This window comes from Aplidium turbinatum, chromosome 2, assembly GCF_918807975.1.
Source record: "Aplidium turbinatum chromosome 2, kaAplTurb1.1, whole genome shotgun sequence".
Taxonomy (NCBI): domain Eukaryota; kingdom Metazoa; phylum Chordata; class Ascidiacea; order Aplousobranchia; family Polyclinidae; genus Aplidium; species Aplidium turbinatum.
Genome location: NC_137473.1, coordinates 53462179 through 53606357, shown reverse-complemented (window position 1 = coordinate 53606357; position 144179 = coordinate 53462179). Strand labels below are relative to the sequence as shown.

The window sequence follows — 144179 nt, the reverse complement described above, 5'->3', positions numbered from 1 at the left end:
TTTTGCGGGCCCCAAGGACAATGATCCGATTCAGTAACGTATTTAGAAACGGGAGGGGGGTGTTGGCGGCCGGCAGGCGAAGCATCACGGCCCGCTCGCCGAAGGCGACACCCAACGGGGGGTCTGGGGGGCCGCCCCCAGAAATTTTTGAAAAATTACTTTGAATTTGGTGCATTCTGAGAGCATGTTCAACAAAAATTTGGATATGAATATTACTGTAAAATGGTGCTGTCCGGTGGTTGGGCAAAAGGATTCATTTGATCATGTTTTTTTGGGCATTTTTCGGAAGTAAAGCTAAGTCTCTATGTTTTCTTGTTACTAATTCCTGGCTGAGATATTTGAATGTTTGGTATTCGCAATACTAGCTCTTTTAATGTAGTACATATCGTTTAAAATTAGGCAAACTTTGTTTTAGAGACATACCGGTAGGTTGATTGTTTTTTTGCCAGATTATGACAGTTTTATTATTGATTAATTTTGTCCTTGGTTGATCAAAAAAACGATCTTATTCCGGTAAGCCACTAACTTTTATGCTTTAAAGTTAACCCACAGTTTAAAAAAATGTAAATAGACGTCATACATCTCGATGAGTGTCAGACAAAAAAGCTTTAAGACAGTGAACTTACTTCATTTCTGATATATTCAAGTTTTGTATAACGAACCACTGTAATCAGCTATATATAAAAGGTCAGTGCAATTTTTCACAGCTGTGGATATTGCAATGTTTCCATGGACTGTACGAGTTAGCTGCAGACTACTATGGATACTAAACAGCTGTAGAGCATTATAGATCTTATAACATACTAATTTAGTGTTGATTAGAAAGTACAAAACACTGAAAGCATAATTTTCAATATCGTGACATCACACGCGTTCCAAGGAGGGGGGGGGGGGGTTGTAAATCCCAAACCCCCACTTGGCTACGCTACTGATCCAATTTGTTTTAAGAAAATCGGTTTACTTTTACTTGGTTGCATAAATATGCATACAAAGCATGAATGAAAATACATCAAAACCACAATGCTCAACTTTCAAAAAATGTGTGCATATTGTTTTATGGGAATATTTAAGCATGAAATATAACAATGCAAAAGAAACAAACCCAACCAAATGTACCTGTGCAGCAACCAGCAAGGACTCCTTATTATGCTTAAATTGGTCGGAATCCATCTGAACTCAGAAGTAGGTAGCCTACCTAGATTGAAGTTGTTTGAATTGCTTGCAAAATGTCCAGCAGGTTCACTTTAGAAAAAGTTTTTACTAAAACTGCTGGCTGCCAAACTCAAAGTAACCCTGGCTGCAACTGAAGATGGGCAATATTCTCTGTCAGAGTCAGTTTCTATACAGTGGCAGAGGCAGCATTTAAGTAAATTGTTTGCCTCATTCCTGCAAATGCAAGTTAAAACATAATCAAGCAGGCTAGAAATGGATTCGTACATGAAACTAAGCCACAACAGGCAAGGCAACAAGGGGAAATTTTGAAGACGAATGAAGGTGTTATTATTGAAGACATCATGCATCAAGTACGTAAACCATGCAATCATGCATCTTAATACTTTGCGGTGAAATACCTCATGTTATACAAACATATTGAAAAATAAATACAGCTACTCAATCCAAGAAAAAAAGCACATTGAGAATTTGAGATGTATATCTCAATAAGTTAAATACCGGTAGGCTATGAAGTATATAACATAATAAAAAAATGAAAACCACTGCACTTGCTATTTGCATGCCACATCTAGTAGCTCAGAGTAACAACAACCTGTAAGGTTACATTTACAAACTCCCCGTGACAATTGACAATTACTAAGTTGCGGAATATATCAACAGTAAGGACTACTAGTATGAAACACTTTCTATGCATGCAGCTTGCCAACATTTTTTTGCAACCAGAAAAAGCAGGTCAAGTTAATGCAAACAACTGGATTTGTCTCCACAGAACAGAAGTCAAGAAATTTATGAAAAAAAGTGGAGCTGCCATGTTTCGCACAAGATCTTGCAAAGCAAATATTTTGCCAGCTTGCATGGCAGGTTTTGAGTTTGGAAAGCTTTGAAATAAATGAATATATTATGATTGTTGAGATTATCTATTTCAGCAGTAGCATTTTAAATGTTAGTGAAATTAACATGACACAGTTGCATAAACAAACTAAATACATATTTTTGTTTGGGGGCGCAACTGCATCATTTTAATTTGGGTAGTTTAATAAAAGTAACCAAACAAAGCTAAGCAACACCACAACATTAACACAACAACATGTTGTAAAACAATTTTAAGGTTATGGTATAGCGCACACTAAGCATGCCATGTAGTTCATTAGGTCTATATAGTGAATGATGTAAAATACATGCAAAAATGCTATGGCCAGGGCCGTTTGAGAAAATATTTATCTGGGATTTCTTATCATCAACACCAAATTTAACTGAATACACATTTTGTACGCACACTAGCTCTTCGAGCAAGGACTTGGAGTTCAGGTCATTTGGGTAAAAATTAGCCAGCACATCACATTTAGAGGAAATCGAGCATTTCTGCTATTGATCTAACATCATTGCAAGCAGCTGGAGTTTGAATAAGGCAAAGCTGACCTCAGAATTTAGTGGAATTAATCTGTTACCACCAGTAGTGTCATCATTTAAGATGTTGTCAAAGAAATAGATTCACTGGTGTCATTACTGCATTTACTGCAACTAGTATATTTTAAAAACTTAGAAATTGAAGAATGCGTTGTATAACTGCTCAACAACTCTTTTTTTAAATCCTTTTTTTCTTTGCTCCACTTTTACAATGATTAGGCATAGCTAATGGATAAATCACTAATGGTACTCTATTATTGAGTTCAACAACCTTTGCTGGTACAAAAATTACATTGGTATATCATCAATCAATCAATCACAGGATTATATTATTATTCAGTAAAAAAATCCAAACAATGATTAAATGTACAATGTAGCCTACTGCACAAACTGTATTTAAGTACAATAACAAGTACCGGTGTATTAAGATTTAAAAATTGTTTAGGTTGGGTACTACAGAGCAATCAACTTGAAACAATTTGAAAAGATCCGGGCCCCTTAAATGTTATTTTTCAACCCATGGAATAACAATGACATTTTAGTACCGTACTGGAAGTAACATGTATCTAAACACAGTTGCCACAAGATTGAAAGTTTTGGTTTCTGTTGTCATTGAGCAATGTTAAACATTTGGTACATGGCGTTTTGAAAAAACCTGGGCCCCTCAATATTAGATTTTAAAAATTACATGCATAGGGCATAATAATGATAGTTTAGTACTAGAAGTAACATACATTTAAATTTTCACAAGAGTGGAGTTTCCAGAATTCATAGAACATTAAGTGATTTGATACATGGCGTTTTAAAAATCCGGGCCCTTTAAATGATTAGTTTTAAAACTACATACCATATATATGGCATAATAACAATGGTTTTGCATAGAAAGTAACATGTATTCTATATAAATCCAATTGCCACAAAACGAAATTATGTTGTCACACTGCCATGTTAACTATTTGGCACATGGTGAAATGTCGTGGGGGCCTAAAAGCATGTAAAGGTGGCCCGACGTGACAATCTCAGCACTTGCCTTACCCTAAAGCCGCAACTGACTTCAAGGATACCGGTACTTGCTTGGGAATCGAATTGAATTTTTTCCATTGTATAATACATGACAAAAATTACTGCATTTTCTGAGTAAATTGCGGGCCCCCTAATTTGCGGGCCCTGTGCGATCGCACGGTTCGCACACCCCAAAGACCGGCACTGCCCCACCCCAGCCTGTACGCTGGCGATTTCAACTGCCACCACACTGACTGGGGCTACAACTCCATCAACAACGACGGAGAAAGTCTGGCCGCTTGGGAAACCAACAACAACCTCGCCCTCTTATACGATCCTAAGGGCGCAGCGAGCTTCCATTCCGGTCGTTGGAACACTGGCACGAACCCAGACCTGGCTTTCGCAAGTGATGACCCCGATGATCGCCAGCCCGACAGACGTGTGCTAGAGAAGTTCCCAAGGTCTCAACACCGACCCTCGCTAATCACGTCCCCCTTGCTCGCTACACCTATTCCGAGCAAGCCTGTCAAGTGATGGAACTTCAGAAAGGCCGATTGGGAATACTACAGCTTCCTCACAAACGAAGCTACGCAGTACCTCCCATCCCCACACACCATCAAAGTGGATGAAGCCTACCAGGACTTCTGTGATGCAATCATATCTGCGGCAAAAGACTCCATCTCGCGAGGTCGACGGAAAAATTACATGCCTTGCTGGGATGTGGAGTGCGACAGGCTCTACCACGACTTCTTCCGTTCCCCCCAGGGCACCGCCACCACCAACTCAGCAACAGCCCTGCTGGCAAGATTGGATTCACATAGGAAGGAGCGCCGGACAGAAGCCATCGACTCATATCGACTTCACGCACTCCAGCCGCACAGCATGGAGTACACTCAACAACCTCAGTGGCAGATCATGTGCCTCTCGTCGCCAATGCCCCATTTCAGCAAATGCCATCGCCTCACAACTTGTGAAAAATGGAGTGCACAGAACGAGAGACCGTGAATCAGACAAGTCCGTCCTCAAGGAAATGACGGACCTCTGGAAGGTCCCAACACCTGTCGAGGGCAACATCTCTGGTGAGTTTACCCCAGAGGAATTTGCCTTTCCCCTCCAGCACCTAAAGCCAGGCAACTCCCCGGGCCTTGACCACCTATGCCCGGAACTAATACTCCATGCTGCCCCCTCTATGAGGTCCTGGTTAAAAGACTTCCTTTCCTGCTGCTTGCGTCACCTGCGCATCCCAAGAATCTGGAGAAGAGCCCTAGTGGTTGCAGTGTCCCAAATCCGAAGAAGCCCCAGGGGATCCGAAGAGCTACCGCCCCATCTCTCTGCTCTGTATCCCTTTCAAGATACTCGAGAGACTTATCTACGCCCGTGTCAAACCGATAATAGACCCTCAGCTTCCTCGGGAACAAGCCGGCTTTTGCCGCGGAAGATCAACCGTAGACCAGGTCACTCTGATGACCCAAGACTTCGAGGACAGTTTCTCGGCAAAAAAGAAGGCTGGCGCCGTGTTTGTCGATCTCACGGCTGCCTACGACACTGTATGGCACAGCGGCCTTACCTGCAAACTACTCCGTCTCCTTCCTGACAGGCACATGGTCCATATGATTATGGAACTTGTGCAAAACCGCAGCTTTACCCTTTCCACCGGTAGCGGCCGACGAAGTAGACTACGTTGACTCAGGAACGGCGTCCCACAGGGTTCTGTCCTGGCTCCCCTCCTCTTTAACACTTACATCTATGACCTGCCTGACACCATCTCCAGAAAGTATGCTTACGCAGACGATCTGGCTCTCCTGCATCCAGCCGGAGATTGGCAGTCAATGGAGAGGAACCTAAGCCAGGACATGTCAACTATATCAACATATCTCCAGAAACGGAAGCTACAGCTCAGCAAGGCAAAGACAGTGTCGGCGGCCTTCCATCTAAACAACAAGGAAGCAAAACGTGAGATCAACATTACCACCGATGACGAACACCTGCCCTACTGCGCCGAACCCACCTACCTCGGTGTAACCCTGGACAGGTCACTCACGTACCAACGACACCTAGAGTCACTGCGCAAAAAACTATCTGCGCGCGTTGCACTTTTGAGGCGGCTGGCGGGTTCCGGCTGGGGAGCTGACGCGAAAACCTTTCGCACAGCTACCTTGGCCCTCGTCCATTCTGCCGCCGAGTACTGCGCACCAGTGTGGTGCCGCAGCTCTCACACCCGCCACATTGACACCGCCATCAACGACGCCCTACTCACTGTGACTGGATGCCTGCGTCCCACTCCAACGGACTGCCTTCCCATCCTTGCAGGCATTCAACCTGCTGAGCTTCGCCGTAAAGGAGCCATGATTTCCCTTGCTCGTCGCGCGCTGGACCCCGACCACCTCCTCCACAGTACATTCCAGCGCCTACCTGGAGAACAGCAGCGACTGAAATCAAGACGCCCATTTGTGCCCACCGCACGACAGCTTCTGAACAACGTTGAAGATCTTGGAATAAGTGCGGCACACTGGACGAACTACACATGGAATACAAAGTGGCAAAACAACACCTCCCGACTCCGTGATTTCCTACGCGACGTCGATCCCCACCCTCCGGGAATGTCCCTCGCAAGACTTGCGTGGGTCCGGCTTAACCGCCTACGAACCGGCGTCGGTCGCTTTCGTTCAGACACGTGCAGATGGGGCCTGGCTCCCTCACCGGGATGCGAGTGTGGTGCCACAGACCAGACAGTAGACCATGTCGTCCATGACTGCCCAATCCATCAACCACCACATGGAACGCTTGGACTGAAGGCCCTGGATGACGAGACTGTCGAGTGGCTGATGACATCATGCTCAAACATATAGTCCGGAAGAACAGCTCATACGACGAAGAAGAAGAACGTTTTGATAAAAATCGTCAATGTTTTAGCCGCGTCTCACGTCTGCTAATGCAGCTTTGTAGTCAGCCCTGCATCGTGTTGCTTTGTGCAGGACCATAAAAGGATACCTTGCATTTGAGATAGTATTACCTAGACAACAAAATTCGTCAGTTTTATATTGATTCAACGTCTGCAGACGTGCATGTTACCGAGGGTGACCGGATCCATATAATACAAATGAATTAAGCCATTAATATGAGCGTGTCACATAAGAAGTCTACCGTACATGTTTTGGTAAGTTGCTATTTTTCTAATTTCTAATTGTTGCATTGCCACAGCTTTTTGTTTGACAACTTTAGTACAAATTTGCGACAAGCAGATGGCCTCCTTGGCTCCTACGCATATGATTATTATACCGCGACTGCAATATTTCTAATAATTTGTGTGTTGTTTTTACCGATCGTTACGTAGATCATGGGGCGTTTCAATCGTTTGATGAGTAGATTGCTGCAATGATTGTAAAGCTTTTTTTTACCATTATTGAAAAAAAACATTGTAAAGCTGACACCAATTAACAGTCGTGAGGCATATCTATCACACGCCTCCGAATTGTCATCAACTCAAGTTTTGTTTACAGTTGTGTGCACAATATGACCACGCAAAGGAAAACGTTACAAGTCGTGTTCCCCTGTTAAACGATTGATTTCCAGCAACCTTTTTAATGCTGATCATCCCAGACATCCTGTGTGTGTAAGTGAACGTTTCTGGAAGCGATTTACTTAAGCTTGCAAATCAGTTTTTGTTACCTTGATTCAACGTCCGCAGACGTTAAATCAATGAAAAGGGACTGATTTTCTGGATGAAACTATTGCTAAGCTATGTTTGAAAATTAATTTTGATTAAACTCAACTATGCAAGACGTGTACTGACATTGTTAATGTAAAAGGTTACCATATGACAAATGGTTGGTGTTTGTCATCTAATCTCATTTCACTTCCAGTTTCTGCAGATGAAAGTGAGATTTTGTTTAATTTTTACGAAGTTATTAAAGTTTAGCTTGAATATGGCGAGGAGAAGGTTTTTCATTGCTCAATGTTTAGTTTCAATTGTAGCCAACAAAAGGGTGTTGAATGTTGAGAAATGGTGATATAAGAGAAACAGGCTGCAATCTGCATTTCATACCAACAGAACCATTTGTTGCTTTGTCGAAAAACTCGCTTGACTCAAAAACTTGAAGTTTTGAGTATGAGGATGAACCGCTTAGATGACCACACTGCACTGGTCATGGTTTTGATGGTGATAGATTCATGTTCGATTGATTGAATCTTTATCTTCGGACTGGGAAAGCTTCTATAAGAGTTTAATTTTAGCAGTTTCGCATGCTTGTAGAGGCTTTGGATCACTGACGCAGGCCGGTCACCGAGATTGACAGATAGGCGAGTAAGAATTGACATAAAAATAGCCGGACCCGGACATTTTTGATAACAACCATTTTTCTTCATAAAAAGATGGGTTACCTGTTTGACACCCCAAATCTAAAATTCGGCAAAATTTGGACATGAGGAAAGGCCTTTTTCAGTGGGGCAATTATTGATCGGCGCGCCATCTAGCGGAAGAAAAACTTATGTATTTTCTGTCGTGCTAATTCCCGAATTTCAGGTGAAACAAGGATGATTAACATGGTGTCTAGAATTACCCTTCAGCAAAATTTGCTATTTTACGTTGATTCAACGTCTGGCAACGTTGAATCGACGCAAAATAACATATTTTGTTTGCTGAGTGCCTCATGTAACAGAAATTAGGCGCCAATGATAGTGTAAAAAGGTGGTCCCATACTTGATTCAAGCGTTGGGTATGAGAAGATAAGGTCCTCATTGTACTAAGTCTTCGGCACTAAGGAAAGTAGGGTGGCCAGTTCCTTTCTCTCGGCCACCTTTCCTGCAGCAGTTATGCCCACCCAATTTATTACACCCTAGGTAGAGGTGAGCGATGTTTTCAACAACCAGCTGAAGCCGGGAGTCGAACCAGGTTTGCATAATTGGAAAGCCAACGCCTTACCCGTTGTGCCATCCCGCAGCAGTGGCCGAGTGGTTAGCGCGTTGGGCTCGCAGTCGAGAGCCTGCATGTTCGACTCCATCCACCCGCACTTGCTGTTGTTTCTCTGGGCAAGAAACTTTACGATAATTGCCTCTACCCAGTGATCGATTTCGAGTAACGGGTAGTACCTAATTTAAGTCATAAGTAGAGTAGACAACCGGAAACAGACATTGCCGTCGGCTGCAGCGTGGGTCAGATGTACGTCGGAAGGCGTACGCCGATGCATAGCGCTCAAGTCCGCTTTCCCGCAACGCAGGATAAAGATATGAAAAATAAACAAAGTGTAGTGGTTGTAAAATTCTACAAAATGCTGTTGTTGTTGTTGTCGTATCCAGACTTAAACCTGGTGGTTGAAGATTTAGATTAAGTGGACGGGAAGGCAAGGAAGCCAATCTTTGTGTCCACCTTCAGGCATGCCTTAAAGTGTTCTGCCAAAGACACACCCGCATGCTCTTAAGCGGTATCGAACCGGCGCCCTTTCGAGTCCTGCTCCAATGCTCTCACCACTCGGCTATGCAGCCGTACAAAATGCTAATTAACTAAGATGGATATCGGAAAATGTGATTTCGTCTGTTACAACGTATCTGACGAACATGAAAATTACGGACACATAAAATTTGGTAATGATTCATACAGGGTTCTAGATATCCCTGGATTCATACCTTGAACTTTCACAAAGTCTTGTTGCCAGAGAATTACTCCATCGATTTGGTGCCTCTAAATGGAGAGCAGTCCTTATTGTGCGTTGCTCAAGCGCACACCCTGAGAGTCGAACCAGCGCCGCTTGGTTTTGAAGCTTCTTCGTTCCAGAAGTCACGCGCTAACCAACTGACCAAAATAAAGAGCTATCCTTGAAATGGGTTGCTCAAGCGCACACACCGAGAGTTGAACTAGAGTTGCCTGATCTTGCAGTTTTTTCACTCTCAAATCTGAGCTATAGACCTCAGTCTCCGCGTATGACGTGGAGAAAGCCTCTAAACGGCCTTGGGAATACCGACCACTATACAAATGTAAGCTAAGCTATGAAGGCAAAATTTATAAAGACCCAGTTTTCACAATGATCTTGGCTGAGGACGGCATCTCATTGGAAAATAGTTTCATATCATCGGCAAGCGACCTATAAATTCCTGTGCATTAAAGGTATGGGAAGGTTAGGTAAGAAGGAAGGTATGGTAAAGGTTTTGCTACGTTTTTTTGGTAGCCACTTTAACAAGTCGAAATTGTGCCACTGCGAATGACTACAATGCAACCGCCAACCAATCAGAACATGTTATAAGAGGCTGCCGTCCAATTGTGACCCTTCTAGCACTCAGCCAGAGAGTTAATGCTTGTTTTGGACTTTATTTGATAATTACAGAAGAAAAAAAGAGCAATAACAGTGGTGGGAATCAAACCCGCGTCAATTAAATGACTACTTTCTAGCCCTAACCCTAACCTCTAAGGCCTAAGCCAACCAGCTGACAAAAAATCTATCACTTAATTTGCTTTCTATCATCTTCTTTTCGCTATTTTTTACGTCACTTAAACCGTAGCTTATGATTGGTTGGCGGTTTCATTCTAATCAATTTCAGTGGCAGAATTTCGACTTGTTAAAGTGGCTACCCGTTTTTTTTATGACCTAGAATTCCAAGCCCGGTGCTTGTGACAACACAGGCTAATGGGAAACATTAAGGATTAACCTTCCAGAAAAGCTTTGACGCTCTCATTCGACGCTTAGCCTATTAGCATTTGCTTGATATTTAGGCTTAGTTTGAAGATTTTTTTAAACTTATACAATATTCAGAGCTTTTTTTTCTCATGCTGTACTTTCTATTAAACCCAACTTTGCAACTGCCATGTCTTTTATGGGAAATATCAAATGCTTAACTTCTGAAAGCTCACCACCTGATCCTCCCGGAAAAGACGTTCTTCGAGTTTATAGCGTCAGGCTCAGCCCATTTACGGAAAGAGTGAAGCTTGTACTTCATGCCAAAGGTATTGAGCATGAAACCGTAAATATTGATTTGATAAATAAGCCAAGCTGGTTCAAACAAAAAAATTTCCACGAAAAAGTCCCCGTTATTGAAAGAAATGGTCACATTTTATATGAATCGAGAATCATTTGCAACTACTTGGATGAAGTTTTTCCAGGAAAAAAGCTGACCACCACAGATCCTTTACAACGAGCTTTAGAAGAAATAACTTTTCAAGAATTTAGCGTCGCAATCCCAGGAATGTATCAATATATCTTCAGATCTTTATCAGATGATTCCAAGGAAGCCGAATGCTTGGCTAAAATGCAATCCGGTGTCAATCAAATAATTCCTTGCATTGAAAATGGAAGCCCTTTTATATGTGGTAATCAACCAGGCATGACTGACTACATGATTTGGCCACATCTGGAAAGAATAGAATTACTTGCAAGGTCACTGATCAGTGGTCAGCCTTTGCTTCAAGAATACGTTAACAGAATGGGAAAAGATGAAAGTGTGATTGCATGCAGAGTCCGTGGAAAGATGCTGAAAAAGTTTTATGAGCTGTTTGCTGTAGGAAAGGCCGATTGTGATTATGGTCTTGAATGAGCATAAACTGACTTTCTCGAAAACAAGCTATGGCAGCCTATAGCGTACGCAGGGCCGGTTTTAGGCCGATTTGACCGATTAGATCAAATTGGGCCCCGCACCTTGAAGGGGCCCCGCGCTAGCGGGAATTAAGCCGTATGCCCTCTTTGAACACTTGATAGAAAACAATAGATTTACAACATTTCCTAATGTTTTCATTGCATTGAGGATTTATTTGACGATGCCAATAACTGTTGCATCAGGGGAAAGAAGCTTTTCAAAGCTGAAACTAATTAAAACGTACTTGAGATCTACAATCGCGCAAGAAAGACTTAACAGTTTGTCAATGCTTTCTATAGAATGCGAGATTGCTAAAGCCATTGACTTTGAAGTTATTTTGAATGACTTTGCTAATAAAAAGGCAAGAAAAGTTTTTTTCTGAAAAACTAAAGGTTAATTGCCTAATTTTCCTTTTTTGCTATTAAAAGTAAAACAACGTATCGTAAATAAACATCCCTTTAATTTGTTTTATAGCAAGTAATAAATGTCTATCTTTGTAGTTTGTATGTACTGGTATGTATTTTATGATATATAAACACCCATAAATTTTGCTATGAAGAGTAGGGGCCCCGTCATCACATTTCTAATTGGGCCCCGCGGTTCCTAGCACCGGGCCTGAGCGTACGGTAGCCCATAGAGACCTGACAACTATTTTCCTCTCAAAACGGCAAAAAACAAACAACTAGACTTGGCGCTAAGGAAAACTAAAAAACTGAAGACAATGAACAAAAGGAAATAGAAGAACATCTCATTCATGTCACCACAAGCACACAAGATGGTGGTCTAAATTCAGCTTTAAAAAAGCAATAAGCTTGGCTGCAGACGCCGAATCAATTTAAAAAACAACTGATTTTCTGCTTAGTCTACAAAAGAAATATTATTTGTCACTAATTTGTTCACAATCATCTTCCTGGTTGATTGCTAGTTAATTTATTTGTTGTCATCTAACACGGTAGGCTTTTATATGCACTGTAAGTTAACCCTGAATAGTTTACCCTAAACGCTTAGTTCACTCTTCTTCATAGAAGATTTTCCGAATCACTGCCCATTTTCACGTGACTGGCCCACATGAGTAGGGGAAGGTGGTGTTAGTTGAGTCAGTGGGTTAGTTGAGTCACCATTGTTTTCTGACTAACCAAGCATGACTTCGTGAAGATTAATTGCTAGAAACAATAAGCATTATGGGTAACTGCGTCCATCTTGCTTTAGCAGCCGTGCAAGTTATACAGGTTATAGCCTACAGTCACCAAAATGCCATTTTTTGGACTAAAAAGTAAATATTTTCAGCTCAAAGTTGATTGGGATGCTGAAGCTATGCTAGGCGTAAGCGAAGATAGCGTCAAAGTTTCATATAGTTTATAGCTATCTTAAGCATAGTACATTTGTGTAAGACCGATAAAGCTTTACGTATAGATAATATGTTCAATAATTGTCACGAGGAAGGATTGGGGTTGGTTGAGTCAATAGCTGCAGGGCTAGTTGAGGCAGTGACTCAACTAACCCTACCTCAAGTTTCAGGCTGCTGAAATCTTACTTCTGAATTTGAATTGCTAAACGTGCATTATTAAATCAGTTACTTGGACAAAATGAGCTATTATTTGATTAAAATTATCCATTATGCCTACTTTTCTGTTTAGTTTTACACCCTCACACATCTCATTAATTACAGCCTTTGGACAGGGCTGTGTATGGCCCGTTAAGGCCTACTACAACAGAGCATTGAGTTCCTGGCAAATAAATAACCCTGGAAAGGTTTATAGTATATATGATGTGGCTGGCATTACAAACCAAGCCTATGAAAATGCTTTTTCCCACAAAAATATTGCTGCCGGTTTTGAGACAACAGGGATATATCCTGTGTACAGAGACATTTTCACTGACATAGATTTTGCTCCAACAGAAATGACCAACCGACCTTTAGAGTTAGGCCTACGTGTTCGGATTCAAGCTGAAAACTGTGCTTCAGAAATCAATGAACACGCGGATCAGTTGTCCGCAACCTTCGAAACACACCAATATTAGTGCTGCACATCAAGCTTGTTCCAACGTAACTTCTGCTCGGAATTCAGGTAGTTCAGAGACCACTTATGTGTCTCCAATGCAAATAGGCCTACTTCCAATTTTGCCAAATTTGGTTCGCGAAGCAATACAATGTGGCCCGCGGAAAAAGCATGAAAAGTATTAGATTTCACGTCACTAATTTCGATAGAATGTGTGAAATTTGGGTCTAGGCGGTATGAAGACTTTTTTTTAGAGAAATGGCATGAAGTAGGGCAAAATCGAGAGAAATTAGGGCCTGGTTGCGGTAAAGACCTATTTTTGTTTTCTTAGAGAAACGACATAAAGTCGGGTAAAATAACCGAGGAAAATTTGGGTCTGGTTGCAGTGAAGACTCTTTTTTCAGGGAAAGACTGTGGAAACGGGCGAATTTGGGGCCATGTGGCCTGCCTGGTATTGTTAATAATTTTTGCGGCCCACAGTACAAAGTAGGTTATTGCAAAGTAGGTACAAAGTAGGTTCCCCACTCCTGAATACAATAAACGTTCATTGATGGTATAAATCAGAGGTGCCAGATGGGGGCGGTGCCCAATATAGACCCAAAAACTTATGCATATCATGAATGCCATTGCGCCTCAACTAACCCCACCCACTGACTCAACTAACCCTGCCTGTGGGGTTGGTTGAGTCAAACGGTGCTCTATGTTTGAGGTAATAAAAATGGCAATTAAACATGAAATAACATTTTGATAAATGGGTAGTAGCAAGCATACTTCATTACCTTTGTTTCACTTAGAGTTTCATAGGTGTATCTACAATAGGTAAAAAAATATAAGGAAAAATCTGAAACATGACTCAACTAACCCCACCTTCCCCTATCGTTTTTGACGGTTAAAGGTCTATAGTAGGGTGCGGTGAAAAATTAAAATTTTAGAATTTCAACAAAAAGTATGTCTTAAATGGTGGCCCTACACCTAAAAACATGTCTGATGGTAGTTTGGAGTTGTTGCACCCCTAACTGTCCGTGCAACCTTGAAAAGTTGTATGCGGGGGGGGGCCAAAATCATAAAAAATAGCATAACTCATGATCCATGCGTCGTAGAAAGTTAATTTTTGGCTCTATGGAATCAGAAACACCATGTTTTTATTTGTTCCAAGAGAACTTTTAGCTCTAAGAGCAATAGAATTTAAGTTATGCTCAAATATCTAAATTTGAGACATATTGTGGGCAAAACTGTCACAAAATTGACAACAAGTTTAGACAAACCAATGACAAAATTAAAACAAGAAAAATTTTCATTTCTGTCATTTGTCAGTGCTTGACAAATGCTTACACTTACAAATTTTCATTTCTGTCATTTGTCAGTGCTTGACAAATGCTTACACTTCAAATTTCGATAATGGAGCACTGGCTTATAGTATACTGGTACTGTAGCCTACAAAACAATGATGCAAAATTGTGTATGATGCGCTCAAATAACTTTGGGAGAAGAAACTCTGTAGTTTGGGCTAATTACCGGTACTTAAGCTAAGCTCTTTAAATGTTGTCACTTGACTAATCAACGTGTGGGACATTAATCATAAGCAATACATTACACAATCATAAGCAGTGCATCAGTCAACACTATACGATGTGTTGTCAAATTTATTTTCAAAGAGAGTTTGTCGACAGTAAATTGATGCTTAGTATGAAACTTTTTCATAAGTTTTCTTGATTTGATTCGCTGGCGTATCATGCCATCTCGTTTTTCAAAACCAGCTACTGCTCCAGCAGTTTCAGTAACAAGCTTGACATGTCTCTCTACTCTTTGATTGTGACAGGGATGCTTTTAACTCAAAGGTTTGTCATACATCACGTTTAAATCAGCATCACTTAAGTCCTTGACAGCAGGTGGCTCTGTGATGCTTTCGAGTGCCAAATCAGTAAGTTCATGATATGACTTTGCCTTGACATTAAGTTTTGGTAAAACAAATTTTCGAATTGCTTGGTTGGAATTATCAACATCTTCAACAATCACATCTTTCTCTTCTCGATGCCATCCAGAAGTAGAGCCATCTCGTAATGCTCGTATTTTATTTACACCCAATCTTCGAATATCATCATCCTCCTCGTCCTCACACAACATTGCAAGCAAGGTGTTTTCGTGGTGGCCAAAATAAGCATTTCTTTGAAGAGTTTTCAAGGCCTCATCTTTTACTTGCTGATTTTAAAATTTGATAACACGCTCGTCGTCGTCAACATTCTGAAGAAATTCTTGCTGTCATCAGAAATCTTGTTATTCAGTTTGATGTCAAACCAAGAAGAAAAATATACTTTCAAACAAAATTCAGCCAAAACTTTAAGGTTCTTGGATGGTGTTGAAGTTAAAACATATCTTCGAAGAATTCTACATCCAAGAGTTAACCACCGAGAGTGCACGATAGGTTCTACTTCCATAAATCTCAAATCCTCATCCACTTCTCCTAAAATGATGCTCCAACAAATTCTATAAGCGTAGAATTGGTCTGAACTTAGATCATCAGTAACGTCATTTGGTAAAGTCGGGAAAGCGGAATATGGAAGTGGCTGAAACTCTGCAATAAGCCATTCGGAAACTGAACCGCCAATTTCTTTTCCAATTGCACCTGAAAAGCTGTCAGGACTTTTTGTGCAACCATCTAGTAAGGAAAAAATCGTAATGGCAGTTCATTGCAATGAAGTAAACAAATTACCCATTGCAATGGGCGTTGAAGGTGTCTCTCCAGGTTTACAATACAGCCATTGATATTGCCAGTGTTCACAGCAGTTCCATCAGAACCAATAATTTTCAGTTTATGCTCCAGATCAGTTCCTGACAAGACATTATACGAATTTTCAGCAAGTGTTTCTCCTTTACTATTGCTTGTTGTAAAGTGTGTCAAATAAACTAAGTCCTCTGGCTCACCCACAACAACAATGTAGTGTTCTTCCAATTGTGTAGACATTGAAGTTTTTCCTGTTTGTTCTTTTACCAAGGTTAGAGTTAAATCCTTTCTGCCATCAAAATAAATCGCATCAACCAGCTGAAAAAAGTTCTCTTCGTTTACTCTGATTTCTGTTCTGAACTTTTCTCGTTCTCTTGGGCCTGAAATTCGATTTTTACGCATAACTTAAATTCTATTGCTCTTAGAGCTAAAAGTTCTCTTGGAACAAATAAAAACATGGTGTTTCTGATTCCATAGAGCCAAAAATTAACTTTCTACGACGCATGGATCATGAGTTATGCTATTTTTTATGATTTTTGCCCCCCCCCGCATACAACTTTTCAAGGTTGCACGGACAGTTAGGGGTGCAACAACTCCAAACTACCATCAGACATGTTTTTAGGTGTAGGGCCACCATTTAAGACATACTTTTTGTTGAAATTCTAAAATTTTAATTTTTCACCGCACCCTAGTCTATAGGCCTACATTTAGCCAGTGATGTACGCGCATACAAAAAATATTGACGCCGTCAGCGTAAACGCAAACGTTCGAAAAAACATACGCCGTATGCGTCAACGTAACTTGTAAAAAAAGTTGGCGGCGTCAGCGTCAGCGCATACACTAGCGTAAACTAATTTTGTTTGCTAGGTGTCAAACATTCACACGGCATAAACCACTCGAAACAAATAAGTTTTATTTTGACTTTCCACAAAGAAACACAAGCATCTGAAAGTGTTCATCTGACATTTTGCTGTGTTTTGGTTCCAATATGTCTTTGCCCATTGAAAACATTTTTTCAAGTGCAGCGCTGGAAGGTAGGCTATTGGCGTGTTGTAGCGAAAAAAATACATGCGTTGACGCTATGCGCTAAAAAACCGCAAAAACTTTACGGCGTAGCCTCAAGCGAAAACTATCCAAAAAAATGTGGCCGCAAGCGTTAGCGTAAACAAAAAGTCTACGCCGCAAGTATGCGGCGTATACGTACATCTCTGCATTTAGCCTACATTTATTTTGTGTTTACATGTCACAACACCATCAAATGCAATAGAACTTGTTCGTGATATTATGAAAGTGTAACACTTAATGAGTCCGGACCGATAGCTTAGTCGGTGAAGCGCCAGACTTTGTAGCCTGCAGGAAAACACTGTAAGATCCAGCAGCGGTGGTTCGCCTCTTTTGCGATGTGCGCTTAAGCAACACATTTCATGGCTGTTCTCCATTCAGTTGTAGGCTGCCTAGTGGATGGGATAATTCAAAAACAACGCGACACTTCGCCGACAACCGGAAATTTCATTCTGTCAATCTGGGTAACTGGATGTCTGGACCTGCGTCAGTAGTTCAAAACCTCCATAAGTATGAAAAACTACCAGAAATTGCTTATCAGAGGCTTTCTGACTCCGAGGATACAGATTCAAACCAATTAACCAACCAAGAGTGCAACAACAAAACTGTGCAACTTATATTTGGTTGCACTCAATCAGTGATTGATTAGATTTTTTATCAAGCAATTGCTTGGACATCGTTTGGAAGAAAATACAGTAGGCTACCATTTTAATCTGGCAACATTTATTTTGTTTGGATCAACCACAGCGTGACCAATCTGAGAATACGCAGACAGCCACTCCATCTGGTACCAATATTAAGTTAATCAGATCGGGTACCGGTAAATAGGCTACCAGAAAAAAAACTACCAGATAAAATCGTTGTCTAAGAGCAAAGCATGTAGGATACCGGTAGCCTAACTACGCTTCTGTCCCACTTATTTTGCAAATCGGTCTCCTCAAACGGTCTGCATATCTGTAGGGGAGATTGGGGATAAGTGGGACAAAATTCAAAGGGTTCAGAAAAACGCAAATTACGATTTTTTTGCTTCCCGAGATTTTATTACTAGCGCTTGCATTTTGTGGAGTTTGATGCCCTTCATCAATCTTGGATTGCATGAAATCATAGGTTTAAAGAAAAATGAATGGTTTGAATTTGAAAGCAGTGAGTCAAATGGGTAGCCTATATATGGAACACGCGCAGGAGAAGTGGGACACCTTGGGATGAAATGGGCAGTACAAAGAATGCACACAAATCTTGTTGAAACTTGTCTTTTGGTTTTATTTCAATAATAACAAACTCAAATAACGAAATTGATGTTAACAGTCAGCAGCACACTATAGAAATGCAATGTTTCAAGCATGTTTGTGAAAAAATATCTTCGATCTTTTAGCGAATATCAAGATCTCCAAACTTGACGTCAAATATTAGGCTATGCTGTCCTTAGTAGCCTACGAAGTGTTGTTCCTTTCGAAGATGACTTTGGAAGAATGGAGAAATATAATAATATCAAGTGGAGAAATAGGGTGGGAGTCAGTGACTTGCGGATGAACAAATTTGTTGTTGAATTTACTAGTTTTCCTTAAAAAGTTAACCATCACCTCTTCATCTTTAGTAGATGTTTCCTCATCTTGAGCCACATGTAATATAGGATTGGGAGCCTTCTCTACTTTAAATTAAATTATAAAAAGAACATATCACACCATTTGCAAGGCATTTGGATCTACACCTCCTAAATAAATTGGATCTAAAGATTCATCTTCACTTTTCTCGAGTTCGTCATCTTTTCTATCCGCCATGATCATCACAACGTTGTCATCATCTGAGCTTTCATCACAAGCAATGTGTTTCTTTTTTTGCAGACGTTTAAGCAACACTGCAGAGTTAGACTTTTTCCGGTGTCTTTTCTCAAGATCTAACCTTACGATGAGAACTAGCACTAACCTACTGTCGGAGATAAATGGGACAGCCTGTCCCAGTTTTCCTGCAAGATGTTTTTACGCCATTTTGTATAGTTCTACCATTTGTCTTGCAAACGGATGACTTCTTTACTACCATCAATGCAAGCTGATACCTGAAGCAACACAGCCCATTCACTAAAACTAATATTCCTTTATAATTCAAGCACTATTAAAAAATAATGCTAAGCCTAAAAAATAACTTTTACCATTCAAAAACTACTTACAGCCACTGAAGTTAAATAGTTGCTACAACAATGGTCTCAACTGCACACAATTGAAAGGAAACTGATGTTTACGTGAACACGTGATCGTTAGCATGACTGGATGTAAAACGCGGGAAATATTGCAGGTGTCCCAGTTGTAACGCGTCCCAGTTATCCCCACACTTCCCTACGTCTACCCAGTGGCGGATTCAGAACGTACTTTATGGGTGGGCCTAGGAAATATCTTGGTGGGCCTTCACCAATAATGCCACGGCGGGCCAGCACACAAAAACTTAGTGTTACCGAATATCTCTTACAAATGCTGTGAAATAGTGATGCCGCAGACAATTCAGTGCCACTTGGTTGTTCTAGTATTAAACATTAATATTTTTTTTTTCATGAATCTGATTTTGGGTGGGTCCACTGTCAATCCGGGTGGGCCTGTACCAAGCAGACCCACCCGGTAGATCCGCCCCGGCGTCTACCCCCACTAACAGATGATGTATTTTACGTTGATTATACCTCTTTTAACGTAGTATACTAATTTCGGTCAAAATTTGCCACGGATGGTTACGGCACGGTCATCTATTTACATCATTTTTAGACGTTTTATAAAAGCTCCAAGTTACGTCATCAGCAAACATTATTGCACTGAATAGTAATTAAATGAAAATCATAACAAAATATTGCAACGACAAATAAAACGAGATTGAAAACTATCAGGTGGAAGCAATCAAACAGTCTCAAAATTATTACTCATGGAGTTCTTGGTCACGCCACTGAGTGAAGGTTTTAGGTTCAAATCTCTCGACCAATCAAAGTCCACAGTGTTGTAACTCGCACGCATTAACATTTTATTTCCAATCATGCAATCCTGATCGTTTGACTTCCAGCTAAACTGGTTCTTGAAGCTACACCTGTAGCTAACCTGGGTATCACAGGCTATTTCAGAACACCTTTTTCCTAAGCAGAATGAAACTGTTTATCAGGCATTTAATCGTCTTTTGTGTCCTGGTAACTTTTAGTCACCCCGCCACAAGATTGTAATGCGAAGTGTTTTGAATCTTTATCCTCGGACTGACAAAGCCTTGATAGGTTATTCCTGGTAGTTTCGAATACTTGTAGAGGCTCTTGAGTCTTGACGCAGGGCCGGTTACCGAGATTGGCAGAGTGAAGTTTTCCGATTGTTGAAGTGTTGTTGCCGGAGAATTATTCCATTCATTAGGTGTTGCTGAATGGAGCGCAGTCCTGAAATGCGTTGCTCAAGCGCACATCCCGAGAGTCGAACCAGCGCCACGTGATCTTGAGTCGGGCGTGTAACCACTGAGCTAACAAAGCGGACATATTACACGATAAATCCAAGCAGTTGGGAGATTTTTTGTTGAAGGCCAAAATCACATTGTTTAGAACCAACACTGTATAACGCGTAGAATTCTTTTATCATCTCGCCTGGAATTTTGCACGCAATTACACTTTCGTCTTTTCCAATTCTTTCAAAGTAAGCTTTTCGGTCACCGCCAACGAAAGGGTTTCCTTCTTCAAGAAAAGGAATCAGACTCGTGACTCCAGTTTTCATTCTTTCTACGTTTTTAGCTCTTACAGCGTCATCTTTTGCGAACAGGTAATCGCGGTAACCAGAAATTGCAATTTCAAATTCTTTAAGGGCTGTTTCTTCGACAGCTCATTGAAAAGTATCTTCCTTGATCAACCTTCTTCCAGAACAAACATTATCTAGATATGCTGAGATAATGATCGATTCACGTAACGTGCGGCCATTTTTTTCAAGGACAGGAATTTTTCCTTGAGGATTCTTTTTTTTGAACCAGTCCGGTTTTCTTGCCGGGTCGACATTGATTGTTTCATGTTCAATTCCTTTAGAATGAAGCACCAGCTTAACTCTTTCTGCATAAGGACAGAACCTCATGCTATATAGGCTATGCGAAAAACATCTTTGCCTGGGGGGTCGGGCTCCGCATGATCAGAACTTAAGCATCTAGAATTGTCCATCCAAGCCATATTGGTAGCAAAGGTGTTGTAAGTTTTCAATAAAATATAACACAAAATTCTACAATAACAACAAGCTAGTTATTTGCATGCATCTATTTGCTTTGCCTGAACTAGCCTGAACTAGCCTTCTTTCTTGTCTTCGAGCTATAAAACTTTGCTTATACTCATCTACAGTAGCTAAATCCGTTATATCTGCAGCCGTTGAATTAGTGTTAAAATGATGGATTTTGCTGACTGGGTAACTCTTAGCTACTTCAAATATCCGTAATCACATTTTCTGCTTTGCCGTAAGTTCCCCAAACGTTGGTATTAAATTTACTACAGATTAGTTTGTTAAATTTTTTTACAAAATTTCGGAAAGATAAAACTTTTGTTATAAGTTATCTGCTGCCGCAGTAATTTCTTTTCTTTCAGAAAAAGTAATTCCTTCTGACGGCTTCGTTTTTTTTCAAACGCTTCAAAACCGTCGCAAGTTTTTAGCATAGCATTGCAAGTTACATAATATAAACAAACGCCTACAGCCGCAGTGTTTCCTGGACCAAACTACGAATAAGTAAGTACCTTTTTTAGGTAATTTCTCCTTATGTAAGTTTCAATAAACTGAATCGTATGAACATTACAATTTGCTAGTGCTCTCACAGTGTTGCCAGATAGTCTAGTTGAATATTTTTGTCACCAAACAGAGTATAACAACACTGCGCAGTTTGCAAACATAAAACTAAAAGTTCGACCTGACACCTGGCTAAAAAAGCATAACAATTCATTGATAAAAAAATGTTACGGTTGGGGTTAAGGCTGTTTGTAAAAATACTTTTATGTCTGATGTCCGCCCGTTAGATCAGTGGTTACACGCCCGACTCAAGATCACGCGACGCTGGTTCGACTCTCGGAGTGTGCGCTTGAGCAACGCACTTTCAGGACTGCTCACCATTCAGCAACACCTAATGAATGGAATAATTCTCCGGCAACAACACTTCAACAATCGGAAAACTTCACTCTGCCAATCTCGGTAATCGGCCCTGCGTCAAGAGCCTCCACAAGTATGCGAAACTACCAGGAATAACCTATCAATGCTTTGTCAGTCCGAAGATAAAGATTCAAAACCAACCAACCTTTTAAATATGCTTGTTTGAATAGCTTTTGTACCTCTCAAAGCTGCTCGAAAAATAGGTTATTTGATCTAAACAAAGCTCCATCTTGAAAACTTTTATGTTTTGAAATAGCATTGTTTCGTTAGAAATGTGACAAAGTGAAATTTTGCCATCTTATAAAAAAATTGTGACAAAAGCTACGCCAATAATATTCAGAACTCATTAATTTTTTAATCCAATTAATCGAAGGATTCGGAAAAAATGAACGACTTATTGAAACCCCCTAAATCTAAGTTCTGGGATGAATCATGGCCTACTTAAGATACGGCCTTATATGTCGCATTTTAGAGGAAAAAATTAAGAGGCTGATTGGCCATGGATCAATTCATCTACTTTCCCTGTAGGCCTATGCGTCCTACTGTTTGCAGGCCGTTGAAAGGATAATTTGCGCACGGTACCAATAAGATGTTTGAGCCGAAGTCAAGAAACTTCTTAGAAAAAAAGTCACTACATCCAAAGATTACGAGGTGATTTTTTGCAGTTTCCTGGCCTCTTGCACATGTTACGAATCCCTAAAATCACCCAGGCCCCAAAAATACTTCCTGGACTCTCCTTGTCAAAGCTATTGATTGTTTGTAAGTTATTTGAGTCTTTTACTTGGAAATTTTTTTTACTCAAGTTTTTCAAGTTTTACCGTGATCGACAGTTTGATTCTTTCCCAAGATTAAATTTTTTTTTTTCGGTCTTCAGATTTTGCATTGCCCATTCTCAAAAAGTTTTACTTTGTCGGAACCATGGTGTGCCCTAAAACTTTTTTAAAATTAGCATAAAAACTTATGGCTTAAGATCAGCTACTTTGTGAATTTTCTGGGCTAATGGGCTTATAATTTCCGAATTTGTCGAACGAGACAACTGATAAGTGTCATTTCAGCAAAAATTCCAACTTCGTTTCGCTAATCTCTCTAATTCAAAAAAAAGATTTGCTGACAATACTCGATGAGTTGATTTTACTTCCATTTGCAATTGGTCGTTCATGCAGGGCGTGAAATAGCCTTTTTTCTACTGCCAAAAAATCGAATTACCTCATTCAAACATCTTAATGATTTTTAATGCCTTGTTCACTTTTGTATAAGATTTCAAGTAATCACGATTAAACTATTTATAGTTTGCGAGCTTGGCAAACAGCAAGACACAATTAGGAATAACTGGAAACTTTTCAAAACATCAGCACAGTTCAAATAAAAGTTAAAAATCCAAAGGAAATATAATTTTAGTGATTTTTCACAAAATTAAATCCAAAAGAAGGCCTAGACCAGGGATGTCCAACCTGCGGCCCGCGGGCCGCACTGCGGCCCACCTGAGATTTTGGTGCGGCCGCTAGTCATTTTCACTCCAAGTAGTATTTTAAACTTCATGGAGAAAAAGAAACAAAATGTGTACTTTATAGAAAATGAAGAATGGTTGAATGATTTTTCTTTCTTAGTTGACCTCACAGAAATGCTAGCTGAGCTCAATTTGCATTTGCAAGAGAAAGGTCAGTTGTGTATTGCAATGTTCGAGTGAATAAGTAGCTTTACCAGGAAATTAAAACTTTTCATAGCACAATTGGAAGCTGGCGAAATTGTTCATTTTCGTAGTCTATCTGAAAGAGCTCAAGACAGGTCTGTAAACTATGAACAGTGTTGGGCGCGATAACTTATTTTTCAGTTAAGCGATAACGATAATCGATAAACGAAAAATGCCTAAAGCGATAACGATAAACGATAAATCAAAAAAAAGTTAAGCGATAACGATAAAATTATCGCCGATAATGTCCGATAACGATGATTTTTTTTTTTTTATTGATTAGCGCTGCCCCATCCCATGCAGCACGAACTGTTTTCATCAACATGACGAAAAATCGAACATAATATACTGTAGTGTAAAGGGACAAAACTTTTTGTAAGTTATGCATGAATAGAATCGCAACAGCGGCAGTGGGTATCGAATTTTCAACCTCTTGATCCAGAATCAAACCACTGAGGTAACCGCCGTGCTTATAATTATACTTTCAGATACCAGTTGGATGCTTTTATCAATTGAGTTACACTGCCGCTTACGTGCAGTAGACAAAATAATTAAATCAAATAAAAATACCATAAAAAATTCCAAACTTTGTATTTTGCTTTCTGCTTAAAGGGCTGTTTACAGCAAAGACAGCAATAATTGAAAAAATTCCAAAAAAATGCAAAATGCTTGAAAATTTATCAGTAATCTTAAAGTGCCCCTGACAGGTTGGATCCAAGTATAGTAACTTTTTTAAGCATTTCCTAGCGCAGAATTATGCTTAGCGAAGTTTTTAATCTTAACCTCGAAGCTCGACTGGTTAGGACGTAATTTATATCAAACGACTGCTCCGCAGCGCCACACGGGCAAAACTCCATATTTTACTGCTCTGGGACGACGTTGGTGGTGTTACGTCATCCTAAGTGAGCGTCGTTAGCGACGGATGAAACAAATGTTTCCTAGATGTAATTAGTGGATCACAGTTTGGTCGGAGTTGGTAGCCTACAAGCGGTTGCTTTTTTCAAAGATTTATTGTTTTTTGCAGTTTAATAAAACTGTACTGGATACGTTCCTACAAAACCTAAAATATATTTGAAGTGAAAAATGAAGAAATCGTACGAATCATCATTCATATTTAATTCATCATCATTCATCACTATTCATAAATGAATAAAAGTTTTCTCTCTCTTATAATGTGCCTTCAGTTGGCCATTGAAATCTGGTGTAACGGCCATCTGGACTTGAAAATTGTTTCGGGTTCGCCAAACAATGCATGAGGGCGGCACAATCCGATTTTGGCTCCGAGAGCATCACCTTGTAGTATCCACTCCAATACATGCCTGTAGTCAGAGATGGGCGTGATCTTGATCTTGAAAATCACAAGTGATCTTGAAGATCAAGATCGTGATCTTGATCTTCAAGATCACTTTTTTTTTGGTGATCTTGATCTTGATCTAAGATCACTTTTTTTTGTGTGATCTTGATCTTGAAGAACAATAAGATCAAGATCACTTTAAAATTGAAGTTTACTTACTAGATAGAGGCATTTTTTTAGAACTCGTACTGTACAAAGTAGTTAGTGGCAACTACTAACATTAAGCCACTGTTAATATGATATGTGTCCAACAAAAGACGATTTAAAGTCTCCATCTATTCTGGTCAGTGTTGCCATTTCAAAATTGAAAAAGTTTTCTGTGTTGGTCATAATAAAGAAGTCAACTTCGTGTACTTTATGTTGACGTATAGTAAAAAAATGATTTAATTTTGTTCACAATTTCCATGTGTGAATTTTAAAGAAATGTTTGCTTTCTTAGACTCAATTTTAGATGTTTCAAAAGTCTAGAATGGCGGTGTTAAAAAATCTGGACTCCAGCCAACTTTGGTCATGTAAAGTGGTTTATTGCAGCAAATCAACCAGACCAAGACTTGTTTATGGTCTGAGTATGAACTTTTTTGATAGCAGACAACAGTATCAAGGTCAAGGATGCCAGATGGGTAAATGTTGCAATGAACATTGACATAATACAGTGAAAGTTAATACTACTTAGTAACACGTATAAAAACTCCCACATAAACCAGACAAAAATTTCGTAAGAAATGATGCAGTTCAAAGTTTATTTTCATTTATTTATTATAAATAAAAAGTATAAAACTAATTGCAAATTTTGCGACTTTTTTAGTACTACTTATGTAATTAACCTCTGCCTTGGGTGTGACGTTGCGGTTCTACGCAAACTACGTCAGCAATTGATAGGCCTAATAGCAACAGTCACTAACTTATTACAATTCTTAGGCCAGTGATCGAGTAGTTAAAAATAAAAGTTAGCAATACCAACTATATACCTTTACCCAGGTTGCTTATAGTAATTATTTTTTGCAACATCATTGATCAAAAACTTCATTTTTTTTCAAGTACACAAAAAGTGATCTTGAAAGTGATCTTGATCTTCAAGATCACATAGTTTGGTGATCTTGATCTTCAAGATCACCTATTCTTGGTGATCTTGATCTTCAAGATCTTGCCCATCTCTGCCTGTAGGCAACTAACCGATACTGCTTGCAATGAAATAAAATCACTTCTTTTAGTGTGCATTCTTTAGCGTTTAGGGTATTTTTGGCCTAATGTAACATCCTTACTCGTTTGAAAGGTCTCCGTTTTCTCCTTTCGGTCTATTGGTTTTCCTCCAGTTCTTCCTGCTCCTAAAAAAAAAAAGTCCTCAGAACTGCAGGATGTAAGTGTGCCTCAAAATCGGTCAAATTTGTAATACAACTAGATGCGTCTTTCTTCAAAAGTTCTTTTGTCTGTGGCACTTCATGGCAACATACACATTCATTGGGCTGGGGCATAGACTGGTACTTGTGGACAACGCACCACCTAGAGTTCCCAGCACGCCACTCATTGCTGGGAAGATCCGAATCGGATTGGTGGTGACTCTGCAAACAAAATTATCAGTTATTCAACCATGTGATAGTGGCATAGATTTTCAAAATGTTTGATAGGGTATGGTAGCTACCTGCACGGTATTACGTAGCAAGATTTCTTCTTCTGAATACTCTGGCTCAAAAAGGTAAGAAGCAGGTTCAGCAAAATCTTCATAACTGACATCTGAACATCATTTGTGAGATACTGTTGCTACACTGCAAATGGCTATAGCCAGATAAGGACAAATAAAAATTATCAAAATTGTAGCCCTTCGAAACTGCAATTTCAATTGAATTGAGATGCTGTTTGATAAAAACAAACTCAACCTATTTGATCTAAATCTGATAGTAATAATAAGTTCACTTTTTCATTTCGGTAATTCTTATTTTGCACATGCTTTAGACCAACAGAGCCCCACACATTCTCGTTTTGCAGTAATCGTACTATACCTTACCAAGTCACCACAGACAAAGAATGTATCCTTCCCACTTACTGTGACGTCACAGCAGTGTTGCTGTCTCTATTTTCGCAATTGAATGAGTGCCAGATTCGCCGAAAGTGAACGAAAGTTTGCAAGCGTGTAACTTAGTAGCCTGTTGGTATTTTTTTACGATTTGCTGGTCAGGGAAGTTTGTTAGTGTCATCTTTTTGGTATCTTAGGTAAATTTAGCGAATTTATTTACCTGTCAGAGGCACTTTAAGCGTTATTGGCAGTAAAAATGTGCATACTGTGAAATCCATTAAGCTTGGCAAATTAGTCGTGTTTGTTTTAGAACAATACCATAATTATCGTAATTTACTGATAATTTCAGATATTTTTTTTTGTGAACACTATCATTAAATCAACGGCAGAACGCTGAGTTGTTGAGATAAGAACTACAATATAGGCACTGTATTAGTGGGAATAAAATGCTTCAAGCAATATCATATTCCGCAATGACTTGTTTCAGTGATGTTGTGATACTTTTCTAATTTTCATCTTCATATTTTTTGAACTTTCATTTCAATAAAATGCTCGATGACAATAATGACATGACAAGACATTAACAAGACATTTCCCATTTATCACTTTGAGCGATAAGTAAAACGTAATAACGCTTACGCATTACGCACAAGAAACTTGTGAAATTTGATAACGGATTTGCCTATCGTCCTATATACTGTATAGAACGGCTTTTTTCTCAAAAAACACAATTAGGAAAAAAATAATTGTGATATGATTTTTAGATCATAATTATGCAATATTTAAATTTTCCGAAAATTTTTTTAAGTACTTTCACTTTCGGCACAAATGGGTTAACTTTTTAAGTTAAATGGCACTTACGCATTTGGTTATTATTTTTGGATTAAAGTTATATCGCCAAGCAAGAAAAAAGTCGATCTTACAGTCTATAACCGATCTGTGTTGTTATTGTGTTTGAATTTTGTTTTTTAAACTGAGTTTGTGGCGTAACCGCACGTCTCAAGGCAAGTTCTTGCAATTTTGGTTAATCTACTCATCTAAAAATTTAATGCACTTAAAACAGTAAGTTTCATGTTTTGACGAGAGAGATTTTATTTTTTTACGACAATTACTAAAAACTAACACTTCCAACGAGAAAAAGAAAACACAAGAAGGGCGTGCCCCCTCCCCTGACAACGACCTGTGCACACACACTTCAGGCACTAAAGAAGAACTGGTTTCAATTTTAGTTTCATTAACTAGGTGGCTAGTAAAAATATTCCTTTTCATGGTCTTTCCACTTGTGTGTTGATCCGAAATAAAATTTATCGGCGATTATCGGCGATAATCAAACATTGCCTTTGGCGATAACGATAAACGATACCTGAAAAAATAATTGAGCGATAACGATAGGCGATAAAATCTTATCGCCGATAATGCCCATCACTGAGTCTATGAAAAGTATGCTAATTTATGTGAAGATTTGCTTGAAGAATTTACAGTCAGATTTTCTAACTTCAAAAAGATTGAAATGGAATTAAAATTATTCAGTGACCCATTTTCATTTCAGTGTGATAAAGCGCCACCCGAATTCCAGAGGTGGGCAAAGTTACTTTCAAAAGTAACTGAGTTACAGTTACAGTTACTTGGCCAAAATAGTAACTGAGTTACCGTTACAGTTACCGATTTCAAAAATGTAACTAGTCACAGTTACTAGTTACAGTTACTAGTTACTTTCAGTTACTCATAAATCTCAACATAAACGCTGTAATCCAAATTTAAACAAACAATTATTTGCGGGAGGCGCATCCATTCTCCTCAACATTTATTAGATGTATCACGCACCCTGTGGTGCAAATTCTTTTCTAGTTACGGAGTTGCCTTTTCCTAATGTAATTTGTTTTCCGTCTGTCTGTTTTCCACACTATTGCTTATAATCGTTGCGTGTTTCTTGATGATTATAGTCAGTTACTTTCAAAAAGTTTAAATTTATTGCAATTAATACATATTTTCAGATTCCTGATGAAGGCTTATTATAAGTTAAGCCGAAAACGTTTGACTGTTAAACTACTTGTAAATATGTAAAATATATTGTTGTAATGCTCAACCCTGTGGTATTGTTGTGTTTTGCCTGTCTTTGGTACAAAAAAGCAAACTCTCTCCCGAAACTATATTCCCTTTAAATACTCGAAACAAAGGAAATAATTAGTTTTCCCTGCTATGACTCGAAGTTACTTAGACATCGACTTCCGATTTTGAATCGAGAAAACAATGATGTAATAAGGTTGTGAACAGTGAACGGAACACCGAGACTCCGGGTCCTAAATACTCCAAAATTAGGCTACGGCTCCTGTACACCTCTGGCAGCTATACGACAAGCATGAACTGAGCTATCAAGTGTTGCCAAACACTTTTGCTAAACATTGCATAAAAAGTCACATATTGATCAATCACCAAAAGCAAGTAATTTAACCAAATCAGTTCTCAAAAAGCGCCAAAAAAGAGCCAAATCGCCAAACCATAAATATGAAGCCAAACGTCTTAAAAAATCGCCAGATTTCTGGATTTTGGCGATGAATTTGCCAATATGGCAATCCTGCTCCATAAGATCACAAAACAAGAGCGCCGCGCATGGGCAGTGCTGCTCCGATACAGCTGCGAGAAGAATGCATTTTGCGCAACGCGCAGCAAATACGCATAAAGCATGACACAAACATGTGCAGAGAAATGGACGGCAATTAGAAACACAAATTTCAATACAAAAGTAACTTGCAACTGTAACTGTTGAAAAAGTGCTAAAATAGGAACTAGTTACCGCGTTTCGTTACTTTTGGAAAATAGTAACGAAGTTACCGTTACAGTTACTCAAAAAGTAACTAGTTACAGTAACTAGTTACTTTTGTAACTAGTTACTGCCCACCTCTGCCGAATTCTAACTTGAACTGATTGAACTACGAAGTCGAGAAAGTTTGAAAACTTTCCACAGAGAACACACTCTTCCTTTAGGGGAAGGTCTAGATAGTTGAGCCAGAAATCGATTTTTCTGCAATAAAAATTTAACTACAAACTTTACCAAAAATCCGAATCCATCATGATAAATTTCAGTCTTATGCGGTTCTTGTAAACATGTTTGTGTTTGCGACTGACCCCGATTTATATCATTTATCGGCATTTTAAATTTGAAATTTAACCGGCTCAAATGATACCCTAAATTTCACGGTTGAGCCACCCGTTGTTCACGGTTGATCCACCATTATTTCATTTCCAAAAGATATCCCAAAACAGAGCTCAATCTGCATCAAACACAATAAATTCTTCTCTTGAACATCTTGCAAATAAACAATCAAAAAAAGTTTAAACTGTGTATTGTGTCTAGTGTCTTAAAATGAAAGAACAGTGAACACTCAACGAACAGAAATTTATATTTCTGAAAACACTGAGAATCATTGAATAGGAAACTTTGCACGAAGGTGCTTTTACCTTTCTGAAACGATTTCGCGAGGTTTGTGAAGAAAACGAACATTAGCTACCAGTGGAGTTGCTATCGAGAAAAATATATGGGGGGGAGTGCTAAAAAAATTACCCTCAAACTGGCGCATTACAGAAAAAAACTACTCTTATGGAAGTTTAAGGGGGGCAGTGGACCGCCCCCGGCTAGGACACCAGTTCTACGCATCAATTATAGCACGGTAGGCCTACAACAAAATTAGGGCAGTACGTAAGGACCATCGGTTCATAAACTACATTCCTTGTGATAAAGGCATGGCTCAACCGTGAACATTGCAAGTAGCTCAACTGTTAACATCGCCGCCATTTTCAAAATTCATGAAAAATTGCCAACAACCAACTGGCTAATCAAGCAACGAGAACTACTAAAACAAAGAGTAAGTTACCCTCACCTATCCCAGTATTTCCATTAAGACAACGATGAAACATCGTAGGAAAAAATAATACATTTCTTATTTTTCTCAAAACTACTTTTACCTACCATTTTACATTTTACTGCTTCACAATTTTTCTGCTTGTAGAAAATCCCTAAAACTACATGTGCTGATGGACTTCAAGTTTTTCCATATTTTCGTTATGAAACGGTTGACTAATCATGCACGACGTTGGGATAAAACCGGATGGATCAACCGTTACCCGGCTCAACTAACCAAACCTTCCCCTATTTTATAAAGAATTACATTCATGTAATGAATTTATTAAATTAGTTAATTTGTCCAGAAAATTATTGTTTATGGGGAGCAGCACATATTGTTGCGAGCAGGTATTTTTTTCCATGAAAAACATCAAAACTGAAGAAAGAAACAGCTGGAAAACAATGTCAAAAATCTCATTGACTTTGTATTGTAGAAATAAATTTTTGTTTCTATGTGTGTGTTATTTGTTCCCATTTTCAAAGATGAAATTAATGGTTTTTAATTGTTTCTTTATGTACCTATTTTTCTTGAAATTTAATAGGTCCGCGGCCCATTGATTTATTTCAAGTGACAATGCGGCCCACTATAATAAAAGGTTGGACATCCTTGGCCTAGGCTATCAGTGATACAGTGACAAGGGTGACCTTAGTTTACAAAAAAAACTTTTTAAAGTGAAGTTGCAAAGTCCACCATTTTCAATACAATGCGAGTAAGCTATAAGCTATTGCTAATATCGCCATTCAAATTGGAGAAGCCGCAGCCTAACTTTCAATCTCGATTGTTTTGTTTTTCTACAAAGTGTGTTTGTTGCAAAGAAGTCACGTTAGTTTGTGACCTAGTCCTGGCCTATAAAAAAGAAATATTTGTAATCGGTTTGAAGAAGTCGTGTCGTGATAATGAGCAATGTCGTGATAATTGGCAGGAAACTAAAATATTTATCCCGACATTCATTCTGCCAAGACACCGCAGTATTCACTCTAACACCACGTGGCAAGAGCATAACGTTTTAAGGATGTGAAGTTTCAATGATTTAAACTTCAAAGTAAGATAAGGTAAGTTGTTGAAGCATGGAATTATAATAATCTTAGTAATTATCAAGTTTGTTTTGCACCAGTTGCGACCATCTGCAGTATACTGCGATCACAGATGCAACACCAGACAACTGGAAGCAGTCATCTTCATCACACAATCAGCTGCTCCCATTATTTTGGCATACCATTAAGTCTCTTGCTTAGACACAGCCGCGTGCTCCGGAGCGGTGTCGAACCCACGTCCTTTCGAACGTCATTCATAGGTTCTCACCACTCGGCCACGCAACCGAAAGAGTTGCTAAATGTCTAAAATATTGAATGGAATATTGTTTATATTTTATAATTCAACTTATCAAATTATATTATTGAAGACAATTTAACTCTCAGTCTTCACTATAGCCTAATGGTCTCCAACCTTTTTAAAAAGCGACCCCAATTTAAGCGAAAACGAAATCAGAATTTACATGCGACCCCATTTTGTTTTGCAATCTGGAGAAAAATATTTCTAGTAATGCTGAAACTAAATAATACGAGTAAGTAGGCTATGCACAATTACAGAGAAATGTGGCTACACAAAAGTATTCCAAATGATTGTTTTTAAGAAGTTTCAATTAACACATGAACGTGATTTCACGAACACAAAATTGTCAATTTGTTTCAACATTTAATTTGCACTGTTGATGTGATGGTTGCAATTTGGTCAAGAACGTCATTGGACATACGTTTTACTGATGTAGCTGAGATAGTGAAATTGAATTCAAGAGATTGCAATTTACGTTAAAAAAACTCAGATAGTTTATCCATGCAGGCAGCCTGGATGTTTTTTTTTTTCTAAATGACATTTAAGTTTATTTTTCTTCATCGATTCTTCTGCTAGAACTTTATGACAGATTACACACTTTGGTTTGCTATTAGAATCAGTAAAACCACGTTTTAAAAAAGTCTCGTCATATGATCTTTTTCTGGTATTTTTTGCTGCCATTTTTGTATAATATTTAGCTATACTTACTAGCTACAAATTACCATTATTAACTGCAAAGCAAACCGTAAACAGCCGGTGAAATGTCTGCACACTATACTCCTGCATAAATAACTATTCGCTCGTTCTGGAGTCACCATAAACAATAAAAAGTTAATCTAAACTAGCATCATGAATGCTTTTGCTCTGTCCTACTTGTCGCAACTATTCTGTTTTTGATTATTGCACCACAATGGTTTAATTGTGACACGAGGTAGCAAGCTGTACTCCAAAACACAGGCAAAGGTTGCGAACTAGAACAAAAAAGGATCAGTCTTTTTTTTCCGGTAATAAATTGAATATGGTGAGTTTTGGCGACCCCAGGAAAAGTTAAGGCGACCCCACTTGGGGTCGCGACCCACAGGTTGGAGACCACCTGCCTAATGTGTTGGTGAGACCACACTCTTAAATTAAAGCTCGAGCCGTTCTTGGTAAATAGTAACCATGCAGAACAATTAAGAAATTTTTTTTTTAATTTTTATCAAAAGCATAATTGTCAGGAGCAGAAAATGTATATAAATGCCTCTTTTCGCCAAAAAACGAGACATTTTTTACTGTATATAGTATACGAAAGGCAGTAACTTTTCAAACTACAAATTTAGCATGCAACTTTTTTGAGCGATAACTGCACAGCTCGTTACTAAGTTGAGTTGCATCAAAGTGATTCGGCTTCTTGCCAGCAAACATAATCAAGGATGAGGGTGGTTAGGAGCGAGCGAAAAAAAAACTGGGAAGGCACTATGGCTCGATTACAAACTACCTTTGCAAAATTGAAATCAAATTTTATTTTTCTTTGTCGGAATGCAAAAAAATAAAAATGATGTGTTGTAAATAAAAAAAAAGAAATAAAACCAGCAAAGGGGAAAGGTGGCTGAACCGTTATGGAATAACTTTTAAGACGTGCTCGCGAAGTAAATCTAAGAAATATGTGCAAAAAACAAGGGAAACAAAATGGACGTCTAAAAGTCGTTAATTTTTTCCTTGGAGGTTTATAGAACTCCCATTTAGAATACTTTAATAATTTTGTCTTGTGTTGTTGTAAAAAATGGCATCCTTCTAAGTTTTTTAAAAGACCTTGACATATAGCATTTCCCTAGATCCGCCACTAATAGTCACCATTCAAAAACATGAATTAAAAAGTTGACCCCTAACTGCAACTAAACTACAGACTTCAACTTCCAAAGCGGTAATAAGTAACATCGTCAACACCATTTTGGCTTCTTGTCAACAGAAGAAATGAAACATCCTAATTACCACTTAAAACTCTGACCTGCAGCATTGCAGTTCTCGCCGATTTAATAAAAACGTCGTCATTAAATAATTTCCGTTTCATTGTGCAACTAATGTGAAAGTTCTATTTATAAGCTGTTTTTCTCCACGAACTCTTGAAGAGCCAAACCATCAAAAAAAGAAGAAAATCTGTTCGATCCGCATCCGATTAGTCATTTTCTTCAATTCGCTCAAGAGAGTTGCTCAAGCCACAGGGCGATGTTGTTTGTCACGTCAACAATAAGAAGCGCAAAACACTTTAGGGTAAACACGTCACAAAATAAATACAACATATTGTTAATTCAGAATAACGTTTCTTCCTTTAAGCAAAAAAATATCATACTGTTTTCAAGACAGTTTTCATTCTATGGGAAGGCTACTAAACGAGTAGAATTACAGCAGTTTAATGATATCTATAAAAAAATGCAGCGAAAAGACTACAAAATACGAATAAGTCAAGCACTAAATTAAACTGCCACAACATGAAATAGGGTGAGCTGCTGTTTTGAGCTATGCTACAATTGGCAACATTTGCTTAATTAAAATTCTCAACTAATGTCAGCAGTATGAAGAATAGCCTAATTTACGTTTGAGAGCTTTGTGGGCATACATTGAAAAACAAACGAATTTCATAACGGGAATGTTCAAATATCCTTGAACAATGAACAATTGAACATGCTCGCTTCGCACATAATGAGTGTATCAATGCAAGCTTGCGTGATGTGGTTTCTTTATTATATCAGACAGTTAAGTCACTGCAAAGGCATCCTGCGTATTGTAATAATGTTACTTTACATTATCTTGTTGTTACTTTGTGGATATGTTATTTTGAAACAAAAGCTTTTAACTTATAAGTTTTTTGTCATATGTCAGTAGTTGAAGATTTAGATTAAGTTCACGGAAGGCAAGGAAACCCATCTTCGTATCCACCCTCAGACATGCCTTTAAGTATCCTAGCAAAGACTCAGCCAAGTGCTTTTAAGCGGTGTCGAACCAGCGCCTTATCAAGCGCCGCACCAGTGCTCTCACCACTACTCGGTTGTTCAGCTGATAGTTTATAAATTGACAGCTTTGTGGAAATAACAACTCGGCTGCGGAATTGAACCAATGCAAACCATGGTTAGGCCTAACTGTTAGACTTGAGACTAGACTGAGCAACTAAAAAAAGAGTTTTCTCAGTTATAAATGAATGTACTGCGCCACGATGCATTAGCTAGTCTTCCTCACAATAGTTGTATTTTGGACTGGAAGTAATTGTATGTTTTTGTTTTGCAGCACTTGAGAACATGGGGAAAATTGTTTCATTTGAAAATCCTCTGGTTTTGAATATGGATGTTCAAGACCCAGAGAAAAAGAAAAGTACAGTCAAAGGTAGGTCCCTTCTGGATTATCGGCACAAAACGAGTAAGCCTCGAGAACACAGGTGTTAAAACATATTTATGAGTTTCGTATTAAATGGTAATCACAAATCGTTATTGAGTTAACTTCAATATTCATTTCTGTTTCAGTAATCACAATTCCCTACAGCTTTCAATTGAACCAGCAACAATGGTGGAAACTTGCGCTTGTTGGATATTTTGGTCTTCTTCTGATGGTCTTTGTGATATCAGTGGTTGCCATGACGAGGGTCGGGAAGGTGAGTGTCAACTTTATTTCTTATTATTTTGGAGCTTAGCCAAAAATATGATTCGATTGCAGACCGATTTGGAGAGCTAAGAACAGTTTCCACATATTGATTGTTCCACACAAACATATCAATTTGAGATAATTGTAATTGTTGTTTCGCGCAATCATTGTTGTTGATTGTACTTTCTTCATAAAGCAAACGATATCTGTGTCAACAAAGACGAGAGAAAATTTTGATGAATTTTATCCTTCCCTGAATAAAAAAGAAATATACTTTTACAATTTTTATTGCACTTGAATTCAAAAGATGAAAATTTGAAGGATACAAATTTGTAATAATTTTTAAATTGACTTTAATTTGAAAAGTACCAAAATATTTAAGAAAAGCTTGCAACAGTTGACAGAACTTTAATCGCGTTAAGCTATAGGCCTAGTTATACGATACGGTATTGTTTTTTTTATTTCTTATTAGTATTTCTCAAACTTGCAATTGTGTTTTGTTGAAAACGTTGTTTTAGATACAGGAGAGAAATGTCACAGAATATCTTCATCAAATTGACGATTTAACCAAACAACTGAGGAAACTTGAGCAAGGTATGTACAGCATCTGTGTTTCCATTAACAGTTCGACATTATTATTACAAAAATTGTTATTGAACCGGCTCCGTGGCTTAGTGGTTAGTAAGCTGCTTCTGAATCGGTAGGCATGGGTTCGATACCTTGTCGGGTCACACCAAAGACTTTTTTTAAAATGGTACTGAATCTAATTCCTGCTTGGCACTGAGCAATGGAGTGGATTCGGGTAATAATGCACTCAGTTGCGCCTCTATATGGCTGCATTGACACTGTCTGCTTTGTGAAGCGCTATGAAGCTAAAAACCCAAGTAATGCATTTTGCGATGGATACTGCGCTATACAAAAACAAACATTATATCAGTGAAGCTATCTGCATCCCTGAGATATTTGCACAAATTAAAACCACAAATTTTGCACAAATTGCCACTCCAAATTTACACCACCACCACCATTTAAAGTGCAAGAGGTTTTTACAATTTGTTTACAATACGTAAATGATCAATTCTAGATGTTTACCAGTACGGAGCTTAAATGCAATAGAAAGCTATAGACAAAATTTTTACTATAGGCCTATATAGGTTATTGTCAAAGCTTAATATGAGTCATGTGTCTTTGCTGCTGCACAGTACTTACTTTACAGGCAAAGAGAAAAATTTGCACCCTGTGCCAATGAGGTCCTAGGCACCCGAATCGGGACAACTCCTAAAAACAAACAAAACAAAACCCTTCTAAACGGCAAGGAAATAGGCCACTCTGTAGTCTACTGTGTATGTGTATGAGAGAAAGTAATCTTAATCGTTGAGAAAAAGTTCATTATTTAAAAAGATTGTGTAATTATGAATCTGGATATTTTACGTCACAAAACGTAAGCGAAACTGCTCTGTAAACGGACCTGTCATTGGCAATCCTACAAATCCCAGCAATTATTCAGCTTTTGTTGTCATTTTCCTGCCAAAACGTGGCAATCAATAAGTTTTTTAGTTCAGATTTTTTTTCGAACGTCCTGTGATTCAATGGTTTAATCTTCATGACACGTTTGTATTGTTATCGTTCAACAAAGTTTTAAAAACAATAGAGGGTCACAATAAGCCTTTACCATGTTTCTGTCAAAAATAAAGCAAAGAATGATACCCCGGTGTCACATATTCATAAAAATATTTATCCATTTTCTATTTTTTTACAAAATTGTATAGATTATGCTGTTGCAGTCAATTATATTTTAAGTCGTTTGGTTTCCATTTATTTAATGAAAAATGAAAAACATTGAATTGTTGCATTCATTTCAGATTTCAATGACATCCCAACTTTGACTTTTACTTTGAGAAAAAGCACACGTGAAATCATCAGTCACAACTTTGGTAATAACTTAGCTACTGTTGACAAATACTTTGTTACGTCATGAAACTTTATTGCTACGTTTTAAAAACATAGTCATGTCATAATTCCAGTCAGGCCACAAGTTTTTAAGAGAAAGCTGATATTTTGGATGCTCAACTTTTGTAATAATGTTTTGTTTAAAAAAAAAAACAACTAGAAAAAGAAGTGGAGTTCAGGATAGATTGGCAAATGATTTAGCAAAACAAAAGAGGAAATTCCAGTGGTATATTTTGAGAAGATCTGCAGGACAGCTACACCAATTGGTTATTGAAGGTATGGTGGAAAGAAAGAAGTGCAGGGGAAGAAAGAGACAAACTTGGGGAGATGATGTACAACAGTGGGCTGACTTGTCAATCATCGGAGAAGCAAAAAAAAGTAGCGGAAGAACGTGACGTGTGGAAGCAATTGACAGCCAACTTTCGGCTCGGAGACGGCAATTGATGATAATGTTTTGTTATATTATGTTGTGTTTCCACGTGTGTTTATAAGGAATTTATCTCAGAAAAAAAAAGCTTGGAAGAGACAAATTGTTCGAATATCAATGCTGTTGGTTGTTCGTGACAAACAAAACAAAAACAAATAAGTTTTGAATTTTTTATCATATTTTGATATTTTAATAAAAATTATAATTGTAAAAACCTGTCCAAAAAATTAATTGTTGTCGATCAGCTGATGTATAGACATATGGCATCTTTGGAGTAAGTACAATATTTTCATTTCCTTTGAGTAGTAATGGGCATTTAGCAAGCTTGCATAACGTCAATGTGACAACTCCTTAGTGTTTTATGTGGCGGTTGTGATACAAAAGCCATCTTGGGGAGTTTATTCGCAAACTCTTCATTTTTCTTCCCCTACGAAAGCCAGTACAAACTGGTACAAACTGGTACAAACAAGCCAGTACAACTGCAAGAACCGTTACAATCAGTAGAAGATCTGGGGTTTACTTGCAACTGTAAACATAGGCCTATAAGAAGCACATTTTACAAAATAGAAGGAAAAGATTCAAAATTTTCTAGAGCTCACTATTTGTCTCTAAAATTGATTGATTAGTTTATTTTATTGTACAATATCCCAAAATAAAAGTTTTGCATTGAGATCTTCGCCCACTTAATTTTTTCTTGTAATTAGTGGTTCAAAATTAGACTTGTGTAACATGGCAGTTTTTTTAGGTTTCTCACTAGTTATAGGCTGCAATCATTTGTAGTTTTACTTAAAAACATAAAGTTTAAATAGTACATTTTGCAGACACAGTTGAAAATCGTGCCTTCAACACAAGTCTGCAAAGAACCTTGGACAAGTTCAAAACAAGCAAAACACATCATGAGTACCCTGTTGGAATCACAGATCCTCAATATTCAGGTGGAAATAATCAATTTACCGGTTGTTGTCGTTGTAAGCTTATCAATTTCAATTTACTTTATTATTTGCATCTCAAATCTTCAACCACCGGGCTCTCAGCCTTCAACCACCGGACTCAGCCAGGCTCAGAGCCCGGTGGTTGAAGATTTGAGATAAGTGGACGGTAAGGTAAGGAAGCCAATCTTCAGGAATGCCTCTTAAGTGTCTTATCAAAGACACATCTATGTGCTCCTGGAAGGTATCGCACCTGCTTCCAATTAGAGCTCTCGACACTCGATCAAGCAACCAAATAACCGTTCGGCTATGCACTGAATGATTCAAGTATTCGACACCATGCAATTATCATCGGTAACGCCAATTGCCCAAAATTCAAAAAATGGGCAACAAACTACTTTTTTGTTTCTCGATAGCTGATTAGGGCAAGAATGGACAGCGATAGACACTGCCTAATAACATAGTTGATTGCATGGTGCTAATGGTTAGCGTGGAAGCAAACACCGTTATGGTAATAGCGAATCGCAAGATAGCCTACTCGCTGTTTTACTGAATACAGCCTTGTGCTGACTGCCCGAAGAGCGCTCCTGTCCACAAACTACTTTTTTATAACGACCCGAACAGTGGTGAAAATGAATGGTAAATTAGTTGGCTGAATGACGGATAGATGCCTTGTTCAGTACAAAACTCCTTCAACTTGTGGTAGTCTATCAGATTGCAACAGTTCGAATTACCGAATTGGACTGGGAGCCGTACTTTAGCGGTTGCAAGAAATTAAAAAATGTACAATATTGAAATAATAGGTCATAGAAAATACTTGAAGTAATTACAAGTAGGCCCAGCAATGAGACGTATAGCCTAGTAAACTTTTGAAATAGCTTTCTATGTTGCACGAAAAGTACTGAGATGTTTTGTGATCCCAACAAAGGACGCTTTTTTCGGTTTAGAACAAATTCTATTTGATTAAACTATTTCTGAAAAAAATATTTTATGTTTATAATTTCTAGCAATCCAATCCTTTGGCGTTAGAGCGACCGATCTCGTTGAAATGGTTTTCAGGAGAATTGCTTGGTTTGTTGAACAAGAAACAGTTTTTCAAAGAACAACCCTCAACCGAACAACCGATTGGCTAAGAGATGGTAATGACTTTATAAAACCTAAGTTATTTATTGTATATGAATGCTTATATTAAATGATATGCGTTTTGTATTACCTTACATTCGTTGAAATGCCTTTCTCTGTTGGTGACTATATGTCAGATGTTTCTTGCACCCTTCCATGTTGTAGTTTTCGTGACGTGATTTATAAAAATGCCTTTCCATAAACCAGTGAGTGATTATTCTAAAACTTTTAAATCCTTTCCATTAACATTCTTTTTTATCTGTCTATGGTTGAAGAAAGTCACCTCTTTACCAAAATTGTATTCATTTTTTTTATAGCCTGCATGAAATTGATTTGTCTCTATTGTAATATTTTCTAGCAGTAACTGACAGCGATATGACTGTAAACATATATTTGAGGTTGGTTGTTTGTTTCAGGTCAAAAACAAGTTTTTGAGGTGTTGAACTCTTCAGTCCTAAAGCTCAAAAAAGCAGTTTCATTATTGAGGAAAGGTTGGTACTTCAAGTTTTCGCTGCTTCTTCTTGTTTATTGTGGAGCCAGTATTTCATTGCGGTATCGAAAATTTTCAATACTGTACGGCTAGTGGTGGAAACGTATTGGTGAAAATTGTTCTTAATGAGTTCAATTTTTCTTAAACAAAGCTGCCACCTACGTTGCAGAAAAGATTGCTTCTTTCGATCCTTCGTGGCTGACTCCATACAACGGTCACCAATATCAAGTGATAAAGTCATTTCAAAACTGGGAGGCCAGTAGAAATATTTGCATCAGCAAAGGGGGAGATTTAGCGGTGCATGGTATGAGAGATTACGAGACACGAGTGTAAGTATTGCAGAACAATCGACTGGCTTAACTTTCCGAAAAGTGGTTTGGTTTGGTTTTTGAATCTTTATCCTCGGACTGACTAAGCTTTGATTGGATATTCCTGGTAGTTTCGCATACTTGTAGACGCTCTTGACGCAGGGCTGGTTACCGAGATTGACAGAGTGAAGTTTTTTCGATTGTTGAAGTCTTGTTGCCGGGGAAATTATTCCATTCACTAGGTGCCGCTGAATAGAGAGCAGTCTTGCATGCGTTGCTCAAGCGCACACCCGAGAGTCGAACCAGCGCCGCGTGATTTTGAGCCCGGCGCGTAACGACTGAGCTAACGGGGTGGACTGAAAATGTAATGTTCAGTAATTTTTGTATTCATCTCGGGCTATCACAGTAAAACAATAGGCTACATGTTAAACGTAACAAAAGTCTGTTAAAAAGGTAGAAGTGATTACAGTAGTGGATTAGTTGGAAATAGTATGCCCACTGCCCACTGTAACTCGTCTCAATAACAAACGAAAGGTGCTCATGTCAAAAACCCTCTACAATAATGAGACTGACGTCCTATTGAATCATTGAATTCAATTTGAGGCCGCATATGTTTGCTACATTCAATTTATTAACACATACGCACATGGCAGAATAACTCAAGCCTACTTGCCTTCCATCTCATATAAACCTTCGCCATCAGTCAAAATATAGAAGAAAATAACTTTCTAAGTTGTTGCCACTGCCAATAAATTTAAACTAATTATACTTTTCAGGCGGATTGCCACAATTCTTACCAACCAAAAGGTAAGAACTTGGATTGGGCTTCATGACCTCAATGAGGAAGGATTCTATCAGTGGATTGATGGGGTTAACGCGACAGATGGGAATACTTTCTGGAAACCTGGAGAACCATCCATCAGGAACAGTGCAGAAAGAGATTGCGGGCAGATTTTGCCAAGTCATCGCCAGTATACAACTGATGATGAGAATTGCAAAGCTAATAGAAGAGCGCTTTGTGAGAGGGAAATTATTTGAACTGCCGAGAGTTTTGTTGTAGTAGACGTGCAAAGTTTTAGTGTATATTCTTTTTTTTTCGCGCATATATTCAATCTAAACTTTTCACATACCCGGTCAGAAAAAAACAACGTAACTGTACAAAACCGAAGGTTAAAATAAATAAAAAATAAAAGTAATATGACTTATTATATCTTTTGGTCGGCTGTATGACAAAGTGGTGAAAGCGAAATTGCCGGGAGAGTGAACTTGCTCGACATTTGAAAAAACTTCGGGTCAGTGACGGATCCAGAGGGAGTGATTGGGGCAATCGCCCCTCTCGAAAGAACAAAACACAGAAAAGTAAGTTTATTCACGGTGTATTTGCAAGGTCAGATTAATGTAAACCTACACATTATTTTGTTTTGTTGAAATTGCCCACCCCCCCAAAGCTACTTCCTCGATCCACCATTATTTATAATTCGACACTGGCTGAGAGTATATGTAGTTGGTCGTGGCAGGACAACCAGACATGATTAAACGTTTGATGTGTAGGGTACACTTAGGTTGGCTTCCTTGCTTATCTCGGGACTCAATTTAAAATTTGAACAGCCTGGTACAAGCCTAACCCTTGATAGCCCACGTAGCTCCCGCAAACTTTCTGACGTCATCCACTCTTGTTTCGCCAGAATTCTGGAACCTATGTGATCCGTGCAACACCGTATTCGTAAAGCGCACTCTCGCATTTCGCAATGGAATTCAAATCTCTGGATTTTTAATAATGCTCACTCGCACTTTGGCAATTTTGTCACACGTAGGCTACGTAGTTTTGCGGTTTCCTTACATTGTGTGTTCGTGAATAGTGATTGCATTGCTATCAGTAGAACATTTCCAAACAAAACTGGGGTTCCTTTTAAGTGCGGCTGCAACAATGGTATTTGACTAACTAACCGGCAAAACTAAAAAAGTCACTTCAGACCTCAGACTTCAGGCTCCAGTAACGTAGTTCAGGATAGCGTTGTTATTGTTAGTTTCTGGTATCGGAGCAGTTAGTCTTTAGTTCTGGTGTTTCTCTCTTCTAGTTTTTGGATTCCCTTATGCTTGTTGTGTTGAACCTTCGTTCCCATACTTGGATTTAGAATAAATGTAATACTGAAGACCATCGTGTCCTGATCAACCCTTGCCACCATTGTGCCTAGAGATGCTGTCGTCCCAACGACGGCTGTGTAGGCTATAAGTGGGCGTCTCATCATGCAGTACGCCACGTCCGCTACAGGCCACAACTCATTTGGTTTAGAACCTTTATCCTCCTATGTGTTATTTTCGGCAGTTTCGCATACTTGTAGAGGCTTTGAATCACTGACGCAAGTCCAGTCACCGAGATTGACAGAGTGAAGTTTCCGATTGTTAAATTGTTTGAGAATTATTCTATTCACTATGTGCAGCTGAATGAAGGGCAGTACTGAAATGCCGTGGCAAGACTATCAGACATGCTTTGAACTTGTGCACTATGCATCAGTGTACACTTAGGTTGGCTTCTTTGCTTATTCTACCATTTAATCTAAATTTCAAACCCAATAAACACAAGCTGTATGTTTATATTCATCCAGAGAACACTGGAGCTACGAGCTAGTGCTATACACTAAAATCATCATTAGGAATGTGGCTGCAATGTTAGAAACAGACATAGACTTCAACGTTCTTTGGTACAAACTCTTTATCAATTCTCCAATTTGTGTACAGTGTTACTATAAAAGTACAATTTGATAATATTGCTGCTTATGGGTGAAGCCCCAAAGTCTGCAGACGTTGGATCAATGTAAATAAACACTGATTGGCAATCTGGGGCTTTATGCTCCTTGATGGACAATGGGCACCAATTTCATTTTTATTTGTTATTAGATAAATATTAAAAGAAAAGAAAACAATGTTGCAGGCGGGATCTTTTCAATAGCTCCTATTTTTTCAATAGGCGGGATCTTTTCAATAGGCGGGATCTTTTCAATAGATCTTTTCAATAGCTCCTATTTTAGGGTGGCAATTGACTAGTAGACCGTATGGTCGTCTCGTTGTCTCCCTGTCGGTATGGGAACTTGTGTAACTTTTGTACTGTGTATATTGCATATTTCAAACATATGCAATATACACAGTACAAAAGTTACACAGTACTTCAAAGCAGCCCTAAACTCTAAATCTTCACTACATAGTATGCCAGTCACGTGTGTGTGAGTTGGCTGCATTGCCGAGTGGTGAGAACCCTGGCTCGAGGTTCGCTCTTGTCGAAGACACGGCCACATGCTCAAGCAGTGTCGTTGAACCTCTAGTTTGAACATCGAAAGACACGCACACGAAAACATTGAAAGACACGCACACGAAAACAACGTAAGTGTCGAAAGGTAAGACACCTAATAACAAGACACCTACTGTAATAACAAGACACCTAATAACAAGACACCTAATAACAAGACACCTAATAACATGACACCTAATAACAAGACACCTAATAACAAGACACCTAATAAGACAAGACACCGAATACCAGGTCTGAAGGTGGATACGAAGACTGACTTCCTTGCCTTCTCGTCCACTTAATTTAAATCTTCAACTACCGGGCGTAAGCCTGGATAGGCCTACGACAAAATGCTTGTGTGTATTGTACATGCAAGTAGCCGACAGTATGGTCATTTCAATCAGCCCAGATGGAGAGGACGGTTTTGTGTTTGTAGCAAAGTGAAGCTTGGGTACCAGGATACAACTTCCTGAACAACGGCTTCAACTATTTTGAGGACAAACTATTATTCAAATTTGAGCCATGATTCAAATCATGACTGAGTCCGAACACGAACGAGCAAAACAAAAAGAACTCAAATAATTTTTTAAAGCTTCAAGACCTATTCAGATATACAACTTGCTCACCGCACATTTCAGACTGCAAAATCCCTCTTTTGCATTGATTCAATGTCTGCAGATCTTGAATCAATGTAAAAATGACGGAGTTTGCTGTCTAGGATAATAAACTCTGTTCCATCATTGTTTGTGTAAAGAAAGTGAAGAAAAAAGGAAGTCAAGAATTCAACAATGCGTTGCTTGTGGCGTAGCCTACCCAGAACTGTTGATAGGAAGTTCAGTAGGTGCTTTTGAAGCAGGCCCCGAGATGATTTTAGAAACCAGAAACCAGCGCGTATTCTTTGGATATAGTGCTTAAGACAATCTGACAATCCTTAAAATCCTTATTGTAGACGCAGTTGCACAGAAAGGTGGAAGCATAGGACTCATTACTGCATATTTGGAGGAAGGAACTGTTCGGTAATTAGTTAAGCCTCAGCACAAACACTTAGGACTTACAAACTCGTTCAATACTGCGAGCAGTCTGCAAGAAAACAATTTCATTGTGCAGCTTCTTAGTTATTCTTGGCATAGAATTTATGCAGATTGCTTGGATATAAGCGAGAAAAACTGTGCACATCACAATAATTGATTGGTTGCGGGAACCTTTATTCTCGAACTCACAAAACTTCTTTGCAAGCTCAATTTTGGCGGTTTCACATGCTTGCAGACTGTAGAGGCTAATTTTGAAAGTTTCCAATGCTTGTAGAGGCTAATTTTGGTAGTTTTACATGCTTTTACAGATTAATTCTGACAGTTTCCAAAAAGAAATTCATGACGAATATAGAGTTTTGTAAACGTTGTAGAACATACAAAAAGGTAAAAAATACGTAGCACGCATAGGTTTGCGATGCTCTGTGCAAAATTTCAAGTAATGGTTACAATTTTCGGTGATGTTACTTGTCAACTGGGTCTCACGGTTTTTTGGTTACCAGACATAATATTTTCATGATAATATGATGCTGTATGACACTGCAGTTTGATGAAATAAGTGTTTCTGTCAACATTTAATAATAATTGCCATTCGGTTCTGCAAAAGCTGATTCCAAAATGAGACTAATTATATGCCCACCACGTTAGCTCAGTCGTTACGTGCCAGGCTCACAATCAAGCGGCGCTGATTCTACTCTCGGGGTGTGCGCTTGAGCAAAGCATTTCAGGATTGCTCTCCATTCAGCGGCACCTAGTGAATGGAATAATTCCCCAGCAACAACACTTCAACAATCGGAAACTTCACTCTGTCAATCTCGGTAACCGGCCCTGCGTCAAGAGGCTCTACAAGTATGCGAAACTACCAGGAACAACCTATCAAGGCTTTGTCAGATAAAGATTCAAAGCCAACCAAACAACTAATCACATTCAGTGTAGTTTTCATTTATCTTGAGATAAATATTTCCATTGGGCAGCAAGGCGGGAACTAGGGGCTAAAGACAAGGCTGTTGAGAGAATTGTTTGGGCCAGGTACTAATGAGATCTTCAGGCTCCAAATCAGGGCACTTTTTAAAAAAAGACACTATATTACAAAAATACGGAATTGTTTCTTTATATTCCAAGCTCCTTAAACAGTTTACAAGACCCTAAAATTGTCCCAAAGCGGGGTTCACAAGTAAGCTACTTCCTGGACCTCCTTATCAACGCTACTGGGTAAAGCAACATAAAATGTTTTGCCCCAGCTATAGAAGTTAAAACATTTTGACAACATCAAGTATTTGTATTTGCTCACTTCACTTGCTGACTGTTTTAGCTCAAAATCTAATTGATACAGAGTACGTGAAAATTTAGAATACAGCAAATAGGCTATATACCTGTACATGAAAAAAAATGTGTTGAATCTGAGCCAGTTGTTCCTATGTAAGACAAATGAATGACTTCCATGGTGAATAAGATTCCTCGTCACTTGAAAACTACAGAAAGACAAAGAAGCACATTGAAGAGCTTTTGACGGATGTCAAAAGCAATTATGAAACCAGGATTCGCAAATCTATTCGCAAATCACTCAAAAAAAAAAATCTAAAATGCATGCCGAAATTATTTACAAGAACAAAAGATAGAAAAAATGCAGAAAGTTCATAAGGGATGTGCAATTGTGCACTTGTGCAGTGTGCCCTTGATTTATCTGTTGTTGACGATAAAATGATATTGATAGTATATTAAAACGCGTATCATCATGTTACGATATAAACCAAACTAGAAACATAACTTGGCTTTAATCAACTTAAATTCGTGCTAAACAAACAAAACAAATATAAGGTTAACTAAATATATCTACGGTAGACATAGTTCTGCACAATTCTATTCTCCTCGTTCTGCCAGTACAACTAAATAGTAATAATGTTATGGTTATATTTATTGTCGCTCTACAACAGCTAAGGTCTTTTAGCGACAGGGCTCATATTTAATTTTATATCAGGTTTTACGATGTTATCACATTATTACCCGATATATTCTCACTGCGTTACGCAAGAAAGAACACAATCGGTACCGTTTTTAAAGTCTTCGGTTTGACCCGACCTGGAATCGATCTCAGATCTACCAGCACCAGAGCCGAAGACGAAACCACCCGGCCACTGAGCTGGTTAACTGCAAGATGAATCAGTGGCAAGGCTAGAGTACAGAACTAGAAAGCGTACAATTACCTAGGGCACACATGATTATATAAGCGAGTAAACAAGGTGAACTACAGGCAAGCAATCATTACATTCCTCCCCGCTGATTTGTGAACATGTTTAGAATTTCGATACTTGTTGTCTTCTGCTGGTTTTTCTTTTTGCGGACAAGGAGCAAGGTCTGTAGTCGATACAGTTGATTCTCGGCCATTTGGATATCGAACATGTGCAAAGCTAGGGTTCGCATCGAGCAATTCAACTTCATCTACTAATGGCTCGTCCTTGTTCCTAACAAACCGACGAAGCAGGACAGATCCTGGTTGGAGCAACCAACCAGGTAAACTCTTCCCGAGCATTGAACGTCGTTCAAACCTAAGAAAACGTTCGTGCGGAGTAGCATTTGTGCTGGTGCATAATAATGATCGCGCTGCATGTAAAGCGTCAGGTAGGACTTCTTCCCACCTCTCCTGTGGAAGTTGACGATCATGTAACATTAACTGTGCGGTTTGCCAAATAGTTTGATTCGTTCTTTCTACTTGTGAATTACCAGTGGGATGATATGGTGTGCTCCTACTGGTAGCCACACCTTTACTTGTAAGGTAGGTTTTTACATCATTGGACATAAAGGCCGAACCTCTATCGCTATGTACGTATCCAGGAACGCCAAATAATACAAAAAGTTCTGATAGATACTTTAACACTGTTGATGAGGATTGATCTTTGCATGCGAAAGCAAATGGATAACGAGAGTACTCGTCAATAACCATTAAAATGTATGGTTTGACACCTTTTACTGGACCCTTGAAATCGATACTTATTCTTTCCCAGGGACTGGTGGCACGTATTAAATGTTGGTTTTTATCCAAGCTGTGATAGCGAGGCTTCACTTCACAACACGAACGACAGCTTTTGCAAACATTTTTCACATCATCTAGAGAAAACGGCAAGTTTTTTGAACGAGTGAATTGCCAAAGACGAGTAACTCCAGGGTGCCCAAGTTGGCGATGAATGTCTTTTAGATTGGGTTGTTGAGAGTAGCTAGCGATCACTTTGGAGCGAGATAGAGTGTCAGGAGCAACGTTATCGACTCCTGGCCGATGCTCTACACTGTAGTCGAAGCAACCCAATTCTGCTCTCCAAAGTTGAATTTTGGCATTTTTGACTTTATCTTTGCTAGTTGGGTCAAGCATAAATGAAAGAGCTCGTTGATCAGTAATTAATTTAAACTTTTTACCATGAAGATAGTGACACCAACGTCTAACTGCTTCGATTATAGCTAAAGCCTCTTTTTCTACAACAGGGTACGCTCTTTCGCATTTTGAAAGTGTTTTTGAGAAAAAGGCTACCGGTCTCCCCCCTTGGTTTAAAGTTGCAGCTATTGTATGTTCAGATGCATCACAATCAACCTGAAAGGGCAAGTCATCACGAATAACTTTATTCTTACATTTTTTTTATCGTTCTTCTAAAAACTGATTGCCTTCCCTCTCCCTGGCATAATGACCTGTCTACAGGCCTGCTTTTGGTTATAGGCAAATTGTTCGTAAGCAATTGTTCGTAAAGCAATTCTTCGTAAACAGTTTTTCGTAAAACAATTGTTCGTAAACTGTTGTTCGTAAAATGAAATCAGTAAAACTATTCTTCGTAATACATTTCTTCGTATACATCAAATTTCAACTGCATGCACGAAAAAATGCTTTAGGAAGAGTTGTTTTATGAAGAATTAAGTTTACGAAGAATTGTTTTACGAACAATTGCTTACGAACAATTTTTCGGACACCCCTGCTTTTATTACTAACAATCTACTGTTGCAAAACTTCTTTAACTTCCCTTTCAGTTGCAGAGGTTCACCTCTTGTGATAATTAGCTTTTGTATGCAAATAATAAGAAAAAAATGAAGCTTTATGAGATCATACGAACCAAATTTATATTGTGTGTGACTTTGATTCTGGTTGAAGGGCACCTGAGATGTTTGGATGGAGGAGAAGCCAGTCAAGGCTTTCCTGCGTCGGAAGAGAACCGGTTTACTGAAATGTTGTGTCCTCCAACTGCCAACAGGTGCACAAGAGCAGATGTGCGACTTTTAATTGGAGGAGTAGAAGGTGAGAGGATTTTAATCTTGCACGTGACAAACTAACAAATTAATGAAACCATATCAACAAGTTTAGATTGGAAGAATATCTTTAAAAGAAGTTCTATTGAAATAAACAAAACGAAAACAAAGAAGTTGAGTGAAAACAACATGTTCCAAAACGTATTCGTTTCAAATAACCCCACTGATCACAAGTTAATTAAATTAAATAATTCAAAACTTACATTCAACAACTCATTGGTTTCGTTTCAAATTAGATTTTTTCGTCAACATTGTTTTTAGCTTCGATCAGGGATTCATAGAATTACTTCCGAGATGGACAACTAGGCTTTGTTATCTGACAAGTGGAGGGTAAAGTACTGCCAGATATTTTTAGAAAAATTTAAAAAATATTTTGTTTGACATTTTTAAAGCAGTGGTCACCCAAAGCTTTAAAAAACGCGGCTACATAGCCGAGTAGTGAGAACACTGTAACGGCACTCGAAAGTGCACCAGTTCGACACCCCTCAAGAGCATGTATCTGTGTCTTTGGCAGAACACTTAATGCATGCCTGAAGGTGGACAAGAAGATTGGTTTCGTTGCCTTCCCGTCCACTTAATCTAAATCTTCAACCACCATTCGAAAATCTGGATAAGACAAAAACCCAAAGCTTGCCTGTTTAAAGCTAACCCGAAGTTTAAAGTTGCACAGAATTGAGATAAAGCAATTTTTATTTGTGTTACCGGTACCTTGCATTAGAAAAGAAAATTTACTTACAAAAAAAATGAATAAAACTTACAGGTTTAAAAAATACATTACCAAGTATAGAAAAACAAAAAAAACTTAATAAACTTAAAATACATTTTATTTTTTTTACAAATTTAAACTTCAGGTTAGTTTTAACCCTTTGAAGGTTGGGGGGGGGGGCTGTCAATTCAACTTTTTGTATCAACAGTTGTAGCCTATCTCTAAAACCACTGAGGCTGCGACTCCGAGATTTCTTGACTTTTCCTAACTTTTATTCACCTCTATTGAGCTGAAATTTTGAGCAAATAAAGGTTATAAATTGATAGATATAAGGCATTTCTCAGCACATCCTCTGAAATATTTCATATTCTATTGTTCAAAATTTTCCCACCAGCTGGATGAATGTAATTAATTTGGCCTATGTCTCGTTAATCCTAACTGTTTCACAGCGTGAAGGGAATTGGCTGTATGTAAAATTATGTAAAAAAATTTAATCACAACATTGCAATGCATGTTCTTCATTACTCTACCAAGAAATAATGTGTAAACTCAAGCTACAATTACAGTCATAAGTCATCTCAACATTTTAACGTATATGAGCAGTTTTAAAATTCACATAGTTTTAATTTTCGGATATGCTCTGCGTGAATAATTTTACAAAGTGAATCCCAAATTTTGAAACCGTGCCTTAAAAAATAACAGAGATATCACTTCTAAAGCATAAGAAGAATTGACAGCCTCCCCCTAACTGAGCAAGACTCCAGGAGCCCAACCTTCTAAGGGATAAACAGGCCAGCTTTGGGTGACCACTGCTTTGAAAATGTCAAAAAAATATTTTTTAATTCGTTTTTTTAATCGAAAAAATATCTGGCAGTACTTTACCCTCCACTTGTCAGATAATGTAGCCTAGTTGGTCATCTCGTAATTCTATGAATTCCTGGTTTCGATAATAAATCGTCCCAAAAAAATTAAACTTCGTAACATTGTGTTGTAGAAACGCTTTCTACTGGAGGGTGTATTGATGAGGACACTTGCTCAACGTTCTGCTCCAATGCTCGCTTTCCCGAAGAACAATTCGATACACCAGTGACCGTTGTGTGAGTTGTGATTGATGGTGTGACGAGTTCTTTTGTGATGGGTTTTTGAGAAAAAGTCGTTGTTTTTATGAACAACATGACTTGCAAAAAAACGTGTTCTTTAAATTGTTGTAAAAACGATTTGGGTTAAAAGTCTAGATTCCCTTCCACTTTCTAGTTTTGCTACTGCCACCTCAGGCAACCTAATACAGACAGCCAGTCCTTATGTTCGTTTGATAATTTGATCTTTGTCTTCGAATTGGGAAAGCTTCTTTGAGAGCTTAACCCTCGCAGTTTGGCATATTTGTAGACGCTTTGAACCACCGACGCAAGTTTGGTCACCGAGATTGACAGAGTGGAGTTTCCGATTGTTGTTGAAGTGTTGTTGGCGGGGAACTATTCCATCCACCAGGTGCCGTTGAATGGAGAGCAGCTCTGAAATGCGTTGCTCAAGCGCACACCCCGAGAGATCGGCATTGATTGACCAACATGCAAAAATAGGTTGACGACCCCTTATAAGCAAATCCACTTTTATGTTCAACTAAAAATACGTAGATTTTGAGACGTTTTAAGTACTCGATAGCTCAGTTGGTTAGCGCATGACTTCGTGAACGAAGAAGCTTCAAGATCAAGCGGCGCTAGTTCGACTCTCGTGGCGTGCGCTTGAGCAACGCATTCTAAGGACTGATCTCCATTCAGCGGCACCTAATGGACCATGGAATAATTCTCCGGCAACAACACTTCAACAATCGGAAGCACCACTCTGTCAATCTTGTTAACCGGCCCTGGGTCAAGAGCCTCTACATCAGAAATAACCAATCAAGGCTTTGCCAGTCCGAGGATAAAGAATTAAAAACCAACCAACCACTATTACGCTCCCATATTCTACAACCGCTGCTTCACATCACATTACCCTCCCAGATCACTTGTTTACATATAGTGCTTTTGTTATTAAATCAACCCAATCTGAGTGAAATCGGCCCAAAGAAATAAAAAAAGTTACAAACAAACATAAATGCAACAACATATATTCAGACAATAGCTTTATTAGCTCACATAGCTTTAGCTGATATTTTAAAGATTTGTACAAATAGACATTTGCTATAAAGATCGGCTTTGGTGCGTTATCAAGAGTGCTGATGGTCGTGAGGGGAACACATCTTGATGCGTTTAGCTGATAGCAAAGAAGAGCAAGGCAGGCAAAGAAAACCCCACAAAGAAATCCTACCACGGGCAAAGCCATTTCAAGCGCAATGCACCAGGCCTTTCACGACTTACAAAATAGTTACAACTTGGTGATACGAAACAATGACAAAAACATGTAAAAAACAAACAAGCAAAAACAACATCATTATCTTGCAGAAATCCAATTATACCCAGGGAAGTTACGTCTTACAGATATCAAGCGTGCTTTGATATAAAATTATGCCAATAGAGCGATAATTATAAGATCTCAGCTAGCAAAACTTCTCACTTTCACACACCGACCCAACGTCTGCAGACGTGAAATCAATGTAAAAAATGACAGGCCCGTCTAGCTGGGATGTAGTGGTGGCATGTCACAGTAATATGAGAAATTTGGGTTGCCGTTTTACGCGGTAGTCCAAAATAGAAAAAGTAACCCAACTCGGTATATTACGTTGAAAAAAGTAGTACACAAGCAAACAAACAATGGCATGACGAACAATATTGTTAGTCATTGTCAGTCGAAGATATTGATATAAAATAACTGGTTGGAGCACATGGCCACCACTTTACGAAAATATGGCGATTGGTCGAAGAGGATGGAATAACTTCTTTACACTCTGTAGAGTGTAGAACTTCTGTAGACTAAAAACACAAGAACCAGAATGCCAGTAGAAGCATTTACAATCTTACTATTTTGCTGATGAATACACACACATTTTATTGATATCTGACAAACAAAGCTAAAACAATACAGCAGAGTCTAGAAAAGTTCGAAGCAACAAAACTCAAAACGATAAAAACGTGCAAAAGATTATAATCGCAGCACCTTCTGATAAATTTGATCAGTAATTTGAAAAGTGGAGAATAAATGGTGAAAAATGAGAATAAAAAACAAAAATGTATTATTTGTGTTTCAGATCTTGCACGGAGTTTTGTTGCGAAACAAGTAATTGCAACGCGTTGGTTGATGCAACTACTTCTGTCTTCGCAACTGCAACTGTTCCAAGCGGAGCAGCTAAAACCACCCCGTGCAGTGCAGTCATCGTATCGTTGCTGCCAACTTCAGTTGCATTGCAAATGGTGCAATATTTTGTGTGGTATTTTCACACTTGCAAATAGTGTGTCTGGTTTTTTCGCAATTTGGACAAATTGGTGTGCTTTGATGGCACCATCGATGAGGAATGGTAGTAGTTCGACCATGATAAAGTGCCACAATCATTATCAACTGCGCACGATTTTAATAAAAACGTTGTTTCGAAAAAAAATCCGCCGACGTTGTTCAGTCGGATGAACACTCAACTTTGCAAAAAAAACGGCAAAATCAAACAGCGATTGTTCATTTCTCGGTATGTAAACTTCTAATGTGGCCGGAAAAGCGGAGCATCGCGTTTCGTAATGAAACGCCCCTAAATTTGCTAAGCAATAGGGAAATACAGGCCTAGACTTTTCGTAAGCCAATGAGGAAATAAACTGCACAGTCATACAGAAAAGTGAAAAAAACAACAAAGTGAGAATAATAAAGCTCAGAATAATAGCTTATTCATACCAGAAAAAAGAAATAGCCCTACAGCGCTAATCGACCCAACCAAATGAGCTAATAAACATTATTTTTTGACCATGATACCAAACGCCCATGAATCGCAAAAGTTTTATAGATCAAGCGAATCTATTTGTGAAATAGAAACAATCTGTTGTGACGTATGAGCTACCATTGTTCGTTGACAATGACTTTCGGTCACAAGAGAGAGATGTGATGCCTGCAACAAGCTTAAGCATGTAGCAAATGGGGGTTTGCTAAAAGATACATGGAAAGTAGAAGGGGAATAGAAAACAAAAACGATTAAAATGTTATGTTTTGTTATGAAAAGGATTAGTTTTCGGTGAAATGAAATTCACTGTGAATAACATAAGAAATTAGATGTGAAGAAAAGAGCAAAGAATTAATTAACCTCCACAGCTTTTTCAAGTCTGGCCATTTTAATTCAGTTCACAGTATAAATAGTTAAATTGAACAAAAAAATTTGCAACGACTTCTGCATTTTCTTTACGTGAAGAAGGGCATCACGGAAGCTACGCTACAGAAGACTTTTGCAGCTTAGTTTGCCACCTAACAGTTTGACAAAATAACACATCGGCCCACTCCTAAAAGCATCTTTACAGCAAACGCATGGGCTTAGCAAACGTTTGGAAAGCCAAGTTATTACAATTTTCCATGTTTTACCATCAAGATGAAAATATTTTAATTTTCAGAATCTTTCTAAACTAAAAGTTCACTAACAAAGACAGAAATTGACTAACTATTTTAACTGGAAGGCTTGTTTTCTGATGACCCGCGTAGAATATCAGTAGGAGTGCTCGAAGGAGCATGGGAAGCACTCTTAAAACTCAAAGGGGTCAACTTGGCATGGCGCAATGTTCTTCGACCACAAACATTCACGACTAAGAAATGTTTAAACCACAAATAAGTTTTGTACATTTCTTGGACGTTGAAGAGTTAGTCAGGTTTTAACATCATTTTTGATTTGACTTGGCAATTTTGGCTTTCTGGCTCCAAACACATTTAGCTTCAGTGACCACTTACCAGTAAACCTATATAATTAAAAACTTGTTATAGAGTAGGCTATTGTTAGTGGTTATTGGTATGACGTAGAAGTTGACTGTTAAGTAGTTAAGTTAACTGTTAAAGTTAACTTAACAGCTAACAGTTTCACTCTGTTTTAAAACTGTTAAATAGTTAAGTAAAACTGTTTACGAAAACAAGGTTTGGAAAATGGAACAATTTGACAACCCATTAATTTCAAGAGTACAAACTAAACGTAAGTATTTAGTCTGATAAAAATAAATTTGAAATTATATAAAATTTGCTTGTTTATGACACAAACATATCAAGCATAGCAACATGACCCGCCTTGGGTAACACCATGTTATTTTGGATGAGCATAAAATTAAACTTTATGACGCAGAACTGCGCCCTCATCTCGAAAAAATAATTCAAATATGTCTGAAGAAAAAATGATGAACAGAAATTAATTGTTTCGATTTTACTGGTAAGCTTAGCAAAATGACGAAACAGTTTGATTAGAAAATCAACAGCCAGAGGACGATCTGTACGTATACAAACACTTGTATGTAGTCAATAGCAGTGCTTTACTACGTTATCTCCGAAAGAAAAATTCTTGAAGCCATATAAACTTTAGCAAAATTACTGTAGGTACAGGGGAAGAGTACATAAATGGACATAACAAGAATGCCACAACTATAAAACATCGAATTTCAAAACCATTAATCAATAAAAGAGTGATTAGTATTAATAACAACAAAATACAATAACAATTAATAACCAATACAATATAACGGAGTCAAGAAAATAAAACAAGTATGAAAGTTTGAATTTAGTTGTTCAATGAATGCCATTCGAACCGATACTCCGTTGCTAGTCACTGCATTTCATCCAAATCACTCCCCTCTTGAAGTTATTCAAATAGATCGAATTGTCTTCTTCCGGCTGCTAAAATGTCACATAAGGTCCTGAGACAGTGCCGGTCTTTGGGATGTGCAAACCGTGCGATCGCACAGGGCCCGCAAATTAGGGGGCACGCAATTTACTCAGAAAATGCAGTAATTTTGTTATTTTCAAAGGAAAAATTCAACAAGTGAATTCAGCAAAGGAATTCGCAACCAGAAAACATAGAGACTCAACGAATTCAACTTATTTCGTCGCCTGAATATTTCGTACCCTGAAAAGATCGAGAAAAAAAAACGACATAGCCGAAATCGCTGATCGGAGTTGCCGCAAACATTTCAAAATTTCTCGATCTTTTCAGGGGACGAATTAAGTCGAAATTTAATTTTGTTACACGATTTCAGGGGACGAAATAGGTTGCATCCAGACTCAACATAGCCTACTGTAGAGACATAGCTTTATTTCCGAAAAATGCCAAAGAAAGCATGATCTTATCCTTTTGCTATGCCACCGGACAGCACCATTTCACAGTAATATTCATACCTAAATTTTTGTTGAACATGCTCTCAGAATGCCCCAAATTCAAAGTATTTTTCTAAATTTTTTGGGGGAGGCCCCCCAGACCCCCCGCCGCTGGTTGTCGTCTTTGGCGATCACGCCGCCCCTCCCCTTTCAAAGTACCTAGCTACGCCACTCAATTGGATTATTGTCATTGGGGCCCGCAAAAGCATATTCCGCGCAGGGCCCGAAAAACCCTAAGACCGGCACTGCCTGAGACTACATCCTTTTTTTGCTATTGTACTTTTTCTGTTCAGCCTTTGCCCATTCAGAGGATCATTTGGGCCCGACACCATTAATATTCTCAGAAGGGCAGTTGAGACTATATTTTTGGCCCAGTATCAATAAGATTCCTGGGCCCCAAATCAAGATATTTAAAAAAAAAACGCACTGCATCCAAATAATACGCGGTGGTTTGTTTATGATCCCGGCCCCTTGAAAAGGTTTCGGGCCCCTAAAATCATCTCAGACCAGGGTACAAAAGCACCCCTGAACCCCCTTTCAGCGCTATTGATTCTTAGGTCCCCAAAACAAATGCACCACAACAAAAATGTTTCGACGTTTTCTTTAACTCCCGGACCCTTTAAAAAACGTTTAGGCCCCTAAATTCATTCCAGATTTCGGGTCCAAAAGTACCCATGGACTCTCTTGTCAACCCAACTGGTTGGTGTAGCATTTAATAATAATAATGTTATGGTTTTATTTATTGTCGCTCTACAACAGCTAAGATCTTTTTGCGACAGGGCTCATTTTTAATTTCATATCAGATTTACAATGTCATTACATTATTACCCAACTTATTACCCAACTTGCTCACTGCATTATGCAAGAAAGAACACAATCGGTACCGTTGTTTCGTTGTTTTCGAATCCGCGTCACCTAATTGGCAAGTTATCGAGCAGCTTCGTTTTTAGGAAATGGAAATCTCGACCATTGGGGCAAAAGATTGTGCTTTGTTGCGTCATACTCATGCATTGCCATCGTCGTAGTCGTCATTGCAACCTTATCGCTCTTAAAAATCAATGAGGTCAAAATGTTTCTTTGATTGATTAAAAATATTGCGTTTGAAATTTCAATTGATTGAGATAGGTTTTGATTCAAAAAACGGTTAAAGGCGAGTTTTGGGTATTTGCACTCCAAAATATTGATTAGTCCGTTTTATCTCAAAAGTAAAAGCCATTTTTATTTTGACATATTTTATTTTGACATAATCTTGCCTTCTTCATCTTTGCTTTGATTTGTCACATTTTACATGTTCACTCCATCATTTCTCTCGCTGAATTCACCACAACAGTTGGATCAACAAATACGAGACCTCAGACAAAGTGAGTAAATAATTTTGTTGTTGTTTGTCTTGAAAATAAAAACTACAGTAACTTGTATGTTTTCTTGAATCTTCATCTTGTGGAGGCTCTTGACGCAGAGCCGGTTACCGAGATTGCCAGAGTGAAGTTTTTCCGATTGTTGAAGTGTTGTTGCCGAGGAATTATTCCATTCACTAGGTGCCGCTAAATGGAGAGCAGTCATGAAATGCGTTGCTCAAGCGCACACACCGAGAGCCGAACCAGCGCCGCTTGATCTTGAGTGGGGCGTAACTACTGAGCTAACGGCTAACTTCTAAAGAGAGATAATACTATCTACTGATATGAAGACCCTTAGATGCAAGAAAAGAGGCCAACGTCACAACGATCGGCTTTTATCAAAGCCGGCGTTGACCATAATGTCTCTCAACGCTGAAGGGGTATCCACACCCAAGCAAGCTCTGATTTCCAAACTGTGCAGAGACCACCACTGTGATGTTCTCTGCCTTCAAGAAACTCAACGAGGGGAAAACGATCCAAGACCTCAGGTGGACGGCATGAAAAATGTCATTGAAAGGCCGCATGAAAACGCATGGCAGCGCCATGTTTGTCAGAGAAGGACTGATTGTGCAATCAACATCAAAGCTCAATCTGAAGGACATCGAAGCGCTGTCTGTTGAGCTCACTCATGTCAACATCACCTCCATTTACAAACCGCCACCTACTCAACTTGAACTTTCTTTGTTGCTATAGAACAAAACCTCACAAAGTCGCTTGAGGAGTTAACACAATATCACACCAACAATCACCTCAAAGCTAACCCTTCAAAGACACAAGTATGTTCTTTCCACCTAAAAAACAGAGAAGCTACAAGGACCCTCAAAATCTCCTGGTCTGGGGCAGAGCTGGAACATTGCCCTAATCCCGTCTACCTTGGAGTGACACTGGACCGTAGCTTACTCTCAGCTACAAAATGCACATTGAAAACACAAAGGCAAAGGTTAACACCAGAAACAATATCCTGAGGAAGCTTACCAACTCTGGGTGGGGCACTAATCCACAAACTTTCAGAATGACCGCATTGGCTTTGTGCTACTCCACAGCAGAATATGCATGCCCTGGTTGGAACAGGTCCTGTCACTCATCGAAGCTTAACTCGGTACTCAATCATTCTTGTCGTAGTATTACTGGGTGTCTGAAGCCCACAAATACCAACAAACTTTATCTGCTTGCTGGTATTGCGCCACCACACATAAGAAGAGACGTTAACAGTCAAGCTGAATAGCTAAAACAAACATGTGAAAAACATCCTCTATATGGAAAAAGACCCGGTTAAAATCAAGAAAAATCTTCCTAACACACGTTCAGCCGCTAACCTCAACAAAAGAAGAAACAAGACTTAAGCAATGGAAACAACAATTCGAAAATGACCCATCATACACTGAAATGAAGATCCCACCATCAGAGTCCCTCCCCCTAGGAGCAAACGCTCCTTGGGCAAAGTGGAAAACATTAAATCGACTCCGAACCGGTGTTGGACGTACTAAGCCTGCAATGGTGGAGTGGGGCTACGACACGGGCTCTGTTGCATGTATTTGTGGCACCGAGCCCCAAACAGCGGACCACCTTCTTGTTTGCCCTCGGCTTGCCACCCGGTGCAGTAGGTGGGACCTGTCAGTGTATACCTCCGTTGCGGAAGAATGTGTCAATCTGTGGTGTATCAACAAACTTTAGAAGACTCGATAGAAGAAGAACAAGCTTTTTTAGATTATAAAATTTACTCTTACACCACTCGGCCAAACAGCCTATAAAAAAAACATTAACCAAAGATAACAAAATTTAAGAGGACCCCACGACACGCTTGCCAAAGGACACACTTGCTACTGGAGGTAATGGAGAAGAAAGAAAACTAATTTGTAAGCTTATAGCTTACAGGAGAATGTTGAAGAAGCATGCGTAGGAAAATAATTGTAAGTTTTCTGAAAAGTGAGTTGATTGAAGTAGAACATTTTATCAGATCGAGAGTGAGTTCTACAATCTCAAAATGTTTTGAGTAGGCCTACACGTGCAGATTTTAAACCGCTGGCCCAGGCCCAGTCACCAAAGCTGATAAAGTAAAGTTAAGGTTTGTTAAGGTGCCTTGTCTAAAATGTTTTATCCACTATCTGCCACTGAATGAAAAACTGGTTTTGAAATATGGTTACAAATGTCAGTTTTGGTGTCGGTTCAAGTAGTTTTGGTTGCTCCAAATGGTCTACTGCTTCTAAAAAATGACTTTTAACCCATATTGTTCTGACTTATGGTTTGTTTTACACATAAGCTACAGAATAACGAAGAAGCTACCGGTACCCAGTGCTGTATTCGTAAAAAAAGCACAGGGTATACTGTCAAATTTGCCAAAACGATAAATAAAACACAACTTGCAAAATACTATTTTTTATTCTACCATAACATGTATTAATTGTATTGTCAACATTAAAATTGGACGAGAGGTACCAGATTGTTTATTTTCTTTTTTTGTATTGGTCATAAGGTTCAGTCGTCCCCGCATGGCTTCATCAACTGTCAGACCTCCAGTTGCTTTAGGTATGTAGATGCAGCTGATTCTTTCAACTAATTCATCTATTTTAATGATATTGCTTTAAAAAGTACCAAGTCCCCACCGACCCTCCCTCCCACAGGAAATAGGGTTAAACTGTTAGGTTTGGTGGCCGTGCTTAAATTTACTTTCATCAACGTATCCTTTAAATTTACATTGCGTGCACGTTTTAAACTTTTTTGGTTTTGCCGCCATTTCCTTTTGTTGGTTTTATTACCTTAAACCTAGTATCCTTAGCTGATCGGTCAGCCAGAATCTTATATATTTTTTTAGCGATAAACTGAGCCACAGGTGGTCCATTGCAATTAAGTTTAGTAAACATCAAACAGCTCACATTATCAATAAGCAAAGATGCTCTTAAACCTGTGATAATATTGTTCACAAAACTGAAGCCACGTTCACATTCTGCTGTTGAACAAGGTAAAGTTGAAATAGCTGTCAAGAGAGGCTTCAAATTATTGAGCATAATTTCAACTTTTTCACTAAAGTCTCTTAATCCTTTGATTGACTGTATTTCATCAATATCAAAGCGTTTACAAATTCTTCTCACCTCTGCTTCTCCTAGATGCAAATTTCCTTTTATCATTTTTTCAGGTTGCAAGTTAGCAATATCAACCAGCAGCTGACCATTGTCAGTGCGGGCATTAGTGCAAAGTCTCATTTGCATTCTGCTAACAATGCTCTGAATGAATTGATTCGCGTTAATTGGCACCATTTTAGAATTCTGTATCAGATGAATATTTCTGAACATTAAATTATCCTTTGCGGCTAAAACCAACTGTGTTTTTTCTCCCGGATTTTCCTTGAAATTCTCAATAATTGGTATTGTCCTTTTTATTAAAAATTCGCCTTTAGGTAAAGTTGTAAGCTACTTCGAGACTGAAGTTCAATGAATAACATGGATAATTCTTGCAGAACACCATACATTAGTAATCAGTTAGGATAGCATACGCACTCTCTTTGGAAAACCAGAGGGTATACTATTAGTAATTAGTTGCTCGAAAAAGCAGAGAGTATACTGCGTATACCGCCGTATGCCCTCGAATACAGCACTGCGGCGGTACCCATATGCCTGCACGATGATGGACTGGATTAATTTGTAGAAATTTAATCTAAAGGAAAGCCAGGATATCCTTGCTTTCCTTTAAACCACTATCTACACTTTCCTTGCTTTCCTTTAAACCACTATCTACGCTTTCCTTTAACCCTATTTTAACCTTTTGCGGTCCAAGTAGATCCCTGGGATGCAAAATAAAATTATGTAATATGGTCCAACGTCATCCCTTGGATGATGTCTACAAATTTTTGCTGAACAAGGTCCAAGCCTCTCTGTGGGATATTTTTGAAAATTGGGAAATTTTGAGAAAAAAAAAATTGGATCTCAAAAGGTTAATACGAGCTGTTTTCGTACACGGAAAGCACGTCACGGGCTATATTAGTACTGTTCTAATTAATCGCTAATAACGAGAGCTATGAAAATCACAGAGCCAAAATATTTTACAAGACAATAGCCATGTGTATTGTACGTATAGAAATTAAATTTTTACCCAACAAATTTATTGAAATAAATTGTTTGAGATGAAAAAACGTCAGAAAGTTGGTTTTTATTCTAATTTCCCTAAAATAGCTTCAAAATTAAAATTTTTGAATTATAACATAAAGTAATTCTAAACTAAACAAAAAATTGCTTTTGCTCATAAATATAAAGCTTATTTGGGCGTTTTTACATTTCAAAGTAATTGCACTAACATTTAGCCTATATTGCACTAACATTAACATATATATAACTTATAACTAGCATTGCACGAAAATGTCTAGCCACCTGAAACGAAATGCTTATTGTGAAGGGCAGGAAGGCAGAAAAATGACCAGATTAGGTGTAGATAATTTGCAAAGAATAAAAACTAAAAGTCAAGAAATTTCAAATTTCCAGAAAATTTCCTTCTGTGAAATATTTCACTCCTAGAGTGGGGCGTCCTCAAAAAGCCCCGAGTCGCTACAGATAGGGTTAAAAAATTTCAAAAAATGTGTATATAGGCTATAGTAGATTGCCTGAAATAAGCAAGATGCCTTTTCATTATTATTGGCGATAAGTGCTGCCCGTTAAATACCTTCACACTTCCCAAAATTATGAAAACTTTCCACAAATTTATTTTGCACTGGTGAGCTATGAGAAGAGCATTTGACGAAATTGTTTTCTCTTGAATATAGAGTTCAACCACCATAATCATGGCTTAACGGATCAAAAATGGGAGATTTGGGCAAAAAATAGACAAGAAATGTTTAAAGCTTTTGATACAGGATATCCCATCATCTGAGAGCAAAATAGTTGTCATTTTCGAATTTCTCATTCAAAACCATCAGAATAAATGCGAGAGGCTAAAAGATATTTGAAAGTATTTAATTCTAAACAGGTCTAACCTGTGGTACATATGTGTGGCACTGGTCCTTTAATTAAAGGGTCAAAGTGTGATGGTTGCAATAAAAAAAAGCAGATTTGATACGCAAAAACGGACTTCATTTTCGAACTCTGCGATCCAACTTTATCCAAAAAACAATTATTTTGTTCATGCACCAGAAAGTGGTTTCAAATTGTTGAAGGATTAGCCTACCAGCTGTTTTTTTAACGAAGCTTATTGCAGTAGGCTAGGTGCAAAGCAAATATAGGCCTACGCCCTACGGGTAATCGGATTAACAAGTGATTATGAGCATTCAGTGAATATCCGTACCTAATGGTAATAGTGCAATGCAGATGCAGGTTATTATAACAAAGTTTATTAAATTACTGTCGTTGCCAATTGTCACTTTGCGATAAACAGAGATTATTTACGACAAATAGATGCTCTTCTATTGTCAGACGTAATAAAAGCCATTGCATCCCCTTCTATATACACATCTCTGTGTAGGCTAGGTACAAACGACCTGTTTTAGCCTGATCCTGCAGGCTAAGGTAGTTTGTATCTACATTTGTGAAGTAAACAGCGATTATGCTTCTCAAAGTGAAATAATCTATAATATAAGCCTTCCATCTGAGTTTGTTGAACCATATGGAGGCCCTGAGCTGAGACTCCGCTGCATGTTCCCACCGATACTTAATATATATGATCAATTATTACTGTAATGTGAACATATTAATTATTTTTTAAATATAAATTTTTACTAAATTGCCAAACAGGCTTCGAAGCATAATTTGGCAACACTGGATAAAATATTGAAGTCAATTAAACAAAAATAACAATGTTTTGCTTCCAAATTTTTTGTGCTCACAGAATGAGCGGCATTCTAGACACTTCCGTTCTCGCTAGAAAAGGAAGCTTTGTCCATTTCCTTCCTGCTGTGTGAGGCTATAAAAAATACATTGATTTTCCATTCAACTTATTGCTTTGCATACTACAGTGCATAGAATAACAAGAAAACATACAAGATGAAGATTCTACAACAGAGCGGATTTATTTTCACCATCTTTGCGTGTACTTCCATCACTGCCGGTCAATCCGAAGAATGCCAAATCGAGGTATGTCACAAAACCGTGATCAATTGATTGATTGAATCTTTGTTTGTTTTATCTTTATCCTGCATTGCGGGAAAGCGGACTTGAGCGCTATGCATCGGTGTACGCCTTCCGACGTAGGCTACACCTGACCCACGCTGCAGCCGACGGCAATGTCTGTTTTCGATTGTCTACTGTACTTATGACTTAAATTTGGTACTACCCATTACTCGAAATCGATCACTAGGTAGAGGCAATTATCGTAAAGTTTCTTGCCCAGAGAAACAACAGCAAGAGCGGGTGGCTAGAGTCGAACATGCAGGCTCTCGACTGCGAGCCCAACGCGCTAACCACTCGGCCACGACTTTATCTTCGGACTGGGGAAGCTTCTTGCAGAGCTTAATCCTGGTAGTTTCGCAGACTTGTAGAGGCTTTGGATCACTGACGCAGGCCGATCACCGAGATTGACAAAGTGAAGTTTCCGATTTTTGAAGTCTTGTTGCCGAGGAATCTTTCCATCCGTTAGATGTCGCTGAATGGAGGTTCAGTCGTTAACGTGCGTTAATCAAGCGCACACCACGAGAGTCGAAACAGAGCCGCTTGATCTTGAAGCTGCTTCGTTCCAGAAATCACGCGCTAACCAACTGAGCGTGTCGTGGCGGACTATTTTCTTTGTAGCTTATATGTTTAGACAACAAAAACATGTAAGAGTAGTTTATACCGGTAGTTATCCTGTTTTTAATTCCCTGGCAGAATATATAAACACAACTACATTTGTATCGTAATTCACTCAGGAGTAAAATGCTTGGAAAGCCTGGTCAATCTAAGCAAAAAATAGAAAGCCTTAAATGTAGATACTAAAATTATGTTCAGAAAACGTGTCGAAAACTAAAATGTTTTCATTTTCACTGTAATTTAATTCTAATAACAGTGAAGATAAAAACAGTTTATTTTTCAAAATGTTTGTTGAACATGAATTTAATAACCTATTAACATTTTGGGTTTTTGTTTGTTTTATCAGAATTTACTTAATATTATTTTTGATATTCACGTAGGATGAATCAAAAAAAGATTGTGGCTACTACGGAATCTCAGCTGAAGATTGCAAAATTCTAGGCTGCTGTTATGAAGAATCTACCACTGACGACGTTGGGTGGTGTTATTTCAACACTTTAGCTTGTACGTCTCAACTTAAACCTTTGAAGGTTGGGGGGGGCTGTCAATTCAACTTTTTTGTATCAACAGTTGTATCTCTAAAACTACTGAGGCTTCGACCACGAGATTTCTTGACTTTTCCTAACTTTTATTCACCTCTATTGAGCTGAAATTTTGAGCAAATAAAGATTATAAGTTGATAGATATAAGGCATTTCTCAGCACATCCTCTGAAATATTTCATATTCTATTGTTCAAAATTTTCCCACCAGCTGGATGAAAGCAATTAATTTGGCCCATGTCTCGTTAATCAAATGATTTAAATTGAGATTATGTAAAAAAAATTTAATCACAACATTGCAATGCATGTTTTTCATTACTCTATCAAAAAATACCAAATAATTCAAACGTCATAAGTCACATCAACATTTCAACGTATATAAGCAGTTCTAGTTTTCAAAAATTGCAAAGGTTTTCAAAATTTGCAAAGGTTTTCAAAATTTGCAATAAAGTCAAAATTTTCAAGAAAGTCAAAATTTGTCAAATTATGCCTTTTGACAAACTTTTTGTGTTTCTTGAGAGTAATTTTTGTCAAAATCCTCGTTAAAGCGTTGTAAAGCAGGAACTGCGACACAATTAAACCATATATTAGGCTAACTAACCCATAAAACCAGGAAATATGTCACAATGCCTACTTAGATCAGCAGTAACTTTTATCGCAAATTGTCCCTTGTTTATTCATTGTTACGTATTTAAATAATTTTTATGAAACACTTCCTCTTCACAAACGTGATCTTTTCGAAAATCAACAGTTTAGGTTTTAGGAATAGCTTACTGACATTCTGTAATACAAAAATGCCAAAGCAAGCTAAATCGTCTTCAGCAAAAGTTAGATTTTCTTATCGGCAAAAAACACGACGCACTTTTTATAATCCATAAAACACCTTGCCTTTTCAACAAAATATTACGTTTGGGTTTGAAATTGACAAAATATTATGTTTGGGTAACTAGTATCAATTCAAGGAAGAACTGTGGCCTCCACAAATAAGCGTATTAGTTAGGTCAAAATAACGTAAAAATTTGATAAAAATAAAGTCAAAAGAATTTTTTTTTAGGTCAAAATATATATGGCCATGTTATGATATGATTGGTCAAGCACAGGTCACGCACGGCCAGTTTATCAGCCTGCGGTATATAAAAAATAATGGAAATTTCAGTTGGCTATTTTTACAATTATTTTTTTTTTTTAGCTGACATTGATTTTTATTAGGCTACTGACATTAAGTCTCATTAAGTCGTCCGCCCAGTTAGCTCAGTGGTTACGCGTCTGGCTCAAGATCACGTAGCGCAAGTTCGACTCTCGGGGTGTGCGCTTGAGCAACGCATTTCAGGATTGCTCTCCATTCAGCGGCACCTAGTGAATGGAAGAATTTCCTGGCAACAAGACTTCAACAATCGGAAAACTTCACTCTGCTAATTTCGGTAACCGGCCCTGCGTCAAGAGCCTCCACAAGTGTGCGAAACTACCAGGAATAACCTATCAAGGCTTTGTCAGTCCGAGGATAAAGATACAAAACCAACCAACCTCTTCGTTCCAACATTGTCATGGTTGAGTTTCGCAGTTGACATTATCTTGGTAAAATCATGTAATAGCGTATTACTTTTTACGAGAAGAAGATGAAAGTCTGTTCAATGCAAGATATGCTTATAGGCCTGTTTAGTGTTTCTCGGCAGTCGAGTGTAGCAAGAATTGACAGCGATAGACGCGTGTTTCGCCCATGAAGCTGGGCTCATCAGTATCGCACCACTAATACATGCCACATAATTCTCAACCGCTGCTTTTGTCAGTCAATTGAATCGTTACTTTTGTGGAAAGAAAGGTATGGCTAACTCCAAGGGGATCGCTCCTTCTCAACAAGCTTTTCTAGATTAGAAAATTTACTCTTACACCACTCGGCCAAACAGTCAATAAAAAAATAAAAAATAAACATTAAACAAAGATAACAAAATTTAAGAGGAGAGGACCCCACGGCACACTCGCCAAAGGACACACTTGCTACTGGGAGAAATGGAGAAGGAAGAAAGCTAATTTGTATAGCCTACAGGTCAAGAAGCATGTTGAAGGAGCATGCGCAGAAAAATAATCAAGTTTTCTGCAAAGTGACTTGGTTGACGCAGGACATTCTATCAGATCGAGAGTGAGTTTTTAAAATCTCAAACAGTTTTAAGGAGGCCTACTCGTGCAAAGTTTAAACCGCTGACCCAGGCTCATTGATAAACCTTGTCTAACATGATTTATTCACTATGTGACGCTGAATGAAGAACTGGTGTTGAAATATGGTTACAAATGTCAGTTTTGGTGTCAGTTTAAATAGTTTTGGTAGCTCCAAATGGTCTACTGCTTTTAAAAATGACTTTTAAGCCATATTATTCTGGCTTATGGTTTATTTTATACATAAGGTACAGAATAACGAAGAAGCTATCGGTACCCAACCCATATGCTCTAGTCAGGGCCTGTGAGAGAAATTTTCATTAGGGGTACGATGAGTCATTCCGGGCCCCCTCTCACTCAGAGCCCCCTTTGTCTTGGGCAAAAAGTGTGATGTTTGCATAGGCGAATTGCATAGGCCTACCATATCTTCAACAAACAGTTTGCTCAAAACAAAACAACAGACAGTTTGCTCAAAACATCAGATCTGATGTTAGTGTTAACGTGGCTTTTGTTATTGCTGTCTGTAGTGACGTATTCTCGAGCAGTGTTTGCACTTTTTGGTCATTTTGAATAAAATTAAAAATAAATGAAACATTGGACTTTGGGCCTTGCCAGTGCCATTGAAAACAGTTTTTTTTCGGTATTTTTTTTGGAAATGTATTCTTGAATGTTCAGTTTACGCATTTTAATGCTTAATTTCCGTTTGAAAATTTCATTTAGTAGGCCTATGCCTTTAAGAAACACAAAAAAGAACCCAAAAACACCCGGGCTTTTTGCTCGGGTTTTTCTCAAACCTGCTTTTGCTACACTATGTCCCTCCTCCCCGGACAGGAGAATAACTAACTTTTATGATTTAATTTAAGGTGCTTATAACAGAACATTTTTGCACGTAAAGCATTAAATTACCACTTTGGGCACCTAATTTGCTCGCAAAGCACTCAATTACTTTTCTGGGGCTTTTTGCTAGATTACAGGCCCCCAGGACTAAAGATTAACAACTTTTATGCTTGAAATCAGTCGTTTAGGATGGTTTTAACCAAACATTTTGCGCGTAAGCTATAAAACCACAATTTCGCCCCCCCCCAACAAACACAGGCATGGGCCCTCAAGGGTACGCCGTACCCTCCGTACCCCCCTCTCATAGGCCTTGGCTCTAGTACACCACACGATGATTGACAGGATTGATTTGTCATTTTTTTGTAGAAATTTATTCTAAAGGAAAGCAAGGATATCCGGCCATACGACAACGCTTAGTTCTATCTTGGCACCAAACCCTGCAAAATCTAACCCGCGTTGTCGCATGGCCGGATATCCTTGCTTTCCTTTAAAAAATTTTTAAAAATGTGTAGGCTTATGGATTGCCTGAAATAAGCAAGATGCCTTTTCACCACTATTGACGATAAGTGCTGCCCTTAATTCTCTTCACTTCCCAAAATCATGAAAATTTTCCACAAATTAATTTTGCACTGGTGAGCTATCAGAAGAGCATTTGACGAAATTGTTTTCTGTTAAATATAGAGTTCCACCGCCATAATCATGGCTTAACGGATCAAAAATGGGAGATTTGGGCAAAAAATATACTAGAAATGTTTTTGTGGTCTTGAGGCAGGATATCCCATCATCTGAGAGCAAAATAGTTGTCATTTTCGAATTTCTCACACTCAAAACCAACAGAATCAATGCGAGAGGCTAAAAATATTTGAAAGAAGCCTAATTTTAAACAGGTCTAACCTGTGGTGCATATGTGTGGCACTGGTCCTTAAAGGGTCAAAGTGTGATGGTTGCAATGAAAAAAAATAACAACTGAGGTTTGGGAAAGTAGAAGATTATGAGATCATAATAGCCTACTTTGCCTTCGCACTAACTAGAGTAGGGTGGCCAGTTCTTTCTCTCGGCCGCCTTTCCTTCAAAAATTATGTCCAACCAATTTATTAATCCATAGGGAGAGGTGCGCGATATTGTCAACAACCAGCTGAAGTCCGGAGTAAAACCAAGTTTGCATTATTGGAAAACCAAAGCCTTATTTGCTACACCATCCCGTCGCCAAGTTATTTACGTAATACATATGATCAATGTAAACAAATTAATTATTTTGAAAATATAAATTTTTTTAAAATTGCAATACAGGTTTCGAAGCATAATTTGGCCACACTGGATAAAATATTGAAGTCGATTAAACAAAATTAGCATCGTTTTGCTTCAGGAATTTTTTGCTGACAGATGGACCAGCATTCAAGAAACTTCCGTTCTCGCTAGAAAAGGAAGCTTCGTCCATTTCCTTCCTGCTGTGTGAGGCTATAAAAAACACATTGAATTTCCATTCAACTTATTGCTTTGTTTACTGCAGTGCATAGAATAACAAGAAAACCTACAAGATGAAGGTTCAACAATTGAGCGGATTTCTTTTCGCCATATTTGCCTGTACTTCCGTCACTGCTGGTCAATCCCAAGAATGCCAAATTGAGGTATGTCACAAAACCATGAACAATGTTCTTTGTAGCTGATGTTTGACAACAGAAACATGAAAGAGTAGTTTAGGCCTATCATTAGCTTACCCTTTTTTATTCTTTGGCAAAATATATAAACACAACTAAGTTTGTATCATAATTCACTCAGTAGCAAGATGGTTGGAGGTTTGGAACGCCTGGTCAATCTAAGCAAAAATAGAAAGCCCAAAATGTAGATACTAAATTCATGTTCAGAAAACGTGTCGAAAACTAAAATATTTTCGTCTTCACTGTACAGGTAATTTATTTCTAATTACAGCTGTGAAGATAAAAACAGTTTATTTTTCAAAATGTTTGTTGAACATGAATTTAGTAGCCTATTAACATTTTGGGTTTTTTGTTTGTTTTATCAGAATTTACTTAATATTATTTTTGATATTCACGTAGGATGAATCAAAAAAAGATTGTGGCTACTACGGAATCTCAGCTGAAGATTGCAAAAGTCTAGGCTGCTGTTATGAAGAATCTACCTCTGACGGCGTTGCGTGGTGTTATTTCAACACTTTAGCTTGTACGTCTCAACTTAAAACACATGTTGTATGTTTCTAGCAGAATTCAATAGAAGCAATGCAGGCCTGTAGAGTCAAGCCACAAATATAGCCTACTGTACGACTCCAAATCCTCGGTTTATAGCTGGCCAACTCCGGACACGCCAAAATCCATTCGGTTTGTCGACCCCAACTCCACAGGCCCAGTGGCGCAGGAGCATATGCTGCCGCCCCTGGCTTTCCTTGAAAATGCCGCCTTAAGTAGACTGCAGCAAATTTTGAAATAGTTTCATGTTCAAGCAATCTTTTCAATAAAAATAATTACAAATAATGTGCCGCGTCTCAGAAGTTCTATATTGCTTGAGAAAGAAGCCTCACTGTTTCAGCGTTAAGGCCAAAAATAAAAGACAAAAAATGGACAACAAATATATTGGGCAAATAAAAGATCAATAGCCGCCTCAAAATCGAACTTTTCGAGCTTTCGCCGTTAATTCACTGCTATAGTGTTATTTCACTGCAATGATAACCTAAGTTTGGCTAAAGAGCTCAACATTTTATTCAAGTGATCTTAATTTTGTCACTATAAGAGGTGCTCAATTTCCATTTCAATTTGTCCTCATCTTTTTCCCGTTTGAATGCAGATAAACTACTGAAAGCCTATAGGTCTAACGTAACTTCTTACAATTTGCAGACCAATGCACAAGTTGTGATGCTTGCCCATGGACTGCACGGACTGACTGTGGGAACTCTGAGACAACCCAAGAGCAGTGCGAAGCCAACAAGTGCTTATGGTGTCCTGTTCCTTTTGGCCCGTGGTGTGTGGTAGACACTGGCCTTGAAGTTAGCAAGGAATGCGCAGTAGAGGTATGTTTTGCCAGCAACTGCAATAAAATATAGCAGACTGCTGCGCTACCCGTAAACAGTTATTTCCAGGTACATATTTTTAAAACGAATTTGATTTTGATTACAAACTTTTAGTAAGTACCGTACTTAGTTGGAAATAAAACACAAATCGAAACCAAACTTAAGATTTTGCATTTTGAAAGGCGTAGGAAATGTGCTTTTAGAAGTTTTAACAGCTAAGTCATCGCCTCGTTCAATTTGAAAAGTTGCAGTAGTTGAAAATTATTGTTGTAGGCAATCATTGGCCTTACAGTTACAACTCAGGCGAAATTATACTAACCGACTGTCTAAATATAATAATAATAAATATTGCTTTTCAACCCGCGGGATGGTAAGTACTTGTAGCCTATTAGGGAAGACGGGACAAAGGGGAACATATTTCGTAAAAACGTAATTTCAGCAACAATGATGATTGGATTTAGTTAATTTTTATTTATAATTAATCATTGTAAATGTTTTTGATTCACAGAATAAAGACAAAGTCGATTGTGGAGTTGTCGGGACTACAAATGCGGAGTGTCAAGAGAGAGGTTGTTGTTGGTATCCAACAGCATCTCCTGGAACCCCGTGGTGCTACAACCAAACAGCTACTGATTAGCTTCATAACAACATCGTTTGATTTATTTCGAACAATTTTTTTCACATACCGTAAGCTTGACAGCAAATCAGCCTTGTTTTACATTGATTCAATGTCTGCAGAAGTTAAATCAATGTAAAACATGACTGATTTGCCGTTTGGGGAATCAGTTGCCAACACTTCTAAAAATGCTCATTGCTCAGCTGTTTGTATTCTCAACCCATTGCGCATGACAATCGACAAGTGATTCGAAGAAATTTTTAATTTTTATCAATTTGGATTGTTGCGTGTGTAGCCGACTATTTGCAAAAACACCATTATGTGCTCTATTGGTAGTAAAAACAGAGTGAGACTGAGACTTACTTTAAATATATGTGCTCTATGTTAGATATGTTGACATTTAAATACATTAGCTTTATCTCGTGAAAACAGATTTAGTCTGCAGCAAAGCTGTTTCTAACGAAAAAATATATAGCCTAAGCATATTAGGCTTATGTCAGTGTAAAATATTTTATGATATGATTGGTCAAGCATAGGTCACGCACAGCTAGTTTATCAACCTACGGTATATAAAAATAATCAAAAATTCAGTTGGCAATTTTTACAATAATTTTTTTTCTGGCTGACATTAATTTGTATTAGGCTACTGACATTAAGTCGTCCCCCAGTTAGCTCAGTGTTTACGCGACCAGGTCAAGATCACGCGGCGCAAGTTCGACTCTCGGGATGTTCACTAATTCATGCCACATAGTTCTCAACCGCTGCTTTTTGTCAGTCAATTGAATCGTTACTTTTGTGGAAAGACTCCAAGAGGATCGCTCCATTGGTGTCGCCCTTGTGCATCACAAAGACATGCAATCATCTATGATGTCAGGTTACAGTAACCCTGATTATTGCAGGCGCAAAATATTGTGCATTTCATGTTTGCAGAGTTACAATTAGCCTACAAGCACGTGAACTACATGGAGTAGCCTAGCACTGTGGCATCCATATTTCATTAGGCCGTACCATCTCCGGGGCTAGTCCGCTAGTTCTTCTTCATAAGATAGGGTAGCTGGCTGAAGGGACTTGTTTTGGTCATTCTTTCATCATCATCACGTGCCGTCTCCGTTCCGAAGGTTGGCTGTCATTTTCTTCCCATTTCTGCATTAAAAATTAGACCAAAATCGCTTTCTACTTATTACGGATTACGCATTACGTCGGTATGAGCAAAGTTGATGGAGTTTTTGGCTGAAATTAATTTTTGTAAGGTAGACGCAAGTAGCTAGAAGATTGGATTACCACCAAAATTACATATAGCCTATTCAGAATTGAATAGTGGGTGATGAAAAATAGTTTGTGTTTCGGAAAAAAATTCGTAGTTAGGGGAATCACCATATCTCATAAATATTGTTTTTTTCTGTTGTTTAAATAGAAGGTCCAATTAAACGTGGCAGATTAAACAGGTTTAATTGTAACTTATCAAGCTACAGTTTCTTTGTTGACAGCGTTCTGTTATGTTGACATTGACCATAATCAGTGTCCAGCAAATTTGCATATAGAGACATGGAGGGATTTTTCAATGGATTTAGCAATTTTTGCGTGGCAACCCTGGTTGAGATGTGGCAAGTAGCCTACATCCCATTGGTGACTCTGGGGTCAATTTCAATGAAAATAAAAAAAACTCAGCGGCCAAAATGCAAAGCAACGAATAGGTAGTTTGTTTAAAACTACCCCGTTTTTGATATGGACCGCCTTACTTAAATATTATCCTGTAGTCCTGCATCCTAGGCAAAGGCTACTCATTCGTTACACTTCCTTACGTTTTCAATGACCGGATCAAACACGATATGCCAAAAGCATGGTCGTTCTTGCGCAATCTTAAAATTTCTCAAACTGCGAAACTTATTATCGCTTTCTAGCGTTTGCGTTTTGAACTTTTATTTGTCACATGGCGCTAGAATATTATTTTTCGATTCTATTGATTTTTCACTGGTTATTCTAGGCTCACTAAAAGAGAATTTACAGCAAAGTTAGTGCAGACGGCCAGAAAGTTTTCAATTTTATTTGGGAAAGGTTTTTAGGCCTAGGTCAAACATTTGCTGATTGCTGAAATCTGAAACGCGATTTTGGTCTAATTTGTAGTGCAGAAATGGTGATAGCAATCTTCTGACCTGTGCCATTTCAGTTTTTGATTAAACAAACATTCAGGGGCGCCGGAACGATTTTTGACTGGGGGGGGGCAACATTACAAAAAGGGCACTTTTGTTTACTAAAAGGCCAAATTTTTTTCAAGTTTTAAGATAAGATATAGCGATAATGCTAATCTATTAGCTCACTATGTAGGCTATTGAGTAATGATAGCCTACAAGTGTCCGGTATACAAAGAAGGGCATCATGCTATGTTATAATGATGTAACCTAGCCTACTGTTAAGCCTTAAAGCAGCCTGCGGCCATGGCCGCTAAGTAGTGCTTGAATGACCGCTGGTGCTACCTCCTCAATCGGCCAAGTTTGGCCGCCGGTCTCTTCTAGCCAATTATTTAATTTCGCAATAGAATGATCGTGGATTAACTGTCGAAAATATGTAATATCAAAGAGTGACGCAGAATTAGGTCAGCGCGTCATAATCGCCACTGTTGCATTGTGCTGGAAGGTTTGTTATTGATGGAATATATCCACCTGCGATCACCAGCGCTGTAAGTCTTGTTTGTAATTCCCGACGTTCATTTTAACAAAGTCTTAATCCGAAGTGCTAATTTACATCGGCTGGCAATATTGTCGTTTTAATGTCGATTCGATGTTGTCGGACATTGAATCGTTGTTAAAAAGGAGAACTAGGTTAGTTGACATCCCAGGAGAAAAACTTTTTGATCATAAGTTATTTTTCAAAAATTATGCTTCTTTTAGTAATGTCCTTCACATCATTGAAATACTTAATTACCTTGCCGTCATCGCACAATGTCGAACGTTGTTTTTCGTTCCTAAAAAGAATTCTAGGGGAGTGGCAAATTTCTTTAAAATCAGCCACATTGGAGACACTCGTGCGAGTGTCGTTAGATGGTCCCGCAGTACTGGATGACAATCCCGATAAAGCAGTTACTGCGTGGTGCAACGATTATATTGTAGGACGTCGCCCAGGCCCAGACTTCAACAACGCTAAGTGATTATTTTAGCATTGTTGCAAGTTTAATTTTATTTACTTGCTTGTGCTATTGTTATTTTGTATTCCAAGCACGCAGATTTGGCCGCCGAGAAGGAGCTCCCGGTAGGCCACGATGGCTGCCGAAAAAAAAACGAGTTTTAAGGCCTGAAATGTGTTGCAGTTGCAAAATTTTGTGCCGTAAATATTATTTTGAGGCAAAAATGAAAAATTATAAATAGGCTAAAAGCGAATAGCAGAAATTGTTATATTGCAAAATGTGCAGTAGCTTACATGACTTTAAAAGGGCACCATTGCCCCCCCTGCCCCTCCATCTGCAGAAACGTTAAGGGCAGGGGGGGCATCCGCCCCTCCTGCCCCCCCGCTTCCGGCGCCCCTGCAAACATTAGCATGTTTATTTTGAAATTCGTGTTTCGAGTTATTTCGATAAATGTTTGTGGTTAAGGAAATCACTATAGGGTAGGCTAAGTACGGTAGCCTAATCAATTAAAGTTCAATACATTAATTACAAGTTACAACTAAGTGCAAATCAGTGTAGCCTATAGGTCATGTCTATTTAGGGTCGTAGCCAGCAAAAGATTTCGGAGTGGGTCAAACGAGTATTTTTGCAAATGTGGGTGAACCCGGTTATGAGCGAGTCACCAAAGGTGGAATACCCACAGGGGGTGTGGAAGACCTCCTCCAGAATTAAAAAAGAAACAACTTTAAATTGCGCATTCTAAGAGAATTTTCAGCCTAAATCAATAGTAAAGCTTTGTTAAATGATGCTGTAACAAAATGTGAAATATTGAATTAAACTATTTTGGGTGGGGGGTGGGGAAATGGGCAACACTAAAAGGCGGAAACGGGGAAACGCGGAAATAAGCGCGGAAAACTGCCAACAGCTCAAGAGAAGACATTTTGTAAAGTTGAAACGATAGTAAAGTACAAGTAGAAGTTAAACAACGACTTTATTTTATTATGAGAAACAACACTTTCAAATGCGTCACATAAGGTTGGCTTTTGAGTAAGCAAAAAACTCAACCAAATAAAAGCATAGGCTATATACAATTACGAAATCTCTTATATTTGCTGTTTGTCATAATGTAGAACCCTATGTTCTACGTGGCAAGCGATTTCACCTATTGAGATCTCTCGCCGAACCCGAATAGCTAAGATAAGACGGTGCGGCTTTCTTAGGCAATTGGGTCGCTAATCTTCTCGTTTGCAGGTGCCAAACGAAATGCTCTCAAATAATTTCTATTAATTTCCAACGTTTCCACTCAAAAAGACAGTACGCTTCCAATAGACAAATTCGAAATAAACTATATCAAATTGAGATTGGCATTTAGATAAAGAGAGAGAGAGATTTCGAATAGTTGTGGTAAACACCTACAACGAGCTTAAATTTGAAAGATAGAACGAAACTATTACTGTTTATATTCATGCCATAAATGAAGCTGCACTAAAAGTACGAATACCGTACATGCTATGCTCACATCAAGCTACTAAACTGGTCAAATAAATTGGACGAAGGATGGAAAGCGCGTTCTACTGCACAATTGTGCGCTTAGAAAGCAGTGGCCCATATCTTACTAAATACATAGAAGTTACGTTGAACAACAAAACACAGACATCATAGCGAGAGAGAAAGAAAGTCGCTATCCTATGACTCCACATGATTCGTATCGAGAGTTTTAAACGCCGCCACACTGACGACAAATGTAGACCTAAACACATAGCCGTACGAGCCAGGGGGGCAGGGGGGGCATCCGCCCCCCCTGTTGTTTCAAAACGTCGCGAATCCGGGCAAAATCTTAAAATTATTAGGGCAAAAATTGCTATATAAAAAGCTACAAAATTGCATGAATTAAAAAAAACTATAAATTAATATCTTTTATCTATTAAACTAAGTACAGCCTCTTATTTGCACAAGAAATGTGCCGCAAAATTTTCATTTGGCACACCCGTACTGATGTATTGTATTGCATGGTGATCAAACTATATAGTATGAAATGCATTTAACCAACTGCATCATGCCAATTTGGGCAGCCACCAAAATATGTCTCTAATACTTTTGTGAAACTGCCCAAATCAAAACACAAAATTTGCTATAAGTTATAGCTAATTTTATTAATTTTCACGAATGCATCGTGTTGATTTGGGCAGCTAAAAACATGAAATTATTTGATGAAACTGATTAGTCTGTCTGTTTATGCAACTGCCCAAATTAGCGTGAAGCAGTTTCCCCAAAATGAATAAATTCATTAATTTTTCCCATTTGCATTACTGTATCGTTTAGATTTAGGCAACAAAAAATATGAAATTATCTGATCATAGTCTATTTATGAAACTGCCCAAATTGGCATGATGCAGTTGCCTCGCATCAAAATTTACAAAGTCTTTAATTTTTTTCATAATATTCATAAATGCATCATCTTGATTTGGGCAACTACAAAATATGAACTTATATAAATCTGGTGAATAGCCTACCGGTACTTTTACAAAACAATTCGGGTGGGGAGGTCACAGTACTTTTTCAACCATAAATGGACATAGCTAAGCAACACCACCACAACATTTAACAAAAACATGTTATACCTGTTAAAAGTACTGTAATGTTAAGGTGTTGCTTAGCTTTGTTTGGTTACTTTTATAAAAAGGTTCTGCTACTATTCGGCGAGTTCCCTATTCGGCCAGAGCCTTTTTCGGCGTCTCAGCCAGGAATTAGCAACAAGAAAACATAGAGAATTGTAGCTTTATTTCTGAAAAATACCGAAGAAAACATGATCTTATCCTTTTGCTATGCCACCTGACAGCACCATTTTACAGGAATATTCATAACCACATTTTTGTTGAAAATGCTCTCAGAATGCACCAAATTCAAAGTAATTTTTCAAAATTTTCTGGGGGAGGCCCTCCAGACCCCCCACTGCTGGGTGTCGTCATAAGCAAAACACGCCCTCAAACCCCGCCCTTTCAAAATTACTGGCTACGCCACTGCTGGTGATCTTGTTATGTTACTTTTTCACTGTTATCATGCACCGCATACATTATATTTGGGCAATTTCTATAAAAGCGTGCACATTTGGGCAAATTTACTTTCTGCCCCCCCAAAATGGTTTGGTCTCGTACGGCTATGCCTAAACATGACGTTGTCAGGACGAATATTGAGGCAATATCTATGTAACGTCAAAATCAGAGAGAAAGCATTGCAACTGGCCCGAACCGACGATGTGTTTGTAACACATAAAGTATATTCACAAAATTGTCATTTTGGGACTGCATTCTTATTTTTTAGAAGCAAAATGCAAATGTTGCAACATTTCATTCTTTCATGATGGAGTTATCGCTATGTTAAACAATATGGATGCCAAGATCGTATTTCTGCGTTTTCTACATCGGTGTTAAAGCGCTACTTCTGCGGATAATATGTCATTTCACCCCCCCCCCTCCGGCTTATTTCCGGGCTTCCGCATTTCCGCCTTTTAGTGTTGCCCTGGGGAAATTGTTCCCGTTGTGATAATAGTGGTGACCAGAGATGGGCAAGATCACCAGTATTGGTGATCTTCAAGATCAAGATCAAGATCACCAAGAATAGGTGATCTTGAAGATCAAGATCAAGATCACCAAACTATGTGATCTTGAAGATCAAGATCAAGATCGTGATCTTGAAGATCAAGATCACTTTCAAGATCACTTTTTGTGTACTTGAAAAAAAATGAAGTTTTTGATCAATGATGTTGCAAAAAATAATTAGCCTACTAAGTTATAAGCAACCTGGGAAAAGGTATATAGTTGATATTGCTAACTTTTACTTTTAACTACTCGATCGCTGGCCTAAGAATTGTAATAAGTTAGTGACTGTTGCTATTAGGCCTATCAATTGTTGACGTAGTTTGCGTAGAATCGCAACGTCACACCCAAGGCCGAGGTTAATTACAGTAGTTCTGAAAAAGTCGCAAAATTTGCAATTAGTTTTATACTTATTATTATATAATAAATAAATAAAAATAAATTTTGAACTGCATCATTTTTTACTAAATTTTTGTCTGGTTCACGTAGGAGTTTTTATTCGTATTACTAAGCAGTTTTAACTTTTATTGTATTGTGTCAATGTTTATTGCACCATTTACCCATCTGACAACCTTGATGCTGTTGTCTGCTATCAAAAAAGTTCAGAGGCCTGCGGTCAGACAAACCGCTCCATACTCAGACCCTAAACAAGTCTTGGTCTGGTTGATTTGCTGCAATAAACCACTTTACATGACCAAAGTCGGCGTCCTAGAGTCCAGATTTTTTAACACCGCCATTCTAGAGTTTTGAAACATCTAAAATTGGGTAAAAGAAAGCAAACATTTCTTTTAAATTCACACATGGAAATTGTGAACAAAGTTAAATCATTTTTTATTATACGTCAACACAAAGTAGCCTACGTGGTAGTTGACTTCTTTATTACGACCAACACAGAAAAATTTTTTAATTTTGAAATGGCAACACTGACCAGATTAGATGGAGACTTTAAATCGTCTTTTGTTGGACACATACGGTATCATATTAACAGTGGCTTAATGTTAGTAGTTGCCACTAACCACTTTGTACAGGACGAGTTCTAAAAAAATGTTTCTATTTAGTAAGTAAAATTCAATTTTAAAGTGATCTTGATCTTATTGTTCTTCAAGATCAAGATCACACAAAAAAAAGTGATCTTAGATCAAGATCAAGATCACCAAAAAAAAAGTGATCTTGAAGATCAAGATCACGATCTTGATCTTCAAGATCACTTGTGATCTTCAAGATCAAGATCACGCCCATCTCTGGTGGTGACTTATTGTGATTGTTAACCTTTGCTTTGCTAATTGTGAGTGTCGATAAAAGCGCAACAGTTGTAAAAAATCCCGTACAGATTCCCTACTTTCTACACATGTCACAAAATGTCTACTGTCAAAAAAATACTTCACAAAATGTCAAAAAAATACTCGGCAACTTACCACTCGGCTGCGTTGCCGAGTTTCAAAAATTGCGTTGCCGAATGCCGAGTGGTGAGAACGTCTGCGCGACGGTCGATAGGACGTGGGTTCGACACCGCTCCAAAGCATGTGGCTGTGTCTCGGCAAAGACACTTAATGGCAAGCCAAAATAAGGGGAGCAGCTGACTCGAAGACTATATGTCACTTCACTGCTTCCTGTTGTGTCGCATCTGTGATCGCAGAGTACTGTACGTTATCGCAATGGGCGCAAATAATAAAAAAAACAAAAAAAACTGTAGGGATAAATCCCTACGTGTGGCAACATTCATCTCTGTTGTGTATAGTGAAGTGGCTCTTGTCCAGTGTGATTTCAAGACTGACCTAGTGACACAGTTACTTTTTTTTGTTTTCGGTGCAATCTAGTGATTTTTAGTCAAGTTAAGGTGAACAGGTCATTTTTTTATATTTTAATAATAGAATTGATTGATTGAATCTTTATCCTCGGACTGGGAAAGCTTCTTGCAGAGCTTAATCCTGGCAGTTTCGCATACTTGTAGAGGCTGTGAATCACTGACACAAAATTAAAAATACCGTACCGTACTGTTGAGACATTCTTTTATATTTTGTGGAACTGTGCAAGCAAATTAAGCACAGATTTGATTTGTCAGATTCTTGTACGTTAACAAAGCTAAAAGTGTTGGATCCAAAAGTTGCTACATCAGCCACAAGAGGTGTGAGATTGATTGATTGAATCTTTATCTTCAGACTGGGAAAGCTTCTTGTACGTAGAGCTTAATCCTGGCAGTTTCGCATACGGTACTTGTGGAAGCTTTGAACGCAGGCCCGGCCACCGAGATTGACAGAGTGAAGTTTCCGATTGTTGAAGTGTTGTTGCCGGGAAATTATTCCATCCATTAGATGCCGCTAAATGGAGAACAGTCCTTAGAATGCGTTACTCAAGCGCACACCCCGAGAGTCACACCAGCGCAGCTTGACCTTGAAGCTTTGTTCCAGAAGTCACGCGCTAACTAATTGAGCTATCGGGGCGGACGGACTACCAGTAACCAATTGAGCTATCGGAGATCAATTATACCACTTGCCTGCAGCTTCCCATCCTTGGTCTCTGCATTTTGTATCTAATTTTTTTTTTCGTTCATGTATTTATCATTTTCTGTCGTAGGCCTACCCACAAAAAAATTTGCTGTGTAGCCTATTGCTGTATGTAATGTTGATTATGGGTCATTCTATTATAACTTAATACAGTCAAAATTTTGAAATTTTGTAACCCATCCACTCAGAATTTCTTCATTTTTTAATATGTTAGAGCTACTGGGAAAAGATGAAGATTGGCATTTACGCTGTCAAAATCCATCAAGCGGTTTTCAAGATATCAACAGTTACATTTTTGCCACTAGAGGCGCTGTTTTCGCATCACAAAAACAAAAATGGCTTATAATTCTTGGGTCATTCCATGCCAAATGAGCAAATTTTTTGGAAAAATTACACCACATGTCATAGATTTTATTGAAATTTGGCATACTTGTAGATGTCGAAAAAATATAAAGAATGCAAAAAAAATTTTTGAAAAAATTCAAACATTGGTGAAGTTATGGGCATTGGAAAAATCACCATTTTTGCCTGTTCCACTTCAGTGATTTTGTCCAATTTCTTGTCATATTTCTAATTTCTTATCCTATGATCATACAATATGGCTGAAAATTGCTAAACAGACATTTTAAGATCCAAGGAATCCAAAAATGTAAACTAAAAAGTTGACAGAGAACTTCTTGATATGATTATAAAGGTTTCAACTTGCTACATGCATTTTTCGGAGGCCAAACTTTGGGGGCCTATAAAAAAAATGGGTATAAAAATTAAGAACTGAAATTCACATGTTTTATACTTATACCAATACACTTTCATGTCAAATAAAAAAATTGAATTAATTTTGATAACTACTATGATAAAAGTTAGATTTTCTGACTTGCAAATTTTGACCTTTTTTACACTCATTGTTTAAGATTTTTGTCTATGACATCACAATTTACATTATTGCTTGTTGATGACATCACAATTTACATTATTGCTTGTTGATGACATCACAATTTACATATTGTTTGTCATGACAATTGTTATGTAGCTCATGAATGAATTGAATACTGGTAATACACTAAGGTTTAGTGCAGTAGGCCATGCACCATAGTAGTGGTAACTTGTAGAGTTATTGAGTTAATTACTCTTTTAACTGTGATTTCAATTTTAGGTTGTCCTATTAGCAATGTATTATTCCTAACATGCTCCACAGATCTTGCAACCAGAAAAGATACTTTTCCCACTGTTCAAGTGTTCAAAGCCCATCTACCTGCTTGAAGCAGAGAAATGTCAAGGTTCATAATAAACATGTTCATCTGTTTCTGCAAGTCCACCAATGTCCAAAAACCCAATGCTTCTAGCAAAGTGAATTTTTATGGTACAATACCTTATTTTTTTCCAATGTCGTAATGCTGTGATGAATCCATAACAATTGTGTTATTGTAAAACTAATGTAGTATTAATAATATGATAACTACTATAGTGCATGGCCTACAACGTTAAACCTTAGTGTATTACCAGTATTCAATTCATTCATGAGCTGCATTATGACAAACAATATGTACATTGTGATGTCATCCACAAGCAATAATGTAAATTGTGATGTCATAGACAAAAATCTTGAACAACGAGTGTAAAAAAGGTCAAAATTTGCAAGTCAGAAAATCTAGCTTTTATCATAGTAGTTATCAAAATTAGTTCAATTTTTTTATTTGACATGAAAGTGTATTGGTATAAGTATAAAACATGTGAATTTCAGTTCTTAATTTTTATACCCATTTTTTTTATAGGCCCTCAAAGTTTGGCCTCCGAAAAATGCATGTAGCAAGTTGAAACCTTTATAATCATATCAAGAAGTTCTCTGTCAACTTTTTAATTTACATTTTTGGTTTCCTTGGATCTTAAAATGTCTGTCTAGCAATTTTCAGCCATTTTGTTTGATCATAGGTTAAGAAATTAGAAATACTATAGGAAATTGGACAACATCACTGAAGCGGAACAGGCAAAAATGGTGATTTTACTAATGACCATAACTCTGCTAATATTTAAACTTTTTCAAAATTTTTTTTTGTATTCTTCATATTTCTTTGACATCTACAAGTATGCCAAATTTCAAAAAAATCTATGACATGTGGTGTAACCCATTTGCTCATTTGGCATGGAATGACCCTCTTATAAGATACAGAAATAATGAAAATATGTATTCTTATAGTTTTTGGGGCAAGGAATTCAAATATGTTATTACATTTGTGAAAAAAGCAAAGGGAAACACTTTATTTTATTGAACAAAAGTTTTGGGGTGCTTCATTTCAATGCCCTATATCTCAAATCTGCAAAAAGATTTTTCCCCCAGCCAATGCTAAACTGTCAAGAAAAGCTACCTGCTTCATGTGCAAAAGTATGATAAATACGTTTTGTTTCAAACTTCTGCAATTGACAAAAATGTTTCATTGCTATATTCAGAATGTTTTCAATCAATGGATTTCCCAGCTGTGCTACCTGGCTGATATCTTTGGTGAATCGAACAAAGGCAATCTTTTAATTCAAGGCAAGAATGTAACTGTGATCGACACCAAAGTAGCCGGAGCAGCATTTATCGCAAAGGTTAAATTGTGGAACAAGCGAGTTGGAAGAAGCAGGGTGCAACCTAGTTCGTACCCTGAACAGTTCGGACCCTCAGTTCGTACCCTGAAAAGATCGAGAGAAAAAATTAAAAAAAGTGGAAGTCGCTGATCGCAGTTTAATAGCACAAAGCCGAAGTCGCTGATCGGAGTTTCCGCAAACAAACTCGAGGGTTAGGGTTAGCGGAAACCGCGGAACTGCGGAAAAATATTTGCGGAAACCAGGGTTGAGAAAAACCCGGGTTTTTTAAAAAAGCCCAACCCGCCCGGGTTTTTTTAAAAAAACCCGGGTTTTTTTGGGTTTTATTGAGTTTTTTTTAAAAAAGATGCAAAAAAAGGTAGATTCATGCTTATTTCACCTCAAAACTACTTTTTACGAGTGAAGTGCCTTTCACTCACAGTACATGCTTGCATAACTCAATAAAATAATGCACAAGGGCTGTTGTTGCTTGAATGTTGCATCATCCATTAGTTTCAAGATCAAGTTGGATGGTGCATCATCCACTGATTTCTATACCAAGTTGATGCTACTGTGGTAGAAATCACATTATTGCATCATTTGTTTAGATTTGAAGGCAAGGAGCATTTATGCCATCATGTTTAAAGATTTTTTATCATTTATATATATATTATATATAGTAATGGATGAGCAATTGAACGATTGCGTGGCCAATTAGGCAAATGCTCTGAAACAGCCATGCGTTAGAATCCAGAATCTGTAATTGGTAAATAGCCTCCTAAATTGCATTTCACATCATATATACAGACTACAGTAGAGTAGTACTTTCACCAATTTAACTATAAGGCCTTCTTGCATTGAGTTTTAGTGTAGTATAATATACACAAAGTGACATTACTTGATTTTTGTGTACTGTGCAATATCCACTGCGTTTTCAGTTTATTCTTGGAAATTACTTCACAATCACATCCTTAAGTCCTAATTTAAAGTTTGTTGTAAGTACCTTGTAGTGTTTTTGTAAATTTTTTTAATTTTCCAATAAAAACTGGACAAATATGATGTTCTGGGTTTTTTTATGGGTTTTTTTGGTTTTTTTTAAGTGGGTTTTATTAAAAAAACCCACCCGGGTTTTTTTGGGTTGGGTAAAATACCAACAACCCTGGCGGAAACTGCGATCAGCGAGGGTTAGAGCAGAGCATAGATTACTCGATGATTTGAGTTAGGGTTAGCCGAAACTGCGGTTAGCAAAACTGCTGAAAAATGTTTGCGGAAACTGCGATCAGCGAGGGTTAGGGTTAGAGCATAGATTGCTCTATAGTTAGGGTAAAGGTTAGCGGAAACTGCAGAAAAATGTTTGCGGAAACTGCGATAAGCGAGGGTTAGGGTTAGAGCATAGATTGCTCTATAGTTAGGGTAAAGGTTAGCGGAAACTGCGGAAAAATGTTTTCGGAAACTGCGATCAGCGAGGGTTAGGGTTAGAGCATAGATTAATCTATGGTTAGAGTTAGGATAAAGGTTAGCGGAATCTACGGAAAATGTTTGCGGAAACTGCGATCAGCGAGGGTTAGGGTTAGAGCATAGATTAATCTATGGTTAGAGTTAGGATAAAGGTTAGCGGAAACTGCGGTTAGCGGAATCTACGGAAAATGTTTGCGGAAACTGCGATCAGCGAGGGTTAGGGTTAGAGCATAGATTGCTCTATAGTTAGGGTAAAGGTTAGCGGAAACTGCAGAAAAATGTTTGCGGAAACTGCGATAAGCGAGGGTTAGGGTTAGAGCATAGATTGCTCTATAGTTAGGGTTAGGGTAAAGGTTAGCGGAAACTGCGGAAAAATGTTTTCGGAAACTGCAATCAGCGAGGGTTAGGGTTAGAGCATAGATTAATCTATGGTTAGAGTTAGGATAAAGGTTAGCGGAAACTGCGGTTAGCGGAATCTACGGAAAATGTTTGCGGAAACTGCGATCAGCGAGGGTTAGGGTTAGAGCATAGATTAGCCTATGGTTAAGGTAGCGGAAACTGCGATCAGCGACTTCGGCTTTGTGCTATCTTTCTCTCGATCTTTTCAGGGGGAAAATTTTAAAATGTTTGCGGAAACTGCGATCAGCGACTTCCGCTTTTTTTAATTTTTTCTTTCGATCTTTTTAGGGTACGAACTGAGGGTCCGAACTGTTCAGGGTACGAACTAGGTTGCATCCGTTCATTCGGAGAGTGATAAATTCTTCTTTGGCCGAAAAGTCGTCATCATCCAACTGGCTGTCATCACATGTGAAGGGCTCAGTGCACCATTGAAAACTAGCCGTGTTCAAATTCGGAAAGTAGTTGTCCATCTTCTTGGCTGGCTGGCCTAAGTGGTCAGCTATGTCCTTCTTCAACGCATTCTAGCGGTTTGTGATAGATGTCTGGTTGCGTAACAACAGGTGCAATTTTATGCGCTGACAATGCTCATGTGAACTATAAAAGAAGTTTGCAACCTTATCAATACTGGCTTAATTGTTACGCAATAAGTTATTCTTTCATCGAATGCTTGTTCTTTACCAGTGTCATTGCCAATATAAATCATGGTAAAGGAAGATACAGTTAAAAAGTGGAATTTACCTGCTATAGGTTTTGAAACAGAGGGGACAGAAGGAAAAGTTAGTGTGGTATTTTGCAAAATTTGTAAGGAATTTTATGACGGAAACAAATCGGAATTAGAAAAGCTATGGGGCCCAGTTAAAAAAGTAGTACAAAATTGGATAAATGGTACTTCGGCAGTAAAGAAAAGTAATGCTTCCGATCATATGACATCGTCGGGAAAATCATATGATCATATGAACCAGTCGGGAAAATTAAATCGATTTGCGCTGACTCGAACGTTGAATCAATCCAAAATTAACATATTTCCTCACCGTGAGTTATTTAACATGAATTATCGTAACAGCGTGGGTGTCGCGTTGCTCGCTTTATCGCTACTTTTGGTATTATTACATCACAACAAATCAAACAATACGGTCTTGATAGACTACTCTATTATATTTTTCGCTTCTCGTTTTACATGTTGTGGTAGCCTACAATTTTTTCGTAATAAACGTTCACAGCAATTGCCGAGGCAATTTCAACTTTTGCCGTTTGGCCTCGGCAACGTTTTTGCCAAAGTAAAAATATGCTAATTTCGAAGACTGCATTTATATACCCTGGATGCAACCTAGTTCGTACCCTGAACAGTTCGGACCCTCAGTTCGTACCCTAAAAAGATCGAAAGAAAAAATTAAAAAAAGCGGAAGTCGCTGATCGCAGTTTCCGCAAGCATTTTAAAATTTTCCCCCTGAAAAGATCGAGAGAAAGATAGCACAAAGCCGAAGTCGCTGATCGCAGTTTCCGCTAACCTTAACCATAGGCTAATCTATGCTCTAACCCTAACCCTCGCTGATCGCAGTTTCCGCAAACATTTTCCGTAGATTCCGCTAACCGCAGTTTCCGCTAACCTTTACCCTAACTCTAACCATAGATTAATTTATGCTCTAACCCTAACCCTCGCTGATCGCAGTTTCCGAAAACATTTTTCCGCAGTTTCCGCTAACCTTTACCCTAACCCTAACTATAGAGCAATCTATGCTCTAACCCTAACCCTCGCTGATTGCAGTTTCCGCAAACATTTTTCTGCAGTTTCCGCTAACCTTTACCCTAACTATAGAGCAATCTATGCTCTAACCCTAACCCTCGCTGATCGCAGTTTCCGCAAACATTTTTCAGCAGTTTTGCTAACCGCAGTTTCGGCTAACCTTAACTCTAATCATCGAGTAATCTATGCTCTGCTCTAACCCTCGCTGATCGCAGTTTCCGCAAATATTTTTCCGCAGTTCCGCGGTTTCCGCTAACCCTAGCCCTCGAGTTTGTTTGCGGAAACTCCGATCAGCGACTTCGGCTTTGTGCTATTAAACTGCGATCAGCGACTTCGGCTTTTTTTAATTTTTTCTCTCGATCTTTTCAGGGTACGAACTGAGGCTCCGAACTGTTCAGGGTACGAACTAGGTTGCACCCATATACCCTAAAGTCTTTACTTTTTGAGTTTTTTGCTAAAAACTGATTTTTGCCCTGTTGTCATGTAGGAATTTATCCAAAAATAATCTTAAAAAACATGAAATTCAACAAAAAATTCATGCTAAATGTGCATATTTATACTGGTACTAGCCAGTATGTATGATAGTTTAAATGCAGCTGCTTTGCTAACTGCTTTTCATTTGTTTTTGAGACAATAATGCAATTTGAGTGGTATAATTAGCACAGTACAAACCGGCATAAGCCAGTTATATTATAAAGCAACATTACAAAGCAAGAAACACAAACTGTTAAACAAGAATGTTTGTCTTGTTGCAGACAAATATCAAATTAGCCATAGCTAGGCCATTAACACAACTTGTATTTGCAATAGGTTCAGACTTAAACAATAAAGAACCAGAAAATTGTACATGTACATATAGTTAGAACTGAAAAGGGTAGTCAAATTAAGAGAAACAGTAAAAAACTCTCAAAAATGCTCAACAATTGCGATACAATCTACTGTACAATGGGATGGATGGCCAACTTTTGCATCCTAGATAGCACACTCAAACAAAAACGCAACACATGTTGTTTTGCAATGCCTCATTGAAGATGAAGAGATCCTCTTGTCTCTAAGTGATGTTAAAAATAGTGACTCTGAATGTACTGCGACAATTCAACAATTACAAAAATATTGTGTTGATATATCCCAAATTGTTGGTTTAGTGTTTGATACCACTTCTGTCAACACTGGTTGTAACAAAGGTATTGTGGTTCGTCTTGAAGAATATTTTAGACGAAACCTCCTTCTATTTGCTTGCCGGCACCACATCATTGAGTTAGCATGTGGTGCTGCATGCAAAACTGTTTATGGACTGGAGAGACATCCTCTTCAGAAGACAGCACAATTAATGCTTTGAAGGAACTCTGGTCATCACTGAACCTTAATTATTACGATATTTGAGACAGCAGTGCTTGGCCACGATGGACTAAGACCAGATGTGCTGACTGCTGATGTTTTGTTACCTGGCTCTAAGGATTCAAACAAATTCCGTAAGGATTATAGAGAACTTCTTGTGCTTTCTGTTGTGTTTCTCAGAGGTGCATTACCAAAAAAGGAGAACTTTGCATTTAAAGCTCCAGGAGTTCAGGTGCCACCAGTTATGCTGGGTCTGCTACTATTCAGTGAGTCCGATTCGCTGAGTTCCTAACCTCTAACCCCAAACCCCTAACCCTAAAACGGCAATGATAATTAGGTTACGGTACCCAATAATTTAAAAAAAAAAATTGAAAAAATCCCCTGTTAAGGGATCGAACTCACCGAACCGGACTCACCGAATCGAACTCACCGAAACGGGCCATTCCGAGTTATGCTAGATGAATGGCAAAGCTTCTCTACACTTTTAAAATTGCTTTATTTCGATCGCAGTTGAAAGCAAAAAGTGTTTTCAATAAAGAAGTCCTGAATAAGGTGTATTCTATGGCAACTTTTCTTTCTCTATATAATGTAAAAAGCTGGTTAGAGTGCACTAGTGCATGCGATGTTGCACTGAATGACTTACTGCTGTACAAGCAGCTGAGTAAAGATTAATGAAGAATGGTGCATCTTATCTCCCTGCCCAATTGAGTCACATTGCTGAGGAAAATTTGAAGAAGCTAGACTGCCATCTCTGGTATCTAACTGAACGCTTGGTGGTGATGAGCTTGTTTGGCGAAAAAGTAACTACAACGGAAAACTCTACTTTGAGAAAATCCTTTTAAAATGCAAAAAAAAAACAACAACCACACGTCAGCATAAACCAGATAACTGAACAGCAAATGCCCAAAAACATCAGCAAGGACACGCAGCTGCGAGATTTATTTGGCTCAGAATCATGGATTCTTCTGGACACAATGGGAATAGACTCTTTTCTAAACAGCCATCCAAGGAAATGGGCAGAAGACAGCAATTTCTTGAAAGATGAAGAAATGGATCACAATATTTGTGTTGTTAATGATTCATGTGAAAGAGCATTAGGTTTGTTGACAAAATTCCACAGCAACCTCATCACAACATCAAGCAAGAGAAACAGTTTTTATACAAAATAGTCCGACAGTTTTCGAAAGAACAAGCTATTACAGCAACATCATCCGAAAAATTCACCAAACGCAATATGATCAAATACTTTGCTTAGCTTCTAACACAAAGAGCCTTTTGAAGACTGCTATAATGCTATATAGTAGTTTTATAGACTGTGTTATTCAGATTGGACTCCAGGTTTAAGTTGTAGATTATTCTGCATTGTCGCTGTTAGTTTTAACTATTTTTTAGGCAAGTTAATTGCTTCCAGTTTTCTTTTCAAAACATTTTAGTTGGGTTGTAAAACTAATGTCTCATATGGTATTATCCTATATATTAAATAGTCCATTATTTTGTGTACAGTATTGTGATGTTCTGCCACAAGCTTGAACTGCTAGCATGTAACTAGCTTACTGCAACATATCAGTGCTTAAACAACATAATTATACATCACATGCTAGAGTAATGAGTATGAAATAATGTAGTCAGCTCAGGTTTGGTGGCCGTGCTTAACTATATTTCTTGATGCATATACCGCAATATTAGATCCTTTCATGCACGTCTTAAACCATTAAGGTTTTGCCACCTTTTCCTTTTGTTAGTTTTGTTACTGTATTTCTTTTTCACAATATCATTTCTTTTGCATTCTGACAAAGAAAAATAAATTGAATTGAATTGAATAGTTTGGTATATGCGACATTGATTCGTAAATGTATATAATTGTAATGGTATCACTTACTCAGTAAATATCTGATTGGGTGATGTATGTTCATTGGCCAATTCTTTTCTTTGATTTATAATAATCACTGCCTGTCAGCTGTATACCAGAAACAGGTGTAAAATTACATATCAGCATAAATATTCATATTTCCATGAATTTTTTGTTGAATTTCATGTTTTTTAAGATTTTTTATGGCTGAATCCCTATGACAACAGGGCAAAAATTAGTTTTTAGCAAAAATCTCAAAAAGTAAAGACTTTAGGCTATATAAATGTATTGAATGGTGATAGGAAAGTGGACATTCTGCAATCTGCATCCATAACACCAAGAATGAAGTCTCTAGCACTTACGGATCTGAATATAATATGACCAAAATATGAATTTTTGGCCTCTTTGTCACGGAAATGCAGAATACCGGCATCAGACATCTTTGAAATTGAAAAATTTTTGTTGTAAAGTTAATTGTGACCCTAAATGCAAGTTTTAGCAAATAGGCTAAAAAATTCAAAGAACTTTATTTTTTTTGGTACACCTTACGGGACATGTATAGTTGTATACCAGCTCCCTATATTTGATAATCAATGTTTATTGTTTATATTTTATGTTGATCAGATGCCTTCAATTACATTAATAAAATCTTGTGACACCAGAGCAGTAAAGTTAGCTGCCCTTGGAGTAGTATCATTTTATGGCTTGTCCCTCTTTCTATTGAAATGGAAAAAGCGGCGTGCTTTGAAAGCAAAATCTACTCAGAAAAGAAACAGAGAACGAAGAAACATTGAACAAAAACTTCAAGAACTCCAACATGAAAATGTAAATAGCTAACTGTAATTTTTCTTTTTGGTCTTATACCGTATGTTTCAGGCTTTCTATCATGCTGCAGCTAGGTTTTTGTTTTCGCTGAGACTTTTCGGTCATTTGTCTGAAACGACTTGAAAAAATTCGATTATTTTTTATTTATTTTGGTCATTTTTAGTCATTTTTGGTCATATATAGTCAATTGACTATATTTTTTCAGACATTTTGACCGAATTGACTATATTTTTTTCGGACATTGTGCTAAAAAATTGGTCATTGACCGATAAATGACCGAAAAAAAAACCAGTGCTGCAGCATGGATAAAGGCCATCAGGCCTCGAAATTCGTTTTTGTTGACGGCGGACAAACGTGTCCGGTCTGAGCAGCTATCTCGGCGGACAAATTAAGCCTCACGGCGGACACACCAGTTTTGACATCGATTGTCATGCTTTATCACTTTATCTTGATATTTCTTTGCCATTTGAGAACTATAGCTATGGTTTAGAAGGCTTTAAATTTCAGCGAAGTCATTCTGAAAGGCTTTCATCAGACCAACGACTTGCGCTTGAAGAGTAAAAGCGCCGAGTAGCTGCTTAATACGCCGCATAACTGATTAACTTCCACCGAACGAGGTCGTGTGGCTTCTTGCGTCACAATCTGGGGTTTTTTTTCGGTTATTTATCGGTCATTGACCGATTTTTTAGCAAAATGTCCGAAAAAAATATAGTCAATACAGTTAAAATGTCCAAAAACATATATAGTCAATGCGGTCAAAATGTCCGAAAAAAATATAGTCAATTCGGTTAAAATGTCCGAAAACATATATAGTCAATTCGGACAAAATGTCCGAAAAAAATATAGTCAATTCAGTTAAAATGTCCGAAAACATATATAGTCAATTCGGACAAAATGTCCGAAAAAAATATAGTCAATTTGGTTAAAATGTCCGAAAAAATACATAGTCAATTCGGTCAAAATGTTCGAAAAAAATATAGTCATAATCAATGTCTGCGGCCGGGTGTTGTTGGTTGAGTTTTGCTGATGAACGTTGAAGAAACGTTTGTCTGTTCTAACTTTTTTCAGATAAAACACGACAACTTTTCTCAGCGAAACTTAATGTTGTAGCTAGTCAGGAAGTGCAAATTTTGGTTTGTATCAGCTACTTGAAAGGAAATATTTTCATCAGAAAAAATGACCGAAATAAATAAAAAATGACCGAGTTTTTTCAAGTTATTTCGGGCAAATGATCGAAAAGTCTCAGCAAAAAAAAAACCCAGGACTCACAATGCTCTAGGCACAAGTCGGAAAACTTTTACACTAATGCTACTATTTTCTGCTGTGCAAAGCATCACTAGGCTTTTTTAAGGTTTATTCTTGCGTGTCATGTGAGCGAAAGTGAATTTTCCCTGGGCTTTTTCTTGCTGTAATACCAAAACTTAACAAATCTTGCTGTAATAGCCTACTCGTATTTCTAATTTTGTAGCAAACCTTTCTTTATCAATATTACTCGGAGATCAAAGCCAGACACTGCGCGTGATTAGTGTAGAAGTACCCGTACTCCTATCGATTCTTTGCGAAGAATTTACCTAATATTACGATGATTCAATGTCATCAATCGTTGAAACAACGTAAAGATCAAAAGTTTTCTGACTTGAATGAAAGATAAGGCATACAGTATTCACATTTTCTAAATGCGTGCTAGAATGTGCGGGAAATTGTATTCTTGCAACAATTGTTCGTGCTATGCAATGACGATTTGTATTGGTTCTTGTGTTATTTTTCGGCGGACAAATATGACCGATCTAGATGGTACTTCCCGCGGACATCACACGCTGTGACGGCGGACATGTCCGCCGTGAATTTCGAGGCCTGGGCCATGTGTCACCCAGACAGCGGTTCAACTGTTTTTTACATGATGGCAGATTATGGTAGCTTAAAACCTACAGGACCTTTTCATTTTTTTATGAATTTATTGGTTTATTGATTTGCTTATTTGATTTATTGATTTACTTATTTGTTGTTGGGTTTTTATGTTTCGAATTTAGTTTGTTGTAGAGGTTGTTGTTCTGTTACCATTACCATCATTATTGTTAAGTTATTCTTCTTACCTTTCACTCAATAAGATGCAATAGAGTTTCTCTAATTCATTTCCTCCATGGTATTGATAGTGTCAAACTATGCAAATATATATTATGACTTGTAATGTATAATACAATAATATATATTATAATACTTCAAGCTTCAAGTTTGAAATATATTCAAGTTAGAAAATTACTTTTTCTTCATATTAAACATATTAATGTAGTTTCTGAAGCTTAACACATTGTAGTTTTCTTGGCTTCACTTGCACCTGATTTCGTGTTCAATTTTGAATGACTTGCACATATATTTTGTTTTGCATTAAATGCTTTGTATTGTGGTAACTTCACTTTGATCATCTTTAAGTTCCTTCCTTTTTGGAGCCAAGGTGGAGGCAATGAAGCAGTTGAAGCAACAAGTTTCTCTGTTGAGATTTTTCTTTTGCACTTTTGTAATTAAGTCCTGACCAGTCTTTAATATCATTAGTCCAAATTTTTAGTGGTATGTTTTGTTTTCCATTCATTTGTCCTTCAAGTAGTTGTCTTTGAATAGAATTATTGTGAATCATATGGCCCAAACTACTTCAATTTTTTTGTGTTTTAAAATTGTTTGTAGAATTTCCATTCGAAATAGTACATCTCCGTCTATGATTTTATCCTTCCATGAAATTTTAAGCATCCTTCTATAAACACACATTTCAAATGCCTCTTAAGTCGTTGCTGCATTGTAAATTTCATAATTCATCTCTGAGTGTTGATGTTAATTTCGCATGTTGTTAATGTCTCATTTTGACAACGTACTTGTTTCCGTTCTCGAAATTTTTATTTCTCTCAATATCTCTATATAGCATCTGCCATTTTCAGTTATTGTGTGTCCCAAATAGGTATTAGCTTTTAACTTGTTCACGCAGCATTCGTCAATACTAATATTTAAACTTGGTGCGTTTTCTTTTATTATTATATATATATAATCATCGTTTCCGTTTTTTGGTGTTAATTTTCATGTTATATTCTTTTCCAATTTACTGTTTATTCTTTCTAAAAAAATTTGGAGAGCTTGCTGCTGATTTAGCCAACAAGACAGTATCATCTGTATCTGTATACTGCAGGTTGGATACGTACTTAGTTACTTACCTTCGATGGTGATACTCTCCATGCCATCAACCTGTCTAAAGATCATTTCAGTATGCAGGGTGAAGAGATAGTATACATTCCTGGCAAACTCCACGTTTTTAACAATTGCACCATATAAGTCACCTTCAGTCTGAATATAAGCTTTTTGTGTCTTTTTTGTATCCTATAGCTTAGGGGTCTGCTACTATTCGGTGAGTCCGATTCGGTGAGTCCGATTCGGTGAGTCTGATTCGGTGAGTTCCTAACCTCTAACCCCTAACCCTAACTCCTAACCCCTAACCCTAAAACGGCAATGATAATTAGACCACGGTACCCGATAATTAAAAAAAAAAATTGAAAAAATCCCCCGTTAAGGGATCGGACTCACCGAATCGGGCCATTCCGATAGCTTAGCAATAAGTCACAGATATTTTCCATTTAAATCTATATCAGCCATACACTGCCGTACAATTTTTCATAATTAACACGGTTGATGCTAACCCAGAAATAAAATGCAGCTCTAGTTAGCACCGTTGGTCCGTTACCTAGAGAAGCGTTTTTTAATGTTTATGTGTTAAAATAATCATTTCACCTACAATTTCACCTCCTTGTATTGCTGCTGTAGTAAAATTTTGGCTTTTGATTTTGCTTATTAATTTGTTAAAAATCATACATTGTTGGTTTGAGTTCTACTGATCAAATTTATAAATGGGAATCTTGAAAACATAATTTGGTTGAGGGAAATAAATCGGTTACAGATTCAATTTATGAAATATATATTATAAACAGTATAATAATGGATTAGATGAACTGGAGTGTGTCCACACAGTATTATATCATATATAACTATTAACTATACATATTACGGTATATATTATATGATACATAGTATATATATACATAAAACTGTGAAAAACAAATATGAATTCTTCTGTTTATTCAAGTAACTGGTACCGTAATATGTTTGATTTCCTCTTGACCGTGTCATTCCAACATTTTTATAATGTTTAGTTTTTCTTTGATTATTGTTTTTCATGAGCTAGCTCAGCGTGGTCCAACTGCAGGCCCGTGGGCCAAACTTGGCCTGCAAGCTCCGTTTTTTTGGCCCGCAAACTGATAGTCAGCTTCGCTTTAATCTAGCAGTATCATTTCAATTTTTGTTTCTTTGTTATTGTAATTGACAAAAAAACTTTGTGATGATCCTTTGTGATGCATAACAATACCAGTTTGTTCAAAATTTTTTTCCATGGGCGTGAGAGTTAGTACACAGCCCCCAGAGCTTCAACTCCAATTATGTGAACTTCAGAACGATCCGTTTTTGCTGTCAAAGAAAATGGAAAATCCTACAAGCCTTTGGAAGTTAGTGTCAAAGGAGAAGTTTCCCCTTTTAAAAGATGCTGTTCTGAACCAGTAAGCCACTCTACTGTATGTTTGGAAAAATATGAAGTACCATACATCCATTTGCGAGTGTACGTTTTCGGCAATGAACAATAAACCAAATATCGAAATCAACTTAGAAACGAGGTTCTTTACGCTTGCTTTCGCATGGCCACAACTACGATTCTCGTGGATACCAACGCTATTGTCTAAAATTAAAATCTAAAGTTGATAAAGTTAAAGATGATCCCCGTTTAGGTTGAAACAAGCTCAAGAGGTTTTAGAGAGTAGTAACTATATGCCATAGGCTATATAGTTACATTTGTAATGCCATAGGCTATGTATAATTTGCCAGCAATAAGCCTATGAATCGCTATTTAAACATTGGCCCACAAGATTAAAAAAAAATATGTCTTTGGCTCGCGATGAAAAGAAGTTGGACCACGCTGACTCGCTGAGCTAGCTTACCTAACTGAAGGATCAATGAAAACCATTTGGTTTCAACTTTTTGAAAGATTAATATGCCCAATTGTCCATTCCATTGGCTTTGCAATTAGTGTTTTTTTTGCACCTATTTTGGTTTATTAAATTTGCTCAAGCTTAGACACTGTTAATTATATATTATCGTTTCCAAATTGGACTATCTTTTTAATAAGTTTTTCTTTAGGTTGAGGAAAGACAACGCATCTTGGAAATGGATGCTCGCAGTCTCATCGCTGCTGCACAGGAGGGCACGATTGATCCTCTTCAGATAATTCAAGCGTATTTGCATAAGGTTTGTAACGCTTTGATTTTTGTCAATCAAAATAACTTGTTTTCCTACTTTACTGGTTGTACAATCTTGCAATACTGTAAGTTTTGCAAAGATATTCTTATATAGGGTATGAATTTTAATTTGTGTTTGACATATTTCTCTTCTTTTGACAACTTTGTTTTTGTTTTAGGCTTGCACTGCAACAAAGGAATTCAACTCAATTACCTGCCTTATACCAAATGCGGAGCAGCAAGCGATGTCTTTAAAATCCAGAAAGCCTCCAAACAATATGTTGTATGGGTTGCCGGTTAGCTTGAAGGATTGCTTTTTCACTAAAGTATGTTTCCTTTATAACTTTGGTAGATGTTAGTTTAAGCCAGGGTTGAATAGCCTTCTTCCTAAAGTGGTGACGCTTTCCAACCAAGCAAAATGTATTGCATTTGAATAGTCTTTGTATGTCTTCAGCGTAGATTGAAAATAAATAAAAGAAAAAATAGAACGCTTTTCTCACTTGATCATACTTTATGACAATTTAAAGGCTACGGCTACAATTTGGACTCAAGACAGAAGTTTGTTTGAACATTTTTGTTGATTGTATATAACTCTAACATCCACGCTGTAAACTAAAGAGAATCGAGCTCATCAAAGTTGTTAAATTCACAAATCATGACTAAGTGAAGAAGTCTGTCACTCCAAATTTTCAAATCAATGTTATTAGCTCAATTTTGACATATATACATATAAGGAACTGGCCACAGAGAAAAGGAACTGGCCACCCTACTCTCCTTAGTACCGAAGGCTTAGTACAATGAGAACCTTATCTTCTCATATCCGATACTTGAATCAAGTATGGGACCCCCCTTTACCTACATATAAAAATGTGTATGTACTGATACTGATACGAATAACCTTCAAACCTGAAGACTGTGTTTATTTGTACACTGAAATGTGCATCATTTACAACTGCTTCTTATAGAGGAGCTTTTCTTTGGCTGGCAACTGTTTTTTCACAGTGTTAACTTGCATATATATTTAGATACTTTGACATACAAATGTGATATTTCGTTCTGGTAGGGGATGGACTCAACTATAGGGGTGTCATATTTTCTTGATCAACCTGGCCTGGATGATTGTGTGCTGGCTAAAGTTCTCAAATACCATGGAGCTGTTCCCTTTGTAAAGACCAATGTTCCTCAATTAATGCTGAGGTAGGTGATCATTTTGTTCGTTCAGTTTTTGGATTGAACATATTTTTTGTCTCGAAAATGTTGTTAGTAGATTCATGGATGATCGTGTGAATGCAGTTAGTTGTCATCTGCTTATTGCCATGGCAACTGAGTAATTACTAAACTGGACGTCAGTTTTTTTCAACACCTAGTGATAAATCTTAGTGCTGATAGCTATATTAAAAGCTATTCAATAGTCACATAATAATGATTCTATTTGAATAAGCACCTTCTAATGATCCCCTTTTAGTAGGAGTGGGCTATACACGGGTCAAAAATACTTTTTTTGTTATTTTTCGCTGGGGACATTTTTTTTCTGTTCCATTTAACCTATCTCAACATAAAATGACAAAATTTTTGATCTTGTATGCAAGAAAAAAATGTGCAGAGCAAAAATCCAAAATGGCCGCTATTTTCCATGAAAAATCAGATTTTTAGCCATAACTTCACTATTTTGGGGTTGTTTTCAGTGATTTTGGTGTCCAACCCCATGTTTATGGGGTCAGGCAATCTGTTAGTGCATGTTAGAAAAGTCACTGACAATTGGAAGTTGACTTAATACTAATTTATCATTTTTTCACCTTTATTGAGTTATTTCTTTAAACACCGTTTCAATTTCAGGGGCATTGTTTAAAATGTAACATGGCTTTCTTAGAGAAAAGATTGAAGTTTCTGAAACAGTCACAATGACAATCTGTTGCTCCATGATGTCCTGAAAGTGATCAGTGCCAGGTGGTCGCTGCCAAGTTTCATCTCCTGTGCCAGCAAGCGTCAGATGTGCCATCCCCATTATTGTTAAGGTAAAACCCAAAGTACCATCTTTAGTTTTCTCCCACATCCTATATGACGGCAAGTGAGTGGTTTGGCTGGAACACCAGGCCTTCCTTATCCTGACCCTCTGCCTATTTAGCTCCTGTAAGTGTTTGCAGTTTGCACTATTTCCTCTTCACAAGGGAAGACCACTGCTTCAACTTGGAAATCATCTCCAAGAAGTACAGTGAGGTTCTCAATCATCTCCTCTTGGGATACCTTGTTGACCTGATAAAGATCTTTGCGGACATCTGCATCATGTTGGTGGGTGACTCTCTGATGTTGGATTTCTTGCCTTAAGAATATCTTTATCTCTGGTGGCTTTTTTAGAAACAAGAGTTTTTACTTCATCGACAGATGTAAAAGGCCCCCCATGTTTTTTACATTTCACAAGGAGTTGGTTAATAAAATCACTGGCTGTCACTTTCTTTTGTAAATTCTCTTTCAACATTTGCTTTTTCTTCTGTTTCTGCTTTGAACACTCTGTTTGAGTGTTTGGCCGATGGTGAAGCAAGATAACCAAACTTGGCCAAGTACCTCTCTGCATTCAAATTGCTTGTCGGCAGGTTTTTTGTTGGTCTAATACCAGTGTACGAAGAGGAGTTGCTCGAGCAGCATTAAGATCAACACCCCAATACTCACGCTTGCACTGCATTTCTACTCCTTTTCCAGCTGGATGCACATCTCTCCAAGAAGAAGATGATCAAGGTCGCTTTGTGGAGCATTGTCTTCCATTTTCACATGTGTCCGTGCTACATGGTAGTCTCGAAGAGTGTGTGCCTTTTTTCGGCAAGGTCACTGCAGAGCTGAGGAAGGAGGTCAATTACCAAATCTTGGTTTGCTCGTTCTACACAGTTAAGGAAGGGCATTGTCACTCGGCATGTAAAATGCAAGTGCTTTGAATCCTGCTTTGATGAAATCATTCTCGAGGTAAATTTTACAAGCTCTAACAAGATTATTTAGCATTGTCTTGGCAAGTAACTGCTTCATGTATGGAATGCAATCGTAGACTGCATCTACCTGATATCCAAGTCGGGTAAAACGTCGCTCTTTGTAGAGGTTAAACGACTTATGCTATATACTCCAGCCTCCTCTAAAATCAAATCAAACTGTTCAGCTAAAGATGCTATCTTGGCATTTCCCTCATGGGCTACGAGCTTTAAAAGAGCTGCCAGAGCAGTTTCAACCACAGATTTGTTTTGCCAGAGATAGACCTGCAATGCTGGCTCTCTTTACAATGAGTTTACGAAGACTAATTTTGTTTTCGAGAGCAGCCATAGCTGTAAAATTGTCTATCAAACCGTTCATATGTATGGGACTTACAAAGCAAATGATATGGCTCATGCTTTGATGCAAGTTGTTCTGCAACACCTATTTCAATTTTGAGATTTTTGCTTGTGGCATCTGTCATGAGGGCATCAATCTGCTCCCATAGACGTACTGCAGTCAAGCGAGGGTCATTGGCAGCTACATGCTGTCTCTTCATCGTCTCTACATAAAATGGCAACTATTTGGTCTATCTCAAATGCAAAGAAGAGAAAATGTTGAGAGATCATCTTACATTCAGTGTAGCCTAATCATCATCACGAAAATTTAAAATGAGACGGCCAATCACTGTCTATCCTACTTCTCTGTGTGGTGTCAAAGTGTAGAGTTACTTTTGTTGTGGACTTCTTATTTGCAAAGGCATTTGCACCTGCTACTTCCTGACAGAGTGCCTTTTTGTGTTTGAATTTGTTTATAGATTTAGCTGAAGGCAGGACAATTTCCTAGTTTGTAATCTGTTAATGATCGAAATAAAACCACAATAAAGTTTAAAAAAGTGGGTAATTTTGTCAAACTACAGCATAACTCTACATGTAAAAGTTATAGCCTACTTACTATTGCTTAAACAGATAGCCTGACCAGTGACCACACAAACATAGGGTAAGACACCACAACCAAGTAAAAATACCCCAAAATGACCAAGTTATGGCTAAAAACGTAATTATTTGGGAAAAATGACGGCCATTTTGAATTTTTGCCCTGCACACTTTTTTCTTGGAACTCAGACCAAAAATTTTATCATTTTATGTTGAGATAGGCTAAATGGAACACAAAAAACTGTCCTTAAAGCAAAACAAAAAATTGACCATTTATAGCCCACTGCTACTTTTAGGGTGAAACAGGCTTTACAGGCAGCTGTAGAGGTTTTAGAAAGTATATAATAACTATTTATTATTTGATGTAATTTGCTCTGCTTGGCTTTTTTGCTTGACATTAAGCTTTTTTATAGTATTAATAGTAGGCTAGGCTATATAATATATATTTATTGTTTAATCATGATTATTAATGCAAGTCTCCAACAGGGACAAGCTGCCGTTGGCAACACTATATGTGAAGAAACTATAATGCACATCTTGTATGTGGTTGCCAATGCTGACTGTTAGTGAAATATATTTCTGTATCAAACCTACAGACCAACTTTGGTGCATGATAGTAAAATGACTTATGTCAATATGTAAGACTGTTTCTTCGAAGTAAGTCACGTCAAAAATATTTGCGTTTTAGTTTTGGGAACAGCAACCCAATTTACAAAAACTCTGGCAACCCTCACAAAAAAAACTTCACCACCGGTGGATCGTCAGCCGGGGAGGCATCACTGATAGCATCAGGGGGCTCCCTGTTGGGATTTGGAACAGACATCGCTGGAAGCATAAGAAATCCTGCTCATATGTGTGGCATTGCTGGATTAAAGCCGACCAAGTTCCGCTTGAGCGCCATTGGAACACAAAGTGGGTTTGCATGTTTTACTTCTTACAACATAAGAAACTCACATGTTTACTTACTTGTTTACATTAACACTTTGGTACTTTTTGTTTACTTTTGGTTATTTTATTTTTGCAGGGTCAGAACTTCCCTGGTGGACTTTATATTGTGTCACATTGCGTTATTTTATGTTCCATGATCGTTAGTAAAGCAATGATCGCATTCTCGACATAAAGCATTGCTCTTGTTATTTAAGCTTATCTTTCTATATCGTGGGTCACATGGACACAATCCAGAGCTTCATTGCTAATAACCTTATTGCTGCATTGCATCGTGAGCGAAGTCAGGACGCCAGTCTCAAAAACAATTTTTGCCAAGTCGTTAATTTTCTTCATAGAATATCAACGTAATTGCAGCAGCTGTTTTTGTTCGCCAGCAACGCGGCTATGGTAAACCCCGCCTGTGAAACGTCTTGTACTGTAGTCGCGTTGCAGAGTTTTCAAGCGCCCTCATTGTTCCAGAAAACTATTTTGTTGAAAGTAGTTAGCATCTTGTGGCTTGTACTGTAATCCTTTCTTCTAGCTAAAAACCTCGTTAAATTTGAAGCTGTTTCTATAGTGATCGTTATTGTCCATAAATTGTTTATGAGCAAAGTAGTCGGAACATCTAACCATACTAATCGAAAAATAATGAGTCTTGATTGTAGGGGTCTGCTACTATTCGGTGAGTCCGATTCGGTGAGTCTGATTCGGTGAGTTCCTAACTTCTAACCCCTAACCCTAACTCCAAACCCCTAACCCTAAAACGGCAATGATAACTAGGCTACGCTACCCGATAATTTAAAAAAAAAATTGAAAAAATCCCCCGTTAAGGGATCGGACTCACCGAATCGGACTCACCGAATCGGACTCACCGAAACGGGCCATTCCGTGATTGTAGATACCAAACTCATATTTATCAAACGTTTTTAAAACAAATTTTATTTTTGTCTTCAATTCTATTTCAAAGTTGCCATTTGTTTCAGTGCCATCTGCAACTGAAGATGGTAACAGTCTAGTTGGTAACGTTTGCTGAACATGAGTTTATATTTAAACATTTTTAAAATAAAATAAAAGAAGCTTAATACTGTATTCAAACATTTTTTGATATCTTTGAATATTAAGCTTCTTTTATTTTGGGAATTTGTCTACAACTCATCTAACTTGGCCGTGCTAACTACTGATACGGTATATAGCCTACTACATGATTTTCCATTCAGGCACGTTTTAAACCTTTCAAGGTTTTGCCACCTTTTCCCGTTCATTAACGTGCTGGTAGGTTTATATCGATTTTTGTAGTTAGCATCTTTTTCGTCCCGGACGCGTTAATGACGAAAAATAAAATGATGAAATAATAACTTGATGTTAAGATCATTCAAATCTTGGCGTAACAAAATCTTCATTTTTATGCTCCAGTTTGAAGTCGTTTATTCCGCTAAAACTACATTTTAAGCGGGTTGGACTTGAATTTAACACACAAAGTTGTCAAAATTTTTGATGTGTTTTAAAATTTTAACGAAAAAAATTTGTTTTTGAAAACAAGAAGAGTAAAACAGCCTTTTGTGTTGTACAAGTGAGTAAGTTTGAAATTGTTTAGTTCTGTCACATTTAAATTACAACTTCAGTTTGCGCACATGTAACTTATATTCATGTAAAGTCGTTTACATTGCAAACGCTGTACAAAGATCTCTCCACTGAGATCAAAACGGAATGTCTTGTGAAATTTGATTTATCAGGAAATTGACGTTTTCGGTCGGTCTGGCTTAAAATGAACTTGATTCTATCTCAAATGACTCTTCGTTAAAACATATTTCATGATAGTTTTTCTGAACTGATTTCAAAAGAATCAAGTACCTTTGTGTAAAAGCTAAGTTTATAATGGTGCTTTTGTCGTGCAGCTGGGACGCCTGGCCAAACCGTGCTGGCCGCGACATTGGGACCGATGGCTCGAGATGTCGACACTTTGGTGCTTGCCATGCGTGCTCTGCTGTGCCCCTTCATGTTCCAACTTGACCCTGCAGTTCCCCCTATGCCATTTAATGAAGAGGTAGTAAAAATATGTTTATGTATGTTACTTTCTTGAACACTTGGTGTGAAGTGTCACTACAAACTAAAGTGTAGTTTCTTGTTTAACACAGAATTTTTGACATTACGTAGAAAAATGTGGAAATTTTGTTATTTTATCATAGAATCTCATGATGATTTAATCGTTTTTTAAATCTGTCAGCAGTTTGCACCTGGAATACATTAAGGGGGCACTCCTGGTGGAAGATCAATTTCAGCACTGCCCTTAATAAATTGGTCGAAATATGTGCTTAACTTGTAGAAAACCCTACATATTATATATTTTTGGAAAGAGTATGAAAATTGCAATGAAAAATATGACACTTAAATGGGTGAAAAAAGTTTCGGTGAAAAAAAAGTCTAAGAAATACAAAAGTTTTTTATTTTATTTTTTTAATTTTATCACCGGTAAAAAATTTAATAAGTCTCAAGGAAGAACTTATATCACTCTTAACTATTTGCTGGCATGGTCGCCATCCCTTACCCATATAATGATGAGAGGTTTTCTTCCACGAGTTAACATATTTAAAAAATAAATGAATTTTAAATTTATGTACTAGAAAAACTTAATACATTTGCCATTGTTTCTCAATTTTAAGTGAAACTACACAGAAATAGCAGCAATCCTTTCATATGTCACTTCTCCTGTATCTATTGATTATGTCTACAAAATTCCATGCCATTCTGCTTAAAAATAAATGAGTAGTTGCATGGCCAGTTGTAAATTAAGTAGTTGAAAACATCAAAAAATGACTTTCGAAGGAAACAGCATCCGAATTAAAAACCACACATTAAAACACAAGCTACATTTATCACTGTAAGTTTTGACTCACAAAGACATTGAATGGAGTCAAAATTTTACTATACTGTATATATTCAGAATCCTGAAGAAATTTACTGCTTTTAGGATACACAAAACATTTTTGATAAAAATATTATTTCCATCAGGAGTGTGCCCTTAAACATATTAGAATGTTGATAAGCTGGCGAAGGCGGATGGAGTGAGGTGGTATGGGCATGTTTTAAAAAGGGATGAAGGTGATATTTTGAGAAAAGCACTGGAGTTGCGAGAGGAGGGTCGTAGGAAACAAGAAAGACCCAAGAAAACGTGGAAAAGGCAAGTTGAGGAGGAAAGCAACAAGGTGGGCTTGACAAGAGAGGACGCGTTAGACAGATCGATGTGGATGCAGGGTGTGAAGGTGATTGCGGTGCGTGGAGTGAATCTGGCCACCCTCGGTAACGGGGATATCACCAAATTAAAACTGGCTTACTACTACGTACTAGGCCTACTAGAAATTCTACTCTAGCTCTAGAAGTTCAGGAATTGCATTTTTTAAATTCAAGTGTTCTAGAATTTACGTCACGATCTTTTTAATTGTTTATTAAACTGCACTGTTCGCATGCCATTTAAATTCTCACCATTCGGTTTCACATTCTAGCCGACAAACAGTGAAGGCGTTCTATTGATTTTTATACAGATTCTATTTGTTCATGCCATTGTAGGTCTCGCTCCATTTATAAAATACCTTCCACTGCAGGTCTTTAATTCGAAACGAAAGCTACGGATTGGTTATTACCTCACTGATGGGTACGTGAAAGCGGTACCGGCTTGCCAGAGAGCAGTCGCCATGGCCAAGGACGCATTAGAAGCAGCTGGACACAGTTTAGTTCCATTCAAAGTTCCCAGAGTAGACTATGCAATTGGACTTCACACGGCAGGTTGGTAGGGCGCCAACCGCCTGGCTTGTGCTTAATAATTTTAATTTTGAGCACGTTCAATCGTTCATCAATTATACTACCTCTTATCAACGAAGATGATTTGTTAAACTGAATGAGAGGAAAATGTAAAAAAAGCCACCCAAGTTTGATTTATTTCTGGAAAGGACAAGGTATCGGTTAAAGACAAGAGCAGTGGGTTAGAGGTTTATGCTGGGGAGATAACCTTCCTTATAGTATCAATAGCCCCCTTGCAACGTTTTTGTTATCAACAATGAACTTTTCTTACATTTCTAGTTTCTATTAATCTTTTCAAGTTGCTAATTTGTGACGTTGACCCTCTAAAACTGCTCAATTTCAAGTCACTTGTGATCGGATTCTAACGTCTAAAATAATCTTGTAAGTTCGTGTTGATTTTTTGTAGCGATTTTCGCCGATGGTGCGCAGCATATATTGAACTTTCTTTGCTACAGTGAAGTTGAGCCCCGTGCTATTGGAGACTTTCGAAAATGGACTTGTCCACGCCCTATTCGAAGAATACTTTCATTTTTTATTGGTTTAAAGGTTGGTGAAGTATTTTTAACTATTGTTTGTTTCGACGCTAACTTAAGCTCTTTGTATTTGTGTGACCAGTGTGTGAAAATGCAAAGACCTAAATTTTGTTCCAGCGAAAATTTGCTAACTCATGCGATGTTTCGTTTTCATTCATAAATCGTCCACTTGCATAAAAGATTGTTTCTCAATTTTTGGCATGCGCATGAAAGTTGAAGAATACTTTCGCCATCTTCCGTCCGGGCTGCAACTTTGTAAAAGGTACCATAAAAAAATCCCCTCTGAGCAACAAAGGAAAACGTATATTTTAGCTCAGTTTGGTCATTCGTTTCCCATCGGCTCGCTTGGCGCATTGGGTTAGGGCGGTGGTAGTAATTAGTAATTACATTGACATGGGTTTGATTCCCACCACAGCTGCTGCTCTTTTTTCTTCTGTAATTACCAAACCAAGTTGAAAGGGGATTTTATAATGGTACCTTTTCAAAAGTTGCGTCCGGGCTTGTATCCCTCAAATCTCAGACAACACTTACGTAGTTGATATGACGTTGTGGATTTTTATGATCACCTCACAAATTAGTGAACGTAGCGAATATGAAATAAAGCTCAAAGTTTTTGCAAATATGCAAAACTGGCATAATTACATCGCGGCTGCTGTGTGGCTTAGCTTCGAATGAGACTTTTTGTAAGAACAAAAAGCAATCCCTCTATTTATACTTTTTTCAATTTGTTAATTAATTCACAACCCAGTTAACAAAATTTATTACTTTTACCTCGTTCTATCGTCCCTGGATATTGAAACGACGTAAAAATAACAAATTTTTCTAACTGCGAAGCTGGTGAACATAGCAGATGTTATAAAACATACATCAAAGCCTGTACAAGCATGCGGCTACAGACATAGTGGCAGACGAGCTTGCGGAAGGATATGTTTGTCATGTGCTCTCAGTGGCCTCGTGTGGGACGGGATCTATTTCTATACGGAGGCGGGAACAGCACAGCGGCTCGACAATGGGATCTGCAAGTGGAAGCTTCAGGATACTCAAAAGAATTCTTGTCTGCCTGGAATGAGGGGCCAAAGGGGTTGGATGCGGTCATTTGCCCCCCATTCCCCGCCCCAGCAGGACCTCAAGGATCTATATTGGAACACATGACAAGTAGGCACTCCAAGATAAATCTACATAATAATAATCCTTTTTTATTTTGCACCCATTGCGATCACAGACGCAGTGGAATAGCTTTTGATTTAAGCACAAACATAAGGTTATGTCGGCTGCATAGCCGAGTGGTGAGAACGATGGAACAGCAATCGAAAGGGTGCCGGTTCGATACCGCTCATGAGCATGCAGCTGTGTCTTTGGCAGGACACTTAAAGGCATGCACAAGGTGGACACAAAGATTGGCTTCCTTGCCTTCCCGTCCACTTAATGTAAATCTTCAACCACCGGCTGCAAGCTTGGATACGACAAAGCAAAATAAGGTTCTAACTCTAAGTCTGCGTATACCTAAAGGCTTTGGTCTAACTCTAAGTCTCGGTTTATGTTAATCTTTTTGATAACTTCAGAAATGATGAGCTACACCGCCCTATACAACTTGCTCAACTACCCTGCCGGGGTGGTACCGGTAACAACGGTCAACCAAGATGACATTGATAGCCTCAAGTCGTACCATGGCCACTATGACGATCCTTGGGAGAAACAACTGCGGAAGGTAACTGCGTTTACGTCACTGTAAAAATGAACACCTACACTTTATTGGTTTTGCATCATTCAAAGGTTATATCACTGTAAATGTACTTTTGTTGAAACTTAATGCGAGGAATTTCTTCAAGTGCCGCGTTTTTCTTCCAACTGTATATTTTGCAACCTTATGTTAGTATGTTAGATAGTCCACTTTCAGAAGGTGCATTTTTATTTCTGTATTTTGCATCCTTCTCAGTATGGTTATGAAGCGATTGTTAATGTAGTTCAGAAAAGTCATTAACTAAATACTGAACGTAGCACATTGGTTTTATGGCTGCTGACTTTAAATAATAAAGCGCCAAAAGTATCTTTATTTAAATAGTTTATATTTAATTTAGTTTTATTTTTAGTTTTTTATTATTAATATCTTTATTCTAACAATTTCTAAATTTATTGCCAAACTTGAGCGACTGTTGGTTTACTGATTTTCAGAGCTTGACGTATAGTTTTTTTTCATTCGATGTTTGCAACTTTCATGAAAGTTTTAGAAAAAATAAAATCCTGGGTTGGGGATCAGAAAAAATTGGGAACAATTTTGAATAGGGCTTTCCAGGGATGCCAGGTGTGCTCACAACCCAACATTTTTAAACAGGTTCATAAAGCCGAAACAAAATATCCTTGTCCGACTACACAATTTGCAAGAATTGTGACTACAAGATATGTCACTTTTGCTGTTAAGTTCGCTCATTATTAAATAACGATCAGACACAACTGGCTTCTTCAGAAACGTCGGAAAAAAGCAGATTGTCACTGTATACATCTTGTGATAGTTCAGCTTAATTCACACCAGTAGAACGCGTCATGTTATTTAATTAAATGCCTGGTGAACAGCCTCATTCAATTTTCTCTCATTATGTTCGGTTGTTTCGCAGGCGTCCGAAACCAGCATTGGAATGCCAGTCGGCGTCCAGTGTGTTACTTTGCCTTGGCAAGAGGAACTATGTTTGCGCGTGATGAAGGAGATTGAGATCAATGCTGGATGTCAGCAGCAATATTGAAAGTCTTGATGGTTGTGAACAGGTCGGTTGTCTTACCATTTTGTCAGAGCAATCAATTTACAAATGTCAGTAAAAATATGCATAACTTTAATACACGCTGTTTAGTATCCCATAAATTTTGCTGGAGGAAAAATGTCATAGTTGGGTTTGATCCCCCTCTGGTTGGTTGGTGTGGTTTTGAATCTTTAATTCTTGAACTGACAAAGCCTTGATGGGTTATTCTTGGTAGTTTTACATACTTGTAGACTTATAGAGGCTCTTGATGCAGGGCCGGTTACCGAGATTGACAGAGTGAAGTTTCCGATTGTTGAAGTGTTGTTGCTCTTGGTTCTTAGTAGCTAGGATTCTTTCTATTGCGAGTAGAGGTTGCACATAGCTCGAAGCTGCAGATTTTTGTCTGACTCTCTTCTGGAGCTAACGTCAGAATAAAATATACCTAAATGTGGTGAAGCATTTATCGTAAAAGAAAAACGAAACGCATATTTGGCTAATTAAGAGAATTTAAATTAACGGCTTCATTTTATTTAACGAATTAATCGATTCTTGCTATGGTGGATGGACTGCAAGCCATTTCATAACATGGTAACCGACGAGGAGCTCGTATCCAGCCAACAAATCAGTCCTTTTTATATTGATTCACGTTCTTTCGTGTAAGATTGTTCTGATTTCAGGGCAGGTGATGGAAATCCAGGTCATTCACGTTAAACCAATGTACAAAAGGACTGACCAGCTGGCTGGTTATTTTTGACTTAAAATCTGTTTGTTGTTTGTTTGTTTATCTTTATTCTGCATTGCGGGAAAGCGGACTTGAGCGCTATGCATCGGTGTACGCCTTCCGACATACACCTGACCCACGCTGCAGCCGACGGCATTGTCTGTTTCCGGTTGTCTACTCTACTTATGACGTAAGTTTGGTACTACCCATTACTCGAAATCGATCACTAGGTAGAGGCAATTATCGTTAAGTTTCTTGCCCAGAGAAACAACAGCAAGTGCGGGTGGCTGGAGTCGAACATGCAGGCTCTCGACTGCGAGCCCAACGCGCTAACCACTCGGCCACGGCTGCCTCTATCTTCAGTACTCAGTGGTTACGCACCCGACTCAAGATCGCGCTGCTCTGGTTCGAGTTTTGAGGTGCGCGCTTGAGCAACGCATTTTCAGGACTGCTCTTCATCCAGCAGCACCAAATAGATTCTCCAGCCATAACACTTCAACAATCGGAAAACTTCACTCTGCCTATCTCGGTAACCGACCCTGCATCAAAAGCCTCTACATCTATATAGTATGCGAAATTACCAGGAATAACCTACCAATGCATTGTCCGTTCGAAGATAAAGATTCAAAAACCAAGCCAAAGATAATCAAATTCAGGAAGCTCCAAATTATGTTATCGCTAAGTTAAGATCAGCGTTAATAATATTTTGATAAGAGCAGTGATGTTTTTGTGATGTTCAAAAATATCACAAACAATGCTCTTACCAAAATAATACAAAATAATGCTCCGACACTGTCGTGACAAATGTAAAATAATGGCGTGAATCACTGTCGTGACAATGCAAAATAATGCTCCGACACTGGCGTGACAAGCTATGAATGAATGATAAGAGCAGTATTTTTTGAAGGCTTCCTTTATTTGCAGAAAGCCTGGCATCGCCGAAAGCTCGGCTACCAGTTTGACGTAAACAGACAGCAAGACTTCGGGAAGGCAATGTTCCACTAGTTGTTAGCTGTTTGAAGGCTGTTGTACTTTGTTGTCGCATTGTTGCATTTTTGTTTGACATTTGCAGTTAAATACTGCAAGGTGACAAAAGATAACTAAAATCATGTTTTGTATAAGAAGTGTTTTTTTTTTGTGAAATATTGCTGAGAACATTGTTTATCGCTTCTTTGGCGCTTTTTTGTGTCACATACCAACCAAGCTGGGGTTTTGGTGCAAGCTACTTTTGTGTGCTAGAATTACGTTTTTGTTTTTTTTTCAAATTTATGCGTTACGTTTTATTGAACTTGATCGTGTTAATAGTCGTTGTATTTTGTGTTAATTATCGTGACAGAATTGCAATTATTTTCCTTCAGATGTAACGTTTGTTCGAAGCCAAAAGATCGTCTTGAAAGGCTACTTTGTTGTATTTTGGCAATGCAACGAAACCTTCCCCCCGCCCAGAGCCGCTTGATCAAGTGTCGTGTTGACACTGTAGGCTTATTAATCAAATGAAATTAATTGTGCTGTGTTTCGAAATAAAATCTTCAATCATAAACTTAAATTGATGAGGAAAAAAACCAAGGCAAGAACTTGAACTTAAAGTTTTCTTTTTTCAAAGAAGTATCAATTAAGTTAATGTTTGTTTGGCTCGAACATACGTTGCATTGATGTTGCCTAATTGTTGGCAAACTTCGTATTGGCCTGGAGTTAAACATAAAAACATTTGCTTATACACTGTACAGCGCAAGCTATTGGTAAAACCATGGATATGAAACCTGAGCAAAATTACCAAAATATAATATTTATTAAATTGATTGTTTAGTTAAAAATGTAATGATTTGTAATAATGTTTCCCTGTTCTGTAATTTCACTATTCTGTAATGTATAAATTCAAATTGTGTTAGAGACTTACAATATTATATGAACACCTTCTGATAACTTAAAATTATAATTCGAATAACAATTGTGTGGAAATCAGTTCAAGGAGTCAGATAGCCAAACTAGATAAATTAGATAGATAGAAATTTCACCAAGCAGTTAGGGAACGTTCAAATATTACGTAACGCCTTTGAGGGGGAGGGGGGGGGTTTATGCAAAGCGTTACGTTAGCGTCACATCGGGGGGGGGTTCAAGCAAAACGTTACGTAACGCTTTTGAGTACGGAATGGTAGTTTTTTGTGCTGAATTCGTAGTAAAAAAGCGTTACATGGGGGAGGGGGGGATTGAAAAAAGCGTTACGTTGGCGTTACATGGGGGAGGGGGGGGTCAAAAATTCGGAAAAAAAGCATTACGTAATATTTGAACGTTCCCCAAGTGCTTTTTGATATAGTACCAGAATTTCCAGTGACGGTTTGGGAACTAATTGACTTTGTTTTGTATCATTTCAGTTTGTTTTTATTTCTGATCATCACAACGTAAAAGCAATACAGCATAATTATGCAAAACATAGCAGAAGTCTATAAAAAGGTAGAAGCGACATTTTAAACCGACTTTTTAAAAATAAATTGTTATTTTTGGTTTTCAACTTCACTTTGTGCAAATTTGTTAATTTTGGTTTGTTTCAACTTGCAACTAATTGATTAACTTTTTAGTTGATAATTTGGATGGAAATATAAAAAAGTATCTGGCAACTTTGGAAGGAACTGAATGTGAATCTTTAGCAGAGTTGCCAATTCCGCGGTTTTCTGCGAAATTGGGCTAGTTTTGCTTCGGAGTTGCAAGAAAAACTCAGCAGTTGCGGGTTTTTAGGCTAGTTTTTTTCTAATTGCGCATGGCTGCATGGTTTTTCATTGAAGGTCATGAACTTACATTTTACGGCGTCACAGGTAAAGTTAATTTTATGCAAAAATTTTCTCCTGTGATAAAATTTTTTGACGTTGCGCGTAATCATGCGCATAACGACGAAAATGACATCTTTTGCTGATCGCCTTACTGAAGTCAATATCAGTACAAAGGATGGTAGAAGTAGGGGATTGGTCACTCGAAAAGGAGGTAGCCTACATGTAGCGCCCGAGAGCTTCCTTTTACGTCACCCGCATCACTGGCGTCGCTTCGGAATCCACTCAATTTTTATAAACATTTAATAAAAAAAAAACTACAATTCAAGTATTCAACGTTTTCTCTCTACATTGAGAAATTCCAAGTCTGACTACTTAGATTGCTGGAAGATGGAGACTACGGTAGTCTAACAGCTACAGCAATCGAAGTAGTCAGACTTGGAATTTCTCAATGTAGAGAGAAAACGTTGAATTGTAGTTTTTTTTTATTAAATATTTCTGGAAACTTCCTTGGTTTCATATTATCTGAATTTTTACAAACACCGCGGGCCTTTAGCACAAACCCGCGTCTCGCTTAGAAATCTAGGAAACCGAATTTAGGGGATAGTAAGCATTGAATTTTTGTAAGGATGACTAATCGCATTCTGGTTACGGTAGTGCTTCATACACAAGTGGATTTGCCGTTATGTTAGGCTGCATTGTGTGGTTGTGTAACTTGTTTGGCGATTGCAATGCTAACTGACATTTTTCAATCAAGACTAGGGTCCTTTTTAAGTACCGTACGGTAAATAAAACCATGATTTTTGACTAAGCCTTTTTCTCACTCGCTCAAGAACTCTTAAATTTTGAATTTAAGTCGGCTATGCAGGACTATAGAGCGTCCTAGTATTCCACTGACCCTAATCAATAAGCTACTCAGTCACTTTAACATTTTAAGTCTACACTAGGCTTAAAAAAGAAAAATGTGAATCGCGGTTGTATTCCAACATGTTAACCATTTTATTAGGGCGAATAATGTACGGTATTAAATACTTTTTTGAAGCTAAAGGTGTGTAGAAGATAGTAGGCCTACTTGGTGCGAAAAAGCGTTCAAAATGAGTTTTTTTGGTCAAAATTATAGCAAGCGAAAGTTGATGATGTGTTTGTGTGGTTTATCCTTTTTGGAAGACGAGGACAGCAAAAATAAAAATAAGCTATGTGTGACTGTTTTACGATACATTGTCAAGTTTGTGAAAACCGGAGGAAAGTAACTTGAATATATTTGGTTTGTTGTGACAACATTTTGTGTTTATAATAATAGTTGTTGTAAAGTAGCTTAGGCTACCTAGGACTTTAATTTAGTGCGGAGCTTAAAATACTAAGAACTAAAACTAAACAAGCTTAGAATAGTTACAGAAGCTTTGGTAAAGGAATGGGTAAGGCAAGTGAGCTATTATTTTCAATTTAAAATTTGTGGAAATCAGCAAATATTAATTTTTTGGACTATTTGTATCATGAAGAGCTTGGGTTAGTTTTTTATGGCAATTGGGCTGGAAATTTTGAAAAAATCTGGCAACTTTGATCTTTAGATTTTTATTGTAGGCCTTCCAAGTATAGGCGAGTAAGAAGTGACATTGGATCCGGACATTTTTGATAACAACCATTTTTTGGTTGCAGGATACTTGTCTGGTATTCAGACCGACGATTCCAAAAATCGGACCTAAGGAACTGCCCAAAACCGCATTTTAAATTTGCATTGCGCGTCATCTAGCGGTTGCAAATATTTGCTCTAAATAAATTGCAAATTATGACGCATATATAGGCTACACGTAATTAACAATCACAAGTTGATAAGTGTATTAAAACTATGTAGAAAGGTTGTGGTCATGGGTGTCGGCAGGCAAGGGGCACTTACCCCCCCTCCGGATTATGATTTTACATGTAGGCCTAATTTGCTCACAAGAGTGCAATTTTCCAAAATCGGATTCGCCTTCCAGGTAAACACTTTTTCATCAGGTTTTCAACCCACTCTATTTTATTTCTCTAAATATTTTTCCGCCGTAGGCGCAACAACCACTTACATCAGACGTTAACAGTAGTTTTTTTCACAATTCTCGCATCTCACCACTCAAATGGTACTTTAAATTTAGAACTTTTCTTACCTATGTTGCAGCTTACAAGATGAATTTGGCTTCAAAAATTGTGTATTTGCAACCCCTGCCTCTCCCCACCCTTGCATTTTTTCTGCCGACACCCATGTTTGTGACGTATTTGGTCATTTATTACAGTTTAATGATTTTCACGCAATTATAATCGCCTACGTATTGTAATTCAATGTAGGCTATATGACACTTCAACAACATTAGCAACTGAAACAAATGGTGATACAACGTTGGCAGATGTAGAATCAACGTATAATAAAAAGATGAACATCAGCGATTTGAGCGATTAATGTTTATCTGGAGACAATTTAACGTTGTTTATTCAGTACTATTTTTTTTGCTTCAACAGAAAAGGCAGCGTATATTTAATATATGCGTTCACTTTCATTTACAAATCATTCAGTGAAAAAAATATTTTACTTGCAAAAACTACCACAGAAACAACTTGACGTCCCGTTCTAGACCTAGAACTATTTTTATTAAAGTAAATATACCTCTACACTTACAGCTCTTGGGTATCTAACACTCTAAAAATGATGAATTTTCACACTGAGCTTCACAAGCACAGTGAATACTGCGCTTAAAGCCTTTCTTTGAGCAACCACAAGATGTGCATAAACGTTTTGCGCTCTTGCAATTGCACCTAATTTCTTTCAGAAAGGTTTTGGGTGCACATTCATTATCTGTCATTATTGGGACCAGACCAGAAGCTGTTTCCTTGTATCCATAGAAAGTAGGATTCAGCACAGTTTTTAAATGGCGCCATGTTGACACTTGATGATGCACACGAAGGCTATGAAAGTAGCATGCTCTACTTGTTGGAGGCATTCTTTCAACTGATATATATTTTGGGGATACAGCGTAATTGTAGCGCAATAAATTCAAAGTACTCATGGAAAACCCTTGCTTGTACAGAATTTGGGCAAATTCTTCTCCAATTCTGGAAATGTCTTCTTTTAAAGCTTCCTTGTTTCCGAAGGCGAGACATTTACGTTGCACTTAGTCCAGACCTTTTAAGATTTTAAAAACTTTTACTTTTTTAGTTTCCTAAAAGCAGGTTGTTGTATCGCATCCAGAGAACGCATGGCAAAACAGCAACGAACGGCACATATTTTCTCCGAGAGCAAGCTGAGCTCGACGAATGGAAATTTTTGCGTTAGACGTTTTCATATAAATGCTGTTTCCGCATGGTGCGTGATAAAGCAAAAGGATGAGTATATCAGTATCGTCAGCCATCACAGTTACTTGACCATAGGTTTCATGTTCTTTCAGCACCTTACGGACGATAACAACATCAGCGTCTCCTTATCCTTCGGCCTTGTCCACAGCAATGCCATTACAACTAAGATTATCCGAAAATAAGTTTATAAAATTTTGCATGTTACGTTTACTTGATATAAAAGCGGATTTATTTGCCGGGATGGGTGTGTCTAAGCGAATTGCTACATCGGGACAAGATGTGTTCAGCTTTCTGCGCTTTTGCTCTGCTCCTTTGATTGTTTCAATATCATTTGTTAAAAACAACGCTTTTAAAAAAAAAAAACGCTGATATTGGTATTTTTCCCGCGTAGAAGATATTGAATGAAGATTTCAAGCAAATTTTTCATATTCCCAACTTTTGGCCAGAGAAGTCGGTGAATGAGAGCACAGCAGCCATCAAATAGAAGCGAAAACAAGATAATCGAGAATTAGTGCACAAAATATCTTCATTTGCAAGATTATGTAGGCTATTTGAACAATGCAGATTTCTGAGATGTCCGCGTAGCCTACTTCCGTCATCTGAGAAAAGTGATGGTGGAACATTGGCAAGTTCATACGAAAATATGTCCGGTTCCAGTGGCCCCTGCACACAGGCTATAGACAATAGGCTAATCTGTGGAAGATTTTGGTGGATGACATGTGTATCTCTTCATCTCTACATTTTAAGACTTTTCGCATAACAGCAAAGGTAGCTACTATTGCTTGGTCAGATCTATTTAGGCGAAATCTCTTTCAGCTTCTTTCCACATATTTTGCGAACAGCCTAATATCGTTACCAATAATTAAGGCGTTATCCACATTTACACGAGTATCAGCGATAAAGCCTGTTGAAATGTTGTACAAATCTTCTCTCTCTGTATGAAATGGGTTGTGGCTTTGCAAAAAAAATGACAAAAACTTGTTTAAATGTAAACAGTTAAGCTTAATATTTCCATTTCGAAGATCTAGATGTTGGTGGGACCAAGTGCCAGAAAATTTCATTGTGAGAAATCGGAGTGCTTCGGTGTACTGCAACAGGATGTTTGCAGTTAAAAGCCATTTCACCTTTGCAGATTCGCTGTGAGTTATGCAACTTATGCTAATTAATCCACCAGATGCTCTCCCTGATCTCATCAACGTTTGCTCAATCGTCATATCACTTCATGTTCTGCTCCAGTACAAATTTTTGTTTCTCCTGATAGTGAATAGACCGTTCTCCATTGCAGATTGAAGACAATGTCATATGTTTTCATTATCTTGAAGATACAAAATACAGAATTACAAATAATGGTTCTGTACAGCAGCTGCAAAATAGGGAAGCATGTCCTTGGTAGCCTTTAAATGCAGGACCCAGTCTCCGCTGCGATCAGATCTCACATAGGCTACATTCGAATAATAGACAAAATTTCATAAAGATCACCCACAGTTTTCTGCTTTAGTTTGGTCAAGTTTGGTTATTTGAGATTGAAAGTCAATTAAAACTTGATTGTCAGTTCAGTTGAGTTTATTTTTTGTTTTGTTGGCGAAAAAGAAAGACACAAAAAGCAAAAAGACAATAAACACAAATAATTCGCACAACAAGGATGCGAATTATGTCAGTAATTTTATCTAATCCAATCTCGTCTGATGAGACATCATTATAGGCTACAACTTCTCCAACAGCTTCCATTGTAAATCACTCGCAAAAGCATCTCCCTGTTTAATAAGCATAATGGTGCATAAATAACAGAATCTTAGGATACCATTCGAAAGAGCTTCTATGTGGTTTTGTACATAACAACTAGAACATTTGTTCTGGTCATTTTCTGAAATATTTTTTTTGTGAAAGTTCAAGGTATAAATCATTACCCAATTTTATGTGCCGGTAAGTTTCATGTTGGTCAGATACGTTATAACAGACGAAATTACATTTTCCGAAATCAGTCTTAGTTAATTAGCATTTTGCAGAATTTTACAACCCCTGCACTATCATTCAGCCTAGTTTCTGTTACATGAGGCACTCAGCAAACAAAAATAGCAAACTCTGCAGAAGGGTAATTCTAGACACTATGTTAATCATCCTTGTTTCACTTGAAATTGTCGAATTAGCATGACGGAAAATATTTATATTTTTCTTCCGCTAGATAACGCGCCTATAAATAATTGCTCCCCTCAAAAAGGCCTTTCCTTAAGTCCGAATTTTGCCGAATTTTAGATTTGGGGTCTCAAACAGGTAACCCATCTTTTTGTGAAGAAAAATGGTTGTTATCAAAAACGTCCGGGTCCGGCTATTTTTATGACCACCGTCATTCTGGCAGAATAATTTTGCGCGATCCGCCTAAAAAAATGATCCGTAAATAATTGCGAGGTAAACAATGCGATGAAAGCAGACACATTCGGAAGCTGATAAAATCACTTCTCGTTACCACATCAAAGCAAATGCTATAATTTTTCCATAGCCAAATGAACAGTGAACACAGAAATTTAAATAAAAAACTCGACTTGTCAAAGATAAAGCAACTGCAATTGCGAAAAGTTAGACATAAAATCGCATCTATTAAGACTGCTAAATGTGATATGGCAAGAAAAGTAAGCATCACAAAAACGACTATAAAAATACTTTCCTGAAATATTTTTCGGAATTTTATTTTTGAATCGTGTTCAGAATTAAATTTCTTTTCCAGGAGTGTCAACTTTGTGGTGGGGCAAACGAAGGAAACGCAAGCAGAATGGTTTAAAAATGAAATAAATGTCTTACGTATTTAAAAATAAATAGAGATTTTAACGTTTATAGACGCCTTCAATTAAGCGTCTATAAAAATATTTTGCCGAAATATTTTTCTGATCTTTATTTTTGAATCGTGTTCAAAATTAAATTTCCTTTCCAGGGGTGTCAATTTCGTGGTGGGACGAAGGAAACGCGAGCAGAATGGTTTAAAAATGGGGTAAATGTCTTACGTATTTAAAAATAAATAAAGATTTTAACGTTTATAGACGCCTTCAATTAAGCGTCTATAAAAATTTTTTCCCGAAATATTTTTCTGAATTTTATTTTTGAATCGTGTTCAAAATTAAATTTCCGTTCCAGGGGTGTCAATTTCGTGGTGGGGCAGACGAAGGAAACGCGAGCAGAATGGTTTAAAAATGGGGTAAATGTCTTACGTATTTAAAAATAAATAGAGATTTTAACGTTTATAGACGCCTTCAATTAAGCGTCTATAAACGTTAAAATCTCTATTTATTTTTGAATAGGTAAGACATTTACCCCATTGTAAACCATTCTGCTCGCGTTTCCTTCGTCTGCCCCACCACGAAATTGACACCCCTGGAAAGGAAATTTAATTTTGAACACGATTCAAAAATAAAATTCTGAAAAATATTTCGGGAAAATATTTTTATAGACGCTTAATTGCCCAGCCAGCAAGCCTATATGGGCCCCACATGGGGACCCATATGGGCTGATGTACGGGCCCCATGTGAGATGCCCATATGGGGCCCATACACATTGTGTCCGCGGGCATCACATTGCCCCCATATAGGCTGCCCATATTCATTTATGGGTTGCTCACACTCAAACCACAAATCTAATATGGGCTGCCCATATGTAACCCATAAATCTAATACAGGCTGCCCATATGTATATCAGGTATATAACTGCAGACAGACGCCAAAGTGCCAAACTGCAAGCAGTGAACTTTGCGGAATGCATATCAAGGTGCCCCCAGTAAAGTGCTCAATCGGCGTAAGCCAAGAGCGTCAACTGCAGATAGTGCACATGATGATGAACTGTTTTATTTTGATCAACAACGCACGAGTAGGTATATACCTCCATGTGACATTTTCCTATTTGTGGTACGTAAGCACAAAAAATAGTACTACTGCTAACCTTGCCAAAGTGCTCCAACTGCAAGCAGTGAGCTTTGCACAATGCATAGCTTAAGGTGCCTCCAGTAATTTTGCTTGTTCAGTTTCATTTTGTGTTTGTTTAAAAGATCAACAAAAGTCGTTTGAGACAACTAAAAAATCTCAAAGTCTAGACAAATGCTGATCGAGGTGTATATCATATTAGTATGGGTTGCCCACAAACCTTTGAATCACTGTGTGGGTAGCCCATGGTCTGCCCATAAAAAATGTGGGCAGTCCATGGTCTGCGCATAAAAAATGTGGGCAGCCCATGGCCTGCCCATAAAAAATGTGGGCAGCCCATGGTCTGCCCATAAAAAATGTGGGCTGCCCATGTTCTGCCCATAAAAAATGTGGGCAGCCCATGGTCTGCCCATAAACAAAGTGGGCAGCCCATGGTCTGCCCATAAACAAAGTGGGAAGCCCATCAATATTTCATGCTTAGCCCATGATCAATAATTTTATGTGGCTAAATTTCTTAAAATGCATTTATATGATCACGCATTTGAAGATTGGAAGTTTTATATTCCACCTTGTCATTTAGCAACACATTCTGCAAGAAAGCCCATATTGGGCGCATATGGCAAAAACAAAAAAACCCACATAAAACCCACATGCCCACAAGCCCATTAAAATAGTATATGGGGCCCATATGGGCTTGCTGGCTGGGTGAAGGCGTCTATAAACGTTAAAATCTCTATTTATTTTTAAATACGTAAGACATTTACCGTACCCCATTTTTAAACCATTCTGCTTGCGTTTCCTTCGTCTGCTCCACCACAAAATTGACACCCCTGGAAAGGAAATTTAATACTGAACACGATTCAAAAATAAAATTCCGAAAAATATTTCGGGAAAAAATTTTTATAGACGCTTAATTGAAGGCGTCTATAAATGTTAAAATCTCTATTTATTTTTAAATACGTAAGACATTTATTTCATTTTTAAACCATTCTGCTTGCGTTTCCTTCATTTGCCCCACCACGAAATTGATACCCCTGGAAAGGAAATTTAATTCTGAACACGATTCAAAAATAAAATTCCGAAAAATATTTCGGGAAAGTATTTTTATAGTCGTTTTTGTGATGCTTACTTTTCTTGCCATATCATATTTAGCAGTCTTAATAGATACGATTTTATGTCTAACTTTTCGCAATTGCAGTTGCTTTATCTTTGACAAGTCGAGTTTTTTATTTAAATTTCTGTGTTCACTGTTCATTTGGCTATGGAAAAAATATAACATTTGCTTTGATGTGGTAAGGAAAAGTGATTTTATCAGCTTCCGAATGTTGCTGCTTTCATCGCATTGTTTACTGCGCAATTATTTACGGATCATTTTTTTAGGCAGATCGCGCAAAGTTATTCTGCCAGAATGACGGTGGTATTTTTATGTCAATTCTTACTCGCTTACTAGCCAGTAGCTAGGGCAAACCACAAACCAGAGCATCTGAAGCAGTGGTGCCACTCCTGGTGTTTTTGCACTAGATCTAGTGTTCTAGTTTTTTTTATTAATTTACCGCTATGTTGGTGTGCATAAGCTTGGACAGTAGGGTGGGGTGAAAAAGTACTAATTTTGGATTTGAGCATTCTCTCGCAGATATTTCTTGTGGAGGTTTGAGAAAACATCACACAAAAAATTTCAGCGATTTTTGACAACAGGAACCTACCCACTTTTTGAGTTGAAATTTCATAATATTTCAAAATATCCCTAAAATTTCAAAGTTTTTTTCGCATTATTTAAAGTTGATATAATATTGTAATATTTCTTTTATACCTAAAACTATTAGTTTACTTATGTGTTTTTCCCAATATGGGGCCAATAGATGCAAATTAAAGTAGGGAAATGAATCATAAAAAGTGTAAAAATCTTGGATTTTTTCTAAAAATTTACCAAAGTCAAAAGTTACACTATCTAGTTTTGTATAGGCCAATAATTCCCGCATTCAATAGTTTCCTCGTCGAATAGGGCCTCGTCGAAAAAGTGCCGCGTCGAATAGCCGTTTATCCTTTTGTGATTGTCTGACAATTTGATACAGACGGTCTTCTTCTTTCGTTTGAAACTAGATCAAATTTCAGGACAGGTGGTGGAGAGCCAGATGAGTGTAGCTTCGTCCAGCGTTGCTATACCATGCGTTCCATTTGGTGCCTTGTAGATGGGACATTCGAGAACGACATGGTCAGCAGTTTGTTCCTCCGCTCCGCATTCGCTGGCCGATGAGGGAGCCAGACCCCACTTGTGCATGTTGGAGTGGAAGCGACCGATTCCGGTTCGGATTCTTTTGAGCTTGACTCAAGTCGGCCGAGGCAGGTCCATACCAGGGGGGCGCGCCACCGGGTTGGGTATAAAACCATGTAGTTTGATGTCGGTGGCGCACCACGCTGCTTTCCAAGTATCTTCCATGAAGTGTGCTGCGCTGATGGCATGATCGCTGAATAGATGTAGTAATTCAACAGCAGCTGGCACAAAGGGGTGTCTTGACTTTAGTTGCCGGGGAGATTCCTGAGGTGGGATGTTGAGTTTTGCATGGAGCAAGTGGTTAGGATCTCCCGCCCGGCGAGCCAGGTGTATTATGGCTCCCTTTCGGCGGAGCTCATCAGGTTGGATGCCTGCAAGGATTGGTAAGTACTCTGTTGGAGTTGGGCGCAGGCATTCAGTCTTCAGTCACAGTTCGCAATGCGTCATTGATTGGGCTGTCGATGAGGCGGATGTGGGCACTGCGGCACCAGGAAGGGGCGCAGTATTCAGCAGTGGAGTGAACCAGAGCCAGGGTTGCAGTGCGTAAGGTGTCAGCACCTGCACCCCAAGTTGTGCCTGCCAGACGTCTCAGCAGGGCGACGCGAGATGTCAGCTTTTTGCGTAGTGACTGTAAATGGTGACGGTATGTGAGTGACCTGTTAAGTGTAACCCCAAGGTATGTTGGTTCTGGGCAGGGCGGCAGAATTTTGCCGTTAACGGTCACTTTCAGGTCACGTTTTGCCTCCCTGTTGTTGACATGGAAGACTGCCGTCACAGTTTTACTTTCGCTGAGCTTCAGTTTCTATTGATGAAGGTATCCAGATATAGTCGTCATGTCTTGGCTCAACGTCGTTTGTAATGATTGCCAGTCTTTCGCAGAGTACAAGATGGCCAAGTCATCAGCATATGCATATTTGTCAGATGTTGTTGATGGTAGGTCGTGCGTATAGACGTTGAAAAGGAGGGGAGCCAAGACTGATCCCTGTGGGACACCGTTTTTGAGTCGCCGCACTCTACTTGGTTTTCCGCTTCCGGTGGCAAGGGTAAAACTCCTGTTGTGGATGAGTTCCATGATCATTTTGACCATGTGCCTGTCAGGGAGTAGGCGGAGTAGCTTGTAGACTAGGCCACGGTGCCAAACAGTGTCATAGGCTGCTGTTAGGTGGATAAAACAGCCCCCGCTTTCTTTTTTGCCGAGAAGCTCTTCTCAATATCTTAAGTTAGTAGTGTGACTTGGTCTACAGTTGACTTCCAGTGTCGGAAACCAACTTGTTCTTTGGGAAACAGCGGGTCAATTATTGGTTCGACACGGGCGTAGATCAGTCTCTCAAGGATCTTGAAAGGGATGCAGAGCAAGGAAATGGGGCGATTTGCATCGTCTAGTGGTTTGTTTGGCTTAATGGCTTAGGGATTGCGACGACCAGAGATCTTCTCCATACTTTAGGAATCTTGAGGCGGCACAGGCAGGACCACAGGAAATTGCATAACCAGGACTTTAGAACATAACCAGCGTGCATGATAAGCTCTGGACATATCCTACCTGGACCAGAGGCCTTACCTGGTTTTAGGTGCTTGAGAGCAGCATTGAATTCGCTCCGTGAGAAGGAGCTAGAAATGCTCTCCTAGTCTGGTGTGTTGATCTTCCAAAGCTTTGTCACTTCTTTGGTAACAAACCGATCGGAGATATGGTTACACGGCTTATATATCCCATTTTTTATTACCTGCGATGCGATCTTATTAGCAGGAATGGGACATTGTCGGGGTGATTGTCTTGATCGTCCGTAAGGTTATTGAGTGTGCTCTACGCTGTACGACTTGAGTGCGAGAGATTGGATGGTCTCTGTCCAGCGTTCTTTTTTTTTGCATCGAGTCATTCCAGAAGAGCTTTGGCGGCTGAGGGTGTTGTTTGACCATCTGAAGAGCTAACAAAAGATTGGTAGAGGCGCTCGCACTCTGCATCCCTAACACGGAGTGTAGTTACTTCTACGACCGCAGCACACTCTGAAAATGTGATAATGGCAATGCTTGCGGATGACACCAGAAAAGTTCGAGAAAATGCAGTCATGGCAATATTGAAAATTCGCAATGGGGCAAATATTGGTGATAGATCCGTTCGGAAGTTTGTTGTTCCAACGATAAATTATGAGGCCAACCATTATTCGACATCACCGTATATTTATGTTATGAACCTATCTTCACAACCACAATTACATCTGATGACATCATCTCATATCGTGAAAGCAAAATAGAAGTGAAAAGCTATCCAAGAGAATTGTGAAAATGGTGACTGATGCATCGTACAAAGTGTGTGGGTTTGATAGAAGACATGGATTCATCCGTGCTGGTATAGCTTCCAGGAATCTGATTCCTGCTGCAGATACAAAGGCGCACTACAGCCAAGCACATTTGTAGATACTGTTAACACTAAAATCAAGTGCTAGTATATTTGTGTTACAATTGAATTAGTGACTGTTGAATCCAATTGATTTTGCATGACTGTCATTTTATATTCCCAAAACTGATTTTAAAATGCAATGGTATTCGATTTTTGAAAAAAATTGCATGTTTTTGCAAAAAAAATTAAAGCAATCGAATCTCAAAACCTAAACAAAACTTGTATTAGAAGCTAGTACAAGTCATTATTAGTGCAATGTAAAATAGTATATTGAACATAGCCAAAAAAAGTGTCTTTAAAGTTCTATTTTCATAAGCATATGTTTTGCATATTTTTCGAAAAAGGCGGAATTTTCAACCCAAAAAGTGAGTAGGTTCCCAAGGTCAAAATTTCCTCAAATTCGGTTTCTGGTCGTTTTATGTTGTTCCACAAGAAATATCAACGAGACAAAGCAAAATTTTTGGTTCACCCCACCCTATTGGACAGTGTCCAAAGTAGCCCTGTAGTACCGGTATTTGTTTTATTTTTTGTTTGGCTGCATCAATGTGTTTTTAGTGCTTTTCAAAGTTGACAGCGAGTTTTTTGTCTGGTTACACCCAATGATGACCAAATTTGAGATATATTTAGCATAAATACTTTACTAAATAGGCTACACACAAATGACTGAAAAGAGTTCAAAGTAGACTAAAGTAGGTAGCGTAGCCTACCACATGGTAGGCTAGGCTTACCGTACCTTTTGTCGGCTTACATTTGATGAGTGTGGAGTTATTAGACTACACTACCTCAGAGATTGTGAGTAATATTGCGTTTTTGACAATATACTGTATTTGCAAAGGCCAAATTTAAGAAAATTTTGTTTCCCCCCCAAAATGTTTTACTCTCCCACGGCTATGACTTCAGGGCTCTTTCAAGGAAATTCAGTTCTATTTTGAAATTTTAAGGACTTTTAACACTCACTAATGCCATTGGCTGTCATTTTTGTACATTGTGCATGTAAATGATTGTGTATTTACAGTATGATACTAGTAAGTAGTAACTAGTGTTTTTTTGTGAGTTTAGTGTTTTTTTCAGTCAAATCTAGTACGTTTCCATGACAAGAGAGTGGCAACATTGATCTGAAGTTTTAAATTCTGACTAGTGACTATCACTGCGAAAACACTAGGCTACTTCCCAAAAATAGTAAAGGTCTAGAAAAAAGTGGAAAAAAATGCAAACCTTAATTCTATGAAGTGTTAAGATTTGCTTGAGATCGAAATGAGATGTTAAGCTAAACTTGTTTGACTAATATTTAAAGCTGTGGCTATATTTACACAATATAGTGTAAGAATAGCCTCAACAGTGTTGCCAGATAAGAAATTTCTTTCCTAATTTGAGAAAAGTTTAAAGCTGTTGAAAACAAAAACTTGTATTTTGGAAATTTTTTAGTTCTGGGCAAAGATCAAAACCCTAAACTTATTCCTAGCTCTAGCCCTTACTTTAACCCTTCCTAACTTTAATCCTGACTCTGGCAACACCTCATTGTGTAAAAATAGCCACTTCCAATATTTAAAAACTTTCAGAAACTAAAAGCTAGCCTCAGAGGCTATATTCACAATATATGTGGTAAATATAGCCTCTGCTTTTATTGAACACATGTTCCACTAACAACTGACTGCAAGAAAACTTAGTTTCTGAATTGCCAAATGAATATTACCGTATATTATGGCCAGAAATCCAGTCCCTTGTTCTGAATATTATGAAAAAATACAGCATTGCTGATGGAAGTCTTTGTAAAAAAGTTTAAAGTTTCCATAACTTTATGGATTAGAAGTTGGGTTTTATCAGGTTTATCTTGTTTGTTTCTATCAATTCATTTAATTTTAGCAAAAATACTTTGGCTTGAATAGTTGGTTTTTGAATCTTTATCCTCGGACTGACAAAGCCTTGATAGGTTATTCCTGGTACTTGTTCGCATACTTGTAAAGGCTCTTGACGCAGGGCCGGTTACCGAGATTGACAGAGTGAAGTTTTCCGATTGTTGAAGTGTTGTTGCCGAGAAATTATTCCGTTCACTAGGTGCCGCTGAATGGAGAGCAATCCTGAAATGCGTTGCGCAAGCGCACACCCCGAGAGTCGAACCAGCGCCGCGTGATCTTGAGCCCGACGCGTAACCACTGAGCTTGTATCCATAGGCGCCGACTTTTCAAAAAACCTTGGGGGGCGAGAAAGGTGATGACGTCATAACCATAACGCTATTTTACTCAATTAAAATAGTCTTTGATTTTAAGCTTATAATATTGTCTTGTTTATATTGACACCTAGGTTGCAAACCGAATTTATTACAACCGCTGCTTGAAACGATTAGTTTTACGCATGCAGTACGTCTAGTCGTAAAAATTTTGATACTGTTAGCTCATAATTGGAACAGTTGGAAAACAAGCCGATTCATTTCCTTTTCGTGCGAGTGAATAACAACGATCAAGACAGTGAAGTTATCGAAATAAAAAGCAAAAAAAAATTATGATTTCAAGCAGAGTGGAAACTCGCTATCAGCTTTGTTGACCTTGTTTTGCGAATTACTTACCTTCAAAGCGTTAACAACGGCGAAGTGTTATCTCTTCTGTTTTTTTATCGAAGGTCTTATTTATCGAATACCGTATAGCCTATATACTCGAGTATAGGTCGAGATGTTCGCAAGTGATTTTCATCTCAAAAAGACAGGTTCAATTATACACGGGACAAGCTGTTGTCTCCAGCTCGGCAGTTTTCAAACTGAACGCATTTTTGCTAGGGCAAAATCATTGCCGAGGTAGATTACGGCCCGAATTACGGAGTGTGAAATGGCGTCGTCCGAAGTAAACGTTTATTTGCAGTGATTCAAACTTAATGTTCAAATTTAACGATTTCTTGCTAATTTTAAACTTTCTGCACTTGTTGAGCAATACGTAAAGCTCACGAGACAAAACAGCAGAAAGAGCTGTTTTAAGAGATCATTTTTTCATTTTGAGTGTAGGATTATAATTGTTCTTATTATGTAACATTCCATGATCGTTGAAGTCGATGTGAAACCTTAGCGGTCGCATAAAACAATGATGTCAGCAGTGGCGCGGGAACTATTTTTCTCTAGGGGGTGCTGAAGCTGCCATCAGTGTTGTGAGCTTCTAGGGGGCGAAGCCCCCCAGACCCCCCTTATTTAGGATAACGTTTAAAACTGGTAGCAACTTTTATAGGTCCCCCTTTGAGCACCCCTACTTTCCGCGCCCTTGGATGTCAGGTTGGCTAGTGATAATAGCGGTAAGAGACGTCGTTAATGCAGGTAATATCTGCGACCAAGACCATTTAAACACCTTTTCTTTTTTCGGTTTTTAATTTAATTCTCACACATTGGGAACAAAACAATGCGTTCTGTTGAATCATAATTGATCTCACAGCGGGAAGACCTCGTTGAAAATAGCGCGTCTAATTTAGCTGATATTTACGTGACTATTCCAGCAGCGCAAGTTACTCTACGACCTACTTTAAAATTTCCCTGCCGTATGTCAATACTTAGATGAACCATCGAATGGTAGTGTCGGGAATAAGCTATTCGACTTATACACGAGATCGCCTATACTTGAGTATATACGGTAGTGCTGGAGTGTATATTGATGAGTGTATGAGATATACATCAATACAGTGCTTATTGAAGCAAAACACGGATGACAGTTTTGAAAACTGCATTTTTTCTTTAAGCGGTATTCACGTAATTGTTCGTTGTGTCGTAGTTTCAACTCGATAAAGTTTGCTTAAATTGATTTCATGTTTGAAGTCACAAAAAATTTAACAGACGTTTGGATAACTCGTGAATCGAGAATAAACATTCAACCTCGCATTTGCTTTTTCGCTACCACGCGTTTTGACTAGTTGCTCCTCATGCAAGGGAAGATAAGCACTAAGCAGTGTGTAACATTACTGTGAGCGTGCGTGCCGTGTGCATCTCAGTAGTAGTTCACGTTCCAGAGAAAGCCATGCAATCAGCTGCTGTTTTTTTGCGGGCAAGAGCAACGTAGGCTGTTTTTTGCTTTCTACATTCTTTAAGTCCGTTTAAATGATCTAAATCTCTTTCGCAAAGTATTTTATCTTTGAAACACCACTTGTAATAGTCATTTTTGTTGCCCCTCAATCATAAATTTACGGGGGGCGCCGCCCCTCGGCCCCCCCGGAAGTCGGCGCGTATGCTTGTATCTTCAAGTGGCAGCTTAAGTCCTGCTAACTTTTTCCTTGTCTCTATTTCTTCATCACATTTAGTGATCCACATATTCAAGCTTGCAATATCAAATTTATGTGTGTAACTTGTTCCTAACAACTGCAGGTGTTGTATCTGAAATTTTGAAACATTTGAAGTGAAATGATTTGCATAATTTTAGTTGCTGGCCATGGTACGCATTTGGAAAAAGACATAAAGATCAGCACAAATAAAGAGCATTTGCATCTTGTTGGAATTCCAAAAGCCTTATTGCCTGGTATTGCTGGTTTAAAAATTCTAGATTACTGGTGGCAAGTGGTGAAAAAACGTCACTTATTTACAGACGTTTTTCTTGTTACAAATGCTGATAAATACAAACACTATGAGCGTTGGGCAACAGCTAATGATTTTCCAGTTGAAAACATAATAAACGATGGATCCACTACCTTAGAAAATAGTCTTGGAGCAGTTGCTGATTTTGATTTGGTTCTACGAAGCAAATCTGTCAATGATGATGTCATGGTAGTAGCAGGTGACATGCTGTTTGAAGACCAAAACTTTGACGTCTCTCAAGTCGTGAAGTATTTCAAGCATAAAAATGGTGAACTTGCAATTTATTATGAAATGGGCAACACTGAGGATTCTCGCACAAGAGGCATTGTCGAAGTGGATCCTATGACTAATCAGATTACAAATTTTTTTGAAAAACCCAAACAAGGAACAGATTCTCGTTTGGCAAGTGTAGTTTTTTATTGTTTTCGTCAGCAAACCCTTCCAACAATAGCAAAATATCTTCAAGAAAATTTGGGCCAAAGCGAAAGAACGTTTGGCAAATACATGGACTGGCTGGTTAATAAAAGTTCTATTCCAGTTTTTGGTATGAAGTTACCAACAAGATTTCAATTAATTGGTCAAGTAACACTTCATGAATATGATAGCTGGTTGGATTACTTCAGGAATAAACAGCTGCAGAAAGTTAGTGACAAGCCAATTACCAGTCGTGCTTATGCACGAGTTGGCTTAATGGGAAACCCCAGTGATGGATTTTTCGGAAAAACTATTTCATTATCTATTAAAAATTTTTGGGCTGATGCTACTATACAAGAGTCCGAAAACCTAGTGTTGACACCGCATCCAGTAAATGACCCTACAACATTCGGAAGCTTACAAGATTTGCATGTCATCAGTTTAAAAGAAGGTTATCTTGGGGGGTTACGACTTTTACAAGCTACATGCAAAAAGTTTTATCAATATTGCAGTGAAAAGGGCATTGCCTTATACAAAAGAAATTTCACATTAAGCTATGATACTAACATTCCACGTCAAGTAGGGCTTGCTGGTAGCAGTGCGATTGTTACAGCTACATTGAAGTGTCTAATGCAATTTTATCATCTTTCTGAAAGTGATATGCCCAAGCCAGTCCGGGCAGGTTTCATTTTGAATGTGGAAACAAGTGAACTATTTATCAATGCAGGTTTGCAAGATCGAGTTGTACAGGTATATGAAGGTTTGATATATATGGACTTTGCTGAAGAGCTCATGAAATCACAAGGACATGGCAATTATGAAAGACTTTCTGTTGATACTTTTCCCCAGTTTTGGCTTGCCTATGTTGCTGATCCAAGCGACTCAGGAAAAATACACAGCACCATCAGACAAAGGTTTGACTGTGGTGACCGAGACGTGAGAGAAGCAATGTCAAAGTTTGCCACTTTAACTGATGAGGCCAAAACAGCCATTTCAAAGAAAGATTGGAAGCTTTTGTCTTCATTAATGGATGCTAATTTTGACCTTCGTCGAAGCATTTACGGTGATGAATGCCTGGGTCCGAAAAATCTAGAAATGATTGAACTTGCTCGAAAACATTCTTCTTCAGCAAAATTTCCAGGAAGCGGTGGAGCTGTCTTGGGGTTATGTAATGATGAAACAAGTTTGTTAAAACTGAAAAAAGCTATGCAGAGTAAAGGCTTTGTAGTTTGTGATATTGTTCCACATTGTGCGGCTAAGTGCAAAAATGTCTTTGAATCTTGAAATACTGCAGGTAAAATACTACCATACCAGGGAAAGTACGGTAGTACTTAAATGTTGATAAAACAGTTTTTTTTTAAGTTATTGGTGCTCTAACATTTGAACTAGCTTGAGCTAAAATGGGATGATTACTGGCTAGTCTTTGTATATATATGATTTTTCTTACACTTCACATGCATAGTTGTTGTTTAGTGCTATGCTGTATAATCATATAGTATATGTAATATATATATATTCATTGTAGTAGGTTTATACAATCGTTAGTTTATTAAATATGGTTAGAACAATAAAAAGTGCCCTTAGTAATTTATGAAATAGCTCACAAGTTTGCCGTGTAATTAAGCATATTGTCATGGCTTTATGAATTGCTTTTTGATAAACAAATTTTGTTTGTTTATTAACTTAGGCTAAACTTTAGTTGCTAATTATTTTCTTGTGATCTTACATTTCAGTGTCTTTGTCTTAACTATGTACTTAGGTAGTGGACAGCTTAATTGTGTAGCATTCAATTAATCAACGTTTCTAATTTCACTGTTATTTTTTGAAAGATTATTTATCACCTTAGTCTGATGAATAACTTTTTAATAATTTTATTGTTGATCAGCATTGATTTTAAGTTAACGTTTGTTATGATGCTTGCACTGCCATTAAGTGATAGGTCAGTTTTAAGAAATGTTTTAGGAAATATTTCAAACAGCATTATAATTTCAATAATTTGTGTTGATGTAAGAATATGTTTAGCTTTTTGTTGGTTATTTTCCATAAAAATTCAAAATCTTAAAAAGCGTAAGTATAATACCAGCTTCCAAATATTTCTGAGAAATTTAAGATATAAATCTAGTCCAAAAATGTCTAACTCCAAGATAGGAAACTTCAATTAGTACTTTGCATCAGTGGGGTCATAGACTTACTACTGACACAGAAAGGTTTAATTGTTGTAAATGCTTAATTTGATTACCGAAGAGCGTATCAAGTTAATTACTAAATACTGAATTTGGTTGCAATAGGATGGACAATGACTGCATGCTTTCCACTTACACAACCAGGAAATTGATCATAAGATGAAAATTCTTATGGACCAATGGAAAATCATTGTCCTTTGCAAACAACTGGTTTGTTGGACTTGATAATTATTATATCTTTTTCCTTTTTTTACCATTGTTTGGTGCAGAGACTTTGCATATGCTAGCATTGTAGGTTGTAGCTAAGCAATTTCACGTCAGTTTGCAAGACCACACGTTCTTAGCAATTACATATAAAATTTCAACAAATTACATCATAATTGTATTGCAATTGGAGTACATACCAGAATGTTTGTTGTCATGTACTCAATTTGAATCAAGCATCTATACGTTGTCTCCAACTATTTATTATTCTGATATCTAGAAATACAGCATGGTAACCTTTGTACACAAGACATGCCAACGTCCAAGCTTCATACTTCACTGATGGCTGATGTCCTATGCTTAATAGCCGTCAAAATCGCTATGATCTGAGACCTGAGTGGTAGCTGATAAATATCTGTTTTGGGCCACTTTGTGCTACTGTTACCAATCACCATGCAACTATTAAACCAGATTATGGCACTTGTGCTGGAAATCTGAAGAGCATCTGGAAGTGGAAACATAGAAAGATTTGTCGCGTTTTAAACTTAAATCAGGAGTTTTACCGTGGTTTGAGACTTATTGATCACATTACACCAGTTTGGTTTCTATTATTAACTATGATTTAAAAGAAATATAAAGTACATTTAGCCTAGATTTCAAAATCAAATTACATTGGCCTCCAGTCATTGTTATAAGTTTGCACTTTTGGCAAGATTTGTGTATGTAGTTTGCTATGAAAAATAGAAACTTGCTCTACATTATCTTAACATTTTCATCACCATCTTTCAGTATCACATTACTTTTGACAAAAAAGACAATAGCCTACATTATTTCCTTTCTTCCAAAAATTTAGACAACCTGGTTTTAGTTTTAAAACAATACATATATAAAAATTATATATATATAGATTTTACCATCATTGAAGTACTGTAATTTAAAAGTGCATTTCAACTGCACTAAAGATTTTTAAAGCATCAATGTTCGATTGCATAAATAAACTGTAGGCCTATATAGTATTTCATGGAAGTAAGGTGTATTTGGTATTGAGATTTAATGAGCAATATCAACACTGCAGCATCTTTGTCATACCACTGCCTTGTTATTTGTGCAAACATGCAGCAAATTGGTACCATGCTGAGTATTCATGTCATAAAATTTCTGGTGCAGACTAATTCAAGTGCCAATTAACGATGTTTTATTTGATTCTTGGTTATCATTTAAGATCAAGTTATATAACTTCTGCAAACTAGTTGCATAACGGTTTTAAATTTTGTTAATCATTAATCTTGTTAGAAAGTAGCCTACTAAGTTACCAACACGTTCGTTTAAAAGAATACACTGTCCATGTACAGGGAATTAGACAGAGTAGCTATTGCAATTCAGAAAAACGTTCAGCATTATTTTAATTTTTGTTTGAAATATGCTTCAATTGTGATATATAATTTATTGGTCAATCTATTTGCAGACACTTTTTAGACATTGTGAAAGTTTAAAATTGTGACATTAAATATTGGAGTGAGCTTTAGAGAAAAATGAAGATTTTCAGTGCCAGCGGTGAATATTATGGAGCTATCATAGTTTTTTCATCTGCTGCAGTATTTCGGATCTACATGGCTTTTATATTGAAGTATCTTCCAATTCCATTGTGTGTTGTAGAAAAAAGAAAGCAGCCAACATGGTTCAACATAGTGGCATCATTGACTCATTCAACTGTTGCAAGTGTTGGCTGTTTGTACTGCTTCTATCTTGACTCCGACCTGACATCCAAGATCATACAACCTCATACAGATCAAGCATATGCTGTTTCTTGCTTGTCATTGGGATATTTCATTCATGATTTTATTCACTCCACACAACGCCCGTTTAAATCCGCCTGGGAAATCCTCCTTCACCACACAGTGGTCATATTTTGCTTTGGAATTTCTGTAGTCACTAATAATTTCATAAACTATGTTATTGTGGCTTTACTTTGTGAAGTAAACTCTGTATTTTTGCATATTAGACAACTCTTGAATATGTCCCAAGTGTCCCCATCTTCAATTTGGTATCAGCTGAATAGTCACATGAATATATTTACATATATTGTGTTCCGCATTTGTGCTTTATCGTGGATGGTGCGATGGCTGGTTCTTCATAAGGAAGTTGTGCCATCTCTTTTTCACACCATTGGAGTTTTAGGAATGACAGTTATGATCGTGGTTAATGTGATTTTGTTTGCACGTATTTTAAGCAAAGATTATTGGCATCGTTCTCTTGCCACCAATACCAAGAGAGATCATGTAAAAACTAAATAATTTGAAGTTGAGAAGATGACTAACGTTACTTTTGTTGTGGTTTTGCAATTCTCATATCAGTTGAAAATATTTTTAAAAGGAGTTGTTTGAACATTTACTTTGAAACATCATGCCTTGCAAGAAACTGAGATTTGATTTTTTAGATATTGCATTTTTATTTTCATGTGACTGTCATAAATTTTTGATACATTGAAATTTTCTATTTTTTATTATTAAATAGAGCAGCTTTCAATGTTGGCAAGTTGTATTTCAGGGTTACGATTTTTGGAAAAATTTGCCAAATCCACAAAGCTATCACAACAGCCATACTTATATTTCCCTTTTGTCACAAATCTTTACTACTAATCTCATACATACTTTCACCACAAGGCAATATTGAGAGAACTGATTTCTTAACACTTAACTTATTTTTAACACTCGGATAGTTTGACCAATTTGCAATATTTTGCTTTCGTATATAATCATTTGGCAAAATCGTTGTGAGCCACACGAACACACACCTTCAGACCTTCACTTTCAGGCGTAAAATAGGGGACGTTGATGTCAATGGTTAGGAGGTGGGTTACTCTTGTGAAAAGTCATGTGTGACTTGTTGCTGATAGGAAAGAACGGCTGCCATGACTTTATTTGTGAAGGCATATATTTCATGTCTTCTGGATTGTTATACCTACATACATACCCTATTACTATTTTAGTAATTAGAAGAAATTTATGGACGTTGAAATAAAAACTAATTTCTCGACTTAGTGACACTTGCCATACTAATAAAACACATTCTTTACATTTCACAATATTTAAGCAGGTTTTGTCCAATGTATACCGGTATGTATATATTATTAATCCATCTTCCTGCTTTACTTTTTTGGAAAGCAATTGCAGTGCTGATTACGAAAACTACTTCAATCACATTAGAATAAAACAAATTCAAAGCACTTTAAGCAATTGTACTTTGAAATTCGGATCTTAAATGCACTGGCAAGATGTCCACACCAGAAAAAAATACCTTTTTATACACTTAGGTAGCGTTTTCAGGTATAGACATTTTGACAATGTGCTTAGGATTGTATGCTTGCAGTACTCTGAATTTGATTTATTCAATTGTGTGACTTAAGTACGTTTCGTAATCACCTCTTCAATTGGTTTTCGATATTGCTGAAACAACTATGATATTGTTACTTAATATAATCTTGCGATCTTTTGTATTGGAAGCTTACACTAGTTTTGCATTGGCCTTCATTTATGGTCACTGTTCCAACAAGCATGTTTTAAAAGCGCCAAAGTGTCATTTTGCTTGGCTACACCGTTTTGCCGTGGCATCAGTTTCTTTTGCAGTGCATTGCTTTGTACTCGTTGCTGTGGATACTGCAATCATGGTGCTCCTTGCCCAAAGCCTAATTTTAAAGGATGATTATGAAACTTCATTGATAAAATTGTTTCTTTACATCTGACATACAAACAATGATATGACATCACTCAGCAATCGACACATCTTTCTACGGTAAATCGTGGAAATTTTTCTTCAGTTTGAAGCCTATGGCTTTTTTCTGTATGATGAGTTCATAATGGAATTACACTGCATTGTACAAACCTATCGTAATTGAATTATGAATTTTGCAGCCAATAATGCTCCAACTTCAAGAAGCCAAATTCGACGAAAGTAAAATCAGTCGATGAAGTCGCTATACCTTTTATTGTTTCTATGCCCGTTCGTGATCTTGCTTGTTTGTCTTTTTGAAATTGCCTGACCAGTTGTCTTAGTTTTGTTAAAATTGGATGAGAATGCATTATTCTCATTTACTCCAGACAGCAAATCAGTCGTTTTTTGCATTGATTCAACGTCTACAGAAGTCTGCAGACTACAGACGTTAAATCAATGTAAAAAGCGATTTGCAGTCCGGACAGTTTAACAATATCACATGTACAGTAGGCTAATCAATTTACAGTTTACGCACTTTTAGAACCAATCTTACATTCAAGAGTGCGAAGAGATAGTTGGTTAAAAATTACTGATTTAATGGATGTACAGTTGTACACAACCACATTTAATCTGTGGTGGGTTCATAAAAAATTGGTTTCTATGCAGTTACATGTTAGTTAGAGTTACTGATTTCTTCCGTACCAACAGTGTATTTTGTATCGGTTATTGACCAATAGGTTTATTTGTTTTACATGTAGACCTTTTCTTGAATAGCATATTGCATAATTATGCTGGACGTTGTACTTCAAAGAGTGTTTGAAATTGCGTGTTTACTCAATGAATGTTCAAAAATGTACAATATATTGACTTGATGTTTTGCAAGCTTTTGTCACCCTACTAAAGCAGAAGTTCTTATTTCAACATAAATTTATCAAACTGGTAGATTTAATGGAACAGAACGTGAAGCATCCGATGAATGCTTTTTGACTCATAACTTATGCCATCAGCGAAATCGTGAGTAAGGAAAGAGATAACCATTGTTTATTGATCAGTAGCGGCAGTAGCACACACGCGTAACTACATTAAGTTACACAGACAGATAGCTTTAATAAATTGCGTTTTCGAATCACGAAATGAAGATTTCTATTAAAGGACAAAAGCATTAGCAGCTTACAAAGACACAATCACATGGTTATGAGAGATGTTGAATTGATAATGTAAAGCGACTTTTGTGACTGCAAAAAGTAACCAAGAAATTGTGCTGACTTAATACCAAAAATAATGATCATGTTCGGTCTATGTTGTGTTGAAATCCATCAGGGAATCTTCCTCATCAAGCAGTGACGTATATCATTACTGAGAAAGTTTTGGTTTTGCTACAAAGAATTGTTGTAGGCCTACACTTGCTTTTACTGTACAGTGTTTAGCTGCAGTTTTATTTCAGCAAATAAAAGTTTATCCAGTGAAAAGTACAGCTGTTACTAAACAGGTAATTGATCCTTTCATATGCTCGTTCTGAATAGCCTATGGAATAAAACTCTTCACCAAGTATCTGATTACTAAACTTTTTGGTTCTCAAAGTCGCTGCCGGTGAGGCTGCCACGATATGTTGAAAGTGGTACTACGCTTGATATATCTTGGTCTAGCCTGCAGTCACTAGAAGAACGCAAGAAAATATTTATAATATGTTCGTTTTGTTGGTTTACTTTAGTTGTGTATTTGATGGTAGGTTCCGAACATTTTTACCTTGCATCATGGCCACCTGGAGATGCGGCCTGATTTGCCACATTTTGCAGATTTTGATTATCAGGCCGTAATCTTTAGGCCTGAAAATCAGGCCGTATCTTTAGGTAGCCATGCTTGCATGTATTGTCATCTACTCCATGATTTCTGATTTTGGATGGCATACGTTGGATTGTGTGCCTTTGTATTTTTATCCAGATGAGCTGATGTATTTTCTGCCACTGAAGAAGTCAAAAATTTACTTCACTCTTCAAATTTAAAATGAACTTTTTTCTTATAAAATCTTTTCGCGTTTTTTTACGGATGTATTGCTATTTCTACAATTTATACTAATTGTGTTATGGTCTGAAAAATCTGTTTGCAATTAACTCCAAAAGTGTCATTACAGTAGCTGACATGATTTATGTTTCTTGATAACATCTTTGTGTTGTTGTTTCGACTTGTATTTGCATGAGAGACAATTGAGGAATATCGCATGAAAAAGACGCCTCTTTGAGGATGAATAATTCCGCGTATGTAAATGTTTGATTAACAAGAATGGTGTTACGGTCAACAAACAACCCATTTGCTTGCTGAACATTTACTACGGTACTACTGGTACCACTATGTTCCAAAACTGATTTTTTAAAGCTGACATTCTGTAAACAATTTTGTAATTTAAATCTGTATTGGGTTACATTAACCGGTCAATTGTTCCAGAGGTTAATCGTAACTTAATAGCTGACAGCTCATGTTAGATTGCATGTACAATTGTACATGCATAGTCATAATTTGCAAGATTTATGCCAACACAGAATTTAAGTGTTCATATTTTGAAAGGTGTTTTGAAAGAATTTCTGTTACAGCAATTCAATAATGAACGTATTTTGCATGAGATATGGCCGAGTTTGCCTGTGGTCTTCAGTTTTGTGTTTACACTTTTATCTTGATTTGTATTTTCATATACTAGAATGGGAAGGACCGAGATGGGAATGTGATATTTAAAAAAGCTTTCTTGTTGTACCATAGTTGCATCAATTGATTATGAAGTCATAAAGCAACATACCTGTGATATTCTGTGAGTAAGCTGGTTTTAATTACGGATCAAGTACAATAGGCCAACTATGATATCATTTATTTTCGTAAAGTCATATTTTGATAATGGATTTACTTTGTTGTTCTTTTGAGATCGTGTTTTTGACGTCATACTCGCAGTGTTTTGCAAACAAGACAAAAAAACGAAATGCATCCTGAAAGCCTGTTTGTTTAAAATAAAACTGCAAAAAATGTTATGAAAATTGCAAAGTGCTTACTGAGTTACTGTCAAAATAAAATGTTTTAAAGACCGTTTACTGTGTATAGGCTAAATTTAAAATTGTGTTGAAATCTGGTTATTTAACAATGGGATACAAACAATCAAGAAAAAAATTGACTCGATTTCTCTTTTCTTAGTTTTGAAATGCTTTTTTGTTTAACCTCAAAAGAGAACAGCTTTGTTAGTCTAAAAACTCCAAGTCAGATTTGTTGCGCGTGTAAATCAAACCTGTTTTCAATTAGCCTGTTCGTTAAACTAAAAGTAAGTGCTGTGAGCCTGCTGTCGTGTCATATATAATTTATTAATTTATATTAACCGCTTTTTCCCTATTATGTTGAAAGAACGTTTTCATAATGTAAATTTGTGGTTAGACGTGGTGGGCACACAACGGGCGGGGTTTCTGACCAGAAGACCAGTTCTTTTATACTTTTTGTTGAATCAATGTAAAAAGGCTGATTTGTTGTCTGGGTTAAGCGACGCCAAAGCTGAGAACATTTATGAAATATTTAATGGAAACGTGGAGATTGCCCACCAATCTACGACCATATCATGTTCATCAATCTAAAAAGGTGCTTGATCACTCATCTGATCTACTTAATCTTGATTGACCAATGCTTCTTAGCATTGTATTTATGCAGTAGGCTAGGCTATATCGTTGAAATGGGTCAAGTTATGACAGCTCCAGTGTTTTTTGTTGCACAGCTGGTTGTTAATCTTTAAATCTCAATCCCAGGTTGACAGCCATTGCTATTTGTGGGCTGCTTTTAAATCTTTTTGAGTTTTTTTCTTAATTTTTAATTTTAACTTTTTTTACATGAGATGATCTGTTGTGTTCAAATTATGTCACAACAGTTCGAATCCCAATAACCAGAGCGAAGCCATAATGGGAAAACAGCTTTTAAATAAATGTTCTCTCTCTCTTATATGCCGAAACTGTATAATCAATTTACTCACTGTTAGACTAACCATGGGATCATTAATTTGTGGGACTGCTTGTACACAGCGTACAATCTCTGTCAGGTTTTGTTGGTGCAGTAATAAACTACAACACAAAGGACCTACTTTGTCGGGCGAGGTATTGACAAACTGGGCGAACGTTAAGTGTGACACGTCATTCTTGGTAAAACGTGAAAGCAAACAAGGAATCAACAAAGAAGTCAAAGGCTAATCAACAAGAAGGTGTCATCGCGTCTTTGATTTCGTTTTACGTTGAGCACTACAAAGGAATTGTTCGCATTGAAAAATAATCTCTTTTTCTTCAATGTATCAACAGTTCTGGACACGATCGTGTTCCGCCTGACGTATTGAAGTTGTGATGACTACACTTTGGTAATTTATTTTATATCTTTTGAAGGGGCTTCAATTTTGGTTATCATACAAATCAAAATTTAATGGCTTTGTTACTTAACAATCGGCTTTTAGAGATGTTTGTTCTCTAACCCAAGTAAAATCCGTCATTTATACATTGATTCAAGTCTGCAGACGTTGAATCAATGTAAAAACAACGGATTTTGTTGTCTCGGAACTTACATTACTCACTAACAATAAATTGACTGAAAGCTGGCTACAAATGTGCTAGAAGACGCCCTATATATTAAAATACATCAAGTTATGATGTTTGGCCTTCACTTACGCAAGAAATCGTTCTAAATCTTATTTGACTACCAAAACATTGCAGAATTGACTTTGTACTAGTTGCCTTCAACTGAAAATGTTCCTGTTTTACTTCCGGGCTATTTGCGTCAGCAGAGACGCTCATTGGCCATCTAACAATGAGACATTGCATTTAACAAAAATGGTCTTGTAGCACTAACACACGACCGAATTTATTTGAAAACATTTATAGAAATCTTAATAGTTAGCCTACATTTCTAGCCATGACAAACCAGAATCATTTTTCTACTTCCTAAAGTATGTAAGATAGGCAATATTTTCACCTGGACAAATTTTTGGCTTGCTTAGCTGGATATTAGGCATGTAGCCTACGTTGAGCACAATTTACGCAACAATAATGTAAATTATGTAAGACCAACTGCGGTAGTTTCATCAAGCGGTCTCAGGTTTTTTGGATTATTGGATTTTTTGTCAGTAGCCTATAGCCAGGGCCGGATTTAGCTGATGGGTGGGGGGGCGGAGCACTTTTAGATCGGGTCCGGGGCCCCTCGTGCAAATTTTTTTTCGGGACCACGGCGCGACAAACCACCTCTACGTCTACAGTAGCACTAATCCATCACTGCACAGCATTTTGCAGAAACTTCAAAGGCTGAAAGAAAAAATTAATAGCCTAACACAAAATCACACTCTTTTCCACGTCGGAGGTCACCTGCACCCTCTGCCCCCCCTAAATCCGGGCCTGCCTATAGCAATGTTTTACATGCAAGTTTAAACTTGGCTGAAAACAAAACAAATTTAAATCTAAATTTCCACATCTGATGCAAATTAAGGTTAATGCAACCAGTAGCGCACCCAGCATGGGGCTAAGGGGGCTCAAGCCCCCCCCAAACTCGCCACAAAAAATAAAGTTTTTGTATGTTCCCTATGTATAGGCTACCTTTTGCTTACAGGTTAGATATGAATAAGACACAACAATACAACAGGGCCGAGCATTATAACAATATATTTTACATAATTACAAGTAGTTTTAACAGTCGAATGTTTTCGGCTTAATTTTAAGCCCTAATCAAGAATCAGAAAATAATTAATAAATGCAGTAAATTTCAACTTCTTGAAGGTAAATTTACATTAGGAAAAGGCAACTACATAAATAACTACAAAAAATTTGCACCACAGGGAACGTGATAACCTACATCAAGTAAATGTTGAGGAGAATGGACCCGCCTCCAGCAAATAATTGTTTGTTTAAATTTGGGTTGTAGCGTAGCCTATAGCGTTATCAGTGCTTCCTGAATTTTGGTGTCAAATTGGGATTTTCCTTTGCATAAAATTATAAATGAGTCAGCAGAGAATTTTTGATCTGTGCAAAAAGAACACTCCATGATATGGTCTTTGATGGCCCCTTTCTTTAACTCCCTAAAGCTCAGATGCCCCCGTACTCTCGTGGTCAAATGTCTGGTGGACAACTGGACATACCGATGTACCATAGCGTCATACGTCAATGCCGAATCACACGGACATCTAAAACTGTATAGGCCTACGAGATTTGAGCAGAGAGACGAAGGCGTCTGGGACTTTAATTGAAAATACGAACTAATTTTGAATGTTTTGTAAATAGGAAAAACGTCCACATCAAATTTACTGTTTACAAATTAGTGTTTTGTTTCAAACTGTTTTCGTGCTAGTTGTTGGTTTCGCACTTATCTGTGTTGGCAAACGGAAAGCTAATTTTATCTTGTCATAGGCCTAGATGACGAAAAGTCGAGATCTATAGAAGATTGCGAGAGTGGACGTAGGGATGAGAGTGTTGATGGTTCTAATAGCGTGGGGTTCACTAGGCCAACTTCTAATCTGATTTGAGAGAACGAATCCTGATGTATCGGCAAACCGGTGGGTAGTGGGTCGTGAGTGCCTTTAAATATTAATCAAAGGGATGGGCACAGTGCCGGTATTAGGGTATTTCGGGCCCTGTGCGGAATATACTTTGCTGGCCCCAATGACAATGATCCAATTCAGTAGCGAAGCTAGATATTTTGAAAGGGGAGGGGGGTGACCTTACGGTCGGCGGGCGAAGCCTGACGGCGCCATCGCCAAAGGCCACTCTGTGGCGGGGAATCTGGGGGTCCTCCCCTAGAAAAATTTGAAAAATTGCTTTGATTTTGGGGCATTCTGAGAGCATGTTTAACAAAAATTTGGGTATGAATATTACTGTAAAATGGTGCTGTCCGGTGGCATAGCAAAAGGATAAGATCATGCTTTTCTCAGCATTTTTCGGAAATATAAAGCTATGTCTTTATATGTTGATTTGGATGCAACCTATTTCGTCCCCTAAAAAACTCTTACCCCGATTCCGTACCCTGAAATTGGAGTAACAAAATCAAATTTCGACCTAATTCGTCCCCTGAAAAGATCAAGAGAATTTTTGAAATGTTTGCGGCAACTCCGATCAGCGACTTCGGCTCTATTGTTTTTTTCTCGATCTTTTCAGGATACGAAATGTTCAGGGGACAAAATAGGTTGCACCCGTTGAGTTCCTATGTTTTCTTGTTGCTAATTCTTTTGTTGAATTTTTCCATTGGAAATGACAAAATTACTGCATTTTCTGAGTAGATTGCGGGCCCCCTAACTTGTTGTGGGCCCTGTGCGATCGCACGGTTTGCACACCCCAATGACCGGCACTGATGGGCATTGGCCTACTGTCACTATTATCGCAAATCACTCGGCCGACATTTCTGAATTAGCCCCCCCCTAAATTTTTTTCTGGGTGCGCTACTGAATGCAACATATTCAACCGTGACTGACATCTTCTAGCGTACGTTCGCACCGATGCATAGCCCAAGCCATCATTTTAGAGCGATTAGCCTAATGCAGAAAATATTCCACGGAATCACAGACGCACGATGTTTTTTAGTAGTCAATTAGCTCTGAAGATGCATGTCAGTACGACTTATGAAACGTTAGTGTTCCAAAAGACTACTAGCCTACCGTACGTTGCTGGTAGATGAAGTGCCGCATGCCAGTTGCAACGCTGGATTGGCAGTTGGCACACAGATACGAAAGGAAAAGTGACGCCCGAGATATGCTAGTTACCGCCCAAAAATTACATAACTTAAATTGACGTAAAATAATGCAACTTGTGTGTCAGCAAATACGTTACTGACCAGGCGGTGTGGTGGCAACACTTCGAGAGTTCGTATTCAATGGCAGACTGTAGCCTATTTCCTTTCATTTGTTGCAACGCGGCCATTGAATATTATTGAAACCAAAGTTTCAAAACCCTCGTTTGCTGTTTTCACTGCATTCCTTGCGTGGTTTTGTGACGTAATGGCGATCACGCCATCTTCGTGCTAGACACAATGATTTTATGATTGCATGGTTCAGCGCCGAGCGTCAGCATCTCTCACAATACTACAGTCGTAGGCGACAAAAAATAACTATTTAGTTCGTATTGAATCTTTACACTCGGTGTGACAATAAGCCTCTAGGCCAGCGGTGACGAACCTTTTTACGATCGTGGGCCACTTTGTCAATTACACGAGTTATCGGGCCACACAACTTTTTAATCGTAACCTACTATGAATTGAAATCTTTTAGAAGCAACTCAAGATATTATTCATGAAAACTAACAAACGGCAGATGAAAGTAATAAAACCAACACAGTTGATATTATCTTACGCAGAATCGAAACATACCACAGTAAAAAATAAAAACAAATCAACTTGAGCAAAAACGTTAGAGCAGGGGTCGGCAACCTTTTTGAGCCGCGGGCCAATTTGATAAAATAAAATATACTGGCGGGCCGTAACTGCCGGGACAGCTTTTCCGAAACGCGAATATCTTACCCTTAAATTGCACGGCGTTTTACACTCCTATTCATGCTTATATAATATGTTCATTGATATGATAAAAGGAATTTATTACTTTGAAACCGATTATTAAAAGAACAAATGTGTGTAACAATTTAATGTGAATGTTGATGTTGTTTGCATTTTTTTGCCAAATTGCCAAAGTCAGTTTTGATATTGGAACAAGAAATTTGTAAAACATCATTAACATGTTCATCAGATAAACGTGATCGAAGTGTATTTTTTGCAAAGTTAATCTTGAAAAATAATTCACAAAGATAAGTGTTCCCAAACATGGATGCAATTTTTTTCGCATTATCTCGTAATTTCGGAAATAGGGTTACAGATACATGTTCTTTGTAAAACACTTCCGGAGAAGTAACGTGAAACTTCGACTTTAACGTTGTATTATTCTGAAGTTCAATCAGTTCCATCTGCACGCTATTGTCCGCATCGGCTGGATCCACATCAAAAGGTGTTGCCAGTAACGCGAATTCGTGTTTGTGCCTTCGCATGTCTTGGAACCGGGAAGCAAACTGCTGTTTGATGTCAACAATAACCTCCACATATTTCAACGTACTTGACGGACTGTTGTTACTAAGATTGGAAAAATGTGCAAAATTAGAATTACGAAGTTGGTGTTCCCAAAGTCGCAGCTTACAATAGAATCATAAAGAGAACTTATCAGGTGTCCGCGACCT

The 144179-nt window shown here is 37.9% G+C and overlaps 7 protein-coding genes across 8 annotated transcripts; all 7 read left to right on the top strand.

The window, feature by feature from the left end:
- Positions 1 to 37985: 37985 nt before the first annotated feature.
- Positions 37986 to 42310, top strand: LOC145765411 (CD209 antigen-like protein 2). 2 transcript variants are annotated; one of them, XM_082577236.1, is made up of 6 exons: positions 37986 to 38170; positions 39143 to 39256; positions 40258 to 40389; positions 40789 to 40863; positions 41032 to 41191; positions 41947 to 42310. In XM_082577236.1, exons 1-6 carry the CDS (start codon positions 38026 to 38028, stop codon positions 42206 to 42208), a joined length of 888 nt encoding a protein of 295 aa, XP_082433362.1. In that variant the 5' UTR covers positions 37986 to 38025; the 3' UTR covers positions 42209 to 42310. The 2 variants fall into 2 exon arrangements, with proteins under 2 accessions (XP_082433362.1, XP_082433360.1); XM_082577234.1 differs by having other exon boundaries at positions 37986 to 38272.
- A 7191-nt stretch (positions 42311 to 49501) lies between these two features.
- On the top strand, positions 49502 to 53973 carry LOC145787034 (uncharacterized). The gene is made up of 3 exons (XM_082598766.1): positions 49502 to 49757; positions 51469 to 51571; positions 53656 to 53973. Exons 1-3 carry the CDS (start codon positions 49550 to 49552, stop codon positions 53855 to 53857), a joined length of 513 nt encoding a protein of 170 aa, XP_082454892.1. The 5' UTR covers positions 49502 to 49549; the 3' UTR covers positions 53858 to 53973.
- A 10074-nt stretch (positions 53974 to 64047) lies between these two features.
- Positions 64048 to 69808, top strand: LOC145764420 (uncharacterized). Its single transcript, XM_082576035.1, has 4 exons — positions 64048 to 64173; positions 65205 to 65354; positions 69458 to 69562; positions 69719 to 69808. The coding sequence occupies exons 1-4, from the start codon at positions 64084 to 64086 to the stop codon at positions 69806 to 69808; spliced, it is 435 nt and encodes a 144-aa protein (XP_082432161.1). The 5' UTR covers positions 64048 to 64083.
- Positions 69809 to 69856: 48 nt separating this feature from the next.
- LOC145765287 (integumentary mucin A.1-like) lies at positions 69857 to 72421 on the top strand. The gene is made up of 4 exons (XM_082577089.1): positions 69857 to 69980; positions 70410 to 70533; positions 71202 to 71374; positions 71883 to 72421. The coding sequence occupies exons 1-4, from the start codon at positions 69891 to 69893 to the stop codon at positions 72009 to 72011; spliced, it is 516 nt and encodes a 171-aa protein (XP_082433215.1). The 5' UTR covers positions 69857 to 69890; the 3' UTR covers positions 72012 to 72421.
- Positions 72422 to 89362: 16941 nt separating this feature from the next.
- LOC145764419 (fatty-acid amide hydrolase 1-like) lies at positions 89363 to 111303 on the top strand. Its single transcript, XM_082576034.1, has 13 exons — positions 89363 to 89491; positions 91165 to 91365; positions 96586 to 96693; positions 96863 to 97009; positions 97747 to 97880; positions 101259 to 101482; positions 103393 to 103541; positions 105097 to 105277; positions 105699 to 105838; positions 106773 to 106980; positions 107388 to 107533; positions 108438 to 108585; positions 110203 to 111303. The coding sequence occupies exons 1-12, from the start codon at positions 89363 to 89365 to the stop codon at positions 108561 to 108563; spliced, it is 1893 nt and encodes a 630-aa protein (XP_082432160.1). The 3' UTR covers positions 108564 to 108585; positions 110203 to 111303.
- A 16996-nt stretch (positions 111304 to 128299) lies between these two features.
- Positions 128300 to 130979, top strand: LOC145765085 (uncharacterized). The gene has a single exon (XM_082576830.1). It carries the CDS (start codon positions 128300 to 128302, stop codon positions 130166 to 130168), a length of 1869 nt encoding a protein of 622 aa, XP_082432956.1. The 3' UTR covers positions 130169 to 130979.
- A 1824-nt stretch (positions 130980 to 132803) lies between these two features.
- LOC145764418 (TLC domain-containing protein 2-like) lies at positions 132804 to 133565 on the top strand. The gene has a single exon (XM_082576033.1). The coding sequence runs from the start codon at positions 132804 to 132806 to the stop codon at positions 133563 to 133565; it is 762 nt and encodes a 253-aa protein (XP_082432159.1).
- Positions 133566 to 144179: the final 10614 nt, after the last annotated feature.

Excerpts from the sequence above, each read along its gene's own strand:
- LOC145765411 (XM_082577234.1), top strand. The coding sequence starts at position 38,026 with ATGTTTTGTTTAAAAAAAAAAACAACTAGAAAAAGAAGTGGAGTTCAG. Across the intron at positions 39,257-40,257 it reads CACAGATCCTCAATATTCAG|CAATCCAATCCTTTGGCGTT; the intron begins GTGGAAATAATC and ends TATAATTTCTAG. Across the intron at positions 41,192-41,946 it reads AGAGATTACGAGACACGAGT|GCGGATTGCCACAATTCTTA; the intron begins GTAAGTATTGCA and ends TATACTTTTCAG.
- LOC145787034 (XM_082598766.1), top strand. The coding sequence starts at position 49,550 with ATGAAGCTTTATGAGATCATACGAACCAAATTTATATTGTGTGTGACT. Across the intron at positions 49,758-51,468 it reads TTTAATTGGAGGAGTAGAAG|AAACGCTTTCTACTGGAGGG; the intron begins GTGAGAGGATTT and ends ATTGTGTTGTAG. Across the intron at positions 51,572-53,655 it reads GATACACCAGTGACCGTTGT|ATCTTGCACGGAGTTTTGTT; the intron begins GTGAGTTGTGAT and ends TTTGTGTTTCAG.
- LOC145764420 (XM_082576035.1), top strand. The coding sequence starts at position 64,084 with ATGAAGATTCTACAACAGAGCGGATTTATTTTCACCATCTTTGCGTGT. Across the intron at positions 64,174-65,204 it reads CCGAAGAATGCCAAATCGAG|GATGAATCAAAAAAAGATTG; the intron begins GTATGTCACAAA and ends ATATTCACGTAG. Across the intron at positions 65,355-69,457 it reads CTCAACTTAAACCTTTGAAG|GGAGAGGTGCGCGATATTGT; the intron begins GTTGGGGGGGGC and ends ATTAATCCATAG.
- LOC145765287 (XM_082577089.1), top strand. The coding sequence starts at position 69,891 with ATGAAGGTTCAACAATTGAGCGGATTTCTTTTCGCCATATTTGCCTGT. Across the intron at positions 69,981-70,409 it reads CCCAAGAATGCCAAATTGAG|GATGAATCAAAAAAAGATTG; the intron begins GTATGTCACAAA and ends ATATTCACGTAG. Across the intron at positions 70,534-71,201 it reads TTATTTCAACACTTTAGCTT|ACCAATGCACAAGTTGTGAT; the intron begins GTACGTCTCAAC and ends TACAATTTGCAG.
- LOC145764419 (XM_082576034.1), top strand. The coding sequence starts at position 89,363 with ATGAAGAATGGTGCATCTTATCTCCCTGCCCAATTGAGTCACATTGCT. Across the intron at positions 97,881-101,258 it reads GTTCCTCAATTAATGCTGAG|TTTTGGGAACAGCAACCCAA; the intron begins GTAGGTGATCAT and ends TTTGCGTTTTAG. Across the intron at positions 105,839-106,772 it reads CATTTTTTATTGGTTTAAAG|TGGCCTCGTGTGGGACGGGA; the intron begins GTTGGTGAAGTA and ends ATGTGCTCTCAG.
- LOC145765085 (XM_082576830.1), top strand. The coding sequence starts at position 128,300 with ATGATTTGCATAATTTTAGTTGCTGGCCATGGTACGCATTTGGAAAAA.
- LOC145764418 (XM_082576033.1), top strand. The coding sequence starts at position 132,804 with ATGAAGATTTTCAGTGCCAGCGGTGAATATTATGGAGCTATCATAGTT.